This window comes from Pseudonaja textilis, chromosome Z, assembly GCF_049901715.1.
Source record: "Pseudonaja textilis isolate UNSWEBS1 chromosome Z, rPseTex1.2, whole genome shotgun sequence".
Lineage (NCBI taxonomy): Eukaryota > Metazoa > Chordata > Lepidosauria > Squamata > Elapidae > Pseudonaja > Pseudonaja textilis.
Genome location: NC_142008.1, coordinates 131845196 through 131989374, shown reverse-complemented (window position 1 = coordinate 131989374; position 144179 = coordinate 131845196). Strand labels below are relative to the sequence as shown.

The 144179-nt window shown below is 40.9% G+C and overlaps 4 protein-coding genes across 12 annotated transcripts in view; 2 read left to right on the top strand and 2 right to left on the bottom strand.

The window, feature by feature from the left end:
- TMEM143 (transmembrane protein 143) overlaps positions 1-19267 on the bottom strand; it is a 23482-nt gene extending 4215 nt beyond the window's left edge. Inside the window, exons 1-8 of one of the 4 annotated variants that reach the window (XM_026711720.2) lie at positions 19192-19267; positions 18490-18685; positions 15814-15921; positions 13235-13429; positions 9367-9503; positions 2888-3167; positions 727-937; positions 1-103 (exon numbers count right to left, since the gene is read on the bottom strand). The exon at positions 1-103 is cut by the window's left edge and continues 4215 nt beyond it. In XM_026711720.2, coding sequence (XP_026567505.1) covers positions 1-103; positions 727-937; positions 2888-3167; positions 9367-9503; positions 13235-13429; positions 15814-15921; positions 18490-18684 — 1229 coding nt within the window. In that variant the 5' untranslated portion in view covers position 18685; positions 19192-19267. Of the gene's footprint in view, positions 104-726; positions 938-2887; positions 3168-9366; positions 9504-13234; positions 13430-15813; positions 15922-18489 lie in introns of all 4 variants that reach the window. The other 3 variants (XM_087918473.1, XM_026711719.2, XM_026711721.2) reach the window with 3 other exon arrangements.
- Positions 19268-19769: 502 nt separating this feature from the next.
- On the top strand, positions 19770-31096 carry SYNGR4 (synaptogyrin 4). Its single transcript, XM_087918479.1, has 5 exons — positions 19770-19909; positions 21215-21372; positions 22531-22768; positions 24828-24964; positions 30095-31096. The coding sequence occupies exons 2-5, from the start codon at positions 21277-21279 to the stop codon at positions 30311-30313; spliced, it is 690 nt and encodes a 229-aa protein (XP_087774605.1). The 5' UTR covers positions 19770-19909; positions 21215-21276; the 3' UTR covers positions 30314-31096.
- A 1590-nt stretch (positions 31097-32686) lies between these two features.
- On the bottom strand, positions 32687-40073 carry KDELR1 (KDEL endoplasmic reticulum protein retention receptor 1). Of its 6 annotated transcripts, none has more exons than XM_087918476.1 (6): positions 40007-40073; positions 39580-39887; positions 38708-38808; positions 37584-37742; positions 35782-36034; positions 32687-33461 (listed from the first exon to the last, which is right to left on the bottom strand). In XM_087918476.1, exons 2-6 carry the CDS (start codon positions 39635-39637, stop codon positions 33427-33429), a joined length of 606 nt encoding a protein of 201 aa, XP_087774602.1. In that variant the 5' UTR covers positions 39638-39887; positions 40007-40073; the 3' UTR covers positions 32687-33426. The 6 variants fall into 6 exon arrangements, with proteins under 6 accessions (XP_087774602.1, XP_087774600.1, XP_087774604.1 ...); XM_087918474.1 differs by having other exon boundaries at positions 39740-39887; XM_087918478.1 differs by having other exon boundaries at positions 39580-39845.
- A 39224-nt stretch (positions 40074-79297) lies between these two features.
- On the top strand, positions 79298-135887 carry GRIN2D (glutamate ionotropic receptor NMDA type subunit 2D). The gene is made up of 13 exons (XM_087918350.1): positions 79298-79399; positions 103690-104111; positions 104689-105281; positions 106821-106935; positions 107635-107831; positions 108379-108532; positions 109302-109455; positions 110220-110345; positions 110480-110709; positions 116893-117053; positions 120895-121082; positions 126527-126759; positions 133363-135887. Exons 2-13 carry the CDS (start codon positions 103713-103715, stop codon positions 134803-134805), a joined length of 3993 nt encoding a protein of 1330 aa, XP_087774476.1. The 5' UTR covers positions 79298-79399; positions 103690-103712; the 3' UTR covers positions 134806-135887.
- Positions 135888-144179: the final 8292 nt, after the last annotated feature.

Genomic DNA, 144179 nt, shown 5'->3' with positions numbered 1-144179 from the left:
AGATGCTGGCAGGCACGTTCGGCACAGAAGTTAATTTCCAGCCCGGAGCGCAGGTGCAGCCAAGCCTCAACTTGCTTCCTCAGGTGTTCAACAGTGTTGGAGTCTACAAACGCAAAGAGATGAATCAGAGACCCTACTGGAACTAAAAGCGATTCTCAGAGAAGGGACCCCTTTGCCTCCTGGCACCCCTATTCCAGCCCAAGGAATCAAAGCCTAGACCGGTGATGGCGAACCTGTGGCAAGCGTGCCACAGGTGGCATGCAGAGCCATTTGTGCCAGCATGTGAGCTGCAGGCAAACTTACCTCACTGCGCATGTGCAGCTGATTTTACAGCTGATTTTCGGCCCGTTTGAGGCCTTTTTCCCAAAGGCTCAAGAAAGGCTTCTGCAGGCTTCTACAAGCTTTGTAGTCCGAAATCTAGCCCCATTTTGTCACTTCCTGTATTTTCAGAAAAACAGGAAGTGACCAAACGGGGCTAGATTTCAGCCTGCAAAGCTTGTAGAAGCCTGCAGAAGCCTTCCTCGAGCCTTTGGGAGGCCAAAAATCAGCTGTGAGGCACAGTGCAGGTAAGGGAGTGGCAGGGATGGGTGGGAGTGCGCCCGCATGTGTAGGGGACGTGGGGGGGGGGGACGCATTGCCTTCTGAGTGCTGGCACGAGTGCAAGCGCGCACTCAATTTTTGGCACATGAGCCCCAAAAGGTCAGCCATCACTGCTCTAGACTATACCTGTTCCCACCCTTGTCTCCTTTGGCAAGGGCTGCTGCTGTTGCTGGTAGTACTGTAAGAGGAAACTGTGTGCCAAGATGACTTCCTTGGCATGCTCCTCCTGGGCCCGCAGAGTGAGGGCATCCAAAAGCTCCGAGTTATTGGAGGTGCTGCGGTAGTACAGCATATGCACCAGCTCAAGAGAGTGGATGTTCCTTCGCTGGCCAAAGACCTATGAAAAGAATGCAGAATGTAGTAGTCCTTGATTTACAGCAATTCATTTAGTGATTGTTCAGTTACAACGGCACTGAAAAAAGTGAGCTATGGCCATTTTTCACCCTTATGACCATTACAGCATCTCCATGGCCACATGATCAAAATTCAGATGCTTGGCAACTGACTCATATGTATGACAGTTGCAGGATCTGGGGTCAGGTGTTGAGTCAACGAGAAGCTGGATTCACACTTAACAATTGTGTTACTAATTTAATAATGGCAGATTCACTTAAATGTGGCAGGAAAGGGGGGCAAATTCACATCACCAGACTTTCACTTAGCAACAAAAATCTGGGGCTCAGTTATGGCAGTAAGTTGAGGACTATATTAGTAAACCCTTAGTAAGGCCACCACCTGGTATACTGCATCCAGTTTTGGTTACCACGTTACAAAAAACATGCTGAGACTTTGGAAGAAGTACAGAGAAGAGCAACAAAGATGAATAAAGGCCTGGAGACTAAAACATATGAAGAACGGTTGCAGGATTTGGGTTTGCTAGTCTAGAGAAAACAGAGGACATGATTCCAGTATTTGAGAGGCTGCCACAAAGAAGAGGGGGGTCTATTTATTTTCCAAAGCATCAGAGGGCAGGACAAACAACAATGGATGGAAACTAATCAGGGACAGGAGCAACCCGGAATTACGGAGAAACTTCCTAACAGTGAGGACGATTAACCAGAAACCAGATTGCCTTCGGAAGCTTCATCACTGGAGGTTTTTAAGAAGGGGCTGGGCAGTCCCTTGTCTGAAATGGTATAGGGTCTCCTCCTTGAGCAGGGAGGGGTGGACTAGAAGACCTCCAAGGTCTCTTCCACCTGTGTTCTGATTCTGTATTTGAATCCTTGGGTCATCAAGTGTGGGGGAGGGGAGGGTCACATGCGTGAGAGACGTAGCAAAATGCAAACTGAGATCCTGGCCTCTTAGAGGAAGTATACCTGAGCACACAGGCCCCTTTATGTAACATAATGGCAACAAAACCAAATAGTTATGATATGCTAGTAAAATGTCTATGAATATTTCCAATATGGAAGTGGCATACAGTTGGGGCGTTCCCTTTGAGTGGCCTCTCTTTACTGCTGAAATTAAGGGATAAGAATGGAGAAAATAACTGGCATTGTTTTCTGCCGGCGAAGCGGGAACCACAGCAATTATTACAAATTCTAACAAATTTAAGACACAGAGAAATCTCAGCCTGCTGCTTCCTTCAACAAAGTCCTGTAAAAAAAAAAAAAAGCAGGAAAATCCTAGCCCTAACCAAGGCAGGACACTGTCTCCTTTGCATTTATCCGCCTTCACCGTGCAACACTTCTGCTACCCCCAAAATTAAATGCAGCTTAAGCTCTCAAAAGATTACCTACCCCTGCATCAAAAGGATTTTCCCGCTATCAGTTTCCCCCCCAAGCAAACCTTAACCGCAAGATCTGGACTCGCTTCCCAGATACTTATTCAAAGAAAACCAAAATGTCTGCAGGAAGACATAAATCTTCCTTCTACAGGAAGTTAAAGACCTCCTCTCTCAGAGCTGTCTCTTTGGCAGCAGCTTTCCACATACTGAAAAAGACCTTTTTTTTCCCCCAGCCGTGCCACATGAGATTCCTCTAAGCAGAAGACATGTGTGTGTTCTGCCATAAAGTTCTTGACAGCTGTATGGGATAGAGGCCAAGCTGGCTTCCTGCCCTAGAAGAACCTCAATTAAATTAAGCTTGCTCCTACGAGGATAATCATGCCTGTCCATCTCCCTAACCCAGAGCCCCCAAGAGCTCCTTAAAGAATTGCCCATGAATTATAATTGTTCATGTTACCGAAAGGGGAAAGTTATTAAAACATTATATTGCTGTGTTTAATTAATTTGGAGGTCTGAGCCTTTTTTTTGGCTCACCGCTGGAAACTTGGGAGACTGACTTACCTTCCAGGCCCGGAAGGCCATCAAGGCAGCAAAGAGGAAGAGCAGGGTGGTGGTGCCTATCTTGAGGTCGGACAGCACCACCATGCCCACATTCACAAAGAGGGCCAAGCCGCTCACAACCAGCATGGTGTTGAGCAGAGCTCTGTGGAAGATGGAGGTGCGGACTTTGACCAGGGGCAGCAGCTGCTCCAGTCCTTCCAAAGGGATGTCCTTAAAGCATTTCAGCACCAGATGGGAATTCTTGGTCCGAGCAGCCACTATAACTCGTTTGAAGTAATGCCTGGATGATTAGAAGAAAAAAAAGAGGAGGAACTGAAGAAAAGCGATGTTTAGGAAGTGAATACGGATCCTCCAGAGGTGGGCCAACGATTCATGGTCTGCCAGACTCCTAGACAGTACTGGCAGATTCCCCGCTCCCTCCTCAAAAAAGGCCGAGATCTTATGAGAAAAATGAAACACCCCAAATTCTGGTGTTTTTCCATATGAATCTATGAATGAAAGTTGTAATCTTCGGGTGGTCCTCAACTCACGCCCGCAATTGAACCCAACATTTATGTTGCTAAACAAAACATTTGTTACGAGAGTTTTGCCCCATTTTATGACTTTTCTGGCCACATCGCTGCAGTTGTTAAGTTAGTAACATGGTTGTTGAGTGAATCTAGCTTCCCCATGGACTTGGCTTGTCAGAGGGTTGCAAAAGGGGATCATGTGACCCTGGGACACTGCAACCTCCATAAACATGAGGCAGTTGCCAAGCCTCTGAATTTTGATCATATGACCATGGGGGGGATGCTGCAACAGTCATTAAAGTGTAAAAAATGGTGATAAGTCACTTTTTTCAGCGATGCTGTAACTCTGAATGGTCACTAAATTAACGGGTAGTCGAGGACTATGTGTAAAGTAATTTCATTGTCTTTGCATAAGATACTGGAGGTGAATGGGATAAAAAAAAGATGTCAATATTGGAAGGATTGTGTTTGGTTTTGTGGAGGAAAGGAATGCAATTAAGACACCTAAAAAGGATGCCAATCCCTGCCTTGATCAGCAACTTCACAGTTCCTCTCTCCCACCTCTCTACTTCCACGTCCAAAGCTCTAAATTCTACAAGATATTGTAAAAAGAATAAGTTGCTGGTCTCTTACTCTGGATTTTTTGAGAGGTGATCAATGCAATCACACATTAGGGTTAGGGTTAAGGTTAGGTTTGCTTCTAAGTTTGGAAAACTCTAGAGCAGGGGTGTCAAATTTGTGGCTTGCAGGCCGGATGTGTCATGCACTGGCCATGCCCGCGCCCGGTTTAACAAAGGGGGGGGGGAAATCATATGTCATGTGATAACACCATGATGACGTGAATTTGACACCCCTGCTCTAGAGTTAACCCAATTTTCGTGTTCTAGACAGTCATACTCTTCATCATTTTGCCACAATACCTTCAGGTCCACAGAAATGGAATGACTGCCTACACAGGATGGAAGGTGGATCACACGATGCACAGATCAAGGTCATGGGGACTCAGCAAGGCAGGATGGGGGAGGAAATGGGAGGTGGGATGCTGCAGCAGAGGTAATTTCGGGAGTGAATCGTACTACCTTAGGGAGGGGTGTTTTCACAATTTTGTTAAGTGACCAGTCAGAAGTCGAGGATTACCTGTATAAAAGCTGCCAATGCAGTCCAAGGAGCTTCACACATGTCGAAGCATGGGATATCTAGCAGAGCTGCAATATATGAGGGACCAGCTAGCATGGTAGCATGTTGACAGCGTGTTGATAGTGGAAGATTATATAGTAGACATGATAATTAAATCGCCTGCTACACATAGACATTCAGTGCAATAAAACGGATGAGGTCTTTGGGGCAGGCGAGTGCCAAAAAAATGTGGAATCTTCCAGGCCTTGTCAAGCTAAAATACCAACATAGGATAAATGCCCAGAATGCGCGAAAAGAATTCTTAAAGATTTTATGCTGGTTCAGACTACACATAAAGGTAGTCCTTGACTTACAACAGTTCATTTGGTGACCGTTCAAAGTTACAACGGAACTGAAAAAAGTGACATGACCACTTTTCACACTTACGACCATTGTAGCATTCCCATGGTCACATCATTTACACTCAGATGCTTGACAACTGGCTCATATTTATGACGTGCAGTGTCCCCGGGTGTGTGTGTGTGTGTGTGTGTGTGTGTGTCTCCCATGATTCCCTTTTATGACTTTCTGACAAGCAAAATCAATGGGGAAGCCAGATTCACTTAACAACCGGTTTACTAATTTAACAACCACAGTGATTCACTTAGCAAATGTGGTAAGAAAAGTCATAAAATGGGGCACTTAACAAATTTCTCACTTGGCAACATAAATTCTGTGGCCGTTAAGTCAAGGATTGCCTATAGTCCTCAACCTATAACCACAGTTAGAACCAGAATTTCTGTTGCTAAACAAGGCAGTTGTTAAATGAGTCACACCCAATTTTAGGACCTTTTTTTGGCCACGGGTTTTAAGCAAATCACTGCAGTTATTGAATGAATTATGTGGTTGTTAAGCCAATCTGGCTTCCCCCATTGATTTTGTTGGTTGGAAGTTGGCTGGGAAGGTTGCCCATGGTGATTACATGATCCCAGACACTGCAATTCTCTAAAATACACGCTGGTTGCCCATCACCTGAACTTTGATTATGTAATTCTAGAGGTGATGTTATGGTTTGTAAGGCCTGATTGTAGGTCACTTTTTTCAGTGCTATTGTAACAGTCAATAAATGATAGTTGTAATCCAGGATGATCTGTATTGTCAGTGGTGAAGAACCACTGACTCAAGACCCTAGAAAGATAGATAGATAGATAAATTTATTGTCATTGTACTCAGAAACCTGAGAACAATGAAATAAGGTGCTCTTCCACAACATACAACTGGACAACACCAAAAGACATATGCAAATAACAATGTAAAAAAAAATAAAACAAAGGGTTTGGGAGCTTTCCATACTGCCAGAAACTCCATTACACTGAGGGATCCCCAACTGTGATGGTAATGATGACCAGATCATTGCACTAAAACCTCCAACTTGGTAAAGATGCATCCATGTTGAGTAGTGCAAAAGAAGGCCTGAGAGAAAAATCATGGAATAAATCTAGCATTGGAGGTAAATTTAATCTGGACCTGGAATGGGTAATTTGCGCGAGGATAAAAAGGAGCTGGAAAGCACTGGTGCAACTGTTCTATTTACAGAAGGGCATATTCTATCAATACGGTTGCAGCCATGACAGCTGTTGGGTATTGTGCAAACTCTGATATGGTCCCGCGTGAAATTCATATATTGACTTCTATATTGTAACTACTTTATCTTGCAGAAACAATGTGCTTGACCAAGAAATATGTTCCAACTGGAAGAGCATTTGCTCTAAAATTGGGAGGAATTCAGAGGCAATGATTTCAAATTTACAGAAAGATAGGAAACAGAAAGACTTTTAACATATAAACAATATCCCAGTTTATCTGGTTTCTAGGTAATGCCACAATTGGAAAAACTACAGGTAGTCCTCAACATGCGACCACAATTGAGTCCAAAATTTCTGTTGCTAAATGAGACAGTTAAGTGAATTTTGCCCCGGTTTATGACTGTTCTTGCCACAGTTGTTAAGTGAATCATTGCAGTTGATAAGTTAGTAACATGGTTGTTAAGTGAATCTGGCCTCCCCATTGATTTTAGTTGTCAGAAGGTCGTAAAAGGAAGCCACATGACCCTGGGACACTGCAGTGGTCAAAAATATAAATCAGCTACCAAGCGTCTGAATTTTGATCATGTGACTAGATGAGGCTGCAATGGTCAAAGTATGACAAACAGTCATAAGTCACTTTTTCAGTGCCCTTGTAACTGAACGGTTACCAAATGAACTGTTGTAAGTGAGGACTATCTGTATAAAAATATGCAAGCTTTAGAGACTGCAAGGGCCACGTATATTATAAGTTTGTGGAACCATCAAAAGATAAAGATTTTGAATTCCAACAGCAAATCTCCAATAGGAAAACAAAGAAACCTCCAATGATCTGGTCAGATATTTATATTGAAGTTGGAATTCCAGAGAACTACTCAAGCAAATCAGTCTCTGTAAGAAAGCAGGGGAAGGGAAGAATAAGTACATCATCACTCTACGGCAGGGATGTCAAACTCACGGCCACTGGGCCGGATGAATCACGTGCTGGCCCCACTCCTGCACGGTTTAGCGAAGGGGGGAAAAAGTCCCAATATGTCACATGATGCTGCCGTGATGACGTGAGTTTGACACCTTGGCTCTATGGGATAGATAAGGCCAGATAAACTCACTATACTACGAGAGAAAAAATGAGGTCTATCATCTTTTTTAGGGTTGTAAAATATTTGGATTAGGAACTAGTGGGTCTTTTATAGGCATGGAAGTAACTCAATTACCCTTTTGACAAAAAGTTTCAGATTTTGGTCTTGAGGGGTGATGATACAAGAGCTCTGAAAAATAAACGGCATATTATTATAGGCCACAAAATGTCAGGTATTGCCAACACAGATTGATCTGGAGGATGCAAAAAATCAGGAATAAACTATTGAAAAAAATGTTTGTACAAAAGATGAAGTGATTGTAGCCAAATCACCCCATCCTGTTGAGAGGAAAAACAAATACATAAAATTAATAACAAATAATAATTAAAAACAACATTTTATAATTTTCTCCCCAATAATCTTTGCCCCTGACTGGCAAAGCTGACTGGAACCACGTGGAAAACCACGTCTCAGTGAGACTTCTATTCTTGTTAAGATGTAAACTATTCCAATTTGGTTGCTGAAAATTAACTTGCATCTCTATTGTTGAAACTTTCCATAGTCAAACAACTAAAACCTATCTGGCAAGGCTTGTTTTTCATTTTCCAATTTCATAATCTCTTCTGCTTCGGAACAGTCTTGCACTATCACATGCCAAAAATGTCATATGTTGCCTGACATCCTTAATCAATCTGGATAATTGGTCCAGCATGACCAAACCTGCCATCATTTAAAAATATATATACAGTATGGTAATTTGCTATGACAAGCTATGTTAATTTTGCTATGTTAATTCATGAAAAATAATCAATATGGTACTTGGTTATGCCTAGTAATACTAGCTCAGCATTAATGCAATCTATCAAAATGGCTGGCAAAAAGTAGGGGGTCCCAGTGGAATATAATTTCCTATCTATGCTGTCACATTCCTTGTCATCCAACTATAATAGGGTAGAATGGAACTTCTGGGACGAACAACTTTATAGCCCTTCTATTTTTTTTATTTGTGCCTTTACGACCATTTCTTGACGCCTGGCAACTGCCTGGAAATGTCCTTGAAGTTTTCTTTGGCAAGGTTTTTCAAAAATGAAAGTTTGCCTTTGATTTCTTCCTAGGGCTGAGAGTGAGTGACCAGTTTAATGTCACTCTAAGTCCACAGTACCTAAGTCAAAATTAGAATACACAGTTACGGCTTCAGTTGCAAGTTAAGAATTGACTTATAGACAATAAATTAAACACCATTCAACAGAGTTGTAGGAAATCAAGTGGCATACACATTTTTATGCTTCTCAACCTCAGCAACTTGTGGACTTCAACTCCCAGAATATTCTAGCCAGCATGCCAAAATCTACACGTCTTAGTTGCTGAACTTGAAAAACATTGATTAAAGGAACGGAGAAAGAGTAATCAAACCCTGTCAGAGCAGGTATGATGGAAGAGAGCACAATCTGGCTAACCCAAATGTAACTCAGATTTAGAATGCCCTAAAAAAAAAAAGCTTCTCCAGGCAAACCTTAGCATTTGATGAAATGAATCACGGATGAAAACGTTTAACTTCTAAGAAAAAACATTCTTTCCCTCCCCTAAGAATGTATTTTTCAGTTTTCTATCCACAGAAATTTCAAGAAAAAAAACCCAATAAGCGGCATACACTCTAGGGTGAACATTTCACCCTAGACATCATAAAGCATTTCCTTCCAAATTATAAATCATCCCATCTATAGTATCTCATTTACAACGGCACATAAAACTGGGTGGAAGAACCACAGCTGAGTAACAGAGTTTTACAAGCAAAGAGCTTCAGGTTTATGAGACAGGAAAAGAACCACATATATTCACCAAACTATGCAATTGATTTCTTAAATATGTGACTGGGACATCTTGAAAAGATAAGGAAAATGGCTGTTAGACTATGTCGAGGATCAGAAATGATATGCTTCTGAATTCAGTGGGAATATTTTGAGGGCAAAGCTGCTCTCAATATTTGGTGGAGGTATCCTCTTAAGGCCCTACTCAGACTATCAGAATGCCAGTCTATGGTCTGTTCCATCACTGCTCTTCTTAAGACAAAGTAGGTAACATCAACCTAGATGGACAGAAATCTGACCTGTTAGAAGGCCGAGTCTTGGGAATACTCCCCCAAAAGGATCTCCAGGTGGCAACAGATACTAAGGAGACCATTTTTTTCTTGCCTGTCTGCAGGAATCCGAGCAGTGCCAAAGAAGCCGGTCCTCTCGGCTCGAGTTGCAGCCATCACTCGCAGAGGTCCTATCCGTTGGCCAAGAGCCCAGAAGGTAATATATTCGTACTGATCCAAATTCACTGTTACCTGAAGAACAGAAGCCAGAACTGACATGAAAATACAAGTTATTAGGGACTCCCACATGCTGAACATCCCAAAGTGATGGGAAACAAACCATCTATCACTGTACTACTGGGGAAGGCAGCTGTAAATACCTGCCAACTGCTCAAGTCTGCTTATCTGTAGGCTTCCCCAAGTATGTTTGGAAAGAGGGCTACTGCCATATGAATCAAAGTGCTTGTCAAAATGCAGTATCTTCCCAACACTGCTGAGAAATGCTTGATAAAATGAGAGAGCCCAGTTTGGAAGGCAGCAGATTCTTCCACCTGCAACCTCTTGGAGCACCTGTCACCTCTGGGAAATGGTAAATTTATTTGTTTTTTCATCTTGTCTTTATCATTTTTAAAAGTAGCTCAAGAGGGCAAACATATAATACATAATGGTCTTTCCTCCTTCTATTTTCCCAACAACACCACTGTAAAATGAGTTGGGATAGAAGTGACTGAAAGACCAAAAGAAACCCATCTGGCTTTTACACCTAAGGTGGGACTAGAGCTCAGAATTTCCTGGTTTCTAGGCCAGTACCTTAACCACTAGACTGAACTGGATCTCTAAGGAAAAATACAATGGCTTTCATATTCATCATCTCCATGAATCAGCCATCTGACAACTTGTAGCTAATCTGTAAATTCCGAAAGGGGATGTTAGAACAGGCCAACCTGGTTTCAAAGAGGTGGATGTTCTCACTCACTGAAATAATACAGATAGTCCTCAACTTACAATGGCTCCTTAGTGACCATTTGAAGTTAAAACTGCACTGAAAAAAGTGACTTATGATCATTTTTCAAACTTATAATTATGACAGGGTCACGTGACCACCTTTTGCAACCTTCTGACAAATAACAACAATGGGGAGCCTGATTCACAACAACTACAGTGCTTCACTTAACAACTCTGGCAAGAAAAGGTTGTAAAATGATGCAAAACTCACTTAACAAATTTCTCACTTAGCAACATAAATGTGGGGCTCAATTGTGGTTGTAAGTTGGGACTACCTATATGCAATTATGACCTTGGTGAAGTGCCTCAGGGATCTGAGCGGAAGAGTCCGTGATAGTCCCAATCTGAAGTGATCAATAGATTCAGGTTGATCCCAGGTTTAGTGGGTCACCTGACTGCCTCCAAAGTAACAGGAAGCAAAGTGTAACAAATTTTATATATTTTACCATGGCTGTTTACTACTGCTGGCTTAAGTCTGAAAACATCACTTTAACACTGGAAAATCAAAGGTGTTTGTTGCTGTTTCAGGGATGGGTTGTGAAGAAGATAAAAGTAACTACACGGGTACCCCATCCCTTGAGAAAACCCAAGAAGCCAAGGCACAGGTGTTACATACTTGGTTGCTAGTGGGGCAGGACTCTACATCTGTGATGGGAATTCCATTCCTAATGTAAATATTTTTATGTGTGATTTCTCTGACTGCAATTTGAAAAGGGGAGGTTTTTGCTTACAGTCTCATTATCTCAAGCCAGGCCTATCCATTTCCAGCACTTCTGTCAGCTGAGACTCTTACAGCTAAAATGCATATCGTACCCCTTTCCTCTTCTTTTAAAATTTGGTGAACTGGGATTTTTTTAGGCTGGAGTTACACAGGAAGGCAAATTATATAAGATGGATTGGATAAGATAGGATAAGATAAACCTCTATAGTCATTTTTTCCTGTGAGCACACTTGCCCACATTAAAAATGAAATTCTGTGCCTGCTCTAAAAAGTATGTGTATGTGTTTGTGTATATAAAGATTAATCACTGTCCGTTTTGAATACAGAGCAGAAAGAGAAAACTTGAGAGTTCACAAGGTTGATGCTGTATGGGATAAAACTGTGACTGAATCTGGATGTTCTGCTTCAGAAACCATGAAACTCCTCCCAGAAGGTAACAAGAAAAACAAATTGTGACGAAGATGTGTAGCATCCCAGACAATCCTGCAGACCCTACTCAAGCATCGCTTTTATGCCATATCCTGGACAGAAGGGAGCAAACTGCCAATAAGCTTTTCTGCCATCTTCACCACTCTCTGCACCACCTTCCTTTCCGAAGCAGTAACATTCCTGTAGAACAATTTGTTTGGATATGGATACACACACACACACACACACACACACACACACACACACACACATTTAGCAAATACAAAATAGATGCTAAAACAAACGAACCAATCAGAATTTACCAAAAGATGGGCAAAGTGTGAACTGAATGCTATCCCCAACGTTCTGTTTTGTGGCTTTCTAGAGTCATACTATCAAACTTTGGAAGCAAACTATCAAGATATATAATTTGTTTTTTTTCCTGCCAAAAACATTTTTTTTAAAAAAGGGAACTGTATGTCTTCCTTTAGATTTAATACCATTCAGCATCTACCTGCCTGGTGGCGTTACTCCCTTAGCTGCCTTAAAAAATAAAGAAAATTATGGTCTCTAGCAGCTATGATACCCTGCCACTAACCAGAAAGACCTTTGTACTCTGTATATATTACTGTATGTATTAACTGCATTTCATTTCTTAATAGATAGTAGCAATGTTTTACCATATCTTGTAAGACACCCAAAGCTGTAAAGATAATAGGCAGAATATAATTTTCTATTAAAGGAGCTACATGTTAATTATGAATAAGCAATAGGCAGCACTTAGGCAGCACTTCAGATGGTGATATAATCTATAAGACAAATCAATGGAGAAAAAGGCTAAACTTTAAAATGCCCTTTCTCCAGCATCAGACAACATATGCCTCTTAATATGATAAACTGCAGCTATGTATTGAGGAACACAAACAAGCTGTCATTCGTATCCTGGTGAGAACTTTTTGATTGGCACTAGAACAGTTATAGGGGAAAGAAACTGTGTGTCTTAGTTGCCTTCAAAAAAATCAGAGTAAGGCAAAGCAAAAGGCTGAGTAATACTGGGAAGTTCTGAAATTTTTATATGTGGGCTTGGAGAGATCCAAGACCATCCAAATAAATTCTAGGATTTTGTTCTACTCATAATTTGCCTTTGTGTGTATCCCCAGCCTAAGAAAATCCCACTTCACCAAACTTTAAAAGAGTGGGGAAAGGATTGGATTTGCATTTTAGCTATAGGAGCCTCAGAAGAAAGAAGTGCTGGAAATAGATAGGCCTGGCTTGAGATGAGACTGTGAGCAAAAACTTCCATTTCTGCTTGCAGTCAGAGACATCACACATAAAAATGATGCTCACAAACAGAAAGTCATCAGGCAAAACACGAGGGTAGGAGGAGGTGTCTAGGATAACTTGCCACAATCAACTCCCCATGGCTAAACCACCTCAGGACAATTCAACCTTGTATCAATCGTTTCATTCAGTTACTTTTATTATTAGTGACCATGTTTTCATTGAAATTATTGTAACTTGTGTTTCTGGATTGGCTTTAATATTATTGAACATGGTTCTATTGAAATTAATTTATCTTTTGTATTTGTTGAATTGTCCCATGGCGAGTTAGCTGTGATGAGTTGGCCATGGTGAGCTAGCAGCGAGTTGACCCATTCCAAAGAAGAGAACCTAAGTAACTGAGATTACAAGAGGTATGTCAGGGAAAATCCACAGGGTATTATCTTTATCTAAAATGTTTGTCTGTTTTACCATTTCAGGACCTCTTCATCCTCTATCACATATAACACAGATGGGACACCCTGAAGGAAAAAGATGGAGTGGGGGTGATTTTTATTGCAAGCCACACCTGGACTTCATCATGAGGGTGATTGACAATCAGTGCATAAGCCAGTGCTTCTTCTGACAACTTGTTGAAGTTGGCCTGATCCAACAGTGGTTCCATCATGGCCAAAACTTTCTGTTCTTTCATTAACCGTTCAGCATCTGTCAAACAGAATTCCTGCAGTGTGTCCCGGTCAGGATCAATAGGTGTATAGTGTTTCTAGAAGGGGAAGGCATAAGTGGGAGGATTAATGCAATTAATACAGCATATTTGTTCTATGTCTGGTTACTATGAGCAATTTATTATTGAATTCATCATCACAACAACAATGGGAGAACAAGAAGGAATGAGTTACAAGTAGTCCTCGACTTACAACAGTTCATTTAGTGACTGTTCAAAGTTACAATGGCATTGACAAAGAATCTTATGGCCATTTTTCATACTCGCATCCCCATGGTCATGTGATCAAAATTCAGGTGCTGGGCAACTGATTCCTATTTATGACGGTTGCAGTGTCCTGGGGTGATATGATCACTTTTTGTGACCTTCGAACAAGCAAAGTCAATGGGGAAGCCAGATTCACTTAACAACCAGGCTACTAACTTTAACAATTGCAGTGATTCATTTAACTGTGACAAGAAAGATTGTGAAATGGGGAAAAATTCACTTAACAAACGTTTCATTAAACAACAGGAATTTTAGGCTCAATTGTGCTCATAAGTCAGGACAATCTATATTCCATCTTTGCTCTGCGAGTTATTTAGTTTCCAATGCTGAACAGGCAGAGAATGCAGATCACCCACCAAGGATAGGAATGTAACATTTCACTGACACACATCCAGAAAATATTGTAGGAAGGGAGTCATTTAAGTCGGTGATGATAAAAACCGGGAGTTTGGTAACATCTTCTCTGACTACAATAACACACTTTATTAAAGGGCATAAAATTTAATGTGTAGTCAGGAAAGATGCTAGCTACCACTCTCCTTTCCTATTTCTCGTGCAATAAAAGTGTAGTAGAGCAGGGGTCTCTGACTTTGGCAATTTTACAACTTGTGGTCTTCAATTTCCAGAATTCCTCAGCCAGCATAGTCTACACTGCAAAGTCCACAAATCGTAATGTTGCCAAGGCTGGGGAGACCACTATACTAGAGAACAGAAAATAATACTGGTTACTGTTCAACATTTCATTTGCTTTGGGATCAGTATTTTAGCAACTTTTGTTCAGGCAAGCAAGCAAATAAATGTCAATCTTGATTCCTGCTCAAGATTGGAAATGTAACATGCAGGATGTAGCTAATTCTCCCCAGCTTTTTTATTTTCCAAACAAAATCCCCACAGAAGGTGAAAGCTGATGGGAGATGTTGCTATCGGAGCAGCTGCAGACATTCCTGAACTCTACACCATTTTAGGGATGAGTAATAGTCTCCTAATGCATCCAGTAGTTATTGGTTTTGATTCAGAAAACTTGCTGGATCAATTTTAAAATATACTAACTTACTGCAAATCACAGTTCAGTTTGTGATTGAGAAATGGCTTTACTGGAAGTCTTGGACTTATGACCACAAATGGGGTTCCATTGCTAAGTAAGGCAATTAAATTACATTGCTAAGCCAGGTCTTTAATGTTGTTCTGAATGTTATGCCCTTTTTCACCATGGTGAAATGAATCACTGCAGTCATTAAGTGAATCACTGCAGTTGTAAGTGAATCCAGCTTCTCCCATTGACTTTGGTCATGGGAATCTGGCTGGGAAGGTCACAAATGATGATCACATGACAATGGGACAGTGCAAGCATCTTAAATATGTTGGTTGACAAGCACCCAATTTGATCACTGAGATGCTGCAATGACCGTAAGTGATAGGGCTGGTCATAAGTCAATTTTTTCATCGCCATTGTAACTTCGTAGGGTCACAAAAAATGGTTGTAAACCGAAGACTACCTAGATTACAATATGACCCATGCTCGAGATTGAGATAATTTGCCATGACCACATATTCATAATGGAAGGAGAGAGAGTAATAGCTCCATCCTTTCGATCTCCATATTAATTACAGTGGTATCTTGGTACTCATCTGCTTTGAAACTCATCAAATTTGATATTCAACGTGTTTTGATACAAAAAAATGTTGTCCCAGTATTTATCATTTATTGGGTACTCAATGTAAAAGCTAGAACTTGTCGCTGGTGGCTGCTTTGTGACTCACTACATTATTCCTTATAGGAAAAATTTGTTTGGTACTTGTTCTTGGTGCTCACTGCACCACCAGGAACCAATTAACGATGAGTACTGAGGTAACACTATATAAGGAATGAAGGTGCTACCTGTTATTAGCAAAGAAAGTCAAGCAACCTAACCAAAGAGGCACACAGTGACCCGCATTTCTCTGCTATCCCACTTGGTAAGGAGCTATTTTTATTTAGAAACATGACAAAATATGTTTTTTTTTTTAAAAAAAAAGAATACAGGTAAATATTTGGGTGGGTGAAGGAATGCTCAGTAATACAAACAATTGTTATAACGATCACCTCCCTCGCTATCATCTCCATAAGACTGGAACAATTTTTATAAATTGCCTGCAAAAAGTACATTTGCAACTACCTGTAGCTGCTCCAAAACAGAATAGTAATGTTGTACAAGGGATGAGTCCACCTGAGACACAAACTGCAAGAATGAGATGCGTTCTTTATGATTAGAAGAGTGAAACTCCTGAGAAAGGAAAAAAGGGACCCGATTAAAGCTCTAAATGGCCATAACCAGCAGTCCTTTTATTGAGACGTTCCTTGGGTAGTAGCAAAATAAATATAATTGTTTACTCAGTTCTGCTGCATTGTCATCTCTCTAGCAGTCAAGTTAGTGGCCTACCTATCCTCTTGCTGCAGCACTATGATCCTTTCAGTTTTCCATTTATTTCAAGCAACTTCTCTTTAATTTAGCTTAAAATTGATTTGATATAAATGTTTTTGAATATAATCTGCAATAATACTCAGAGTAGGAATTTTGCAGTCATAGCTACTGGGAAATTCCTCTTTTCCTAATTCAAAACAAGTCTATAACAGTAAGCAGCCTAAATTCTTCAATAGGTATGCCTGAATCTTCATTGAGATATGGGCATCTTCTTAAAATTCAGACTCCATAGATGAATTTTTGGATAACAGGTCTGCTAACGAACATTTTTAGTAATCAATGTAACTTGGAATATTTGTGTACAATGCCAGATTGTGAATTTCTATCTATTAGAGAAGGAACCACTGTTCAATAACAGAATGCATGCTTTGCATGTAGAAAGTCCCATTTTAAAAATCCAATTAAAAGGGATACAAAGTAGTAAATATTTTGATATTCTTGAAATTATAACAATTTAGGATAGATATATAATCAGATTTGACATAAAATATATGGCTTTAGAAAGTTGTCTTAACAGATAATAGCAACATGCATCTCAAACATCTTTATCACTGACTTACAATTCATTTAGTGACTGTCTGAACTTACAATGGCACTGAAAAAAAGATTTTCACACTTACAACCATTGCAGCATCCCCATGGTCATATAATCAAGATTCAGATGTTTGGCAACTGGCTAATATTTATGAAGATTGCAGAATCCCCAGGTCATGTGATTGCAACCTTCTGACAAGCAAAGTCAGTGAGGAAGTCACATTCACTTAACAACCATGTTACTAACCTAACAAGTAATACGGTAAGTGCGGTAATTCACTTAACAAGTATTGTAAAATGGGGCAAAATTCACTTAACAAATATCTCACATAAATTTTGGGCTCAATTGTGGTTTTAAGTCGAAGACTACCTATAGTAAAATTTATATTTTCAATGAGGTGCTTTGTGTCTCTACTAAAGAGAGAAAAAATGGAATATTTCACAACAGACTTCAGATTTCCAATCCATACTTTTTATGTTTCTTCACTTTTTTATCCATGACTATAGTAGAAGCGGCCACTTTGGCAGTAAAGAACTCCTGGACAAGAAAAAAATGTCCTGATTTCTAAAAGTTTCATACATCATTACTAAGGTGGGTAAATTTATATGGCTGGATCATTATCCTTAATTTGTCCTTATGGGAACATAAGAATTATAATTCAGCACTAATTCAGGTCTACAGTGCAAAGGGCTTATACATTGTATAACCTCTATCTGCCTAGTAGTAAAGTTCAAAAGAATTCACTTCCTATTCTCCAGATCACTGTTGTCCAAACTACTCCAGATCTTAAGAGATCAACTTTTTATAATCTGTGCTCAGTATCTGGACTGCTTCTGTCTGGTAAAGGCCATTATACCTTTCTAGAGTGAGTCTCTTTAATAAGAGCCTTCCAATTTAAATGAGAATGGTGTATTTTCAGTTTTAATCACAAAAGATACTATTTATCAAATGATCAAAGCAAACACTGGCTTCCAGGGTAACATTATGGTGTCGTCCTTCCTCAACCATTAAGGAATTTAGATAGCTACCAATTGTAACTAGAATTCCTCTTTCATTCCTTTTTATATCCTTTTCTCCTTCCTACAAAAGCTTATAATTTGTCACCCTTTCATTTTTTTATGCCATGCCACTCAGCATGTATAGGATAACTGCCTTCTCCTCCTCTCCACATGCTATGTTTTCCCCTTATTTCTTTACTTTTGTTTAGCAAAACGTAAACCACTGTTTCCTTTCCTCTACTCTTCAATTTCTACAAGAACAGCAATTTATTTCAAGAAGTGTTTTCATCTCTTCAGAGTGTTCTCTCTTCCGAAGGTTCATCCCATTTGACCCATTTCATCACTTCAGTAAGTTGCTCCATCAGGACAAGTTTTTAAAGATTGGCTTAATTCATATTCCACATTTTCATGAGACAGACCTTACTTAACAGGCAAAGGGATCTAGATGCCTCCAGAACTCTGGGATGAAGGAAAGTTAGGTTCTGAAATCAAGATTGCAGAAAATTTGCTAAAAGAAAACATCTGGTATACTAAAGCAAGCATTGACTGGACCAAGAGAAACTATATTTTGCAATCCGAATGCATCAAGCACATCAAGTAAACCAGTATAAACATATTACTGTATAACGCTTTACACTATTACTGTTTGAGTTGTCTACGAGAAGGGGTGACACATTTTGCTTGCTTCTATATTTCACCAAGCACTATCCTCATGTTCTGAAAATTGTTTATGCTGTTTTGAAGCACTGAAACATTGTGAAAGCCGAGAGGGGTGATTGTGAATTTGATGCAATGCATTTAAGGGATGTCATAATTGACACAGAAGCCTATTTTTACCTTTACCAGGGCTTCAACCAGTTGGCTCTTGGAAAACGGGATGTATTTCTCCTGATAATCCACTGCCCAGTTCTGTGGTTCTGTTGGCTTCCGCATCCTCCGATATTTCACCATCGTGGCAGCAAGGGAGGCCTTACCACGCAAAGACAAACCTATAATCTTGTTCCCCAGGGCTAACCGGGTTATGCTCAGCATTCTGGGAGAGTCCAAAGCTTAACAGTTAAAAAATGGCAGCAAAGGTATATCCATATTCCTTGGCTAAGTTTCCTCACACTGACATTATTTTGCAACTGCTTGAAAAGCTGTGGCAGGCACCTTTTTGAAGCAGCCAATGTAAGAAAGCTTTGAGAAATCAAGTAGAGCAAATCTATCTTTTTGATAAGCTGCAGGCAAAAAAGACTCGGTTAACATAGAAGTACCGTGCACAAATGAGAAGGTACTTTCCCCGCTACCTCCACCCACAAGTGCATGTGGAAGCAAGCTCACAACCAGGACAGAACCACAGGCGTTAAAAGTCACTGATCAAAATCATCAGGCTATCCAAACTGTTGAAATTAAAACCCGCTCACTCACCCCAATTTACAAACCAATGAGGTTATTTTTTTCTCCCTCTTCTCACACACACACCCCTCAAACCCTTTTAACTACAAGATCCAATTCGGACCAAAAAAGAAGTCCACTATTCGAGCAGCGAGCTCTGACCTTTAAAAAGAAGCCTGACATTGAATTAGGCGGCACATGCGCACAATGTTTCTTTCTCTCTTCCGCCCGCAATTCTAATATTTAAGCTATTCCCGGAGAACCTCACATTGCGTCGTGCGCTTGCGCAATGGCTTTTGTCGATTGTTGCGAATTAAGTTGGGCCCATAAAGTAGAGATAGAAAATTTAAAACAGCTACCCTCAATCGTAAAGCTTATTTGCCCATCATCTCTGTTCTGATTCAGTCTCTGCAAAATACCGCCAAGGCTCACTATGGAGCCATTCTGTATCATTCGTCTTTTACTCAGTGAGAACTAGTGAACACGTTTCGAGTTAAGAGAAGTTGGATTTGTTGCTCTGTACGATTTTCCCTTCCTGTCTCTATGGCCAAACCACGGGGCGTTTGCAACAATCAAAAGAATTCCACAGTATCGGAAAATTCCAATCTGTTCGGTTTTAGCATGATGCGCATGCGCCCAGCACATTATTCGCACTGGCGATATAAGACTGCAGTTCCTCCTCAGCCCACGCGGGGTTCTTTAGAATCCTCTCAGGCGTCCTTCTAACTCCCACCCCCAACAGTCATTTCCAACTGCCCTGGCAGCTCTCCCGACCATTCAGGCTTCGAGTTCTCTCAAGTGGTTTCCCCCTCCCCTCCATGGGCACGTGATGAGATCGAAAAGGCGGGAAAACCTTCATTTCCTTCACTTTCCCCAAGGGGTAAGTGAGGAGTGAGGATGTTTCCGAAATGTTCCTGGATGATCAGGAACATGTAAAGCGCTGAGTCCTTAATTTCTGAGTCGGCTTTAACGTGCAGTCCCTTACAAAGTTTCATTTGAGCTTCTTAGCTTTCTCCCATCTGCCATTTTCAGGATGTATTGGACGTCCATATTCATATGTAGATACGGTAGTAAAGTAGGGATTGAAGCCAACTTCTGGCTGAGGAAAGGAGACTGTTAAAAATAAGGGACACAGGTTGGGTTCTTTGTTACAATATTTTCTCCAAGACAGAATATATATAGCTGTAGTTAAATATTGAGGAACACAAAACAATGTAATCCACGAGGGACCAACTTATTTTAATATATTTAATTGCATTTTAAATGGATCTTTCTCAAGAAACCAGAGGCTATACGCCTTTCCTTTTCCCTCATTTTATTCTAACAGCAAGAAACTGCCTGGTTTAAAATTACCCAGTAAGTGGCTGAGCAGAGGTTTCAGTACAGATGCTCTGCTAACACTAGCCATTATTTTTCAGTAGTTCTCAAGTAGGAAAAGAAATCAAAGAAATGTGTTTAGAACTGAAATTACACATGGAATTTAATAGATCAATTTCTTATTTGCTATAGAGAAATAAATCTGTACAACAACCAAATAGGGAAGTTTATTCTTTTGAAGTGAATAATTCAACAAATTTGAATAGTAAAACTTTTTTGCATATTTTTTTTTCAGATAAAACTAATCAGATTTGCAATATTTACCATGAAATTAGATTCTGAGAACAAAATGAAAAGGCATACTGAATAGTTTTTGTGCTCCATCATGGGTGCTAAGTGATGCTAGTACTCATTTTTACTAAAATTTAAATATGAACTGGAAAATGATATTTAACTATACACTAAAATAATGCATGAATTCATCATAATTGAGGCTCCAGAGCATATCTTGGAGTGATGGTAATAAGTGTGTTACTGCCTAAATAGAATTATATTGTTAAATATCAGAAGTATGGCTATTACCGATTAAAAGCTGCTAGTTCTGTTTTGTGCAACTAGATAAATATTTCTTGAATAAAACTCATCTTAAAAGATAATGGAAAATTCTATACATTGCTTCTAAATATTTCATAATCACAGTTTTGAACTTTCATATGCCTGGAAGATAGATTAGACTTTTTGAGCTGTGCTAAGGCAAGAACAGAACTCTGAAAAAACTATATTCTTTTTTTTAAAACTTTCAGTGTTGGTAGATAGAATCTTAGCAATATTTGTATTATATTCTTAAAATCCAGATAATGTTTCTCAGCTTCAATTTACAGCAACCTTCCAGATTCAGTTTTGTTCTAATGACAAAAAGACAACTACAGGATGAGAAAAATGACTTCAATCTTGCGGGACCTTTCAGACCATGACATGGTGCACTTCTTCATACAACCTCAGATTGTTGCTAGAACACTAGCAGGGGTGAGAAAATAACAGTACTAACTAAATGGTGGCTTCTGCTATATTTGGGGTCACATATAATCTCTGGTGCAGTTTTAACTTCAGAATAGTGTTCTAACATAATTGGGGATTAAAAAGAGGCTATGACAACCTCTTATTATTAAGGATAGGTTGTATTGTATCAGCAATAGCCATAATATGTTGATTTTCAAATATAATCAGTCCTTTGCTTTATAAAAAAGTAGATAACCTGTGACCCATTGGGTCATTACAGAGCTATTTCCTGACTAAAACAAGAAACAGAATGGCCATGGGTGGGCAAAAAAGCAGTGAGAGTGGGAGAAATTTCTGACTTCCTGCCAGCTTTTTCATTGACTTCCCTTGTTGGAAGCTGACCTGCCTGCCTTCTAGTTTGGGTCCTCATTGACCAAATTCTATCTGAATAATAATCACATATGTCTAACTATACTATTTTCACTTAGTGTAATCATTTTGTATACAAATGTGACTACCTCACCTCACCCAGACTACAGTACTTGTAAAAATAAGATTTGTTATTTGGGTTTTTAACTAAGATCCAATTATTATGTTCAAAGCCACAAATGATTTGAATAAGATTAATGTCTGATGAAATCTTTTATAGGGAACATTTAAAGTGCAAAATGCCAACAAAATTCATATCAACTCTATGGAGATCTTCAAGACTTGGCCTTGGCATATATGCCAAAGGCATGTAAGGTACATACAGTCAGTCTATTCTCTGACATGAGTATGATTCAGCACTGGCTCAAGTCTCCAAATTTCCTAAGTTATCTACACAGCTTTTTCTTGAGCTGCTTGTCCTGATGAGATAATTATGTGCCCCCCTTTCCATACAAAATTCAGGTGAATAGCATCTTGGTGGACTACTTGGAAAATTATTTTCCACCATTGTTTTTCTTCCTTGTTTCAGCTGTGCTATAGACAGTATATATGGGCAGAGGTAAAACTCTAACCCTCATTTATGTTGGTTGTAGAAGAGGTGAATGATCAGGTTGATTTTTCTCTTTGCCTCAATGCAGATTCAAAAGAATGATACTTGGATCAGTTAGAAGTGTTGATTGCAAAATTGTATTTTATGGAACACAGATAGTATTCAAACATTTGTATTTAACATTTCCATTTTTTTCTCTTGCTCAGGTGTTCTCTCTGGTCATATTTGCCTCCTTGGTGACTGAAGGATATCAAAACTTGACAACCTCTTCCCAGCTACATTGTATTTTTAATGATAATGGGGCAGCCTGCTGCTATGGCATCACAGTCGGCGTACTTTCTTTTCTCCAGTGTTTCCTCTTTTTGGGCTGTGATGTCTATGATACTTGCATTACTAATCACAAGTTCAAGTATGCTATTCTTATATTGGATGTTACTTTCTCTAGTAAGTAATTTTTTGTTATTTGAAAATAATCATAGAGTTAAATTTCAATATTTAACAATAATTAGGAGATAGCTGATGCCTGAGAACCCCAATATTTTAAATATTTTACTTTATCAAAATTGTCCTCATATTTTCTCATTCCTATATTGTCCCCCTAGATAGCAAGACATAATCATGGTGCCTCCCAACCACCTCTCCCCATTGAAATCACAAGTTCTATCAAAATGAAAATGTCAGCCTTATATTTTACATACCAATTGCTGTTAGATTTGATCTACATTTGATTACACTGTTGCTGATCTTCCAAATGAATCTATCCAGTTAAAATTGTTTCAGAGGATCTTCTTTGGGTTCCTTTATTATTTGTATTGACAAAGAAAATGGGCACATTTCTAGGCTTTGTACTTTTGTACCTTGTTTCCAGGGAAGACAAGTTCTCTTCCATGGAGATCTTCTATTAAAATTTTTACTTCAGATCATCTGAGGCCCTCTTTAGTTATTTTATTGCTCTTTGTTGTCTTTATTGTTTTTAATATGTCTGATAATTTCCTATAAGTTTCTTTGAGAAGCTGAAGGCAAGATTCTGTTTTCTTAATGAGGAAACAATACAAATTCAACAATTGTGGATGGAAGAGATAGAAACTTTCTGTTCTATTCTGCCGGCTTTGCAGTTTTAGGTCACTTTATTTTTTTTATCTTGTTTGGTCTTTTAGCTGTTTCAAACTTCTTTTTTCCCCAAAAAATATATGACCTTAAGATACTTTATGTATTGATCTGACTAATGGTGTACACTTTCTTATTAATATTTACAAAAGATTAACTACATTATTTAGCTAATAAGACCTAGCTCTCTACAGAAGGCTCTAATGATGGGAAAAGTGGAAGGAAAGAGAAGAGGATGACCAGCAGCAAGCTACTTGGACTCAATCATTAGTGGGTGCACTGATAAAAGACTTGAAAGACCATGTTATGGACTGATCACTATGGATAATTTTTAAATTTGCTAAGAGTCAACAACAACTTGATCACTATACAGTTACTCATTGCTAAATGAATAGTTACTTAACACTTGAAGTTATGAAGGACTCAAAGCTACTTTTGATTCATCCTTGATTGCCAAACCCCCTCCTCGTGTCACACAATTACATTTCAGACACTTGGCAACCAGCTCAGATTTATGACTAGTTACAGCATTCCATAGTTACATTACTGCAATTTGCAATATTTTTGCAGTTTTCTAGCAGATATTAGATATGCTTGATTCACTTGATTGTGGGGTTTTTTTTAACCACCACTTGATTTGCTTAATAGCCATAGTGACTCGCTTAACAACCATCATAAAACCAGTTATAAAATTGAGTCAGATCCCATGGTAATCCGTAACTGCAAAAACTTATGACTAGATGGCTCAATTGTGGTCATAAGTTGAGGACTATCTGTAATCACTTTTTAACTATATTTGTCTACACTAAGGAGTTGTACTGGGGCTGGAAAGTGAAGAGAGCAGTGCACATTAAATCTATAACATGTAGTGACATTATTTTACTTTCGTTTATAGAAAACATTTGAAAAACACATTACAAATTCTGATTCTGATTCAGTTCCTTAATAGGATGAGTTTAGTCCATTTATATAATATCTTTATCAGTACAGCCAAACTTTCCATGAAATAAGTTCATATTTAAATAACCTAGTTCAGCTTCTATCAATCAAATCATTTAAATCTTATTTAAATAATCTTGGAATAATTTATTTCAAAATTATTTTAATATGTGCTGGCTTGAAACTGAAACAAAGTTATTGTTGGACAAGTCAAAAACAGAGTTAAAGAATCCTCAATTTTCTTACAGTGTCAACATAAAAAAAAATCTGATATTCAATCATTTTTAAGCACTGGTGGTCTAGAAGCATCCTTATATAGGGTATGGCAAAAGAATAAAAGAAATAATGAAAATACTATTTTTTCCAGATACAGCAGTGGGTTAAGGACTTAATTATATGTATACTAACATACAACGTATTTGTTTATATCATATTCTTAGTCATCTTCTTTCCTCAGTGACATGGACATGCCTGTGGTTTATTGGATTCTGTATCCTAGCCAATCAGTGGAACCGGTCAACTCACTCCTACCTGCTGGGAACTAGTGCTGCACGGGCTAGCATTGCCTTTGCCTTTCTTTCTGTTCCATGCTGGGTGAGTCAGTCAAGTACATCCATTATTATTTCAGAATGAGTCTGCCATGGAAGCAGAGTACATCCCTGCAGAGTGTCATTAGCTACAAAGGCAATTTCATCTTATTAAGGCCAAATGAACTGCCTTAAGGAAGCATATATCATTTACTTTACTCATTAAATCAGATGAGGATAATCCCATAATGTTTACTTTTCAATGAAATTAATTTTTTTTAATTGTAAAAGCAGTTTGGATCAGAATGTATAACATTTGTATTTGAATATTCTTAAATTTACTGCTACAATGAAGATATTTCAAAAGAATGTATCAGACTGAGCTAAATCAAACTAGCACTCCTATGTAACACTTAGATTTGAAGAGGTTGCCAAATAGACAATCATATTATAAACCTAATGATCTTATGATTCCTCAGATGCCACAGAACTTGAATTTTCTAGCAGCCTTCACTAGAATGGCTGATTACTAATAAAGATGGAAGATGGGAGTTGTAGTTAAGTAACATTTAGAACACCACAGATATTCCTGCACTACTCTCAGAATTTGTCAGAAGCTTATACAAAATAACTCATGTTTGTGTATTGAAAAAATGTACATCATTTTCTGTTTGCTTTCTGCTGTTTTTATGTCTTCCACTGCTTGTTGAATTTCTTTGTAATTTTGTGTACTATTGTACTCAGGGGTCCTTGGAGCTCTCTGAGCTTAGTTGTTTCATTGCCAAACTAGGGAACATTGTCAATTCTGATAATGAAAAAACCCAAGCTCAGAAAGCACCAAGGACCCCACAGTTCAACCCTGAGCTACAATATTATCTTTTTATTGGAATCATACCCAGGTCACCCATTTCCTGCAAAGATTGGTTCCATGGCATAAATAATTTTGTATTACCATGAAATGGACCTCTGATTCCTTTAGATTAGTAATTAAAGTTGATGGTTCATATTGAAAACATCAAACCAACCTACATTAAAAGCTAATTTTCGGGAATGTTAGTATTTTAAGTATAAAAATACAACAAAGAGGAAAATATGCCTACTCTGTTTCAAAACTTTGAAGTTAAAATCTAGATTATCTAATTTCTGGGAATGAGAAAACTAGCCCAGGAATGAATTCTGAAGCAGGTTTATTCCTTCATTTGTTATGGAACTGGGTGACTCACATTTCCCATCAAAAATATAGAATAAATCAGGAGGAGCCTTCATGTATAGGCAATAGCAGTACTCATTTATTTAAAACTTAACACAGAAGAAAGTCAAAGCAATTCAGAACTCAGGCTAGCCCATAAATGATGTTCTTTAACTCAGGAAGGCCGAACAGTTAACATACATTTTACATCCAGCAGAGGCCATATTGGTAACAACTTACTTGACCTCCTGCCAAGCTCAGAACATTTTAATTCCCACTGCTTACTCTGCCAGTTTACTAAGTACATTTTGCAAAAAGTGCACCTTTGACCAAAGTCTTAATTTAAAGACTGCAGAAAAATTGCAGATTTCTTATTAGTTTCCCCCACTTATGAAGAGAAATGACCACAATTAACAGGAAATTAATGAATTGAAACTGAACTTTGTAGAAGGGATATGGATCTTTCTTCTGCAAATTGTATTTTTCTGAGTGCTTTGTAATTTTATTACCAATTTAACCAGATGGACTGTTACGCTTTCATAGTTTCCTGGATTCCTTAGAGCCCTTTTAAAAGCTTGATGGCAATAAACTGTTTTTCAAGAGTTCAGTGTAGTGGTAGTTAGCAGGGTCAAGATTGTAAAAAAATATACTTCTGTCTAAAAAAAATACCCAAAAGAAGAAGACCCTGTATTGTAAGGTACTTCATGGAAGAGTACACAGAAATAAATAAGTACAGGAAAAATCCTACCATATATCACACTCAAAAAAGGGGAAGAATCAATACAAAACAGAATTAATACAAATTTAATTAATGGCTACTGATTTTTTCTTCTTCTGTTTAATTGTGTCTCATTTTGAGGGACTACTTGGACATGCCGCTGCAGGGTTTTTCTGTTGCATTTCCTTTTTCTAAAGCGGCTTGCCACTGCTCCCTTTTTAGGGCTGAGAGAAAGTGACTGGCCCAAGGACATGTAGTTGGCTTTGTGCCCAAGGCAGATTAGAAAGACTTCCAGTTTCTAGTTTGATGCCTTAACCCAGGAGTGTCAAACTCACATCGTTGTCATGTGACACATCAGGTCTCTCTCCCCCCACCCCCCTTTCATTAAACTGGGCATGGGCGTAGCCAGCGTGTGACTCATCTGGCCTGCCGGCTGGGAGTTCAACAGCCCTGCCTTAACCACTACACCAAACTGGCTCTTGATTTAATATTAATTGCCTGTAATATAAGATGCCCAATTTATTTTTTTTTAAATCTGTCATCTGCAATCTCTCAAACATACTGGATCACATTCTACTCCATCTTAGGAGAAGTAAAAAAAGAAGCAAAAACAAAAAAACTACCCCACCTCACTCTAGAATGAAGATGAGGAAAGGCTACTGAATAGATGTCTAGGGAGTGCAAGGAAAAAAAGGGGGGAAATAAAGCTGGAGATAAAGTGAGAGAAATGGGAAACTGGAGAAGAAAGGGAAGAGAAAGTTCAAGATTTAGGCATTACTAAAAGCAGGCAAACAGCCTCCCCTATTAATTTTTAGGAATATTAATTAATTAGGAATATTTCAAATAATCTATCACCCGTGCCTTTCGGTAGCAATAGTATGAGTTGTTGCAGCCCCTGCTCATTTGTTGAATAGCAATATGGAAAAACCCCTTCCTTTCTAATTTACTGATAATTATTTGGAGGAAAGTATAGTTTTATTGGATAAATGCAATTAATTTTTCTCAATACCTCTGCCTCAACTAAAAATTCCCTAAGCCTGTTAGTTGAATTTATGCATGAATAAGACCACTTTTCTTAGCAAGCCAACTTGGAGGCCCTAGAATTTAGCATTTTTCTGGGTAATCTAAATTTTCCTCCAAGACCTTACAATGTCATCCTCCCACCTTCTCCTGAATTCTTAAGCATTATCTTCCAGCCTTTTAAGACAAAGAATGATACAGTAATCTCCGCTCTATGTATCCTACACATGGATTATTAAAAACCTCTTTCCTTGATAACACATTGACAGGTCTACCATTCAGCACAATTAATATTTTTTTAAAAATAATGCATTGCCTACAGAATGTATGGATTTCTGACATATGGGATGGAAATTATTTTTTTCAAGATGCAGTTCTTGGGACAACACTAAACATGTAAATAGTTACTGCCACTTTAACATGGGAGATTTAACATGGGAAATCAAGTATTCGTAGATCCATATTTGGGTCTGGTGCTGCTTTTCTGTACATACTCCTTGTATGTCAGGCTGTTTAGATTGTGTGCCATTAGCCAGAAAGTAATCAAACCATTGCCCAAGGAAGTTAGATCATCACTCAGCTGATGCATATCTATAGCTTCCTTAAAGGGTAAACCTTTTCAGGAGCTTTTTTCATCAGATCCGAGTCAGTGAGATTCTTTTCTCCAAAGTTTGTTAATTTCAGGACAAGAATATCAATATAAATTTGTTGGAACTGAAAGTAGTGTACTAATACTACTGAACATTTAGTTCAGGGCAAACCCTCTTTTGACCCACACATCTGATCAAGTCCACTTAAATAGTAAGAGGAAACATATTCCCAGTTCCTAATGCACCGTCACTTTTGGTTGGATTGAGGAAAGGCCTATTTTGAATATCAGCAGAACATGTGCAAGATTTAAGAACCAGTCCTTAATGGTGCATGTTCTACCTATATGATCAAAGGGAAAGGAATATCCACCAATAGTGTTCATTTGGGAATTCAGTGATTACTCAAAGTAGTTGTTAATGTTTCTCTAGCAAATAACAAGGCTAATAGGTCTTATTTCTGTATCCGAAGCAAGGAAAATGAAATGTTTTATCACTCTTATGGCCTCAGGAATACATATTTTTCCTTAAGGACTCCAATTAGTTTTACTGCTCTGCAAGATACAGTTATAAAGAGCACTTGTAATTTTAGTGGTTTCAAATAATTAGTAGCCAAGGAAAATATGATCGCATATCTATGCATAACAGGACTTTGCTTCCTATTTATTACAAAGGGCCTTCTTGGGCTTTAGTTTTTCACTCAAAACCAGCATGACTATGACCATATACATGGCTCTTGAGAATATTAGCATATGGTCAGTGATACTATTTTGATATGTAGGAGACTTTATAAAGAGAGTATATGAATTAGAGACTTTATGATATAATGTAGGGGAAAAAGTTTGGGCTCAATCTGGACTAAAAGATGTTATTGCTTTTCTCAAAAGATTAGGCCCTCCAATCTAAAGAGATTGGTCGATGCTATTGCATATTTCCCCCTTCCCCCTCAGTAATCCTCTACTAGCCTAGCTGCCTAATCTTAAAGCTAATATTTTTGGAGAGATAAGTACCCCGCTACAAAATCCCAGTTGTTGATGGGAATTTGTCCTGGAATTTACACAGGATATTTGGTCAATATTTTGATACTATTTTAAATTCTATGGCTTTACTTTACTCACAATTTCTCTGAATATATACTGAAATGTACACTTTAGTTCAGGAAGCACACATATTTAAGAGGAGGAAATGATTGCCCATATTTGATAGTTATGGTATCTTAAAACCATATTTGGATATTTGTGGTTTGTAGATATTTATATTTGTAACATTATACAAATATTCTTCATTGCAACAAGTGGGAAGAATAGTTAATTTATAGATATTCTGTTCCTTGCAGAAAACATACATAGTACATTAGGACCAATACTTGGTTTCTCTATTTTCTCCTAAAAATTCTATTCCTGAAAAGTTTTCTCTTTTTCAATTAATCATTTGAAAATGATTAAACTTACTATATTTCACTTATATCTGTGAGAAACAATGTGGTTGTTGTAAAACAGCCGAGAGAATGTATTAGTTATGCTAAATACTTTATTACTCCATAACTTTTCTTTATGAAGTCTAGTATGTTATCGATTATTATACCATATTTTGTAATATCCTAAATTACCCAGGACTAGATCAAATTTCTAATCATAAGATAAGATTACAGGTACCTGACTTGCCACCGCTTCTCCTCCATAGGGATATCTAGCCTATCTGGCTGTGAAAAACCTGTGGGCTGAGCCACCTGTGCCTTATAAGCGGACGCTGGATGAAGGATCTGTTGCTCTGACCACCCTTTCTACATCCACCACCACTTCTCTTCCCAATAATATGGGGTTCCCTGAAAACATGGGTGCCGCTTCCTACCCATCCACGCCTGTACCCCATCGACTAACTTTAATGAATACTGATGACTAAGCAGTTATTTGTTCCTGTAGTAAATAAACATTTTACTAAAAAAACAAAACCCAAAATGTCTGAAGTTGGTTTTACTGAAGCGAAGCAAAAATAAAGATGGATGGACAAGGAATTTGTAAGCATGATATAACAAATGGTCATTGTATGTAATAATAATAATACACAAAAGCTTCATAAAGCCTGAATGTTCATCCATCCCTGTCTTTCTTGGAACGGCATACATACTGATTGTTTATCCCTTAAAGCCAAATTAAGGTTCTTGTATCGGGACTTGTGCCTTAAAATGCTAAAAGCCATCACGCAGGAGGGAAAAATAATTAATATGGAGATGCCAAGGTACTGTTATATTTTCAGGAATGGATATAGCACTGTGCAGGTATTATATGTTTCAAGACATAAAATCGAGCATGTGGGAAAAGACTAACATTTTCTATTCGCCATTCATTCTCTATAGACAATTAGTAAACAAGTAGAGGCTAATTGTGAGGCTGGTATGAAGAATTCTCTATATTATGCCTTTGTCCTACCAGACTGATTCAGATGCTTTATGGTGCTTATTTGGGTTATATGAATCCTACAGTATAAAATTGTGTACAAAAAAATTCAGTATAAACACAATTGTGGCTGTCTATGTGGATTCATCCCAGATGGTTAGATGTAACTGCCATAACCATTATGCAATTTTATAGTTCATATGATCACAAAAGAGTCTATTAGCTATTTTCAGGCAGTATCTGTGGGTAGCACAAAATACAAATTTTTGCAAGGAGTTCCATGAAAAATGTAAATAATAAAGTAAGCTACTCCATCTTAATTCATCTAATGGTACAGTATTGAGTTGTATTTTTAAGTATAATCAGTTTTCCACAAGAAGCAACTGTGGAATCATGGGTTACAAGTGTTCCCTTAGCAAACGATCAAAGTTATGCGCTAAGCTTCCCCAGCATTTGCGAACAACTCTTGAAAGTACAAATCTTGCAACAACATGTCAATTCACCCTTCCGAACAACCAGAGGGTCTGCAACATTCATTCTGAATATTGCCAGCCAAAATGGAGCTTCCAAGGGTCGGATTAGTCTCTCTGATGCTCCATTTGGGCCTCTAGAGGTCTTGCCCAGCATGTTGCAGGCCGAAATGGAGTGTCTGTGAGGCAGACGCTCCATTCAGGTCTCCCCATGCCTATTGCAGGCTGAAATGGAGCTTCGAAGGGCCTCTCTGAAGCTCCATTTTGGCTTGCAACAGGCTGGTGGAGACCTGTGGAGGCCCAAGCGGAGCGTCAGAGGGGTGATCCGCCCTTCAGTAGCTTCATTTCAGTTGGCAACATGCCAGATGAGGCCTCTGGAGGCCTGTATGGAACTGCAGAGGGGCACAGGCGGCTGAGAGGCTGGAGAGGAGACTGCTTGTTAGATCTTCAAAAGATAAGTGACATGGCGTGACAGGTTGGGTGTGGGGAAAGCAATTGTGGGGAGCATGAGGTATTTTAGTGGGGAGACGGGTGGTCAGACAAGTGGCCTATTCCATCACTAGGCCCCCTATGGTCTTTCCCATCGTGGAATACCTCACGTATACTTAATGAGCCTTGCATTCGATTAGCAAATGCATGGGCAAAAGGAGGGATCGATCCCATTCAAGATATGAGATTCACTTCCACGAATCCTCTGGTATCGAATAGAATGGGCAGCTCCATTACCTTTGTAATTCAAGGACTACCTGTAATTCACCATGACCAAAACCAGGTTGCTGCTGAATCATAATTATGTAAATAAGCTCTGATAATAAGCCCAGGCATTCATTTTCCAATAGCTAATCATAATTCAAAACAAATTGCAAATTTTGCTTTATAAATTTAAGAAAACCAGCTACAGAACCATAGTAGAGAATAACTTCAACAGATAGTAATTTAATATGGCTATTTAGAAATGGTTCCTTCCTATAAACACTGAATTTAATGAGATTTCTAAGTAATTGTATAAAATCACACGTGTGCAATCTCTCCTTCATAATTTTGAAAGCAAGAATTCTAGATTTTGCTTTTAAGTAAGCATACACATACTTTAAATCAAGGTGTAATGCAAACTGGAAGTCTAGATTGGCTGAAACATGAATTCAATTTTAGTTTCACTGATTGTTTAGATTCATAGCAGTAGTACAACAGAGATTGAAAGCATACAAATTTGTTATCAATTCAGAGATGTAGTATCAAGAAGCAGCAGTGATGTGGCATTTATAGAAAGCATGTTCTAATACAAGTATTTATAGGCCTAGGAGAATAAGTCACTGCTTTAAGAGAGATCAGAAAAAGCCCTATAAAGTCAATATGGGATAACGAAGACATGAATAGCACATATACTCTGAAGCACGAAGATTACAAACAGGCAAAAAGCATAATTTATTTTTATTTATATTCCCATCCTTCCCACAAAGGCACTAATTAATAAGGGAAAGAGTTTTTTCATTTTATTTATAGCGGATGAAAATTTAATTATCAAATAATACAAAAATGAAGAAAGAGTAAGTGACAAATATTTAAAAGAGAAAGGTATTTTCTTGCCACTAATGTTTCATAAACAGATCCAAAAAAACCCAAACTTAAAAGAATGAAACAATTTGCAAGCATTCCTGTCTATCTGGATAGCTTTGTAGCACCAGGCCTTCATGAACAGAAAAGTTTGCACTTCATATTAGCATTTATCAACATAAAACCCCAAATAATGAGTGCAAACTAAGAGGATAGAACAGATTTTTTTTAAATGTATTTCCTAGTTGTGCTGATTCATCCCAAATAATACTCAAGCATTATAGACACCGAGAATGATCAAAATGGGTTAAAAAAACCCCAAAATCTACAATCTACATATTAACCAGGAATAGTCATTGTTAGCTTGGGATCCAAGCTGTGCTTCACCTCACCCCCAATTATAGCAGTCTGTTTTGCAGAAGGATCATCAGTTGTTTTGTCTCAAACCACACTTAGATCAAAGTTCAGAGTGGAAATTGAGATCAATAGGACACTAATATTTTAAAAGAAATATCAATCTGTATGTCTAATTTTCTGTGAAGCATTCCCTTCATTCTCCTTGGCCAAAGTATTTCGTTCCAGTCTTGATCTTAACTTATGCTGGCAAACTCAACTTCTTGCCTTTTAGAACTGCAATAGGAAATAGAAATAAGAGGTAAGAACTTCATGAAACTTTAGGCAACATACCAAGAAATATGGTGCCATTGCTTCTATAGAGAGAAAATGTATTTTTAAAATAATATTTTAATTAAAAAAACCATTAACCAAGAGGAGTCATTATACATAGGACACCATAACATTTGTACTCTTATTTCATACGCTGATAGCAATGCTTTGTTTTTATATATACATCCATCTATTAAATTTAGATACTGACTGGGGTTGTACAGATAAAAGCATAATAACCATATATCAATAAAAGGGAGCCAGATAAAATGATAAGTTAAAAGGTGGAGGGCTTGGGGGTGGTGGTTGGGTGGGATACTAGTCATCCTATCAAAATAGCACTATGAGAACATGATATAAGTGTATAAGCAATATTGCCAAAAACAGCCTTTTGAGGACTGAGCAATTTTATTGTGCATGAAATGATAACATACTGTTATAGGAATCAAAAGATGAAAAGATGTAGGGGAAGAAGTTATGGAAAAATAGAAATATTGCATATTATTACTTCCCCTGTATGTATTTCAATAATCCAATTGTCTGCGTATGAAGCCAAAGCAATGCAGGTACTTTTCAACATACATACAGCGATTGGGATCAAGACTGCTGTCACAAAGCAATGATATCATAAAGTACAACCACTGTGCTTAGTGCCAGAAATCCAGGTAGTTCAATTACTGTTGTTAAATGAATGCCCTGATCATTACGTGAAGCAATTTATTCGTGGCTTCCCATAATCTATCAGTAGGGAAGCTGGTAAGAAGTTAAAAGCCCCAGGCATTGTTGGTTGGAAGCAGGGAGTAAGGGAGGATTGGGACAAGGTGTGAGGTACCTGAATTTTCAACTTCAAAGGCTTCTGAAGTCTCTCTACTGAGGGCCTGAAAATCCTCTCACTCTTGTCTCTGGGGACTGATTGAAAAAGTTCTGTGCCAAAACCCAAACAGGACTCTGCAGAAAACACTTTGTGCCAAAGGAGAGGCCTCTCAGCTCGGGGTGGTGGGTTTGAAAATAGCCTGTGCCAACATCCTACTTGGATTTCAGCATGGAGCTTTTTCAGATAGACTCCAGAGATGACAGGGAATTCTCTTAGCAGGCGATGGTAGCTTGCAACCTTCCCTGCTGGCTTTTCTGGGGAAGCCAGCAGGGAAGATTGCAAATGGTGATCTTGTGCTTGTAGGACACTTGGCAGCTGTTTGTAATTGCAAACAGGATACCAAGCACCCAGACCATAATCTTATGACCACAGGGTTACTGCAACAGCTTCAAGAACCTGTTGTAAGTCCCTTCATTCAGCATCATTGTAACTTTGAACAGTCACTGAACATTCAATCGTAAAATGCAGACTACCTGTACTAACAAGTAGAAAATACAAGTTGCAGAAACTCAAAACGTTTTTTTTTTTAAAAATCAAGCATACGTAACAAATGCACAATGCCAATATTTGTTAAAGAGGGACTGAAAAAGGGTGGGGAGCTGAACTGAAAGGGTATTTCTGAAAGAAGACATCTCTAGCTATATTGCAAACTAAAATGTTTCCTTTTGGTTGCTTTTAAGTCTATATATCTTTCTAATTATACTTTAGTGGTGAATATATGTTTATGTGCATGCACAGAGGTCTCCAAACTTGGCAATTTAAGATTTGTGGACTTCAATTCCTCAAGCAACCATTGATATCTCTATGCATGAATATAGATTGAATATAATCTTAGACTTAAAAAATAAAACACATTTCATTAAGGTGTTCATTAACAGACAGCTCAAATAATTTTGATGCTACAAGTAAAAACAGTAAAAAAGCAGTACATATTTGTCAGGCAGGTGCCCTTTAATAGAGTAACTAATTTAATTCCTGGTAGGCTAGTCCAACAGATTTTATTTTATTCAATCCTACAGAAAAAGCTTTTTAGTGCTCACTGTTTTGAATATGTGAGCACTATTTTTCTGCAACTTCTTTTTGATCCTGGGAGAAAAGGTGATGAAACTGCTAATTAATTTGTCAACTTACAATTAGTAAAGACCTATTGGTTAATATACTTCCCAGCATCAAAATGGATTGAGTTTAGTTGAAGAGTGCCCTCTAGTGAAGTTCCAGTTTAGCAGTAACATTTAGTCAACCCACACTGAGAAATGTGGTTGAGATATACTGTTAGTTTATTCAACATATTTATATGGCTGCTCAATTCAAACATGGTGACTCCAGGTGGCCGAGCACTTCTTCTCTATCTCTCAATAACGGGATTTCAGTCAGCCGATCTAGTTTCCATTTGTTCTTGTTGCAAAATACCTTTTGTAATGTAGAGGTAGAAGAAATCGCAGTACAGTATCGTTTGCACCAAGCCAGCCACAATGGCAATGAGGTCGAAGAACTTATCAAACTGATAGCGCCAAATCCAGTTGAACAGGTAGAGGGCACGGTAGACTCCCAAAGCGAAGAGGTAATGACTTGTGATGGTCTCTGCCTCACCTGTTTTACTGACCATGAAGAGTTGTGGCAAAATAGCCACCGACTCCAGGTAGATGGAGAAGGTCCAGAGAATCTGGAGGAATTCAGGAGAAAAATAGCTTTATATTTTCTGATTACATCTCATTATATTCCCAAATTTGTGTTGTTGTCACAGCAATTAGTCAGAACTGAGTATTCGTGTGGTCCTCCATTGCACTATAAGATTCAGGACAGATTTGTGTCATAGACTTAGGGCATGTCTGCTCCAGCCCACATTTTGATACTTTTGTCTGTGAAAGACTGCAAATTTTAGTGCAACAAGTATCTCTTTGTAAACTCTCCTCAATATACCTTCAACTGGGTGTTCTGTCAATTCCAAATACCTCATCCTTTAATAGGTTATTGGTAATCTTCAATTTACATTCATTATGGAGCTTGCTCATTACAGTCATGGTCATACAGCAGACCATCACATGACTGATTCAATTTTACTGTCTTTTTTTGGGAGGGTAGTGATTATTAAGCGAATCACTGTGGTTAAATAAATCCATGATTGTTAAGCGAATCGGTTGCTATTGGGCATTTTCCTAAAATTTGGAAGTAAATGCTGGTTTTGGACAAAAACATCATATAGTCACATGAACATGGTACAATGCAAATGGCCATAAATGTGGGTTGGTTGCTGAGAGCCCAAAATGCAGTCACATGACTGTGGGGATATATGTTGTCAGAACTTCAAATACTGGGTACATGGGTAGTAAATACTTTTGGGGAAGCCAGTCATAATTTCATTAAGTCCTAAGTCATGGACTGCCTGAATTGTCTTGAGAGAGTTGCCTACGTAAATGCCAATGTTGAGTCAAATATTGTCTAATCAATAATAATAGTAATATGATCATAATCTTAGATGGGAAACTCTTAGAAATTGCTACAGGCAGGTTCAAGAAGTTAAAATCAACATGATCTCTACACTCTGGACTAAGGCAGTGAGTGGATCATACTTCTGCATTCTTGCCCAGAAAATCAGAGGAGGAAGATTGCCAGAAATCAACCTTGCTTTTGAAGTTTGAACCTTTAACTTATCCGCTTATAGTATAAGGCTGAACCCAGACTGAGTCAGTTCATGCTTGAGCTGCACAGAATTCAACAACTGAAGTTGGTCAAGATTTGGCAAGTTACAACTAAATTATGTCTAGATTCAAGTACTCTTGACATCTCTGTTGCTCCAATCAATTGTTGGATAGTTTTCCTTTCAAAATAAAAGGGGAGGTTGTAAACTTATGGATCACATAAAACTTAATAATGTCTTCTGCTGGTTTGTTGTTCCTTCTTGAAAGCACAATTTCCAATTAAAATGACTGCAGGTATATCACAGTTCTATTTCAGTACCATTTAGTCAACACATGAGCAAATAGGAATAGGTGAATAAATGTAGTGCTGCTTTGGAAAGCAAAATTAGTTCAAGCTTTTAATCATAAAAGGAACTAGCGATAAAGTAGCAGAACAAGCAGGGACTAGGATATTAAAAATGGCCACCTGTCAATTAAATGAATAATTTTAGCCACAGGACTTGAACACATCATATAGCTGCAAGTTAAGTTTCTGAAGTTTAGGCTTGTTTACACTAGCATACATTTAATTACCTCTAGGGGTGTGAAATCATGATTTACTAAGAAAGCTAACACTGCTGTCGGAATAACCAGGAATTCCACTCTGAAGGTATCATGGTTGCCATCATAGGTGGCTTTGAATTTGCTATAGATCATCCATACAGTAGCATAGGAACAGGCAACATACACCACCTGCAGGAGATAACGTAGATCAAGAAGGGTCATTGAGATTAAGTATTATTTTATCTCTCAGATATTTAGTGTAATCAATGCCAAAATTCTGAACCCTTCAATGCCTTTCCCCTTTCTGAAAGATTAGGGTTCTTTCTTGCAAACTAGATTCCTTCTTGGTATCTCCTCATTTATATGAAGTATGAGGAACATGAAGCCTTCTAGATATTGCTGAACTATAGTTCCTGAGAAACCTGCCAATAATAATAGGCGCCGAATTTTCAAGTTCAGCATTATCTGGAGGGCATCAATTCCCACAATTCTTCTAATGACAACTATAACCAATCCCTCCCCCAATATCATTAAGCTATTTCCATCTCTAATTGAGATAGAATTGGGATACCAATTTCAGAAATCAGCTTAATATATTCTGCAACTGTTTTTCAAGATCAGAAATGTCAACCAACATACTGGTTTTATCCTTTAACTGATATAATAATATATACACTTAGCTTATCCAGGACTACTTGCAGGGTAAAGAGTTTCTTTAAGACTAAAAACTAACATTGCTGACAATAGTATGAACACTTATTCTCTGCCATTGCAGCACCTGATGTCCACATCAAAATCTTCATCAAAACTTACTTCCTTGTACTGTACAAATGCTGGTAACATGACAAGTTCTGTGATAGACAAATAAAGACTTCATACTTAGCTACTATAGCAGGAGGTTTCATTAAAATAGGAGAAAGTACTTTTGGATTCTTCTGCATAAACAAACCACCATTACAAAAGGCTCTTTGCTTTATCTCATCCCCTTTGATAGCTGATAGTGAAGTGATGCCACATTATTGAAGCAAAGTATGTTCAGAAAGAAGTAGAAGACAATAGAAACGTATAACTATTTTATTTTCCGTGGCACCAAGCCTATTAGCCTTCGAACTAGTCACAATAACACACTCTATAATCCAACATCACTCCTGTACCTTCATGGAGGTGTTATACAACGAGATGTAGTTCGTAAATAAGTCTAGATACCGAGTAGTGAAGATAATGGCAAAGAGAGCTTGGCTCTTCCCAGAGATCCCTGCAAGAAAAGCACAAGCCAACATAACTCATGATCGGATGAGAAAATAACCATTTTTAATATTAAAAATGTCTTGACCATTAGGAAAAACAGATCCTTCAAAACTCCTCAGGATTCATCATCTAATGTCACACCTCCTTAACACAAAGAAAGTTTGTAGCATTACATTTTTTTTTAGAAAAACTCGAGGTTCCCCACCATCCAAGCCCACCTCAAGTAGTTTCCATCTCATTATTCATTGCCTTTAACAAATTATGGTTTAGAAAAAAACAAGAACATCAACTTTTCTACATGAATGCTTCCTTTCTCCCTGCTTTTTTTCCAAACCAGGTTGGCCATTCATTTTTTCAAAGCAATTCTTTCTCTAAAAGCAATAAAGAAGAGGCTAACATGAGTTTCAAATATTAACCTTTAGAAACTGGAACTTTCTAAAACTATGTCACACCAAATACATATAATGAGGGTCACAACAACCCAGTTGAGTTCCAAAAATATAAATCTATACAATTAAGAAAAATGAGATAGAAGATAGTCAAATAGACCCAGATTGTTGGGGGCAATATACTGACTCTGTAAACCACTTAGAGAGGGCTGTATAAAGCGGTATATAAATCTATATACTATTGTTATAGTCAGATAGATAAGATAGACAGACGAAGTCCAACTTGTGGGTTTAGGTTTATTTCGAAGTAACCTATAGCATGGAAGTTAACCCTCATAGTATACACAGAGAGGAAGGATTTAAAGAAGGAAGAGAGGATTAGAGCAAACCTGGTAAATTGCACGTGTAAATCAATTCCCAAGTTGGTGGAGGCTCATATCCATACATGCACTAGTTCCATACAATCACTTTCAAGCCAGAAATAAAGCCACCTAGAGACATAAGGAAGGAATCGGTTGGTCTCCCCTTTCCTCCCCCCGTTTATCCTACCAGCACAGGATCTAGTCTTCCAGATTTTCAACAGCAAGATGATTATAGCCAACAGATGCGAGATGTCTCCCAGGAAGCGGAATAGATTCATGGCGTTCCGGATGGGCTGCCGTAGAAAAGCTTGGGTTCACTTTCTCAGTGGAAAAATCTGCCGAAAGAGAGGAAGGGGAGCCGGTTGGGGGAAGGGGTTGGGTGGAGAAACAGGAGATTCTCAACCAAACCGAGGGGGGGAGGCGATGAAGGAGAAATGGCTTTATTGTCTCCCACCTTTCAATCTAAACCGACTGGCCGGATTATCAGAGTTAGCATAAGGATGGCTGGGAACGAAGGCCACGAAAGGGGAGGGGATAAAGCCTAGCCACTCCCACAGGTGGGCTGAATCAATCCAATGGGTGGGCGGGGCAACGGATGGGAAGAGGCGGGCGGGCCCGCTTGCTGTAGTTAGGCGGCGGAGCCCTAGACCCTCCCCCTCCCTCGTGTGGAAAGCTAAAAGAGGGGTGGGGTCTTCCCGGGGAGCCCCTTTTGCAAGGAATCTGTTTAAAAGGACGATTTATATTTCTGCAGAACAGACTTCCGTCTGGCTGTGGGAAAAAAGGGCCAGGGGTAATCCCTGCCCGACTCTTTCCCCTTCACACTCACCAGAAAAAGGCGCCAATGAGGGGAGCAAAAGGTTGAAAGGAGGGATGCATTTTGTGCTACGTTGCACTGTAGCAATTAAAACACGACCAATAATTTTTAAAGTCTTCTTGTGGGAGGGGGGGGGAGCAAGAGCGTGTCTGACTTAGCAGGCATCTTGCCCGAAGCAGGAAAGAGGAATGGCAGAAGCGCCTCCCCACAAACCGTTCTGCTCAGCTGGGGCCACGTTTGCACTAGAGCAGGAAACGGATTGAGCATAATGTGTGTCATAAATTCAGACACATGAACACACCCCTGCTTATGCACAAATCTACGGCACATTGGCTCATGTCTCTTTCTATCCCAGTGGCTTACAGGTAGTCCTTGACTTACAACAGTTCATTTAGTGACTGTTCAAAAAGAAAAAAGTTATATTGTGATACAGCTAACAGAATAACAGAGTTGGAAGGGACCTTGGAGGTCTTCTAGTCCAACCCACTGCTCAAGCAGACTACCATTTCAGACACTTTTTTCACATGACCGTTGCAACATCCCAATGGTCACATGATCAAAATTCAGCCATTTGGCCACTGAGTCATATTTATGACAGTTGCAGTAACTGAGGGTCGTGTGATCCCCTTTTGCAACCTTCTGACAAAGTAAATAGGGAAGCCAGATTTACTTAACAACCATGTTACTAACTTAACTGGAATGATTTACCCCACAGTGGCAAAAAAGGTCATAAAATGGGGCATAACTCAATGTCTCACTTGGCCACAGAAATTTTGGGCTAAATTGTGATCATCAATTGAGGATATACCTGTATATAGTTTAACATTCTTATATACAGGTGCTTTGACAGCCTTTGGTCAGAAAGTAGCATTTAGTTTATTTAATTTATATGCTACTATTTTGCTATTGAAGCAATTCTACACTGCTATATAAATTAATAGTACTCAATAAAAGCATTATAATTTTTATCTGTAGAGAGGACCTTGTAAGTCTAGTGTATGGGGGGGGGGTTGTTATTCCTGAGTTAATGAGTAAAGCATTAACCATGCCTATGGGGTCCATTTGACTTTTCAAGGAGTAGGTTGTAGGATTTACTACAACATCAAAAAGAACCAACTAAAGTGATTTCCAATATTGCAACAAATTTAGGCAGTCCAACAGCAGAAGATCAGGGGCATGTTTGATGGATCAATAATCCAAAAACTATGCCTTTTCTGCCAACTTAATAGCCCTTACAATTACAAATCTAAGGACTAGTGGTTTTTGTATGTTACCACAACTTAGTAGTACTGGTGATAGTGATACAACTATCTGTGTCTACTTATCATCAACAGGTGCTTTGTTGGTAACTTAGAAATAACAATTGAGTATATCCAGCTAGATTGGTTATAATCTTTTCTTTTTGTATTTCTGTTTTTTCCCCAGCTGCTCAGTAAATTGCATTTTGGTGTGAGATGACCGCTTAGATTCTCTGATTAGGTTTCAGAAGGTTTGCCCTTAAATGTACTGCCATATGATTTGTTGTTACATATAACTTGTTGGTAAAATCACACCACAAAATGCAGTAACATGACCATGGGATACTTGCAAACAACCACAAACAAGGCCATGTTGCTGAGCATCTGAAGTGTGGTCAAATTATTGGGGTGGGGGGGCAACTGTCATGTTCTAAATTATCCTTTTGAGGTAATTCCCCTTTTGTAGGTAAGTTGAAACTTCAATCAGTTGTCAGTGATGGGTGGTAAGTTGAGGGTCACCTGCAGTTTTTTAGATTGCTTACTCTACAGAACAAAATAAGACACAATGTCAATATATGTTCACAAAGCAGCAACTCATATTGTAGTTTTGAAGAGAAAAGGAAAATATTATTTTTGCTAGCGTCTACATAATCGAGGCTTAATGCTTTTATTGCTAAATGAATATTCCTGATGTGGAAGCTCTGCTTTTCTGCTGATAGCTCTGTAGGCCAGTATTTCTCAATCTTTGAATTTTAAGACGTATGGACCAACTCCCAGAATTCAATATTTGCATCGCCATGCATTCCTTTAGTTCTGTTTAGTGTCTGAGCCTTTCAAAATATGAAGCCAATTTTTTTAATGGGCGCTATGAGCAGAATCTCTTCTTATGGACTGATGATTGCCAACAGTGGTTGATGATCAATCAATCAGAACAGAGTTCTGAAAGGACCTTGGAGGACTTCTAGTCCAACCCTTCCATGATCATGCAGGAGACCCCATACATTTCAGATAGGTGGCTGTCCAGTCCCTTCCACCACCACCCCCATTGATGAAGCCCCTACAACTTCTGAAGGCAAGCTGCTCCAGTGGTTAATTGTCTTCACTGTTAGGAAGTTTCTCTTTAATTCCAGTTTCTTCTCTCCTTGATTAGTTTCCATCCATTGTGTCTTGCCTTGCCTTCTGGTACTTTGGAAAATAAGTTGACCCCTTCTTTGTGGCAGCCCTCAAATACTGGAATACTGCTATTATGTCATCCCTAGTTCTTTTTTTCCTCTAGACTGGCCATACCCAGTTCCTACAACCATTTTTCATATGTTTTAGTTTCAGGCCTTTAATCCTCTTAGCTGCTCTTTGTACTTTTACCAAAGTCTCAACATCTTTTTTGTAGTGTAGTGACCAAAATTGGATGAAGTATTACAGGTGTGGCCTTACTAAAGCTTTATAAAGCAGTGATAATACTTCATGTGATTTTGATCAGGGATAAGGGTACTTCCATACAAATCCTGCTTGAAATTTTTAATTGTCCAAACCAGTATTTTCCTGCTTATTTTTGCCCAATTTTGCCCTGCAGATATGAAATGCTACTACAGGTAGTCCTTAAATTACAATCACAATTGAGCCAAAAATTCCTGTTGCTAAGCAAGACAGTTGTTAAGTGAATTTCACCCCATTTTATGAACTTTCTTGCTGTGGTTGTTAAGTGAATCATTGCAGTTGTTAAGTTTGTAACGATAATTAAGTGAATCTGGTTTCCCCATTGACTTTGCTTGTCAAAAGGTCACAAAAGATGATCCTTTGATCCCGGGACACTGCAATTGTCATAAATACATGCCAATTGCCAAGCATCCGAATTTTGATCACATCACCATGGAGATGCTGCAAGCATTGTAAGTGAGAAAAACAATCATCAGTCACTTTTTCAGTGCCATTGTAACTTCAAATGGGCAATAAATGAATGGTTGTAAGTTGAGAACTGCCGGTGTTATTCATTGCCAGATATTCTGAGTGCTGAAATTACACTGAAGATATATTGCGAGGTATCTCAGACCAATTTCAGTGGTAAACGCACAATATGACACGTGCAAGACATCTAATATGGTGGTGTTGATTTGCTCCTGTGGGAGGTTGTGTGTGCTGTTTTGTCCAGGGCGATTCCTTCCCCATTTAAAATACTGTAAAATGTTCAAGGGTTAGTGTAGTGCTAAATTTGGCAGGGATCTGTTGTAATAACTGACGAATCCTTGAAAAGAGTCATAGCTGATTGTAGCCTCCGAGCTTTCACAACTGTTTGAATATTCGCTATACACTTGCAGCAGCTAGATTGCAGTTCGTAATATTTGGTATAAAGAAGTAGATTTGTTGCATTGTGCTCAAAGGCTATAGGCCACCAAGCTCTGGCACAGTGCTTGAGATCCTTTTCTCTAATGACAATGATATTATCTACACAGCACAGGGTGCCTAGACTGTCTTGTAACGCATGGCTCACAGCTTTCTGCCAAAGCATTGTTGCAGATGCTATTCAGAAGCAATTCTATTACATTTGTGCAAATTTATGATTTGCACTACCGGAATCTATCATAAACACCTTAGGTCAGTCTGCTAGGTCTGTTTTCTTGAAAGCCTTCATTCTAATGAATAGCTGTTGTTCAAATTGTAACATAGGTAGTCCTCAATTAACAACCATTTGTTTAGAGAACATTTGAAGTTACAATAGCACTGAAAAAAAGTAACTTACTCCTGTCACAGCATCCCCCATGGTCAAAATTTGGGAGCTTGGCAACTGGCATTTGTGACCTTCCAACCAGCTTTCAAAAAGCAAAGTCAATAGGGGAAGATGAATTTGCTTAATGAACATGTTATTAACAACAGTAGCAATTAACTTAATAACATTGGCAAAAAAGGTAGTAGGAATTCACTTCAACATTACCTTACTTAGCATTGGAAATTCTCCCAATTATGGTCTTAAGTCAAGGGTTAGGGTTAGACTTGGAAAAAAAATTCAGAACTCTGATGTTATATATGTTGATGGCAGCAAGACTACGCACAGAAATGGAAAGTCACCTTGACCCCCACAATGGATGAATGGCTGCAAAAACTGATGGAGTTAGGAGAGATGGCTAAATTGACTGCTCTAATTAAAGAAAAAAGAAACACAAATATCTTTGCTTTGACTTGGAAACCACTTCTGGACTTTGTGCTTGAGGTGAAAAAAGATGAAACTTTGATCATGGGTTTTACCAATTAGATAGATTTGTTGTTATAAAATTGGCTAGTTTTTATTATTATAAAAAATAAAAAGTTGAGCGTAGATCTTAATGCCTTATTCAACTGCACCAAAGGAGTCGGAAGTCAATGCCTTTTTTTTCTTTTTCCCCTTCTTTCCCCCACTATTCACTTTCCTTTTTCCTTTCCTCATTTCCCTAATTTTTTGTGTTCTCTTTCTATGTTATATTTGAAACTAATAAAACTATATATGAAACTTAAGTAAAAAAAACCCACCTCTAGTGGAGCACGGTAACTCAAAAATCACCATAGATGTCTTGTCCCAAAAGAGGAGGCCAATCCATTACAAATCAAGAACTATAGACCTATTACCTTACTAAACGCAGATTATAAAATTATAAAACAGGAGACGACTTCAATACTTAATCAAGTGGAAGGGCTACCCCTTATCAGAGGCATCTTGGGTAAAGAATAGGAACATCCAAGCAGATTGCCTTGTGACGAGGTCCCATGCAGAAAACCCAACCAAACCTGGGGTGGGGGTTCACAGCCCTAAGTTCTAGACCTGCAATAAATTTGTTTTCTTTTTGTGTTGTACAGGTAACCTTCAAGAAATGAGGGGAGCTCAAGATGCAAATAAACCAGGTAGATGGTTAGCATATAAATTGAGAAAGGAGAAAGAATCAAGGAAAATATTGCAATTAATAGACGACCAAGGCCAAGTTTTCTATGGTAGAAAAGAGAAGAAGGAAATCATACGAGACTATTATGGGAAACTATACACACAAGAGAATATTGATGAGGAAAGACTTAAACAGTATTTACAGAATGCTAATCTACCCCAGATACCTAAAGTATCTGGGGAGAGATTGAAACAGTGAGATTGAAACAATGTTAGAAAGAAATATAATGATGATGGAGTTAACTGAAGCACTCAAGAAGCAAAATAATGGAAAGGCACCAGGCCCAGATGGACTTCCAGCAGAATTTTACAAAACATTACAAGAATCGTTGAACTTTCCATTGCTAGAAGTTATGAATGAAGCTATGTTAAAGAAGAGGATACCTAAATCATGGTCAGAACCTTATATTACATTTATTCCAAAAGAGGAGGCCGATCCATCAAGAACTATAGACCTATTTCCTTACTAAACGCAGATTATAAAATTTTTGCTTCAATATTGGCAGAAAGACTTAAAAAATACTTAAACAATTTATCCACCCTGATCAAAATGGATTTCTGCCAAAGAGACAAATTAAAGAAAATATGAGAGTAATCTTTGGAATACTACGAGGCACACCCTGAAAAGCAAATGGCTTTGATATTTTTAGATGCACAGAAGGCATTTGATTATGTGAATTGGCGATTCGTGTTATTACAGCTGGAACAGATGGGCTTTGGTAAAAAATTTATTCAAGCAATAGAAGCTATATATCATAACCAAACGGCAAAGATAATGATAGAGGGAAAACTGACAGACTCTATTGCTATACGAAGAGGAACAAGACAAGGGTGCCCACTATCACCTTTGTTGTTTGTGTTAACCTTGGAAGTGTTAAACAGAAATATTAGAGAAGAAAAGGATATAAAAGGGATGAAAATTAAAAAGGAAGAATTCAAGTTGCAAGCATTCGCAGATGATCTGGTTTTCATTTTAGAAGACCCACTAGAAACAGCATCAAAATTGATAGAAAAGATAGAGGTATATGGAAAGGTGGCTGGTTTGAAAATAAATAAAGATAAAACAAAGATCTTGACAAAGAATATGCTATCAAGACAAAAGGAAGAACTGGCGGATGTACTGAAAATTCAGGTCACGAATAAGATCAAGTACTTGGGGATACATTTGACAGCAAGATGTAGTACACTAAAAGAGAATAATTATACCAAACTTAAGCAGCAGATAGCGCTAGATTTGGCGAAATGGGAAAATTTACAACTGTCATTAATAGGGAAAATATCAACAATCAAGATGAATATATTACCCAGAATTTTATATTTGTTTCAAACAATTCCAATTAGGCTTGGAAAAGATTACTTTGAAGATTTAAATAAAATTGTGTTGAAATATATATGGCAAGGTAAGAAAGGGAGAATAAAGTTAAAACTTTTGCAAGATGCTAGAATTAGAGGAGGATTTGGTTTGCCTAATTGGGAGTTGTATTACCAAGCTACAAATTTGATGTGGTTAAGGAATGGATAACATTAAGAAATACTAGATTGTTGACATTAGAAGGTCATGATCTGTTGGGGTGGCATGCTTTTCTATGGTATAAAGGAACTAAAACAGATATTTTAGAAGACATTATATACGGGAGTCTCTGTGGTTAAATTGGGAGAAGATTAAAAGGCAACACTATTTGAAAATTCCAGTCTGGCTATCGACTATTGAAGCATTTTCTTATCCTATAATATATAAAAAGGAACAAACAGATATGGTGAAATATTGAATGAAAAGGGTGAACTTAAATCTATGCAAAAATTAGAGGAACAAGGTATAAAGATGAATTGGTTTTCATATGCGCAAATACATTCAAGGTATGATAAAGATTCTAAAACAGAAGGTTTCTATGATAACTGACTGACTTAGATAAGATTTTGACAGGTACTGATGAAAAGGTGATTAAAAAATTATATGGATATTTATTAGAAATTAAACTAGAAGAAGAACAAGTTAAAGAAACTATGATTGCTTGGGGGAAGAATTTTGGATAAGGGATTGATCTAGAGAAATGGCAAAAACTGTGGTCTCAAAATTATAAGATGACAATGTCAATAGCATATAAAGAAAATTTGTATAAGATGTTTTACAGGTGGCATTTTCCCCTGACAAGAATAGCAAGAATGTTCAAGAATAAATCCGAAAAATGTTGGCAATGTCATCAGACACCTGGCTCATATTACCATATGTGGTGGACTTGTGCGGATGCCAAAAAGTATTGGACTAAAATCCACACGTGGTTGGAAAAAATGACAAAAAAGCATATATACTTGAAACCAGAGATATTTTTATTGGGAGTTTTGCCTGAAATATATAGTAAAGAATTGAAATACCTGATTGTAAATGTAGTAACAGTGACTAGGGTTGTATTTGCCGAAAAATGAGAAAATACCACTACAGGAGGAAATCGTTAAGAAAATATTGGAATGTGCTGAAATGAGTAGATTGACATTTGAAATCAGAGAACAAGATGATAAACAATTTTATAAAATTTGGGATCTATTCTATCAATGGTTAGACAATAACATATAGTAATGAAATATGTAGACTCTTAGAAAATAATAAATATATAAAGATGTATTCTTTTCTTATATCTACAAAATCATTGCAGGATAGATTTGATAAAATGAACTGTCATAAAACAAATTAAGTAAAATATGAATTATTTCGTAAAACATGAATGAATAAAAGTATAGTCAAATGATTGATTAACAATATTAATGTACTTAATATTTGATTGAAAATATGAGAATATATACAATGTAGTTGTAATTGAAGACTACGAAATGGAAGCACAAAACAATTTGTAAACCAACCGACACACTGTATGTATATATATGGAAGATGGCTTGATGTTTTTATGTTTTGTCTGTCTATGTTTGTCTTAAAAACCAATAAAAATTTATATTAAAAAAATCACCATAGATGATTTCATCTGACAATTCTACAGTATTCTTTTTAATAGTGGGATCAAGAACTCCAATCAGTATTCCCTCTGATCTATGTCACTTTCTGTTTTTTGTGATGGCTTATGGGATTGGATATGCTTGTGGAATTTTTCATAACGCTATTTAATGCATTTGCGTATGCCAATGCCATCTTGTTGACAAGACCTGCAGCATCGCTCAGTATCTTTTTCAGCTTACTTTTAGTGGCCTCCATGTTAGGAAGCACATAGGGCAGGTGTTGACAGGTCCAATGGGAATTATATTTTTTCCAGTATAAAAATTAAATTACATTTCTAGCTTTAGTTTAGGACCTGCAAAATGCTTTTCCAATTTATGTTGTGATAGAACTGATGAAGCAAAACCACCGTCCAAGGGCATTGATATGTTTTTGCCGTTCGCTTCTAATGTGAACCATAAATACACATAAAGGATTAAATCATTATAACAGACTTGGTTTTAAAGTAGCATCAACGCCAATCTTTTGGCAGAGAGCCATAGATTGAATGCTACTAGGCTGTTGAGACTTTTTAAGTGACATCATCGCCACTAGAGAAAATGAACCCTGTTCTTAAGATATATCTTATGTTCAAGGTTGGATCATCTCAAATCTAATTTGAGAAGAAGTGTTCAGGATAAATAGCTGAAACAGGATGAACAATCTTCTCTCACTGAAGAGAGCCAATCTGGTATAGTGTTTAAGTTACTGGCTAGGGCATGAAAACCTACTGAGTGACATTAGGCCAGTCACTCTCTTTGAACTCAGCCCACCTCACAGAGTGGTTCTAATGGGGAATATAGAGGGAAGAAGCAGTATTAAGTATATTTGACCCTTTGAGTTATTTATAAAAACAATAAAGTCGAGACAAAAATCTAATTAATAAGTAAATATTAATAAATAAACAAGACATATGGACCATCTCCTGAAAAAACAACAGAGCAACACAAAGAAGTTGCAGTTGGTGTGGTTGGACATTCAAACAGTAATCCTCAGTTACCCACTCCAGAAAACTGGGTGGTATAATATCCAAATGTACAATTAAAAGAGCCACTGTGGTAAAATAGTTAAGATTCTAGCCTAGAAATCAGGAGAATATGAGTTTTAGTCCCATCTTAAGTATCAAAGCCAACTAGATGATCTTGGGCCAGTCATTCTTTCAACCCAACCCACCTCATAGGATCGCTGTTGTGGGGAAAATAGGAGGAGGAAGGAATATTGGGTATGTTCACCACTTTTAAGTTACAAAAATAAAGGCAGGACAGGATAAAAATATCCAAAGACAGGATAAACATCTAATAAATAAAAACCAGTTTAAAAAACATGAAAACAAGAAATGGCAATCTGAGCTAAAAACAATAAAAGAAAAACAGGAGCTCTAAGACACACTAACACTAAGCCTGGGAACAAACTCAGGTATTAAGGGTTTTCTGGAACCCCAGGAGATGGGGAAGGAGGTTTGCATAATCTTTTGAGAAGATGCTGTTCTGGAGAAGACACACCTCCTCAGACCTATAAGGTGATATAGTTTAATTGAGGGGATCCTCTGCCCAAATATACTGTTATCTCATTGTAGTTCTTCTATAAGCTTTTAGTAAAGCCAGCAGCAGAAAAACCTACCATTAACTCTAGGGTCTTTTGTTGATCAGTAGAAAAAGACACAACAGTTATAAATCTGGAAGTTCTTTAGATGTATTAGTCCTTCACCTACTTCCTTGTCCTCAAGGAAGTCCAGGAATCTTGAATCTCATTACATATTCACAAAGCTGAAATTCACACCAGTTTTTAGGAGGAAAGGAAAAGGTTGTTTTTGCTAGTGTCTACCAATTTCAAATCTGGATTTTTTTTTTTTTACCAGTGTTCTCATCACTACATAAATATTCCTGATCTGGAAGTTTCACCCTCTACATTTCTCCTGGTAGCTTTGTAGCCCAGTATTTCTCAGCCTTGAGAACGTTAAGATGTATAGTCTTAAACTTCCAGAATTTCCCAGCCAACCAAATACTCAAGGTTGAGAAACTGCTATATGGACCATTTAGACATTCTCCAGGATACAAACTTTTCAGGACACCATTTTAACAATTACTTATGAATGAAGATGTTTGTTTCTTGTTTCCAGTTAAATATTTGAATGAGATATTGTCTTCTTATTTAGGAAAAAGAATGAATGCAAGGACTATCGATCCAATCAGATCCCTCTTGTGACAATACAAACATTATTAATATTATTATTATCAATAATAATCATGTTTATACTTATATCTGTTATCTAATACACGCCTGACAGATAAATAAATAAATAAATACATTGAATGAAGCAATCACAGTGCCAAACTTGTTGATTGCTTGGGCTTAAATTTGAACATGGGCCAGTCACTTCTCTTAGTGAAAAATTGGAATATAGCCTCTCAGCTGTGAGAGCTGCTCAAGAATAATTGAAAGGGTCTGGTGGGAAAAAAAGGAAGTGGGTAGAATAAAGGAGTGTTCCGTTTAAGAAACTATTCTAAAAATGCGTGTGCTTAAATCAGCTAGAAGTATTTACAATGGGAATGAGGAGGATCAAGTATGAGTGCCTTTAAAGGCCATTTCTCTGTGAAGAACATCATAAGAAAAGTATTTCTGTATGGAAATCATCCTGATTTCATTCACTCCTTTTTGCATCCTATCATATATATGGACTGTTTGTTTGAGTTTCGAGCTTGGCAATTTGGTTGCAAACTTTTCGTCACCATTCGAGGAGACATCGTCAGTGCATTTTGAATTGCGAAACAGATTTCAACTATCATATATGATTATTCTTTGTTGTGTTTTAACCATTTCTGACTCTTTATGGCCTTTATGGAACATGATATTGGTCAGGATTCTCTCAGTGATAGGTCTTCTGATTCTATAAGATCTTGCTTGAGTCATCAACAGTGGAGTCTAGTGACCACCTTGTCTTTTGACCTCTTATTTATTGCTTTTAATTTTTCCAAGCATCGGGATTTTTTCCAGTCACTCCTACCTTTGCATTATTTGTGAAAAATAATAAAGCTTTAACTTCCTTGTTGATGTTTCCAATGATGTGGTCTGGCTGTTCCTTCATCTAATATTGAATAATACATTTTCCTCGTGGTCCAAGGTATTCTCAGCAGTTTTCTCCAGCATCACAATTCAAAAACATCTATTTTGCTTGGTTCTGTTCTCAAGAGGGCCCAACTTTTGCAGCCATATGTTACAAGCACAGGTTTGACAGCATAAACTTTGTTCTCAGTGTGATGGTTCTGAACTATAATATTTTGTCCAGATGTTACAATTTTTCTTCTGAGTAACAGACATCTGTGCTGTGGTTTGCTCACTGCCTGTGCAGACGGCAGTGGACTCGGACAGTGGGGAAGAACGGGGGCCAGTCTGAGAGTCTGGGGAGGACTCAGATAAGGATCCTGCATCCAATACAGAAATGGGGCCAGGACCATCTGGGAGTTGTGTGCTGACTCTGGAGCCTCCAGAATCTGGCAGCAGCAAGGCAGAGGAACAAGGGGAGCCTGTTCGCAGTGCACATGTGCACAGAGCTGCTAGAAGGCAAGAGCGGCTAAGACAAAAGGGGGGACTTGGGAGTAAGGCTTGGAGGTGATTGCCCCTCTCCTAAGGTATAAAGGAAGTGCAAAGGTAGAGAAACCTTTGTAGGAAGCAAAGTCATTCACTCTATTCCGATTAAACCTTGAAGGTCTGTGTGGACTTTGTACTTCGGTTGGTTTTGTACAGTTAATTTGGTACTTTAGTTGTTGGCAGCAATTCCAAGGAGATAAAGGTGGATGCTTATCTCGAGGGACTGTTTGGGACTCATTACGGGCTGTGAATGCACATAATTCCCAGCGCTGGAAAAAAAACAACAGTTATTTGGACTAAGCGTGTGCTTAATTATGGTCTCAGGAAGCCTTGGTGTAGAGTTGTAATTGCAGGAATGTTCCAATCTCAGATGGCAAACCTCAGATAAAGAATGAGAATAAAGACAAACAACCTACTCTCCAATCAACAATTTGGTTTCAGAAAAAAACTATCCTGTAATCTGCAACTCTTACACTGCAAAAACATATGGACTACACAACTTAATCAGGGCAAAACAATAGATGCAATCTACATAGACTTCTGTAAAGCCTTTGATTCAGTGGTACATGACAAACTACTCCTAAAAATAAAATCCTATGGTATCTCTGGACAACTGCATAACTGGATAGAAGCATTCCTGTCAAACAGACAACAAATGGTCAAAATTGGGAGCGTCCTATCAAATTCTGTACCTGTCAATAGTGGTGTCCCCCAAGGCAGTGTTCTAGGACCAACTCTCTTCATACTCTACATAAATGACCTCTGTGATCATATTAAGAGCAACTGCGTTCTCTTCGCTGATGATGTAAAGCTGTTCAATACCACAGACAATACTGCTACCCTTCAAAAGATCTTGACTATGTATCAGAATGGTCAAACAAATGGCAACTTCAAATCTCAACAAATAAATGCTCTGTCTTACATATTGGCAAAAAAAATCAGAAGATAAAATACAAGCTGAATAGTCAAGATCTTGTTGATGATCCAAGCTCTGTAAAGAACCTTGGAATACTCACCTCTAATGATCTAAGTGCTAGAGCCCACTGTAACTACATAGCCAAAAAGGCATTAAGAGTTGTTAACCTAATCCTACGTAACTTTTTCTCTGGTAATATCACACTACTAACTAGAGCATACAAAACATTTGCTAGACCAATACTCGAATACAGCTCATCAGTCTGGAACCCACATTACGTATCTGATATTAGCACAATTGAGAAAGTCCAGAAATATTTCACAAGAAGAGTTCTCCTCCTCTACTCATTGTAGAATACCTTATGCCACCAGACTTGAAATTCTAGAACTAGAAAACCTTGAATTACGCCGTCTTCGGTCTGATTTAAGCATGGTATATAAAATCATACATTGCAATGTCCTACCTGTCAATGAATACTTCAGCTTCAACCATAACAACACAAGAGCACACAACAGATACAAACGCAAGGTTAACCGCACCAAGCTTGATTGCAGGAAATACGACTTCAGCAACAGAGTGGTCAATGTCTGGAATACTCTACCCGACTCTGTAGTTTCTTCCCAAACCCCAAAAACTTTAACCTTAGACTGTCTACTATTGACCTCACCCCTTTCCTAAGAGGTCTGTAGGGGCGTGCATAAAGCGCACCAACGTGCCTACCGTCCCTGTCCTATTGTTTCTTTTATTTTTCTTTTATTTTTCTTATATGTACTCATTTCATGTATTCATAATTATGTGTACACTTTTACTTATTATCTCGTAAACAATTGACAAATAAATAAAATAAAAAATAAATAAAAATGTTTCCAAGCAAATACAACTCAGGTAAACAAAGTCACTAATCTAAAGGAGGATTAGAAAGAGGAAGTAAAGATATGTTAGACTTTAACTAGAGATAATTAATTGTATGGATTACTGTCCTAAACAGTAATGAAAGTTAAGCAGTAACCAAAGTTAACCAGTGATGGAGGATAACTAAAAATGTGTATCAATGCAAGACTAGACTCCAATAAAGATCATCATGATGCAGTTATTCATGATCAAACAACTTGACTGCCTCGCCATTACAAGTGGCGCATGAACAGGGACCCTCTTACTTCGTCCGGCAAGGATTTGGTGCACCTTCAACCCTTTGTGGCTTCTTCAACTTTTTGGTTTCTGTAAGTATGGGGTCTTCGCTTTCTGAGTAACAAATGAAGCATGTAGATGAATTAGGCTATTTGTTGAAGAAAAATAATACTGAGGTACCACAGAGAAATCTCTTAAGGCTGGTCCAGGAAATTGCAGCTCAGTGCCTATGGTACTCAGAAAAGGGGTCTTTAAAATTAACTGATTGGGAACGTATAGGGAAAACATTGCATACTGAACCTCGAGCAAAAATAGAAGTTTTGCATGTGTGGCATTTATGTAGGCATGCAATTGAAAGATTTGGTCACAATGAACTTTCTCTTTTAACACCTCCACCTTCATGTTATACTAATGCTGTCATTTGTCCCCCTTCTTCACCTGAATATATGTCTTCAACTCCCTCAGCTCCTGCAGATACAAGGCAAAAGCCTCCTGACTCTATTGTTCAGTCTTCTTTTCAGAAAATGGTAGAGACTTGTAAAAGGGATGCCTCTGTCTCAGGAACAGAACTTGCAGAATTACTGTCTGTCTGTCCAGTACAATATCATCCTGGTCAGGGGCCACAGCTTGGACTGCAAGTAGCAGAATGGGAGGGTCTGCCTTATCAGATCTTAGGAGAGTTTTAAAAGGCAGTTACAGACTATGGGATTAGTGGTAATTTTACAAGAGGACTTGTAGAAGGAATAAAAAATGGTTATACAATGATCCCTGAAGATTGGAAGCAAATATTTCGCATGATTTTAACATCCATGCAATATGTGGTTTGGGAGAGTGAATATATGAGACATGCTCAAGCTGCTGCTCTAGGAGGGGGAGGAACATATACAATTGAGCAGCTATTTGGTTCTGAACCATTTGGTACAATTCCTACTCAAGTTGTTCTTCCTCCAGCTCCGTTAACTATTGTTTCTGAATGTGCCTTTCGTGCTTTTCTTAAGGTACCCCAAGCTGGAGAACCTAGAGCAAATTTTTCAAACATTCGACAGAATGCCAATGAGCCTTATGCTAACTTTGTTGAGCGTCTGTCCAAAGCAATTAGACAGCAGTTTGATCATCAGGAAGCTGCTGGTGAACTTCTTCGCCAGTTAGCTATTGAAAATGCTAATGCAGATTGTAAAAGAGCTTTACAGCTGTTAAAGGCTACTGCTCATTACACTCTGGCAGATATGCTGTGTGTCAGCCTCAAGATCTCTTCGGGTACCCCAACTATTATCCTTTATTTCTCCCTTAGTATCTCTACTACTAGGCTTACTTCTTTCGGCTGTCATTAGCAACGGGGGAGGGGTAATTGTGGGGGGAAGAGAGCTGGAGGTGTTTTGCATTCTTTACTGTGGGCAGAAGAAGGGGGGATTTCTTCTTTCCAATTTTCCATTTCTTTCCTAGCCTCTATCCTTTTGCGCAGCTGCGAGGTCTTATCAAAATATGTCAAGGTCAACGGACAGAGGCCTCATCACTACCTGAAGATGCTCACATGATCATATTCAGAACTTTTAATTGGCAGAGACTTCTGGACTTTGGGGGTGGGAACAATTCCATTTCTTTGTATGTGTGATCTGCGCGCCAAATTCTCACTTTCTGAATTCCATTTGTAGCTTCCTTTTCATCTTCCAGTAAAAGAAGAACTTTGCTCTGAACCATGGAGTCTGAGTATTTCTTTCTTGGATTTTGAAAGGAGCACATACCGACATTATTCCGAAAGTCCCCATCAGCCCACCCGGAGAAAACACCAATTTTTCTTCCGAGGGGGTTTTCACATCATGTCATCTCCAGCCAGCGAGGAGGATGAGCAGGGAGCTGTGGGGGCAGCAAATGCTGTTACCAGAGATGCCAGCCACCGATTTGTTAGCTGACCTTACACTGGAAGAAACTCCAACCGAGATGCCCAGATGGTCGTTAGGAGTTGGATGGAAAAATCCGGAAGACCCCCTCCTGGAATCACTGTAAGTCGAAGAGGTGCGAGGAACGGCTGTGGCAGGGGGAGGAGATGGAATGCAGGCTGGATCAAGCCGGGAAAAGCTTTAAGGATGCTTCTGAGAAACCCGGCAGGGCTCCAACATATGAGGGGGAAGAGAGAGCGAGTTCAGCCTGGGGAAGTCGGGCTGCCACCACCCCCCTGGCCCATCCCACGCCGGCGCAACCACCAGCTCCCGTCTGGGGAGCCCCAGCAGCGGGGGTAATGCCTAGAAGACGCCACCCGCCCTCCTTAGATGTGAAGTTTGGAGGAAATCCCAAGGACTTGGGGTTTTTCCTGGTGCAGGTTGGAAGCTATATGGCAGAATATGAAAGGGAGTTCACCTCTGAAGCAGCCAAAGTAAGATGTGTTACCAGAACCCTGGAGGGGATGGCAGCTGACTGGGTGGTGACTCTGTATAATGATAACTCCCCCCAACTGCGAAGCCTTGATGTTTTTATGACTGCCTTGAGGAGGAGGTTTGAAGACCCTCTGGCAGAGAGAAGGGCCAGGATCAGGATGAAAACCATAACTCAAGGGGGAAGATCAGTTGCTGACTACACCCAAGAGTTCAGACAGCTGGCATATCGCATTCGAGGCTGGTCCCAGGAAGCTCTAATAGAAGCCTACAAAGATGGCCTAAATGAAGAGGTATACCACATGTGCATCTCCAGAAGGGATCCCCATGACTTGCAGTTGTGGTACCTGTTAGCGGAAGAGGTGGAAATAGATCTAGCCCGAAGTAGACGCAGAGGAGGCTCCGCATGGAGCACCATGCTCCCTCCTCGGCTCCGAGAGATCCCTAAGCCCCGGAAGGGAGGGGTGATGACAAGGGCCAAATCCACTGCCTGTTTCCGTTGTGGGAAGGAAGGCCACCGAATTGCGGATTGTCGAGTCAAACCAGATCCAAAAAGGACGGGGCCCTGGAAGGAAGCCCGAATCCTCCCCAACCAGGCCTCATGAAACCGGGCTAACAATAGGGAGGTTGTAGAAGTCACTCCCCAGCGGAAAAAGAGCTGGGACCCCCGACTCCTCCCGACGAGAGTGAGACCGACTCGGAAGATGACGTCTCGGTAAGTCCCAACCGGGGCCCCTTACCATTCCAATTAAATTAAGGGTGCCCACCTCGGGTACTGAGGGGGAAATGCTGGCCTTATTGGACTCGGGTGCACGAGGTGCCTAATTAGCATGAAAGTAGTTAAAGGCATGGGCATTGGACTGAGAAATTTGAAAACGCCCATATCCTTTTACCAATTAGATGGGTCTGAAGCGGGGGTTGCCCTGCACGGTTTATAACGGAGCCCTTAGAGATGACCATGGGAACCCACAGCGAGACCTTGTGCTTTATTGTGGCTCCCGGGATGGAACACTCCCTAATCTTGGGATTGCCCTGGCTTCGGAAATGGAATCCCCAAGTAAACTGGAGAAAGGGGTGGATACGGATTCGTACTGACCAACCTCCAGGGAGGGAGGAGCAAACCCCCTTAAACCGGGGAGAATCCCCATCCCAAGCCCCAAACCCTGCTGAGACAGCTTCCACAGGGGCCGAACGCATAGAAGGGGAGGAGAAAATCCCGAAAGAGTACTGGGACCTAAGAGAAGTTTTTAGCGAAGAGGCCTCCGATGAGCTCCTCCCCATCGGTCAACCGATTGCAGCATTGAATTTCTACCGGGGTGACACTAACAAAACCAAAGATGTATTCGATGACCCCAAAGGAGTTAGAGGAATTGAGGTCGCTTTATCGACAAGAATTTGAAACGAGGGTTCATCCAACCTGCCAGACCTCGAGTGGCGGCCCCTGTGATGTTCCGCGAGAAGAAAGATGGCTCCAAGCGCTTGGTGGTGGACTACCGAAATTTGAACGCGGTATCCGTGGAAAATGTGTACCCCCTCCCTCTAATGAAGGACATGTTGGCTCACCTGGCCAAGGGGAAGATCTTCACGAAACTGGACTTGAGGGAGGCCTATTACGAATCCGAATTAAAGAGGGAGACGAGTGGAAAACTGCATTCAATTGCCCAATAGGTTGCTTCCAATTCAATGTTCTCCCGTTTGGCCTACAGGGGGCACCAGCTGTCTTCATGCAATTGATCAACCAAGTGCTCCACGAACATTTATACAAGGGGGTTTTGGTCTACCTTGACGATATCCTTATCTACTCGGAGACCAGAGACCAACATGTGAAACTGGTACGGTCCGTGCTGCACAAATTGCGCGCTGCCAAATTGTACGCCAAATTGTCCAAATGTGAGTTCCATCAAGAAAAGATTGACTACCTGGGATATCGTATCTCACCCGAGGGTCTTGAGATGGACCCGGAGAAGGTACGAGCCAGATTAGAGTGGGCCCCACCAAGAACCCGAAAACAACTTCAAAGTTTCCTTGGATTTGCTAACTTTACCGGCAATTCATCCCATGTTTTGCTAAAATAGCCATGCCTATCACCAACCTCCTAAAAACAAAGGGAGAAGCGAAGCCAAAGCCTAGCCAGCCGTTGAATTGGTCTATGGAGTGCCAAGCCGCTTTTGAGAAGCTAAAAGACTATTTGCTGCCGAGCCAGTGCTAAAGCATCCGGACATGGATGTCCCCTTCGTGATCCAAGCTGATGCAAGTGATGTAGCGGTAGGAGCGGTCTTACTTCAATTAAACGAGAAGGGGACACTACAACCGTGTGCTTACACATCCCGTAAATTAACTGACACTGAACGTAGATGGGCTGTCTGGGAGAAAGAAGCTTTTGCAGTCTGCTGGGCTCTAATGACCTGGAGGCATTTTCTGGAAGGCGCGAGGTACCCATTTGAAGTTTGGACTGATCATAAAAACCTGGAGGCCTTAAAAACGCCTCGGAAACTATCTCCTAAGCAAGTTAGGTGGGCCCAGTACTTCAAACGATTCAATTTCTTTCTGAAGTACATCCCAGGAGGAAAGAATTTTATGGCGGATGCTTTATCTAGGATGCCACAATACAACAGTGTTCGAAAAGAAGTGATAAGTCCGATTGTGCCCACCACACAGCTGGCAGCACCGGTGGTCACCAGGGCGCAAAAGAAGAAACAAGAGGCAGATCTGTCCAATGATTTGATCGAACAATTTAAAGAAGCTTTGAAAACAGATGAATGGTTCCAGGCAAATGCAAATAACTGCACTGTTAGAGATGGGTTAGCCTGGATGGGAGCGAAGCTGTATGTACCTAAAACACTGAGGAGCCAAGTATTACAACAAACTCATGATTCCAAGGCAGCGGGTCACTTTGGTTTCGTGAAGACCTTACACCTAGTGAAACGGCAGTTCTGGTGGCCCTCTTTGAAAAAAGACATTGAAACTTATGTAGCAAGCTGCCCAGTTTGCGCCTCAGCTAAGAGACCTCCCGGTAAGCCGCCAGGTCTGTTGCAAAATGTGGCCAGGCCAACTGCCCCTTGGAAGGAAATCTCTATGGACTTTATAGTAGATTTACCTGAGAGTGCTGGGCACACGGTGATCTGGGTGGTGACCGACTTGTTTTCCAAACAGGCACATTTCATACCTTGCACCAAGATTCCTCGGCGAAGTCGTTAGCCAAACTGTTCATTATACACGTCTACAGACTGCATGGTGTTCCTGAACGTATAATATCAGATCGAGGAGTTCAATTTACCTCGAACTTCTGGAGGGAATTTTTGAAGTTGATAGGCTCCACCCAAGGGTTAAGCTCCGCCCACCACCCCCAAACTAATGGGGCCTGCGTAGAGGACTAACGGGTGCTAGAGCAATATCTCCGATGTTACATAAATTATCAGCAAGACAACTGGGTGGACCTGCTACCTTTGCCAAGTAGCGTATAACAACTCCGTTCACAGCAGCACTGGTTTTACCCCGTTCAAAGTGGCCACGGGACAAGATTTTGTACCCATACCTGAACTTCTCACGAGAAACCCAATATCCAGTCATTGGATGACTGGATATCTCAACTACAACTCAATTGGCCAGTCGCCGCAAAGCTCTGGACGAAGCGCATCAATCCCATAAGAAATTTGCAGACAAGAAAAGAGCCCCACAACAGTCGTATCAAGTAGGCGACAAAGTATTCCTCTCAACCAAGTATCTGCAAACCACTCAGAGATCAAAGAAGTTAGGCCCTAAGTATGTGGGGCCCTTCCCTATTGAGCGAATTGTGAATCCCGTGACAGTTCAATTGACGCTACCAAAGACTCTTCGTCGCATTCATCCTGTTTTCCATGTCAGCCTGCTAAAACCCGAACACACCTGTACATTGAGACCGACCCAGACTGATCCCCCCGTCCCATTGTTGATTGAGGGTGAACAACATTTTGAAGTTAAAGAGATTTTAGACTCTCGAAAAGGAGGGGTCGCCTACAATATCTTGTAGCCTGAAACATTTCCCCCTCTCATGCTGAGTGGGTGAACGAAAAAGACGTTAGGGCTCCTGACCTGCTAAAGAAATTTTATACAAAGTATCCTGATAAACCATAAGAATGTATGCAATGCTTAACATATCTTTTATTCTCTCTTACAGGGACTAATGTCCTTTTTCTAGGGGGGTCCGAATGTCAGCCTCAAGATCTCTTCGGGTACCCCAACTATTATCCTTTATTTCTCCCTTAGTATCTCTACTACTAGGCTTACTTCTTTCGGCTGTCATTAGCAACGGGGGAGGGGTAATTGTGGGGGAAGAGAGCTGGAGGTGTTTTGCATTCTTTTACTGTGGGCAGAAGAAGGGGGGATTTCTTCTTTCCAATTTTCCATTTCTTTCCTAGCCTCTATCCTTTTTGCGCAGCTGCGAGGTCTTATCAAAATATGTCAAGGTCAACGGACAGAGGCCTCATCACTACCTGAAGATGCTCACATGATCATATTCAGAACTTTTAATTGGCAGAGACTTCTGGACTTTGGGGGGTGGGAACAATTCCATTTCTTTGTATGTGTGATCTGCGCGCCAAATTCTCACTTTCGGAATTCCATTTGTAGCTTCCTTTTCATCTTCCAGTAAAAGAAGAACTTTGCTCTGAACCATGGAGTCTGAGTATTTCTTTCTTGGATTTTGAAAGTCTGCCAGGATATTGGATCACAAACCTATAAAATGCATATGTTAGCAGCTGCTATTCAGAAAGGACAGCGACCAATTGGTAACTGTTTTAAGTGTAAGAAGCCTGGCCACTTTCAGAAGGACTGTCGTTCTACACCTGCTATGCCTCAGAATCGTCCTTCTAAGAAGTGCCCTATTTGTAAAAAGGGATTTCGTTGGGCCAATGTCGGTTTCAGTCGGGAAACTTACCAGTGGGTGTGGCACCCACCCAGAATCCAAAGCATGCCTTTCCCATCACTCTGACTCCTCCAGTAGTCTCTCTCACTCCTCCCCAGCCACAGCCTGTAGCGCTGGGATCGATTTAATCACTCAAGAGGAAATTGAGTTTAAATTTCCCATGGAAGTTAAAATAGCTCCATCTCAATTTAAAGGTCCTCTTCCTTTGGGATTAGTTGGCTTAATTTTGCCTCGTTCTTCTGCACACAAAAAGGGCTGTTTTGTTGTGCCTGGGGTAATAGATTCAGATTACACTGGTATCTTCATGATTCAGATTTGGGGGAATCTTCCTCAAGTTCTTCCTTGTAATTCTTTTGTTGCTCAATTGCTTCTTCTTCCATATGAAAATCCATCTCCTGGTATAGGTAATCATGGGGATGCAAGATTTGGATCAACTTCTTTATCTGTAGGCTTACTTCATCAGCTGAACCCCTCTCATCCTTTGTTAATGCTCTTCCTTAATAAACAACCATTTCAAGGGTTATTGGATACTGGAGCCAATGTTACTGTCATCTCCTCTTTACAGTGGCCAGTACAGTGGCCAAAAATGACAGTTTCTTCATTGTGGGGAATAGGAGGTTCTACAGCTGCTTGGCAGAGTGTTCAAGAAATTAATGTTACAACATCTGCTGGTAAGTACTTTTTCCTACAACCATACATTCTAGATATTCATACTAATATTTGGGGCCGTGATATCCTTTCTCTTCTTAATGCCCATTTGATTCTTGATGATGGCTCTTCCTCTTAAATGGCTCTGTTCTACGATGGTTTGGGTGGAACAATGGCCATTATCAAGGGAAAAACTCGCTGCTTTACACCAATTGGTTCAAGAACAATTGCGTGCTGGTCATATAGAACCTTCTACTAATCCTGGGAATACTCCTGTTTTTGTTATAAAAAAGAAAAATGGGAAATGGCATCTCCTTCAGGATTTAAGAGAAATTAAAAAATGTATCCAACCCATGGGTCCTTTACAATGTGGTCTACCAAATCCTAACTTAATTCCTAATTTGTATAAATTATTGGTAGTTGATCTTAAAGACTGCTTTTTTACTATACCTTTGCAGCCTCAAGACAAAGAAAAATTTGCATTTACTGTCCCAGTTTTTAATAATAGCATGCCCACAAAACGATATCATTGGCGAGTGTTGCCTCAGGGAATGCTTAATTCCCCTACACTTTGTCAATATTTTGTGGATAATGCCCTTCAATCCTTTCAGAATAAATTTCCTTCCTATTTAGTCTATCATTAATATGGATGATATATTGATAGCAGCCTTGGATTTTGATGAATCTAAGTTGTTAAAAGAGTTAACGGATATTGTGGCACAACAGGGATTGTATATAGCCTCAGACAAAATTCAAAAGGTAGAACCTTATACCTACTTAGAACATAGAATGTTGCATAATTCCTCCATTCCAATTCTTCCTGAATTACAAGTACAGAAATCATATACATTAGTACAATGGCAAAAATTGCTTGGCATTATTAATTGGGCATGCCCATTCTTCTACATTACAATTGGTGATATGTTGCCCTTATTTCAGTTTTTGAAGGGAGCACAATCACCAGGAGATCTAGTTGTATTAACTGGTCCTTAAAGAACATGCCTTCAAGAAATATTGAATAAGTTTAAGCATCGATAAGTGGACAGGATAACATCCTTAACAATAGGACTTTGCTTAGCTATTCTTCCCACTACACCCTTACCCACGGATGTCTTTATTCTAATGCGTCCCCGCAAGCGGTCAACATTCATGAATGGATTAATTTGTCAGCTACTCCACCTAGAAACATTTATCCTTATCAATCAGGATTAGAGGATTTGATTATTAAAGGTCATAAACGAGCCTTACATCTTAAAGGACAGGTTCTCATTAGCATAGCTTTCACTCGTACAAAAGTTGAACATAAGCATTTGATGATGATTTCAGAATCATATCAGATAGCCTTTTCTCAATATGTGGGAAACTTGTTGTATTCTTTACCCAAGGATCCTAGAATAGTGGTTACTACTACTTTAAATCCGGCCTTCCATTTTTGTGCGAAATCCTATTTCTAAAGCTCTTACAGTCTTTACTGATGGATCACCTACATGGGGTGTGGTTGTCTGGCAGATTCAACAACAATGGTATTCTAAATTTACTGCCACGCAGACTTCAGCTCAATGTGCTGAGCTGGCTGCTGTGATTTTGGCTTTACGATTGTTCAATGACCAACCTATTAACTTGATCGTTGATACTCAGTATGTGTATTTAGCTATGCAATCTCTTCCCTTTTCTTATTGTGCTCTCTCTTTGGATAAGAATTTGTTATCCTTGTTTTTATCTTTAAAGAATAGTTTGGAAGCTCGCTTGTATTCTTTGTATGTAGAACACATTCGAAGTCATACTCTCTTTACTAATGCCTTGACTGAAGGAAATCAGAAGGCAGATGAATCCTTAAAGGATGTTGTGTCTTTGTTTGCTGATCCTGTTGCTAGTCATTCTTATTTTCATCAAAATGCCAAATCGCTTGCAAAGCAATTTAAAATTTCATTATCTCAAGCCCGGGATATTGTCCGTACTTGTCCAGCTTGTCAACAACTGGCAGTTCCCTTTCCAGTGGGTGTCAACCCATGAGGAACCCAAGCTAATCAAATTTGGCAAATGGATGTAACTCAATTTTCAACCTTTAAGCCATACTGTTATCTTCATACGTCTATTGACACTCGTTCACGCTTCCTTTGGGTTACTGCTTCAAAACATGAACGTACTTCAGATGTTATTTCTCATTGACTATCCTCTTTTGCTGTAATGGGTCGGCCTTCTCAATTTAAAACTGACAATGACCCCGCTTATATTAGTAAGGAATTTCAAACCTTTTGTCAGAAATGGAATATTACTTTAGTGCACGGAATTCCTTACAACTTTCAGGGTCAAGCTATAGTTGAGCAAGCTCATCGTACTTTTAAGGCATTGCTTCAGAAACAATTACAAACTGAGTCTGGCCCCTACCATCTGCAAAAGATTCAAAATCTCATTGCTGTAGCATTATATACTTGGAATTATTTAACCTTTTTAGATTCTCTTGCAGACTCACCTGTTAATTTGCATTTTCGAACTACTGAATCTTTAGCAAGGCCTTTGGTAAAGTATCGCCAAGCTCCAGATCTATCCTGGAAAGGCCCTACACCACTGATCACCTGGGGTCGTGGTTACACAACCATGAAGATCCTTCTACTTGACAAGCAGTGTGGGTTCCAGCGCACTGTGTTTGTCCGTATCATGGCATGGCATCAGGGCCTTCACAACCCGATTCCGGATTTCAATCTTCATCTGAACATGGAAGTCCATCTTCCAAGGTCGACGCGCCCGCAACCCATCACTTGGGGCCAGGTTAAATCTATTACATATCAAGCTCAACAAAAACTGCAACAGGCCTCATTACCTCAGACTCCTGAAAATCTTGTTCCTGCTGTTTTTGCTATTATTACTGCTAACTCTGTTACCATTTTACTTTGTATTTTCTTGTTTATGGTTAATGGTGTTTCTGCTCAAAATGACACTTCTGTGGTTTGTCTTAATCTTAATTTGTGGGTTCGTCATGCTCAATACATGTTTATGACCCATGTCACAAATATTACTTTATACTATGAGCCCCCAATGGCATTTGGTCAAATTTCTTTTACCCCTAACTTGATCATGTCTTCTACATTTATTGTCTCACAACTACAATCTATTTCACACTCCTGGCTCTTTTCTACACCCCCTATGCAATTGAATTCTGTCCGTTGGCGTTACTTGAAAGTTAGTCAATTTACAAGGGGTCTGTGTTTCTGTTGTCACGCTAAACACACTTGACTTCATAACTGGTCTGATTATGATGCTGCTCAGCACATATTTAAAAAGCTAGGGAATTATAGTTATTGTTCTGACTACTATTGGTTGTCAGGTACCTTTAATTCTTCTTTGCATGGAATTAATATAGCTCCTGATACGTATCCTGACAATTTTCCTATTTTTAATGCCTCTGATCAATCTAATACAGGATCGATATGCACTGGTTGACAGCTTAAGGATCCTAATAAGTGGTTCTTTTTTGATAAATATGTTACTAATGTTCATCCTCAGAATTATCAATGTGCAACTATAGGTTATTTTACTCTACCTGTTCAAATAGGTATGCTTCCATCAACTCGACAGCGGCATTCCTCTCTGGGGCCTACATGTAATGATGAAGTCATTATTGACACACAATTGTCTTCTACTTCTACCTTTGGCCGTGCATTGGCAGGGGCCGTTACAGGAGTCCTTACTCTAGACTCTTATCCTGGCATAATTGCTCAAGAAAACAGACAATCTATTCTTGGTCTCACCTGCAGACTTGAAAAATCCATCAATGCTACCGCTGCTATTATTCATGATTTGCAGCATGAAATAGAAGACTTAAATCAGGATGTCTTACAGCAGCGTTTTGCCATTGACTATCTTTTAGCCCATCAGGGAGGGTTCTGTACATTAGTTGGACACCGTGGATGTGCTGTGCATTTTCATTCTTTGAATAAAACTATTGAGGATGAGCTTGCCAATTTACAATCATACATTCAAAATAATATCCATGCTCATTGCTCACCTTTTGAGGGGGTAACCAATTGGCTCCCTGATTGGTCTTGGCTCAGACAGTTTTTCTTTTATGCTATAATTATTATTATTGTACTAATTGCAACCTGTTGTTTTATTCAATGTATTCCAAATTTATTCGCATTGTTTCGTCCTGCTTCCCCTTCTCTTAATCCTCTACAATTGCGATACATTCATAAATCTTTGAATCCTCCATTTAAAATAAAAAACGAGGATATGTGGAGTTGTAATTGCAGGAATGTTCCAATCTCAGATGGCAAACCTCAGATAAAGAATGTTTCCAAGCAAATACAACTCAAGTAAACAAAGTCACTAATCTAAAGGAGGATTAGAAAGAGGAAGTAAACATATGTTAGACTTTAACTAGAGATAATTAATTGTATGGATTACTGTGCTAAACAGTAATGAAAGTTAAGCAGTAACCAAAGTTAACCAGTGGTGGAGGATAACTAAAAATGTGTATAAATGCAAGACTAGACTCCAATAAAGATCACCATGATGCAGTTGTTCATGATCAAACAACTCGACCTCCTTGTCATTACAACACCTTGGTCAGAACAATCTGTTTTAATTAATGGCTACACAGCCCCCATCCTTGTGAAATTTTGAGCCTAGGAAAGTAAACATCTGTTATTACTTCAGCTTCTTTCCTGTTTATTCTATTAATGTTGCTTTTTCATACAATCTCAGGTTTCAGCAGTCGACCAATCTTTTTCATTTTCTTCTTCACTTTCAAAAGAGATTCCTTATGTTCTTGGCTTCCAGCCATCTAGCTAGTATAGTCAGGATATCTCATGCTGTGAATGTTTCTCCCAACAATTTTAGTTCCAATTTTTAATTCTTTTATTCTAACATCTCTGTATATATTATGCATGTAACTTAAGTAAATAACAGTGATCATATAAAGTGTGCTTCTTTTCCATTTACAGGTAGTCCTTGACTTACAACCATTTATTTAGTGACCATTTGAAATTACAACAGCCCTGAAAAAAATGACTTGCAACTGGTCCTTGCACTTATGACCATTATAGCATCCTCACTGTCATATGATCAAAATTTGGATGCTTGGCAACTGAGCAACAAAGGTGATTAGGGACTGGAGGTTAAAACATATGAAGAATGGTTGCAGGAATTGGGTATGTCTAGTTTAATGAAAAGAAGGACTAGGGTTGATATGATAGCAGTGCTCCAGTATCTAAGGGGCTGCCACAAAGAAGCTATTTTCCAAAGTTGAAGGCAGAACAAGAAACAACGGATAGAAACTAATTAAGGAGAGAGCCAACCTAGAACTAAGGAGAAATTTTCTGAGAGTGAGAACAATTAACTAAAGGAATGGCTTGCCTTCAGAAGTTGCAGAGGCTCTATCACTGGAGATTTTAAAGAAGAGATTGGACAACTATTTGAAATGGTCTGAAATGGTATAGGATTTCCTGCCTGAGCAGAGGGTTAGACTAGAAGACCTCCAAGGTCCCTTCCGTTATTCTGTATGATTTTACAATGGTTGCAGTGTCCTAGGCTTATGTGATTGCTATTTGTGATCTTTCCAACTAGTTTCTGACAAGCAAAGTCAGTAGGAGAAGCTAGATCTCCTTAACAACCATGTGATTCACTTAACAATTGTGGTGATTCATTTAATATCCATAGCAAATAATGTTGTAAAATTGGGCACAACTCACTTAACACCTGCATTGCTTAGTAATGGAAATTCTGGTCCCAACTGTGGTCATAAGACGAGGATTATCTGTAATTGTTCCGTTCTTACTGTTGTTTCCTGATCATTGTACAAATTCTTTAATGGGTAGATGAGATACCTTATGTATTTCATAGCTATCCACCACTTATTGTGATCTATACAGTCAACAGACATTGCACAATCAAGGGAGCAGAAACGGAACAGAAACCTCTTGTATTATCTATCAGGTATGTGAATTGAGGAACTCCTAACTCTCTTGAACCCAACTTAACAGACTTCTAATTCCTTGTAGTATAGAAGTCTAGACTGTAAAATCTTCAGCATGGTCATATGTAAAACTGTTCAATTGTTCAATAGTTTGAGTAGTGTTCAATACTACCTTTTTGGTACTGGAAAATAAATTGATCTTTTCCAGTCCTTTGGCCTTTGTTTGTTTTCCATTTACTTGTTTACAAACTACAGGTAACATCCACATCATCTTGTAAGATTGTGCTCGTTATTATCTTGGTAGTTAGCCGTATTTTCTGGGGCTATTTAACTTCCTATCCCAGAATCTCTCTGCATAAGTGATGACCCATGCAACACACTGTTGCAAACATCCAAACTCCCCCATGTATGAACATGTGTATTTCTGTCAACTGCATGTATTTATATGTACTTATATGTAAAGTGCATATATTTATGATAATCATATGACAATTAAATATACACTTCAAATAAATTTATTACCTAGCATTGAATGTGAAGCAATTCTTGCTTAGGAGAGAATCTTGATGCACTTCATCAGGTATCTACATTTGCTCTTCTCCCTCCAATAATTAAAAGTGATTCCCCCCCCCCTTGCATTTGCAGTCTCTGCTGTGGGCAACAGAGGGCAGTTCAACCTCAAAATTGGTCTCTAGTTTCTTCCAGTATTTCTATTGCAAATGCGTGTGTGAATGTACTTAAGCACTTCAAATGCAGGCAGGGGGACATAACTCACATATCAGTTAACAAGTGGATGGGAAAATGCTTAAAGGTTTTCTAGGTAAGAGGTTGCCAACGAAATAAAAAAAGCAAGACAATTTCTGCACATTTCTGTTATTATGAGCTACCTGGTAACTGAAGAGAGAGCATTCTCTAAATTCCATCCATGTTTTGTTTATTTCTTATTTCGATGTCAAGTTTGAAGCTTGCCTGAACTTGACCTGAGTCTGTTTTTTCTTGACATTCTTCACTAAAATGTGTCACAGCTGACTCCTATGTGTTCTATATTTTGGGAAGTAATCAAATCATACCATTACTTCATTTACATATTACAGGTAAGTCCTCAACTTACAACTGGTCACTTAGCAACTATTTGAAGGTATGACAACTCGAAAAAGTTATGACCAGGTTCTCTCTCTCTTCGTCTCTCCCTTCTTCCCTCCCTCCCTCCCTCCCCCTCCACACACAATGGTCATGTGACTGTACTTTGATCTTTTGGCAATACAACCAAATTTACATCTGTTTGCAACAACAGCATGGTCATGTGACCACATTTTACATTACTTCTGGCTTTCAGAAAAATTACACCAAAGCAAATAATTGTTTAATGACCCCAACCCATCTCCCACATTTGTTTTATGACTGCCGCATTCACGTAACAATGCTGCAAAAAAGTTTGTAAAATCAGGATGGTCAAATTTACAATTCCTGATGTAATGGGCAGTCTCCATTACAGCTATATGTCAAGGGCTACCTGTACAACACTAATAGAGACTCTTCTTTATTTATTTAATTTGATTTGTCAATTGCTTACAAGATAATAGGTATAAGTAAAAACATAGTTATGAATACGTGGATACATATAAGAAGAATAAAAGAAACAATTGGACAAGGACGGTAGGCATGTTGGTGCGCTTATGCACGCCCCCTACAGACCTCTTAGGAAAGGGGTGAGGTCAATAGTAGACAGTCTAAGGTTAAAGTTTTTGGGGTTTGGGGAAGAAACCACAGAGCCAGGTAGAGTATTCCAGCCATTGACCACTCTGTTGCTGAAGTCGTATTTCCTTCAATCAAGTTTGGTGTAATTAACCTTGAGTTTGTATCTGTTGTGTGCTCTTGTGCTGTTATGGTTGAAGCTGAAGTATTCATTGACAGGTAGGACATTGCAATATATAATTTTATATACTATATTTAGATCGGACCGAAGGTGGCGTAGTTCTAGGTTATCTAGGTCTAGAATTTCAAGTCTGGTGGCATAAGGTATTCTGCAACTAGTAGAGGAGTGGAGAACTCTTCTTGTGAAATATTTCTGGACTTTCTCAACTGTGTTAATATCAGATACATAATGTGGGTTCCAGACTGATGAACTGTATTCAAGTATTGGCCTAGCAAATGTTTTGTATGCTCTAGTTAGTAGTGTGATATTACCAGAGAAAAAGCTGTACAGGATTAGATTAACAACTCTTAATGCTTTTTTGGCTATGTAGTTACAGTGGGCTCTAGCACTTAGATCATTTGAGATGAATACTCCAAGATCCTTGACATAGTTTGGATCATTAACAAGGTCTTGACTTTTCAGCTTGTATTTTATTTTCTGATTTTTTTGCCAATATATAAGACAGAGCATTTATTTGTTGAGATTTGAAGTTGCCATTTGTTGACTCTGTAGAATAGCCAGTCTAGTCTTTTCCATGCTTTGGACTACAGATCTCATAATCATGCAGACTGGTGTTTATAGGTGGTGTAATCCTAGGTACCAGATTCCCCCTCCACCCTTTTTTTTTTTGAAAGAGAGAGAGAGAGAGAGAGAGAGAGAGAGAGACCTTGAAGCCTTCTGCGTGTTAAAACTTTCTTTCTTTCTTTCTTTCTTTCTTTCTTTCTTTCTTTCTTTTTTTCTTTCTTTCTTTCTTTCTTTCTTTCTTTCTTTCTTTCTTTCTTTCTTTCTTTCTTTCTTTCTTTCTTCTTCCTTCCTTCCTTCCTTCCTTCCTTCCTTCCTTCCTTCCTTCTTCCTTCCTTCCTTCCTTCCTTTGGAAGGTTCCTTTATTAATGGTTAATTGGTGGTGTTGCCCATATCTGACATTTTAAAGCCAGGTGCCCCAACTTTAAAACCTGAGCCAGGGCACCAGGCCTATCAATATCCCATGCAGGACAGGGAGGAAGCTTGAGAGAATCTGGACAGTCTCGTTTTCTTTCATAATAGGGCTGTTAGCAAGCATTCAGGTAGAACGAATGTTCGAAAAAGGTGATAACACCCTCCTTTGTGAACCAGTCAGTAAAATACTTTATTCCTCTCCCCTCCACTGAAGAAGCCCATCTGTTTCCTGCCCCAGAAGACCCAGGGTCTAACCACTCTTGTTTTCAATTAGACTGCCGGATCTGCCTTAGCCACGTGGGTTGTTCTCCCTGTGAAAGCCACTGGGTTGTTCTCATTACTCTTGCAGAAAACCCAAAGATCTCCGAGCACAATAGTTGTTTTGGTCTCATTCATGCGGAGCAGAGCACATTCAGGAAAGCAATTAACAAAGGGTTTAAAAAGCAGGGAAACATTCATTTTACCCAGGCAGCCACGGCCAATGGCAATGGCAACATCATTAAGGGTGGCTGAGAGGAATAAATGAATCATTTTCTTCCGTCTTCAGTACCACAGAGACCTTCAAGGCCAAATGGCACCACATGCTGCTTGTGGAAGAGCAATAAAAAAGGGTGTCAATTGCCACATACAATATCTCCTAGGAAATATTAGTGAACATTGGTAGTGTGAGAAATAAAAATAAAAGGAAGTAAAAGAGCATTCTGAATGAGAGCCAGATCAAGACTCTGGTGACACTTGTGCACTTAAAGTAAAAGAGGCTGGGGACCACTATGGTGAGGGGTTGATGGAGCCAAACCACACTGAGATGCCAGGCCTTCTTTCAAGTCTGCTTCAAATCATTCCTCCTTCCAGCTAGGAAGATTGACTAACAGAGAAAAGTGCTTCTAAATACCTGTGTTTTTTCCCTTGAGCACCAATGAAGATACACAATTTTCAAAGTAATTGTTGAATCATTGAAACTTCCAGGGTTTCATGGAATATTCCAGAGAATTGGCCTGTAGCCTGGTTAGTTTGCAAGAGTTTTGGTTCTTCTAAGAACAGAATTGCCAACATGATCATCAACGTCTGATGACGGATATGGCACAAGAAGAAGAGAAGAAAACAGAAACGAAACTGATCCTGGTAAGTTGGTGTACCATTCAGATAATTTCTCTTGTTAACGGGAAATACACCATTTGTTTAGATTATTAGCCATTGTGCCTTTGCCTGTTGGTTTTCTCTGGATGTGGACGGTTTAATTGTGTTAGAGTGATACTGGAGGGAGGAACCAAATTAGAATACTGTACATCTTCTGCAACAAAATGTTCCCTCAGCAACAAAGGACATACTGTCCCTACAAATTCACTTATTGGGGCTAGAGAGAGATGGAAAAAGGGGAAATGGTGGACGGGAGGTTGTAAAATGGTACACACTGAAGTCCTTCGATTAAATCCTTGTATTTTGATAGTGTCTAGTATTTATGTTTGAAAGTATGTGCAAATCCGAATCCTTACTTTTTGACATGTGTATGTTTAATTTTACTTATACTGCAAACCGTTCCTGCTTGCCTTGATGAACCTAGGAACCTGGAAATGAGCTTGTATGTTTTTTTAAATGTTTGTATGACAAACTGATGAGTGGACCTGGTGAATACTGTTTCTATAAGACAAGGCTACATCTCTGTGGAATATTTGTGCATGACAAAAAAATAGTTTTTAGCTGCAGATCTTTGATCTAGAAGCAAGCTGATTACTTGAATTTAAGTGTGATTTAATGACAACAGCAACAACAAAAAGCATTACTTAATAAATAGGGCATAGGGAGACATAATAGTTATTTATAAACTGAATCTAGAGAAGAGTAGGAAACTATTCTCAGTTTTTCTTAAAAACTAGAACTCGAGATCACCCTAAACTGATTGGCAGTTAATCTGAAAAAGGAATGACCTTCACAAACTCTTATGTTACTTCTAAATCATTGAGTAGCACGTGATATATTTTTTTAAAAAATTAAAATTAACAGCATTAGTAATTAAAATCAAAATAATAGCATTTACTTTAGTGGCAATGGGTCATAACAGCTAGATGAATCATTCACACAGAGAATCAGTATAGGTTATACTTGAGTTATGACTGTTATTGAACCCTGCAATTCTTGACAGTCATAAAATGAATCTCAGTGTGATCGATGTGTGATTTTATGAACTTTTTTGGAGTAGTTATTAAGCCAATCCATTGTTTCCTCTGAAGCAGTTTTTTCCAGAAATTGGAAGTAAATGCTGATTTCCGACAAAACCATCATAAATTGTGGTCATGTGACGAGACATTGCAAACTGCCATAAATGTGGGCCGGTTGCCAAGCACCAAGAATGTGATCATATGTCTCTTGGGGTATGTGTATAGGGTACTGTATCTTTGAAACTGGATTGTAAGTAGCATTTGGGTCAGCCTTAATTTTAACCGGTCACTAAGCAATCAGTCATAAATTGAGGGCTACCTGCATGGTTCAGAAAAAAGATGCTGGTGCCAGACCACCAAAAAGGGAGAGGCTTACTTTATGCCTGCTGAGGGTGTAGCCATTGGCACTTGGCTTGGGTTAATTATCCTTGGAAATAGGAAGGCTGGATTTAAGCATTGGTCTGGTCAGGCTGGTGCTTTCCTGCCATGATGGCGTATGCATGTTCAGTGATGAATACATGCATCTGTAAATGTCTAAAGGCCGCATCAATATTGACTTCTCAAAGGGTTGCTTGCCTGAGTGAATTTATTTTATGTGTCAGTAGACATTTATCACCAAAAGCACATGTTTCGTTGCATAGAAGTGAGGCAGGGGCCTCACTTTGCAAGGTCACAACCAGGCTTATGGGTCCTTCTAAGGGGTAGCACGCCTGCGCGCGCACACACACGCACACACACACACACACACACTTGCAATCACACCACCTCACCTACTGGAGCCTTTCCAATCTCCCTGTAGCTCCCATACATATAAATCAGGAAATGCAAAGGAAGAAGGCACAAGATATACACTGAAACAAATTTCACTGTGGATTAGCCTTTGTTTTCCATGGTGCCGGCACAATCCCTTCCTTTTCTGAATGGGTGTGCGTACAAATGATTACACTTGGAGAACAATAACCTTGGAAGGAGGCAGAGAGAATCTCCAGGAAAGATATTTGAGCAAATGGGAGCAGGATGTAGTCCCCAATTGATGAATTTTGTCTGCAAAATCTGCCCGACTGTAGAAATCCAACATAAAACCCAGAGTGGCTATGCTGCCTCCCTTTCCCCCAATCCTTTCTGCAACGTTTATGCAGGGTGTTGTTTTCCTTCTAGGGCAACATTTTTGCGTGCCGCCTTTCCTCCCTTCAGATATACAAGTATTCAGAAGTTACGATTTCTGATACCTGTTTGGATCTTCTGTAAGTGCTTTTCTTCCATTCAGGGGATGAAGTGGGAGTTTTATCCTGCCTCAGTTTATTAAGTCTGGTTTCCTTTTTCCTAAAACGTGGGATGGAGCTCCCTCATTAAAGGCAGCTGGAATCCTGGCAATTTTCATTCTCTTGTTTCTATTTTTTCTCCTTTTCTTCCCCATTCCCTTGTTCCCTGCCAGCAAAAGTCGATTCGTCATGAATAGAGAAGGGAGTTCTTTGTTTCTCTGAGCCGTTCTGCTTTCCTGCTGCTGTTAGGACTGAGCTAAAATGTTCCTCCCATTCTCGCCTCCCTCTTTAAACTTTCCAATTCTAATTTTGTGTTTGTTTATTCACCAGAATAGAGCTGGAAGGGACCGTGGAGGTCTTCTAGTCCAACAGGAGACCCTATGCCATTTCAGACAAGTGTTGCAGATGCTATGTGGGAAGAGAAGGGGAAAAGGGGAGAGGAGAGGAAGAAAAGGAAAGGAAAAAGGAAAGGAAAGGAGAAGAAAGGAAGGAAAGGAAAGGAAAAGGAAAGAAAGGCAGGAGAGGAAAGGAAAGGAAAGGAAAAAGGAAAGGAAAGGAGAAGAAAGGAAGGAAAGGAAAGGAAAAGGAAAGAAAGGCAAGGGAGGAGAGGAGAGGAAAGGAAAGGAAAGAAAGGAAATTTCCATCTCAAAGTTGGAACATCTTCAAAGGAGACGAAGGGTCCTGTAAAAATAGTTTTTCCATCCTGCCAAAGTCTGCATAATAATAAAGGTAGTCCTTGCTTTATGACCATTCATTTAATAATTGTTCAAAGTTAGGACAGTGATTTGTAACTCATCCTCATACTTACGATGGATGCAGCACCCCGAGGTCATGTGATCGCCTTTCAAGCGGGCTTCCGATAAGCAAAATCAGGGGGCGGGAACTGGATTTGCTTAACCACCAGTGATTCACTTAACATCCACAGCAAAAAAGGTTATAAGATTGGGTGTGATTCACTTAACCACCACCTGATTAAGCATCCAATTCTGGTCATAAATTGAGGGCTATCTGTATAGAGAGCTATTTCACTGTTTCTTTGGAAAACGAACGTGTTTAGTTTCAGTATGTGGAGGCACACGGGAGCTGAGGAAAGCACAATGTTTTGAAACAGCCATTCACAATCTGTGGAGTCTTCGGTGCACCTTTGGATTACAAAGCCTATCATTCCCAGGCAGCATTTCAGAATTAACAGAGTAATACAATAACAGAGTTGGAATTGACCTTAGAGATCTTCTAGTCCTCAAGCAAGAAACCTATGAACAGATTGTAATGGAGCAGCATGAGATTGCATACTTTGCGTTAAATGTAAACTGCTCCCAGTAACGGATCTGAGCTACAAAGGATCCCAACCGCTACTAGATGTCAGCAAAGAAGTACCAAAAACTTTTCTGGCAACCATAGTAGGATTGTGTTGCATTGCTGACGATGTTCCAGAGTGTTATTTTTTTGTTTACTTGGGGGAGATCAATAGTTAATAAAAACAATTGTTGGGGACAATTGAAGCAAAACTGTTTTATCTTCCTAATATCACCCTCCTAACAGATGCAAAAGCTGTCTCTGCACTCAACAACTGCATGAGCTGGACCTGTGCTGCAGGACGCCCAGCCATGCCAACTCTTCTAACATCCTGCTAATTAGCCCTATGCCCCTAAACTGGCACCAGTCTCTGGGCACAGTCAATATTAACCCCCCAAATCTGAGCATCCATGAATGGCAAGAAGACTGCAAGCGCTTTCAACAGGGAAGTGTGTTTGTGTGTGTGTGTGTGCAATGTTAAGACATTTGCAGACCGAGCACTGAGACAAAGTCATCCATCATAAATCCTGTCCCTCTCCTTTTTGGTGTGTTAAGATAGATGCCGGTCCTCAGAATCTCGCCGATCAAAGGTGAAAGGACTTTGGGGAACAAGATGTCTTGCTGAATGGATTAAACTGAAAATCTGTTTGATCTGGCATTAGCGGTGTGAAAATGGGTAAGGGCCCCGCGAGAGTGCTCAGTTATGTAACCAATCCACAAACTATCTAGAGTGACATGGTATTTCCCATTCCTCTGTCAGGGTTGGAATCTGTTTATTTGGATTTTATACCCCGTCTTTATTATCTTTATGAATAAATCAAGGCCTAATATTTCTTCCTCCTCCAATTTTCCCCTCAACAAAAACAACCCTGCAAGGCGAGTCATTTATAAGCCTTGCCAGGGTTGGAGTGGTGTGTGAGGCAAGGAGATAGCGGTGTTGCCACTTGGTGTACAAAGGTGTCTGGGTCCCAAAGGAAACTTCTCAAATGCCCCCTCAAACTTGGTGAAAAACACACAGACACATACTTAAACCCTTTGGTGAGAAAATTTAGACCCCCCACGCCCCCTCCTTCCCCAAAGTCTCACACGGGCACTTCTGCCCCCACCCCAAAAACCCCCTCTCTCTCTCACACACACACACACACACACACACACACACACACACGTTTTTCCTCATTCTTCACTAGCAGCATGAAAGGGGAAAACAGCGAGGACAGGAAGATGCTCAAGGTGACAGCTCTTCCCTCTTTTCCTCGTTTCTTTTCGTTTTTCCTCTAGTTGGGGTGCTCTGGCCCACATGTGTGTGGCCACTAGGTGGCTGCAGAGAGACCCGGCCCGCTTGGAAGCTTTGCTGCCATCTCCTGGTCAGAAGGAGAATTAAAGCTCGGGTCGGTGAACCAAAATCATAAACCGCAGGGCAAGGGCAGCAGGCGGCTTCCTAGCACCGTTCCTGGCTTTAGTGGGTCTTGGTCATTCCTGCTTTTCCAAGCCTTCGATCCCTTGAACGGGTCGAGGAACAGAAACCGAAAGGCAGGCAGAGTTAGGGAGGTGCTGTAACTCGGCATGTGTTTCTTCGCTCAGCCACAGACCTCGCGGGGGCTGAAGCCCGAAGAAATCCGGGAAAGACCTTTGCAGGGGCGAACGGCAGCCCGGCAGCGTTAACTCAAAGACGCGCTCCGGATTAGGCTGATGGCATGATTCTTAATAAAACTGCTTTTCGGGTGACCGGTTGGGTGCTCTTGTCCTTTTGTAACCCAGTCTTGAGGGTGTACGTACACACATCCAAGCACTGCTTCCCCGCTTCTCCTAACTCGGATCCTTCGATGGCGCTCTGACCCACAAAAATGGGTTAAACGGTCCCGGTTTTTGTGTTATTTGAAACTCTTCCCAAACGCCACCCGCTGGGGTCAATCGACAACTCCATATGGAAGCGGCGCAGCGCCCTCTGTAGTTTTCTCTGAATAACTACCGCCGCTTAAAAAACAAAAACAAAAAAACCTCCGCTTGGTCTCCCATCCATCCCCCTGACAACGAGCTTCGTCCTTTTGGCTACAAGGCGGAAATGAGAAAGGTAAAAGAGCAACTGCCGTGTGACCTTCGGGACAGGGTATTTTATGCACGCTCATACCTATTTTTTTAAAGTCCTTTCCCGTGCGTTACAAAAACACCCGAGGGATCTTCCCGGCGTAAGCGATGGCGGTCAAAGAGAGCTGGCAGGATCCACCCCACCTCACCTTACCCCATCTTCTCTACCACCCGGTTGCTGCTCTGCTTATTTCTAAGCCCTACTAAACACGGGACGGCTTCATCTACACAAATCTCCATGATTCCCGTATGCAACGGAAAGTGTTGGGGTGTGTTCCTTCACTCCATTCCTTTCCCTCGTGGGTGAGTTTGGAAAGAGGCGGTTGACTTTTGAAGCCAGAAGGAGCCGGGGAGGGTGGGGCAATTTTCACCTTCTCCCTCCCTCCCTCCTCTCCCTCCCTCCCTCCCCTCCCTCCCTCTGCGGTGAATTTGCTTTTGGTCCTCTCCTCCCTGATGGTGGAGAGAGATCCTCTCTCTTCGGGGGAGCGCAATCTCACCCTCCGAGAGCGGGTGGGCTGCCGCTTTGCCTTGAGCTCGGCGGCGGCCTCGGAAACCTGCCCAGAGACCCAGGACGCCGGACCTCGCGTCTGCCGGTGCCAGGTGGCGGGTGCGCGCGCGCGCGTCGAGCTTCCCTTCTCAGGCTCGGGAGCCGGTTCGCAGGAAAGGCAGGGATCGGGGTCGGATCCCTGCTTCTCTCCCACCCTCTTTCCCTCCCTCCCTCCCCGCCTTCCAGCGCCCAGGACTGCGGCGCTGGGCTCCTTCGGCTTCGCAACCCGCTTCTGCCGCGCTAGTGGTGAGGCTCAGGGATGGGTGTTGAATGCTAATGACCCTCCCCGGTGCTTGCGCGCGGGCGCGCGCCTGCCCGCCTTGCCTGCCTTTTGCCTTGCAAGATCCGGGGGGAAAGGACAGGCGACGTGGTCTGGTCTGCATTAAAGGAATAAAAATATATCAAACCCCCTCTCCCCAACGCGCCCGACCCCTCCTCTCCTCCACCTTTTCCCCGCGCGCTTCTCTTCCTCCGTCTCCTCGCACCTCTCTTTTTATTTTTATTTATTTATTTTATTTTTGCACCGCCGCGTGTCTTTATAGAAAGGTGACCCGGTGAAAGGGGTGGGGTAGGGGTGGTGGGGTGGGGTGGGGAGATGGAGAAGAAGAAGAAGATGAAGAAGATGAATAAAAGGGAGGGGTGATCTAAGAGACAAATAAATAAATAAAGAACGAAAGGAAACTCAAAGCTGTAAGCGATGCAGAGATTTCTACGCTGGAGGCCCCGGGAAAGGCGGCTTGGAAGCGGGGGTGGGGAGATGGCAGAGGGGCTTTCCCCCTTTATTTATTTATTTTAGCCCCTCCTCGCCGGGCCCGCTTAGGCGCCAGGTTCTGCTTTAACTTTGGGATGCAACATGTGTAGCGCGGAAAGCCTGCAACAACCTTGAACGGAGACAGATGGGGGGCGGCGGGGGGCGGGGGAGAGAGGAGCAAGGTGTGGGGTGCGCCTGAGCGGTGAATAAAGATCTGAAAGAAATTTTTGGAAGGGAAGGAAAGGGGAAGATGTTGCTGTTTGTTCCGCGGCTGGTTGGATTTAGCGCTTGTTTGATTTCCCGCAGGAGGAAAAGAAATGGGGGCGGCGGCAGAGGCTAGGAAAAAATAATATTACCTATTAAAAAAATAAAATAAAACCAAGAAAGAAAAATACAGACCATCTCTTTCTCTGTGTGTCTCCAGAGGCGGAGAACATTTCGCTCCTCTCTTCAGTTTCCTGGTTTATCCTTTTCTCAGGAGTTGTCATGAAAAGGTAAGCCGGATTTAATTATTTAATTCATTGCTTCCCCCCCCGCCCCCCCTTCTTATTCTTCTTCTTCTTTTGTGTATGGAATATGTACCTTCCCGCAGCAAATGTCCCAGTGCTGCACAGAGGTTTATTACTTGGTGGTTTGGGGAGGGTGGTCTCCATTGCCGCCTTTTGGGGGCGTTTTTTCCTTATTGTGGGGGCGCCAGGGAAAGAGGGGAACCCGAACCCTTAATGCAAGATGAAGGAGACCCTCCCTTCCTTGGGGGGGCGGGGGGTGGGTGGGAAAGCATTTCTCCTTCCACCCTGATGTCACAATTTTGTCCTCTGCCTTTTCTGTGGGACGTGCCCGCCAGCCTGAGGTTTGAGTTCAGACTTTGGAAAGCAAATTATTGCCTCTTCTTACCTGCCCTCCCCCAGGGTCTTGGTTTGCAGTGTGTGTGTGGGGGAAAGCATGTGTGATGGCCCCTCTCTTATGTCCCCCTCCCCTTTCTGATATTCGTGTGTGTGTGTGTGTGTGTGTGTGTGAGAGAGAGAGAGAGAGAGAGTACCCTCACCCGTGGTTTGTTTGTGGCATTGATCATCCAGACTGCAAGAGTATGAAATGCCCCAAAAGGATTTAAAAAAAAAAAAAAAAAAAACCTCATTACTGTATTCTGAATTAATCCAGACCGGTCTGGAACTGCAAAAGAATCAGGAACACCAGAGATGCACACTATAGAGACTTCACTGCAGCCTTCAGCCTCTCCGAAGGAGAAGAAGGAATCTGTATTGGCGAAAGGTGGCGGGGCGGGGGGCGGGGGGGAGAGAGAAATGCAGCTTAACTGAAGGGCACCTGCTCTCTTTTCCCCTTTAGGAGAGAGAGAGAGAGAGAGAGGAAGGGGAGGTGAGGTTGTGGAGACTGGGGAAAGGCCTGTCTGATTTCACCCCAAAGAGTTCCTTTCCTCCCACGGGGTGTGGAGTGGCCTCCAGGCAGGGGGTGGTCGGCAGGAAGTGGGCAGGTTTAAAATTGGTAATGATCCCCTGGGCTCCCCGGGGAGTGGGAACCAGTGGGAGGCTTGAGTTGGGTTCTAGAGAAGGAGAGGGGTGCCTAACGGCAGTGGGGTATTTGGGCTGAGCCCAGAAAAGAAAGCTGAGGAAGAGATGTCTAGTGAAAGTAGTGGAGGATAGTGGTTAAAGGGGCATCCGATCCAGGCATTTTTAGCCATCCGTTGGGGGCTTTGTGATTAAAGTAACGGGAACATCCTCTCCGCTGCAAGATCTGTTCATAAAAGGGAGGGAGACTGAGGAATCGGGAGAGTTATAGCTCAAGGGGTGGGTATTGCTGGGTTTTGTCCAGCTTCCAAGACACGCACAGTCACAAACACGCATGCACACACACACACACACACACACACACATACACCATGCGCATGGCAGGGCCTTACATAGCTGAGAATGCCATTTGATGCTGGGACTGAAGGCGCCAAAGAAGACGGGGGGGGGCCCTTTTAGGTCTGCTGGAGGAATTTGGGGTGTGCCCCCCCACACACACACAAACAAAAGGATGCCTGGATGAGAAGCTGGCTAAGGTGAGCTGGTGTAGCTGGGCTGGGGCGACTCTTTCCATCCATCCCCAAACCACACCTCCCATCCACAGGAGGAATGGCAGCGGGGCGGGGGCTGCTCTGATGGCGTGTCTTGGGGTCTGGAATGGAGAGAGGGGGTCCCAAGCCTGCCCAAAGGAAAGCCAGGTGTCTGGAAGAGGTGTGGAGGACTTAGGAGCTTTCCTTTTGAGGCAGCAGACGGGCTCCTGAGGATGCAAACTCTTCTCCACATGAGGTGTGGGGGGGATGCACGATTAGGTTGATTGGAGGTTTGTCTAAATCGGCCTCTTAATAAGGGGTTTGACAGGTAGGATGGGAATTAAGGGAGGGGGGGGTTTCGTGAACAGAATGGAAAGACTCAGAGGCTGAGCTGCAGAGTGATTTATCTCCGGGTCATTAGAAGAAGAAGAAGAAGAAAATCTCATTGCTGGCACTTCAAAGCAAAAGGGGCCGAGGGACAATGGAAATCCGCTGGGTTTCATTTCTCTCCCCGCACCCCATAAAGATAAAGGTGTAGAAAGTTGAGGTAGGGTGAGGAAGAAACCAGGGCACGCCGTTGGTTCAAGCCACCTGTTCCCCAAACAATTGCACTGGCTGGTGCCCCGTTTCTCAGCTCATGTCCCAGTTGGGTTCCCCAACTTCTTGGTTCAAAATCCATAACTGACTTCCCCACCAATCCAGCTCCGTTTACTCTTATTTGTCTAGAAAGACAGGCAGTGGCCAGTCTCCTGGCCGTCTCTTTCCTTAGCCTGGGCAGCTAGTTTAAGCTCACTGGTCTCCCGAGGACAGAAGGGTGATTGGAGATGGCAGCTTTGCTCTTTGGCCTGCCTGGCCAGTGGAATTGCTTCTCTTGGGGGTGGGGGGGTGGGGGGTGGGCAGGAGAAGAGGCTCAGTCATTGTGAGTTGGTGCCAGGATGCAGTGAAATTCTTGTAGATGTTTCCAGGGTTTTCCCAGGTTTGGGCTCAGGTTCCTTTCGCGATGCCCTCCTAGCTCTTGGCTTTAGAAGACACCTGGGAAAAGCGTGAGGGTGAAATTGGAGATGAAAAGTGAGACTGTGTGTTTTATAAAAGGCTCTCACCATCATACAAATATTAGCACCCCCCCCCCCTTTTTTTTTTTTGCATAAGTTGGGTGGCTGCAACTCTTAGAACTCTTGCCACTCCGTCAAGGGCGGGGAAAGAAAGGCAAAGCGTGGAGAATTAAAAGATGGAGGAAAGGAACAAAGATGGAGTTTGGGCAGGAAACAGCGGAGATGGTGATGGTGTTGGAGATCCCAGGTCAGGTGCTATTTTTTCAAGAACAATCAAGCAGGAGGAGACTGAACCAATGGGGGGAAAGGTGACATTGCAAGGTGGTGTTGGTGTTTGACAAATAACAACAAACTGTTTATCTTGGCTGGCATGTTTACATTTGTCCTATTGAGGATGTTGTTTCATCTATTTGATTGATTGCCACCAGACGTTTTTCCTACACACAGCCAATGATCAACCTGTGGAACCTGTTGTCACAGGATCCTGTCAGTGGGATGTTAAGCTGGTCTTTTAAAAAATGAGAGAGAGAGAGAGAGAGAGAGAGACTGTGTTCAAGGGGTTGATGGAGGGTGGGATCAGCCAAGAAGCTTAGGTAGCAGAGGCAAGCCATCTGTTAAATTGCGAGTGTGAGGGAGAAGATAAAATCATGCCATAATTACCACTGTGATTTCCTCTGGAAACTGTTTTCAGGATGTGTGTGTGGGAATCCCTAAGGAGATGCTGGCTTATGTTGAAGGATGTGTGAATTCTTTCTATTCTCACCACTATTTCATCCTCGTTTCTTTTGAAGGGGGGTCTCTGGATAAGGCCCAGTGGCATCACACCAATGTTGGGTGCATGGTACATTTTTTGTGTAACCTCACCAGCAGTCAGTGGCTGTGAGTCACCCATGTGTTTCTGCCCCCTTTTCTCTTAGGACTGGAAAAGGAGTCCCTTTCCCCCCATTGGCCTCCATTGCAATGGGGGGGCTGGAAGCCATGTTTCTCTTGTTGAATTCTGGAGACTAGGCTCAGAGGGATCGGTGGTCTGGGCCAGGCTAATGGTGACTATGACTTTTGAGTAATTCCGTGTCTGTTAATATTTGCATTTGGGATTCCGCATTGCTAGGTGTAAAGTCCCTGAGGACACGTATTTGTGAGCTTTTATACATGGAGGCTGGCAGTCCACCTGTGATGTTGCTCACGTCTTTGTGAAACAGGTGTGTCCTTGAGGCAGTTCCACGTATGTCTCTGTTAATGTGTTGGTGAGTTTCTTGGCTTCTAAAACAGGAACACTGTGGACTATGTCTCCTTACTGTTGGCTATACCAAAGTGTGCTTCTGGCTATGCGTTTAAATTGGGCCTGAATTACTCCTCGGGTGTAGGCCTGTGTCTTGCACATGGTTTGTTCCCTTCCTCTGACTGTGTATATCTGTGGGCTACTGATTATTTTGCTCTCTGGTTATCTACTTCAGTGACTGAACCCTTTCTTCACTGTATGTGATCTTTCTACTTCTAAGTGTTCCCAGCATTTTTCTACTTATAAGTGTTCCCAGCATGTTCCCGGCTGTCTCAATTCAAGCTGGGTATCTTGCTTATGTGCAGTTGTTTCTCCTACTACAATGTGTATCAAGGTAGGTAGGTATCTTTCCTGATCCCCTGTATAATCATGCAAAGGTTGGCTGCAGATTTAGCTTAAGCCCTCTTCCCTCATACATTATACCCTTCTTAGTCAGACTATGGGTCTCCAGATGTCAGATTTCAAAATCTAGCTGTCCAGCCCATCTGGAAGCGCTGAGGAACACTTAGCAGTCTTCAGCAGTTTCCCTTGTATAACACAGTGTGAGTAATCTAGTCAGAGGGCACCTTCCTTGATATAGTATTCACCTGAAATACTAAAGGATGATTATGTTGGATGTGAGTGACCAGAACTGCAACCGAACAGAACTGGAGAACTTCATGTGGAAGGACCTGAAGGAAGGAAGATGGCAGCTTCTGTTGGTATTGCTGATTTTTACACTGAATAATTTTCTTTCTCATCAGAGAAAGAGGCCACAGTGAGATTGCCCCATGCTCCCAATGTACGACTGCCAGCTCTTTCCCTGTGATTTGTGGTGTTTTTCCCACTGGTTGTTACTTTCATGCCTTAAGAGAAGATGTTGACTAGGGTGGAAAAGTCCTAGTAACATACCTAATTTGGTGTGGTCAGTAAGGGATTCCAACATATCCAAGCTTACTAGGTTACATTAATACACACAAACTTTGATGTTTTTATGGCCATGCTAAAACCGTACAAGAGTTTCTACGCAGGTATGGAATAGAGAAACTGAACAAAAACAACTATAGTTACTGCCAACTCTGTGATGATAACCCCAGTCTTCTATCATGGTTCTCCAAAATATACCCTCCAAGTGCACACATTTGTATAGGTAATCTCTCTTTCCTTAAAGCCTCCCATTAGTATATATTTACTAATGTCCTTATTTCTCCATTGAGTACTATATTTTTATGTTAGTTTTCATTAACTATATTTCTGAAGAATGTAGTAACATGTATAAATTTATGATTCATGTGTGTTGAGTGGGAAATATGCATAAATATTATTTGCCACTCTGCCCAGTCAATCGGCATTGTGAAGAATATGCATAAATGAACAACCTGAATTAAAGGATTTGTACATTGTCTAGTCAATGTGCAAAGTCTTCAGATTGCCTGGGAATTAACAGGACTTTTCATTGATTGGCAGATAGGTATATTTTCCCCACTTAGAAAACAGGCACTGCTATCGGTTAAGTGTGGCTAGTCCATATTTTCTAACCTCCCTTTATGCATATTGACGGGCTGGCATACTCCGGTCTGTTTGTACAATTAAGTTGTTATTTACAGTGTTTAGGGAATGTGTACAGTGGCTAGAATTTATTACATACATTTCCCCCCCTTTTAACCACATATTTGGAAGATAGATGCTTTGTCAGTAGAGTTCTGATTTATATCTACATATTTTTCCCCACGGTCACTAGAGAATTTTAGAGGCATGATTTCTGACTGTTCCTGCTCGGAAAAGCTATACTTTCCTTAGCCTGATCTATACCGTATTCTTCTATCTGTCCTGCAGAACACATATGGAATTTATATTGGGACTTTGGGATGCTATGCCGGGCTCTCAAGTGTTCTATTTGTAACCTTGTAAGAAGATGTGGTTATCCACGCTATGTGCACTGACATAACAATGCCTGTGTTGTGTCTGTGTACCCTTTCAGCCTATAGCTAGTCATATTTTGGTCTTTATAGAAAGATGCACACACCTGCACAGGCTAGTTTAAATATTTGTACTCTCCCTCATAGTACGAACAGTTCATAAATGCCATCACAATGCCTTCTTTCTTGCTCACTGCACTTACACAAAAACCTAGTCGCATTTAAGTCCGACTCTTCCCCTGCATCTTCTGTGCAAATGAACATTGCAAACTGCCGTCGGAAAGACTCGGGATGCAGGAATGAGAGCGAGACACATTGAAGCTCAGCACATCTGCAGGGCATGAGGCGGCCAAAGGCTGCTCAGCGAAAATTGTGTTGGCATGTGCATGTTACAACTGTTCTGAAACCCAGACTCTGCTATAAATCTTGGTTGATGAGACAGTGCCCTCTTTCTTTCTACCTGCTCGGCATAGGATCCACGGTGATGCTGAATCTTCCTTCAGCTGGACCTATAGATCTCTGGTGGCCCTCCCTCCATTGCTTCTTCTCACCCCAGATTCATTTTTCTGGTGTGCACGTGGTCTCTGTGTCTGTCCCCCCACCTACCTTCTCTCGTTTATCTCTCACTGCCATCAACCCCCCACCTGTTCCTCCAAGCAGAAACCTGGATCAACTGCCGATCCTCCCCCTTCCTTCAGATGCTCCCATTACCAAAACAAGCCACCAATGGACACTTATGGAAAGGTCTCTCCCCCCTCCCCACCCCCCCCCCCCCACACAAGGGGAGAGCAGAGAAGGCAGCGGCAGGGGGATGCGGTCAAAATTGCCAGCCACAGCTGTCCAAGTGAAAGTGGCCACCTGGGGTCTGGGTTCCAGGAAACAGGCAGAGATCAAAACAGCTGGAAAAAGGGCCTTGCTGAGAGGAGAGAGGAGAGCGGCGATTTGGGTAGGGGTCTTGTTTTACCTCTGCATGGAAGCCAGTGCTAGAAGATCGGAGCAACAGAGAGCAGTAAAGTTGGCAGATGAGGCGACTGCTCATTTCAGCTTGATCTGGTCTCACTCAGTACTCAGCCCTTGCACACTTCTCTGGAGCATGTGCATAGCTTCCTACCCTCGGTTATGAGAAACTGCAGCACGCACCCCATCTAGAATTAGGGGACGAGGAATTGTAGGCTGGGAGAATCCTTTCCCAAGCAAATTCAAGAAGGCTTTATTTTATTTTTGGTTTTAACGAGAGGGAGCTGGGCTGAAATCTTATTCTACTGCTATCGTTCTTGCCCCCAACTTCTAGCAGTTTCATCTCACAGGTTAGTGAAGTCTACAGAAATGCACCTTACTGATGCCAATCACCATCTCCATCTTCAAGACTAAATAATGTGCCTGAAAGGTAGGAAAACAAGCGACTTCCGTACTTGCAAACAAAATTTTTAAAAGCAGGGAGGAGGGGGAGATGGAAAAAGCAGGACCCAGAGATGTGGATGTAGCAAACCAAAATAATGAGGCATCAGCAGAGATTCTGTACTCAAAGTCTGGAGAGCGTGTATATGCTTGTAAATTAATTACCAGCAGTGGAGAGTCTGGGAGAGTGTCACTTGATGGGATTAAGGGTTTGTGGAAGGTGTGGAATTGAGGCACAAAACTCTGGACCCCCCATCTCTCCTCCGGCCTTGGGAACCGGACAATTGGCTCTCCTTGGGTAGTTATCCGCTTCCCTTCTAATTCTTTCCTTTTGCAGGCTGTCTGAGTCCTCCCCTCTTTCCCCTTCCCTTCCCAAACCTGCAACGATCTGGGGGATTTTATTTCTTCAAGCTTTGGCAGGTGGAAATGAAAACTGCCGGCTTTGATTAAACCTCTCCGAAGCTTGTGTGCCTCATCCAGGCAGTGTCGCTGAAAGAGAAGCCGAGTTTGATGATCCTAGGCTGACCTCTCCCCAGATCCTTTAACCCTGAAATGGGGGCATCTTTCAACTCTAAATGCAGATGCCCAGGATCGAGGCTAGATGGGTGGTGATTTAGGAAAACGGGAATAATTTGAGATGGCTAAATTGAGACCTCTAAATTCAGAGAAAAGACAATTATCCACATTTATTGGACGGGAAACCCCTTACAGATTTTTTTGTGTGAAAAATGAATTTCTGATGCACGGTTTTGATGATCAGACAGAAGAGATTTTAAAAAGGAGAGAGTTATGTTGTAACCATAGAGTAAGAGGTAAATTTATAATTGTACTTATAATGGCCTTAAAGAAGCTCAGAAGCTACTTCTTTGTAGCTGCTTTCTTTTCTATTTCTCTTTCCTTTTTTCCTCCTTTTCTTTTCCTTTACTTTTTTCTTTCCTTTCTTGCACTTTTAGTTTTCTGTTTGACAGCTGTCTCTTCTTTTTTCCTTTTCTCACTTTCTACTTCTTCATTTTTTAAAAAAATATTTAATAAATTAATATGTAAAAAGTGAATAAGATAACATTATCAATAATGATGAAAAAAGCAGAATATTTGTCAAAACAGCCGGCCAGAGATGCAGAGAAGCAACAGAAAGCATCTTCTGTATTCAACATAGAATGAACAGGTGGCATTCTCTGCCCTCATATGTGAGAAAGAGATTTTTAAAACCTTCCATAAGAGATATGTCTGTCAGTAATTATAAAGCCAGATGGGTGAAATGGAGATCCCATGTTCAGAAATGGTGTACCTCTGAATATAATGTGTTGTGTAGGAAAAACAGAAGAAGTTGATAGAAAAACATCTGGTTGAATATCTTGGCTGCTAAACTTGATGGGCCTTTGATTTGAGCCAGTAAATACTATAGTCCTCTCTGGCTAAGACATTTACAGAGTTTTGGAGTGGGATCAAAAGAACTTCTAATCATCCCAATGGAGTACAAGATTTATAATCTGGTTACTGAATTTGCCCACATTCTGGATTCACCGATACTGGATCATAATAACTAATCCAGAGAGATGTCGTTGTGCATGAGGTTCTCAGCGATCAGTAAATTGGATGCACACAGACATGCATCCGCCTAACTAAGGTTAAAATTAATTAGTTTGTTTGCTTGATTGATTATATGCCATCCAGCGGGTGTCGACTCCTAGCAATCACATAGATAGATTTTCTTCATGACAGTCTGTCCCAAGCGTGATCCTTCAGATCCTCCAATGGTTCACCTATCGCTTTTCTAACGAGTTCGTCCATTCTGCTGGTGGTCATTGTCTTCTTCCTTCCTTCTACCTTTCTCAGCAATAAAGCTTTCTCCAGAGAGTTACATAATGTGTCCAAAACAGGATAATTTGAATTTGGTCATTTTGCCTTGAGTGACAACTTTGGGTTGATTTGTTCAATGATCTGGTTTTTATTTTATTTTATTTTGTGTGTTTTGCATTCTCAGAAAACTTCTCTAATACCAACGTTCAAAAGTGTCAGCACACTTTCTAAACTAAACTGAGTTTAGCACACCGTATTTCAATTGATCTTGTGTGAATGGATCAACCTGGATTCCCCACAACTCTGTTTTGGGGTTCAGTGGGGCTAGATCTGCTCATAAGGGGATCATGTTCAGCTTGAATTCCTATACGCCATTAGAGCAACAAGGTTGATTTTCAGGCCTGACCCCACAGATTCCTATGCTTTTCTAGTCTTACTTCCCAAATTCATTTGGGGTTTTTTTCCCCAACCCAACATGAGGAATAGGTAGTCCTTGAGTTACGACCAAAACTGAGCCCAAAATTTATGTTGCTAAGTGAAACATTTGTTAAGTGAGTTTCTCCCACTTTACGATTTTTCTTGCCACATTGGTTAAGGGAATCACCGCAGTTGTTAAATTAGTAACACTGTTGTTAAGCGAATCTGGTTTCCCCATCGACTTTGCTTGTCACAAAAGGGGATCACAAGACCCCGGGACATTGCAACCATCATAAATATGAATCAGTTGTCAAGCATCCAAATGTAAATCATGTGACAATGGGGGATGCTGCAATGGTCATAAGTATGAAAAGTAGTCATAAGTCACTTTTTTCAGTGCTATTGTAACTTTGAATGTTCACTAAGTGAATTGTTGTAAGTCGAGGGCTACCTGCACTAAGAACAATATTTTGGTCTCTCTGCTTTGGTCGCCAAGGCCTGTGGATTAAGTCCTATTGCAGATGCCTTCTGGTTTTCTTAACTTATCTCCGGTAGCTTCAGCCCTCCTGAATCTACCAGTGAAATATACAGACTTGTCCTTCCAGTGTATTTCAGTAGTATAATGTAACCCTTGGCTTGGAAGGAACATAAGACCATCTGGTGCTCACTCCAGGAATTCAGATTAATGCAATGAAAGCATCCAGACAGGTGGCTGTCTAGCCCAGTGTTTTTCTCAAACTTGGCAATTTTAAGATATGTGGATTTCAACTGTTATGCTGGCTGGGGAATTCTGGGAGTTGTAGTTCACATATCTTTAAGTTCCTAAGTTTGAAAAAAATGCGGGGATATCCATATTTTTGAATGAAAAGGAGTCCATCTTCCTCTTTGGGTCATGACCCAACTACAGTTAGTCCTCAACTTATGACTACAGCTGAGCCCAACATTTCTGTTGCTAAACAAAAGAGTTAAATGAATTTTGCCCCATTTTATGACCTTTCTTGGCCACAGTTTTTAAATGAATAACTGTAGTTCAGTAACATGGTTGTTAAATGAATCTAGCTTCCCAATTGACTTTGCTTGTCAGGAAGTCACAAAAAGTGATCACATGATCCTGGGACACTGCAATTGTCATAAATATGAGTCAGTTGTCAAGCATCTGAATTTTAATCATTTCACCATCAGGATGCTGTCATAAGTCACTTTTTTCAGTGCCATTGTAACTTCGAACTGCCAGTAAATGAACGGTTGTAAGTCTGAGGACTATCTGTACTCTTACTATTGGCAAGTCCCGTCCCTTGCAACATCCATTTGGAATTGATCTTCCTGTGTCTTCAGTCCTTTATTCTGTATTCATCATTGCAGGGCGAGGGAGAATTGAGATGGATGAGCGGTGAATAGCTCAGAAAATGGAGTGGAATTTCTGTACTGTACACGTTGCAATTCAATTCCTGGTCTGAACCAGAAATCAGAAAGAGTCCGTAGTACTTTTCAGGCTCACAAATTTTATTAAAACGCATAAACTCAGTGGAGGCTCACGAAAGCTTATGCCCTTTAATAATATCTGTTAGCCTGAATACGTGCAGCAGACTCCTGATTTTTGACTATCACAAACTCACACAACCTACACGGTCTAAACCAGGATTTTTTTTTGTTTTGTTTAAAAAATGGTAATTCAGAATGCTCAGGCCAGGTATTTTAGATGAATGACACTGACCTTTTGAATTCCATTCTCCTTTGCCTTCAAGTGATGAAGTGCCTCCTTTATAACCCTTAGTATTTTGGCAGCGTTTATTATTCTTGCTGCAGTGTTAACTATCAGCATATTAGTTTTGCCAACACAACAAACCCACAGTTGTGTTCTGCACCCTATTGAGAAGGATCTGCAGAACCCCCCCCCTAAAGAATTCCTAGGTTGGCAGATCCTCCGCTTGGGAGACACAGGCCCTCTGAGGCACCCCTTCCCCACGCCAGTAATGGCTGTTCTCCATACAGGAATCAGTTGCAGGTTGGGTCAAGTCAAGTTGCCGCACCCTAAGTGGGCTGCCTCTTTTAACCCCAGACGAGTGCCATCAGCCTGGCCTGGGTGCCAGGCAGAGAGGCCAAGCACCCAGGTGGGTGGCATTCACTTAGCTATGTCGTACACCTTGAGACCATGTTCGTTTTTGTGTTCTTCCAACTGAGGCAAAGCAAGAAAAGGGACAAAAACACAGCACGACTTGGGGCCTGAATGGAGGAAGAGAAAAGGCAGGGGGGGTGGAAAAATCAATATTTTCAGTAAGAAGTAAAGAGAGAGGAGGGAGGGGAGAGAGAAGGAAAGAGAGAAGAGGGGGGAAGCTCTTGAGAAGAGGGGGAAAGAGGCGGGGATGAGGGAAGTGGGAAGCAGAGATTGAGAATAATGGAGCAAGAATTAGGAAGATCTCTTGAAGAATTGAGAAATCCATGCAAATGGATGAGTTTTCAAGGCAGACATTAGCAATTCCAGCTTCCTCTTCATTTTTGCTGGAATTCCTCAAAGCAGGTGGCAGGCTAAATCCAGTTTGAAAGTGATTTTTTTTTCCCCAGAAATTTTAACCGGCTCTTCCTCAGAGGTTGCCAGTTGAAGGCACATGTTTTTCCCCTTGATCTCACAAAGATTTGGAGGGATAGGATTAATGGAGAGGCAGACCAGTCAAAGTCTCCCCAAGGAACTCTGGTCTTCTTCAGCCACCTTCTCCAAGCTATCTGACACTATCACAGTTCTTCATCTCACACATTTAAGAAGTTCAAGGAGACTTGGAATATTTTGTAGCATGATGAAGAATTATCCCTTCCCATTTGTCTGTGTAATCTCTCTCTCTTTCTCTCTCACTCTCTCTCCACCCCTCCCTCCATCTCCCTCCCTCTCTCCCCCTCTCTATCTCTCTCAGATTATAATTCCCATTTTACAAAGAGGGCATGATGGAATTGTTAAAAAGCAACTTTCTTAAGGCTCTAGACAACTATACCAGAGTTTTATTCTATTTCATTCTTCCATTTTTTGAGGGCTGCCCGTCTGCTCAAGGAGCTCTGGGAGGCAGACAAAATAAACATCAGGGTTTCCATGCAACCTTGGCAACTTTGAGAGGGGCGGACTTCCCTAAATTCCCCAGCCATCTCCCTGAATTCTGTGTGTTGGTCCACCCCTCGCAAAGTTGACAAGGTCGAGAAACACTGCATTAAACCAAGAGGAATCAAACAGCTGAGGCACAGTAAAGCTACACCTCACATAAACCTATATCAGAGGTCCCACCTTGACTTCAATCCCTGGTGAAGAATTAGGTCTTCGCGGCTTTGCAAAAGGCCAACCGTCAGAGCTGTTTGGATTGTGAACGGGTGGGAAGATGTTCCATAGGGCAGGTGCCATAATGGAGAAGAAATGGACTCCCCATCTACTGGGCACTGTACCCCCCCCGCTCGCTCCGTTCCTTCTGGATGGAAGTTTCCCCCCTTCGCCAGCCTTGCTGCAAGAAACTCTTCTGACCATGCAGGTCTTGGTTGCACGCCATTTGAGGGTGGCAAGTGGCAACACCAGCCTATCATTTGGCTAGCCTTAACCCATTGAAATGCATACGAAAGAACTCCCAGACCCCTCTCTCCCCCTAGGATATCCTGACTTTCTATTATTATCCTTCTTTCCTATGACTCTTTTTCCTTCCACCACCACCGCCACCACTACCGCTATTCGGGATGGCCTCCGGACACAAAAATGAGGATTCTTCCCCCCACCCTGTGACGGAGTGACAGAAGCAGGAAAAAAAAGAAAGGCAGCATGGATGACTTTTTGGGGATGTTGGTCTCTGCTCGCACATGGCCCTGATGAGCTGGGCAGAGTGCTGGTTTTTTTTTTTTTTTTGATTGCGCTCCCAGGAATAGAAACACTTCTATGATTGCAGAAATTGCTTCCTCCTTAGCGAAGAGGCACAAGAGATGGATGCTTAACCACTTCTCTGTTTGGGATTGCACTTGTAGACCCGTCTCTGCAGATAGCTCTCGTTCTCTTGCATCCATGAAGGAGATCAAGAAACCTCAGATTACTTTGTGTTCCATCTGAGGTTCACAATTTAGGGGTCTGCTTAATTTATGCAGTGTTGTCAAAACAGCAGGGACTGTTCCCTCCCCACCCGCCCAATGTTGGTGTTGTTCACGGTGCATTCTTACACCGTGCATTTGAAGAAAGAGCTCAGCTTACTTCTAAAAATCTAAACATAAGCAGAACATATGAGGGGAGAGATGGCTTACACTAGCGCACACGTTTCACCTGTGGGGAGAGAAGACAACCTTTCCTGAAGTCACTTGTAGTGATGGGCTTCACAAAGATGTATAGAGTCTTGACACAACCTTCTGTGTATTTCCCAGCAGATTGCATTAGCAAGGTACTGTCTATATATGTGGGTATGGGCATGGACATTGTCATGGATGTGTCTTCGTTGTGTATATGTGTGACATACATGTCTGCCTGTGGTGTGCCTTTACTGACTACTCATGTGATGTTGATAATAGAATGCTGAATTGCAGTCTCGGCACATGGAAATGTATGGAATTCACCTGAGTGCACCCTATACTGTCACCTATCCAGATGAGAGCTGGTAGCATGTTGAGATTTGCAAATTTGTTTCCTGGGGCTATCGGTATTTTTCTCTTGAATTGTCATTTTTGTTTACATTATTTAGAAAGCATTAATATATTTATTTGTTTTCCTGTTTTATTCCAGAATGTGATATATTATCTTTCTATTTTTTAAGAATTTAGTTTCTGGTGGTTTTCTCCCTCCCTCCCTCCGTCTGTGTGTGTGTGTGGGGGTGTGTGTGTTTGTGGGTATGGGTATACTAACACATAATTAAAGTACTGTTCTAAATGACAGGCAAGACACATCTGTGAAGAAGACCACTTTCTTAAGAACTCCTTTAGCTTGAAATAAATGTTTCGTGTTTACAGAGCCATCTTATTTTACATTATTCTTTGTAGAACACAAGTGATGAATAGCTTTTTATTGTTTCTAAAAGTCTATTTCAGGGGTCCCCAACCCCCAGTCTGTGGACTGGCACCGGGCTGTGGCATGCAAGAAACTGGGCTGCACAAAAAAGCGAAACCCCATCGCTGTGATATAGTCAGCACATGAAACCATGTCCCCTCTGGTCTACAGAAAAACCTCTTTCCACAGAATTGGTCGCTGAGGGCCAAAAGGTTTGGGGCTGCTGGTCTATTTGATTTGCACCGTTGTCATTTTCCAATTCTGTAAAGAGAGAAGCCTTTAATTGAGGAATGTATAAACCCCCTCCAGAAGCTATAATCCTAATAGTGAGGAATCTAATGGAAAAAAGGACCAATTTAATTAAAAGAAATACATTATTTTACCCATACATTTAATAATTTTATCTTATCTAGCACATTGATGGCATTTGGGGAGAGGGAGATTCAAGGATTTGAGAGAAGCAAAACCTAATTTTTGAATTCTCAGAGCTGGCAACCCTCCTTTAAGGATTGTTGCTTTGAGTTTGATTTGTGGGGGCAAATATAACAACTATTTGCAATTTCTTAAAGCAATAGAGTGCATGGAGGGAAATGTTGCTGGTTTAAAGTGTTGCAGACAAATACTAGGCAAACTCCACTCCTTACTAGCACTGATGATGTTACCTAGTTTGGCTAATGAAAGGTCTGCAAGAAAACAACCAAGCTCAGAAATGATCCTTCATTTCAGCCCTGAGCTACAAATATTCTCTGACAAATACTGTGTTTGCATTCTGAAACACTCCAAAACATCATTTTGGAACCGAATCCAAAGACCAGCATGGCTTTAGTAATTGCAGGATAATATACATAGCTTTGATCTCAAAGCTGTGATTTTACCTGGCTGTAGCAGGCGAACAACTGATATTTTGGGATCAACTGCTACGCTAGCTTGGGTCCTGATCTCTATGAATCATTTCCATTTAAGCTGTTGCTGTAAGTACTAAGAGCTCCCTTTATTTTAAATTTCTGCCATTCATTTATATAGAATTTCCTTACAGTACTTGTAATTTTTCTGTAGCACTTTAGGGGTATGGCTGTTAAAACTAATAACATATTCAGTGTTGCTTTTGATTTCAGTTCTATTGATAGAGAAACGTTGCCTTGTCAGCATTAACACGATGTAGCAAAGGAGTCTCCAACCTTGGCAACTTTAAGCTTGGCGGACTTCTGGGAGTTGAAGTCCACCAGGATTTAAGTTGCCAAGGTTGGAGACCCCTGCTGTAGCATAAAAATGTAGCCCACCTTAAAATGGCAACCATTTTTGAGTACCCATTTGCAATTGCTCATGCAGATTAACCAGAAAATTTCCCATATCATCGTCATCATCATCATCATCATCATCATCATCATCATCATCATTTTAGTATTGTCTATCTAGTTCAGGATGAAGGCCTCTTCCACATGTTTCCAACCAATACGGTCCTGAGCTTTTTTTTTTTTTTTTTTGCCAGTTGGGCCCACAATACTTGCTGGTGTCGTCACTCCATCTTGTTTTAGATCTCTATCATGGACGCTTTTTAAACAGGTGGGATTCTATGACTGCCTTGGTCCACCTGCCATCAGTTCTTCTTGCTATGTGTCCACTCCCATTTCAATTCTTTTACTCTCTTGATGATATTGTACACGAACAAAAGTATACAAATATCGTCAAAAGGGTAAAAGAATGGAAATGGGCTGGTCACATAGCAAAAACTGATGGCAGGTGAACCAAGGCAACCATAAAAATTAAATATAAAAAACATAAAATATAAAATTCCACATATATTTGGAACAATAAAGCACAAATTTCCTATTTAGGGTGGACTCCATTATGAGGCCTTTATCACAGAAATTCTTTTTTTATCTATATTTTTATAGGCCGAGCATCATCTTCCTTCCTTCCTTCCATCCATCCACCCACCCACCCATCCAATTAGTTATTTATTAATTGCATACCTTGCCTTTCTACTTCAGTTCATATTTAAGCCATTAACCAAACGCATCGATCCAAAAAGTTAAGCACATATTAATTTGTATGAAAATTAATACAATCATCACAAAGAAGTCAGTTAAGAAATACAGGTCTGGCAGAAGAGATGCATTCAGAGGCCAAAAGCAATTTCCAAGGTTGTTGATAGCAGGAGCGTCTTCAAAAGAGCCTCTCCAGATTGCAACAACTACATAGGTAGATCATTAAGGGAAGAGACGTGTTTTGATATTCAGACTGTAAATGGTGCCGGTTTTTAAAGGTTAGAACCAATGCCTCAGATTGTGACTGGTGAGCAGTTGGAAACCAGTGCCAGACTTTTAGTACAGGCACCAAATACTTCAGAATTTTGTAGCGGTCAACAGCAGCCATCAAATCCGCCCAGTTCAATTTCTCTTCCGTCCTTTTTCTATTTCATTTCTCCCTGTCCTCCAAATCTTTTCTGGACAATAGAGTTTCATGTTGTCTTGGTAATGCTATTTCACTGGGGGGGAAAACCCCTCTCAATTTAGCTACGGTTTAAACCACCACAATTGGAAGTACACAAAAGGGCAGAATAAGATGAGGAAATAAACTTCCGTATAAGGAATCTTCTCTGCTCCCTTTGGCCAAGCTTTTATATTCATTCAGCTTCAATTGATGAGCTGCATTCCGGTTTCTTTTAAAGCTCTCATTTCTATTTTGGTTCAGAAAGTAATTATTTACTCTTTCAGGGAGAGTTTTATAACTTTGTAAAATTTGATCTTTTTGCGTATGTGTCGCCTGGAACTTTTAATTTGGAGACAAGGTATATTTACTCGTATCTATTTCTTGTATTTATAACCATGTTTATACCTATACCTTTTATCTAATAATCCCTTGACAAAATAAATAAATAAATAAAAGTAAATAAATAAAAATATTTCCCAAGGAGCAATATTAATACAGGAGAGGAAATGTCTGGTTAGCTGCTGCAGGACTCCCTATCTTCTCTCCAAGAAAACCAAGCTACCTTTTGCCCACGCGTTTACAATGGCAACAGGCCAGCGTGTATGTGTGGGCACGGGATAGCTTTCATTTCTTGGAGAGGAAGCTTTTTCCTTTTCTATAATACTCAGAATGGCTCGGTGGCATTGAAAAGGATCGCAGACAAAACACAACGATAAAGAGGAAAACCAAGTAGGAAATTCCTGCTTGAGGATCAGAGTGACGGAGTGGCTGGAAGAGGCAAATCTGTACCCAACTGCAGTGCAGGTCGTCCTCGACTTACAACCATAATTGAATCCCAGATTTCTATTACTAACTGAGATGTTTGTTAATTGAATTTTGCCCCATTTTACAACCTTGCTACAGTTGTTAATTGAATCATTACAGTTGTTAAGTTAGTAACACGGTAAGTGAACCTGGCTTCCCTGTTGACTTTGCTTGTCAGAAGGTCGCAAAAGGTGCTCACATGACCTGGGACAATGCAACTGTTGTAAATATGAGCCAGTTGCCAAGCATCTGATTTTTGATCATGTGACCACGGGGATGCTGTAGTGCTTGTAAATTGGTCATAAGTCACTTTTTTTCAGCGTCATTATAACTTCCAATGAAGTTACTAAATGAACTGTTGTAAGTTGAGGATTACCTGTATTCAGGAGGATGACAAGGAGTGTGCACATTTGCAGATTTGCGTACCTGAGATGCAGTGGCATGGTATGCTAGGCATGTCCCCATATGCCTGATCTTTTCTGGCAAGGGAGGAAAGTTATAGACTAGGCATCTGTGGTTTGGACTTCTCTCTGGCTGCCACTTCCCTGTCCCTTTGTCCTGGCATGGTTACCTCCTCCCTGGATTTCCTCCATCACTGAGCAAGCTGTCCTGGTGCCAATCCAGTCCCCAGCTGCTGGTATCACCATTTCCCAGGTACATCCGAACCTGAAGGAGTGGAGAATGATGAACCCACTCTGTGCCAGGGAGGTGTGTAATACTTACTTGGCAGCAAACACCTGTTAGGAATCAGCTCAACATTTCTGGTGGATTCAGCAGCAGCTAAAAACCCTTGGGAGACACTTCGCCTTGGGGAATGAATGGATCTGCGCCAGTGTTTTTCAACCTTGGCATCATGAAGATGGCTGGCTGGGGAGTTCTGGGAATTGAAGTTCACGTATCTTCAAGTTGCCAAAGTTGAGAAATTCTGATGAAGTCTCAGAATTGCAGTGAAGGGGAAGGGACATTCCAGAACAGAGTTCTTCATTAATAAGGAAGAAGTCAAACTCCATGCTGATCTCAGTTCACAGTCTGCATATCAACAGGCTCCATCGTTAGGTTGTTGCTTCACCCTTCTTAATGGCAAGTCCTATCTGAATTCAGAGAATGCAGTCTTTGGAACGAGAAAGTCCAGGTGACTTCACCACGGGCCAAGAAGCATTGCAACATTTGGTGAAAGAAAATGCTCCATCACAAGGAAGGAGGCTGAGAATTAAGATCCCAGACAGATGAAGACTGTACCTTCATCCAATTATATTTATCTTCCAACGCAGATGTTTTCTGATCCGAATCCTTAGAGCTGTCACTTCTTCATGCTGGAAAGGAGTTGCCATACCAAACACCATTTGTTATTGTCGTCATTACATTCCCACAAATGATCTAAGCTGCTCCCTTCAGTGCCTGTCATTTAGCATGCAAGTTCAAACGTTCTCTTAAAAACAGATTAACGTGTGTTATGGTTACATCCCTAACTAAGGATCATCCAGTTCCACATGACTGGTGATCTGAGTATTGATTTGAGAAGAGGATTAACAGGTACAACCAGAAACCAATTAAGGAAGGCTTGACAGATGCAGACTGGAGCTGAAAAATCATAAAGGTAGTCAAACGATAGAGAAAGAAGCCAAAGCAAGAACCACACAGAGTTGCACAGAGCCAGGGTGGTGAGAAAGAAAAAGACCTTGTTACACACTGCTATGAAGCTGTGGGTTTAGGTCCCGAAGCAGGACTCTCATGTCTGTAGCAGTGTTTCTCAACCTTAGCAACTTGAAGATGTGCAGATTGCTGGCTAGAGAATTCTGGGAGTTGAAGTCCATGAGTCTTCAAGTTGCTAAGGTTGAGAACACTGGCTTGTAGCATTGCAGGAGACAACTGGCAGGTCAAGTGTGTTGGGCATCTCTGGGTGTGAATTGAGATCTTCTGCTGTGGATGAGATCTTCACGGTTAACCTTTTCCATCTATTGCCAAATCAAGCGATTTGGCAATCATCTGATGCAATCTTGCCCATTTTACTGCAGGGAAATATCAGTTGGCATGCTTGCCATCAGTGAGGCTTTATCTTGTTGGGTTTTTTTTTTTTTTCCCTATCGCGACCAACTGAATGTGCCAAGTGGCACTGGACCAGGAGCAAGAAATTGGCGCTCACACTGCGGACTGCATCACAATAATACAGTGAGCCAGAGGGCCAGAGCTCATCTGCATATTAGAACAGTCCTGAATTAACATACTTGGCATAGGATTTTCTTGAATGTGGCAGGTGGTGGCCATATTATTATACATTATAATCCCCGTAGCACTTGGTATGTGTAAAGGATTTTTACAATATCTGTCAGTTCTTCAATTCTCATGGCAACTTTATGGGTAAGGGAGCCAAAATAATTTTTGTTCATGAGATGAGATACCTTCTTCTATCAGATATTTCGTGTGGAAATGTTAGGCTATCTTGATCATTCACCTCCTTAGGGAAAAAAAAAAAAGAAAGAATAAAGCATCATATCAGTAAATCATATACTCTGTGTGTGTGTGTGTGTATGTGTGTGTGTGTGTGTGAGAGAGAGATACATACACACTTACATTTACATACACACACACAAAAGTAGTATATAAGTCTGAGTAATTGTCTGTCTGTCTATCTATCTATCTATCTATCTATCTATCTATCTATCTATCTATCTATCTATCTTCAGTATCTATCTATCTACCATTCTATCTGTCTATCCATCTATCCATCTATCTATCTATCTATCTATCTATCCCTGGCTATCTATCTATCTATCTATCTATCTATCTATCTATCTATCCCTGGCTATCTATCTATCTGTCTGTCTGTCTGTCTGTCTGTCTGTCATCTATCTATCTGCCTATCTATCTATCTATCTATCTATCTATCTATCTACTCCAATTATCAAAATAGAGTTAAACATAGTTTCTGTGAATGCACATTCATCCATGTATTCTTTCTAAATAAGTTGGTAAAAAAGTTGATTAAACAATATATTGTTATGCATTTTTTAAATTTATGATATAAAAAGCAAAGTCCCATGTTTTTAGCTTCATGATCATTTGAAAAACTTTCTGTAACATATTTTATATTATATTGTGGTTAGAAGTTTCCTGATATCTGAACAATCCACAAATACAGGTAGCCCTTGACTTACAAACACAATTGATCCCAAAATTTCTGTTGCTGAATGAGATATTTCTTAAGTGAATTTTATCCCATTTTATGATATTTCTTCCCACAGTTGTTAAGTGAATCACTGCAGTTGTTAAGTTAGTGACATGGTTGTTAAGTGAATCTGACTTTCCCATGGACTTTGCTTGTCAGAAGGTTGCAAATGGGGATCACATGACCTCCTTGGGACACTGCAATGGTCACAAATGTGAATCAATTGCCAAGCATCGGAATTTTGATCATATAACCATGGGGATACTGCAAGAGTCCTGAGTGTGAAAAATAGTCATAATGGTCAGTAAATGAGCTGTTGTAAGTCAAGGATAACTACGTTAAATAACTGCTCTTATTTCATCATTAAAGGAGTATAGAGCATTGCAAGAAAGAAATCACAGTTCTAATAAGCCCTTTTAACTCTCATGTAACAGGATGCGTGTTTCCCCCAATGGTGATTTTTTTCTTCATTTGTGGGGAAAGAAATGAACTGTATTGTTTTGTTTTGAGACTTATTTTGGGAGATTTTTGTATTCTTAGGAGCATCCTAAAAATACTTCATGTAATTTATGAAGCAAACTTGGAAATTGCTTCTCCAATGTCTATAAAGTGGTTCTGCTAATGATCAATTGGCTTTGGCAGATTGCTTTGAGGCAAATTAAAGATTCAGAGTAACTACAAGTTAAACCATTCTGTTAAAATTCACACACACACACACACAGAAACACACACACACACACACACACACACACACACACACAGAGAGAGAGAGAGAGAGAGAGAGAGAGAATTGATTCAGTTCTATAGGATGCATGTTTTTTGAGAGGGAGGTTGCCTGTGGTGTGTGAGCGTGTTCGTGTGTGTGTGTATCCCCTGTGTCCAATCTAATTCATTTTTGGTGAATGTGGGTGAAATGTCACGAGCAAAGGAAATAAGCAACTGCTTAAGGTTACTGGTATCTCAGAATGACTCTTTCTGGTGAGCTGTCTGGTTAAATGGCCACATAGATAGTCTGTTTCTGGGTGAAAGTGATAATAAAAATTAGTAAAGGAAGCATAGGATTCTCTGTAATATTTTACTTTGTGATAAGAATTTCTCTTGTGAAGATGAGGCTTTTGATGTGCACACAGAGATAGAGACAGGTTGTTAATTATAGCTTTAAAATGGCCCAGCCGCCAGGACTCTTAACATACCAAGGGACTTTCTTGGCTGTGTAGCACCTGGATGTTAAGGACTGAGCATCTATAGGGTAGAACTGGGGTTCAAGGGTGTGTGTGTGTTTAACCTCTGCCTCTAATTTGCAGGATTCTGGTGACCTTTTTTTCCTTAGCTGGGAGGAAAACAATCTCAGTTAGGCATTTGCAATTTGTAAGGTAAACTTGCAACAAAAGGGTAAATCCTCACTCTTGCCTTAGGACATCAGGGAGTTTAAGGATTAGTTGACACATGTTTGTGTGTTTGTGTGTGCGTGTGCACGTGCGTGCGTGCATGTTGTACCCACACACATGCACACAAAACCTTCCTGCCACACACAACCTTCCTGCCTTGTTTCTTAGTAAATCAATAGCTCCCACTAGTAATTCAAGAATTTGGATGGTAAAGCATCATAAAAAAAAATCGATTAGAAGTGATTTCTGCATAGTTTATATATTAGAGATAAACTTTATGAACAGCAGGATTATGCACTGCAAATTTTCCTGGATTGCATTGCCAAATAAATGGAAACTTCATCTTTGGATGCTTCTTGTCTCATATATTCAAAAATCTTTTCTCTGGAGGACAAAATGTAGAGTTCCCTCTCATTTTTCCCCCTTGTAACCACCTTGTGAAATAGGTCAGGTTAAGACCGAGTGACCCAACATCAGCCAGATGAAACCCATGACCAAATCTGGTAGAGTGTTGGGTAGGAACACAAATGCATGTTTGAAATTCAGAGATGTGGCTTTTGTTCGTGGGGTTTTGGGCTAGCTGTTTCTGAAGAAGCAATTCGTAATGTCTGAGCATCCATTTTTAGGCAGCGAAAGAGATTATATTATGTACAGGCAGTCCTCGACTTACAATCATTTGCTTAGCGAATGTTCAAGGTTACAATGGGGCTGAAAGACAAAAAGAACCTGATGGTCTCGCCCTTACAACCATCACAGTATCCCTATGGGTCATGTGATCAAAATTTGGATGTTTGGTAACAGGCATGTATTTACAGTGGTTGCAGCATTCCAGGGACACGTGATAGTTGTTTGCAACCTTCCCAGGCAAAGACGATGAGAGAAGACAGATTCACTTGGAAAACACGGATTCATCCAATAACCATGGTAAAAAATAAAATTGGGCGTGACTCACTTAACTTCCATCTTGCATAGCAATGGAAATTGTGGTCCTAATTCTGGTCAAAAGTCAAGCACTACCTGTACTTAGCCAGAGTTAAGTGGTTATCCGTCCTATCTCATTTTAATCAATTCCATTGATCTACGCTCAGTCCACGTTACGGTTAGCTTGATTTTCTTTAATTGGCTTAATCTTATTCACTGCTTCTTTGGAATAGTACAAATGTGGCAAAGGACTAACAACTGACATTCAGGCTCTGCACTAGGTTCAATAGTTTTGGTTGAACTGCTTATTTTTAGCAGGAAATCATGGGATTTCAATCGTACATGGGTGGTCCTCAACTTACAACCATTCATTTAGTGACTGTTCAAAGTTACCAGGGCACTTATAGCTATTTTACACATGACCGTATTCCCAAAATTCAGATGCTTGGCGACTGGCATGTATTTATGATGGTTGCACTGTCCCAGGGTCATATGATCTTTTGTGACCTTCTGACAAGCAAAGTCAATGAGGAAGCCAGATTCACTTAACAACCATGCTACTAACTTAACAACTGCAGTGATTTACTTAGCAACTGTGGCAAGAAAGGTTGTAAAGTGGAGAAAAGTTCACTTAACAATTGCCTTGTTTAGAAACAGAAATGTTGAGTTCAGTTGTGGTTGTAAATTGAGGACTACCTGTACATCGATCTACAAGACAGGAAGGATTGACCTTCAGGGAAGAGAAATTGGGAAATATGAAGTTTGGGAGGAAGAGTTACTTCATTCCATATGTTCAATGGATTATCTTTTTGCCTTCCCAATCCTGAGCTGGTCTGTTTAGCAGAGGGACGAGAATGATATAAAACGGGGGTGGAGAACGATGGGCCTTTTGTGCCTTTTGAATTTCAACTCCCAGAATTCCTGAATCAGGCATGTTGGCTCAGGAATTCTGGGAGTTGAAGTCCACAAGTCATAAAGGGGCCATGGTTCCCCATCTCTGATCTAAAGAAACTGGACACCATCAAGGGCTGCCTTGGGAGAGGAAGGCTAGACTAGCCCAAACACCATTCTGGTTGACAAGCCAAATTGTTTCCATTTGAGTTCTGAGGTCACAGTTGGCCTCCTGTCCTGTTTGATCTTTTGCTTCTCATTCTCTAGTCTCTTTCTTCTTCCAACCTACTACAGGGGGAACATAGAGATCCTGCGAGATGAGCCTGCCCCCGGGCACCCCCGCTGCTAGGATGCTCTTTGTTATGGCTCTGGCCTGCGCCAGCCCTTTCCTGGACCTACGGCGACGAACCATCAACATTCCCATTATTTTCAGTGGCTCAACCTACACACCAGAAAGTGCCCGGTTCTCACCTGAGGATTTTCGCAATTTCTCCATGGAGATCAACCCCATCCCTGTCGTTCTGAACGACACTAATCCTCGTAGCCTAATCGTACGGCTCTGTGATGTCCTCTCCTCCTTGCATATCCATGGAGTCGTTTTTGAGGATGATACACGAACAGAGGACGTTGCCCAGATTCTGGACTTCATCTCAGCACAGACCTCAGTTCCAATCATTGGTATCAATGGAGGATCAGCCATTGTTCTTACTCCCAAGGTAACATAACTTCCTGTGCTTATTCTTCTACCTGAAGATACATGGAAGCTCGGTCACGTAGCAGAAATCTGCTTACTCAACAGACAAACAATTCAGAAAAGGGGCACTTAAGTGTTAAGTGTACAGAAATGTGTGTAGAAGGAGGAGGGGATATGATAGAGATTAAGAAATAATAACATAACTGAAAATATCAATATTACCAAGTTATAATAGAATTATACTACATTTTTATTTTCAGTTACAGTTAGGAGTTAGTAAATCTAACAAGATGGTCTAATTCTGTTTATAAAAACTTTGAGAATTATTTTTGTGAAAGACAAGTTGCTGGGGTGGGCTGGGTTGAAAGCAGAACTTAAAACTGAAACTTTCACCTCCTCAATTGAAAACATTTGGAAAGTTGTATGATTTATTTGAATCTGGATGGAAAATGAGTGGAAAACTCATTTTAAGATTGCAAGCTGACCAGAGTTATCCTGTGATAAAGTGGGCGGCCAATAAATTTTACAAACAAATAAATAAATATATAAAACCATTTCTGCTTTTCAGCCTGATCACTTTTGTCCCTTCTAAAATCCAGGAGAAAGGATCAACATTCCTGCAGCTTGGTTCCTCAACCAAACAACAGTTGCAGGTGATGTTTGAGGTCCTGGAACAATATGACTGGACAGCATTTGCCGTCATTACTACTCTGTTTCCTGGCTATGAAGATTTTGTAGATTACATTGAGGTCCTGACTGATAGCAGCTTCATTGGTTGGGAGCGCCGCAGCACTGTGACCCTTAACCTCACCGATGACCCAGATGGAGCCCGCCTGAAACGCCAGCTCCGAGAAATAAATGCCCGTATTTGCCTTCTCTACTGTTCCCGTGAAGAAGCAGAAAGCATCTTTCGTGCTGCTCGCGAAGTCAAACTTACTGGTCCTGGGTATATTTGGTTCATGGCAGGTGCCAACTTTGGTAGAACTGCTTATCTGCCTGAGGAACTGCCCGAGGGTCTCTTCATGGTGCTTTCAGCAGGATGGAAAGATGATCTTTACCATAGAGTACAAAACGGTGTGGCCATAATTGCCAAAGGCGCTGAGGCCCTCTTCCAAGTCTACGGCTCGATTCCAAAATTCAACAGTGACTGCCGGGCACCCAATCTCACCCAATTCAACGAGAATCTACATCGGTTAGCAGGGAAAGAGGCTCGGGAGGGCATTTTAGGTGGGAGGGTGGTGCAATCAAGAGAGATCTACTGTTCCTGTCCATGAACAATTCTGACCTGTTCCCACCCTGTGCCCTTTTCTCCACTTGCATCCTTTTTTTGATTTGCACATCATCCCACCCATTTAATTCTACAATCTGATGCCTCCCAGGTGTGTTGGATCCAGCTTTTGCCTTTCCCAACTGGCATAAGATTGTGTTGTATCCAAGACAATTGGAGGAGGACCATCATTTAAGCAATAAAAAGTCTTGCATCATGCATAGATTAAGAGCCACAGTGGCACAGTGGTTAGAATCCGGTACTGCAGGCTACTTCTGCTGATCACCAGCTCCAGCAGTTTGGCAGTTTGGGTCTTACCCACTCAAGGTTGACTCTGCCTTCCATCCTTCCAAAGTTAGTAAAAATGAGGAGCCAGGTTGGGGGTAATATGCTTATTGTGTAAACTGCTTAGGGCTCTAAAGCTCTGTGAAGTGCTAGGTGATATTGCTATACATTTACATATGGCATAAACCTGAATGGACTACCGCTGTATCTAATCATCTGGAGTCTAATTCTGTTAGTCTGTTATGTCTTTGAGCATAGTCATACTATATTTCCTCCTTGGCACTACAATACTGCTTGCATTATGGTATTCCAAACTGTATTTTTACTTTCAGAACCAGCATTCTAATATTCCTCCTTGTAAATCTTCAGAATAAGGGATGTTGAAGTGGCTTTGGTTGTTTGATTACAAGCATTGCTTGATTACTGCCATTCTAATTTAAGCTAGGGTACAGAAAAAGGTTAGGACCACTCTCCTTCTTCTCTGATCTGATTTGCTCCTCTGGACCTTCTTCATTTCACATTATTTTTACTTGAAGATATTCAAATGAAGAAGAAATGCACCACTGGAGAAAAGACAGGGAGAATCTTGAAGCCAGACCCCATGACAGTTTATGTTTTTCCCATTGGCCAATAATAAGGGAAAAGAAAGAGGATAATAGATGCAGAACCTGGACAGGAAGACAACACATATGGTCTATAATGAGTGGCACATTCACAAATCAAGACAAAACCATTTGACCACTAGGTGGAACAGATGGAAGAAAGGCGTGAGAGGGACAGCAAATTGAATGCTGATGTTATTTTGCATTGCTTCTAAAGTGGATAGAGAATATCCTAGTTTATTAGTGGGAAAAGTTGCTAAGATTTAGTTGGGAGAGGGCAAAAATCAGCTAGCTTTTCTACAGAGGTCAGAGTGTTTCTTTTCACTCTTCAATTTTACCTGTTCCACCTTGTATTCGCAAATCGAATTCCTCCCACATGTCATCCATCTCTACTCAAAATCGCCTTTTTCTTTTCTTGGTTTCTTGTAGAAGCCTAGTCCACATCTTCCCAAGTGTTTTGTCTCAGACATTGGATAAAAAAGTCTTTGGGGTCAGGCCTGGGGACAGGAGAGAAGGTAAGGGTTAAAAACACAGATTGAGGTCATCCAAAGAGCTTCTCTTCTGTCTTTTCACACAGATATTTCATGAATGTCACATGGGGTGACAAGGACTTTTCTTTTAATGAGGACGGCTACCTGATCAATCCATCTTTGGCTGTAATCTCACTTAGCAAACATCGGACTTGGGAAGAGGTGAGTTTGAGGGGGCAAAGAGGGGAATGAGCTGTAGGTTGGCAAGAAAAATAGCTGGAGGGCAGGAAGGTTTAGAGAAGTAATATGGAGTGAAGGTGACCTTGTGGAAAATATGGTACATGTGAATTTGGAGTTGGAGTAAGTTTCTGGAATCATCTGAGGACTAGAAGTGGAGAGTGTGCCTTCTGGTCTCCATTCTGTCCCTGTCACATCTGAGTTCCATACAGATAAGAGACCAGAGAACTTTTAATTACATAAACAAGCTAAACCAAACCAGATTTTATAACCATTAAATGGCTTCTGGCCAATAGAAAAATGTAATGGGCTAATGTATACAGTCCTGACTCCAGCTTTGGAAATTGCTGAGGCTGGACACTCGGCCAAGCTAAACCCCTGAACGATGCCAGAAGACATGTTTCTTGTCTACCCAATATTTTTACCTCTGTCTTAGTCAGATGTTCCTAAAGGATACTAGCTGAAGGACGAGTGAGATTTTAAGGGAAAGGGGTTGTTGGGAAAATTCAAAACGTAATATAAGAAGCTGAATTTGGGAGCACTTTTTCAAAAGAAATGTCTGTCCGTTTTGATGGATTGAAACAATTCTCGTATGTTGAATGAATTTGGTATCGCGTTAGGGGCCTGGCAGGACTATAGAGATTGGGGACGTATCTAATCTCTTCTCTTCACCTTGGGAGGCAGGTGGGAAGGTGGGAGCGACGAATCCTGAGTATGTCACGCTATAGGAAGTTCCTGCAACCTGTGGATGACAACAAGCACTTGATGGTGGCAACTTTGGAGGAAAGGCCCTTTGTAATTGTGGATGACATTGATCCTGCCACCAAGACTTGTATCCGTGACTCAGTGCCCTGCCATCACCCTCTCAACCACACTGACAGGTATTTGCTATATCCTTGAGAAGGGTTCTCACAAGCATGGGAAATTATTGTTAGATTTTAATCCTGTTCTTCCTGAAAAATATGAGAGCACTCATGGAGCTTATGTACATGATTCCAGTTAGATTCCACCTTTTTCTTGGACTGGTCGATGTTACTATCTTTCCTAGCTCCGTTTTAAAAATCATTTTTATTTATTTGTATCCCACTTCATATTTTTATAAATAATTCTAGGCAGTGAAAGTACTAATCCCTCTCCCTCTTCCTATATTCCTCACAACAACAACCCTGTGAGGTGGATTGGGCTGATAGAGAGTGACTGGCCCAAAGTCACTCTGCCAGCTTTCATGCTAAGGTGGGACTAGACCTCACAGTGTCCTGGTGATTGGCCCAAAGTTACTCAGATGGCTTCCCCAAAGTCCCAGCCAATGAACTGGTGAGAAGTCGAGTTCCACACTAACCACAATGCCACGCTGGTTCTTATTTACTTTCTGTGGTGTTCCTAAATTATCTGCTGGGTTCCTTTTTCCTTTCCTTGCACTGTTCACAGCAATCAGTTAAAGAAGAGATGTTGTAAGGGGTTTTGCATCGACATCTTGAAGCGTTTGGCGAAAACTCTGGGATTCACCTATGACCTCTACCTTGTCACCAATGGCAAACATGGGAAAAAAGTCAATGGCATGTGGAACGGCATGATTGGAGAGGTAATTGAAGAACCAGGGGCTTCGATTTCCACACAAAATCTTAGAAATGCCCGTTATTCCTGTTCTGACCTCTTCCTAAACACTAGCCATTCTTGCTCTTCTTGGCTCTTAAGTCCTTCTATATGGTAACCCTTCATTCGTTTAGCATCCATGCAAAGTTAAAATGGCACTGGAAAAGGTGAGTAATATTCCTCTTTACACTTACAACAATCACAATATCCCCAGGGTGACATGATTAAAATCGGGGCGGTTGGCAAACCGGCATATATTTACTATGGTTGCAACTTCCTGGGGTCAAATGGTGACCATTTGTGACTTCCTCAGCCAGTTTCCAACGAACAAATTCAGTGGTGGAAGCCGGATTTGCACCACAACTGTCTAATTAACGATTGCAGCGGTTTGCTTTACAAGCACGGTAAAAAAGATTGTAAAATTGGGCGTGACTCATTTAACCACCTTGCATAGCAACAGAAATTCGGATCGCAATCCAGGGTCATAAGTCAAGGACTACCTATAGAGCTTTCTGGGTACTGTATGGAAGAAAGGGGCTATCTTAACAGTTCATTGACAGTGATTGCTCATCTAAACTTCATCACAGCTTATGGGAAAGCTGCCCCTGCCCCTTAAAACTATATATTCCTGCTCCTTAACATATTATGCCTTAGGCAGCATTAATCTTCTCATCTGGCTCACAAATCTCCGGATGTTTATTTGTCTCCTGCCACAGAAAAATAAACCCACTCTCTCATCCTGTCTGTTTCTCCATCAGGTGTTTTACAAGCGAGCTGACATGGCAATTGGATCCCTGACCATCAATGCAGAAAGAGCTGAAGTCATAGATTTCTCTGTGCCCTTCGTCGAGACAGGCATCAGTGTCATGGTGTCCCGTAGCAATGGAACGGTTTCACCTTCTGCCTTCCTAGGTGAATGATCAGGACGAGATTTGAGCAAAGGGAAAAGCTTTGGGGGTGGGGGGGCAAGGGGGTGACTGATGGACAAAGAGCTTTCCGGGTCAGTCTTATTCTGAAAACTGCACTAGAATTAGATGCAAGGTCCTTAAACTCGCCAGGGTAACATTCGCTGATTTCAGAACAAGGGCTTAGCCAGTCTCAGGGAAAGCACCGAAGGCAAGAAAAAGAAACCTTGGATGGAAATTAATTCAGGAGAGATGCAACCTGGAATTAAGGAGAAACTTCCTAAAAGTGTGGACAATTAACCAGTGGGACAGAAGTTGCCTTCAGAGGTGGTAGGGGCTTCAACACTCACCTATCTGAAATGGTATGGGGCCTCCTGCGTGAGGAGGGAGGGGTTGGACTAGAAGTCCTCCAAGGCCCCTTCCAGCTCTATTCTGAATGATTAATTGATTGGCTGGTTGATTCAATAACAGAAGAACAAAGCTGGGGCCTTGGAGGTCTTCTAGTCCAACCCCTTGCTCAAGCAAGAAATGGTTGTCTAATCTCTTCTTAAAAACATCCAGTGTTGGAGGCCATGTCATTCCACTGATTAATTGTTCTAACTAATGAGCTCATATCTTGAATTTTTTGTTACCATCTTTAATTTGGTATCAGTAAGCTGACTTGGAGGCTGGAAAATGAAGAGTTGAGGTGAGCATCTTAATTCATGAAGGAGAGAGGGGATTTTTTTTTAACGTCAGTTGGGCACCCACCCCCCATTTCTTTTCCCACAGAGCCTTACAGCCCTGCTGTTTGGGTGATGATGTTTGTCATGTGCCTGACGGTCGTTGCAGTGACTGTCTTCATCTTCGAATATTTCAGCCCGGTGGGCTACAACCGCAGCCTCAGCAACAGCAAACGTGAGTTTTCAGGGAGAGAGAGAGTGGAAATTTGAGGAAGTCAAGCAGCACGTCTTACTGGTTTTCAAGCTTTCCTAGGTCGGGTTAGTTTTTGAAAGTTGTTTTCTCCTCCCATCCCCCCCTCTGATTTCCAGGCACTGGAGGCTCCAAGTTCACCATTGGAAAATCAATCTGGTTGCTTTGGGCATTGGTGTTTAATAATTCTGTGCCTGTGGAGAACCCCAGAGGCACCACCAGCAAGATCATGGTGCTGATCTGGGCATTCTTTGCCGTAATCTTCCTTGCCAGCTACACAGCCAACCTGGCTGCCTTTATGATCCAGGAGGAGTATGTTGACACGGTGTCTGGGCTGAGTGACCAGAAGGTGAGAAGAAGAGGATGGGCAATGGGGTTCGTGAGGAAAAAAAATGTAGACCTACTCATCTGCTTGGTCTTCAATCACCAGAGTCCAGACAGATTTATATTCACAGTTGCATTGATTCCATGTCACCTTCCTCATTTCTTGGACTTTTCCCCTCTCCTTCATCCTTAAAACTGTTTGGCTTTCGTTAAAATAAAACTAGATACCAGGGAACAAAACTTGACCTTCCATCAGTTAAAAGGATTGACAACTCTTGTTATTTTTAAAAGTGAGATGGAAATGATGGTTCTAGCGATTGAAATTTCCTTGTCTAGTCCATTGCTCTGATATTTGACTAACTTAAACATCAGGGAGAGGTATGCTACTGATATAGTTTAACATTAAGAGAAGGGTTGCACCTTTGTTTTTCTTCACTGTCCATTTCCATGTAACATTTTCTGAAGAAGCCCAGGATTTTTTTTTTTACATAGTCTGCTTACATTGTCTTAGAACTGAGCTCTGTGAATTGTCTTGCAAAGCAGCTTGTCTTCCAAAATAGCCTTCCTTTGATTGAGCCATTCAGACTTTGCAAGGGTTATTTTAAATAGTGTTTAAGAAGATGTACCTGGCTGTGATCAGGCCAGCTCAGGAAAGGGAAAACTTGCTCTCTATTCTAAAGAGTGGCTCAGGAAATGTCAGTCAAAAAGAAGATGGAATTATCCTGAATAAGACAGGGAGTGGGGATCTATAAAGATTTTTGTTTCCCATTACAAAATACCAGAAAGTTATGAAGTTTATGATTGTTGGAGAACTATTTGCAAAGACCTTGATGATATTGAATTTCAGACCTCCTGTATAGAAAGCATATGTGTTCATCATATTATAGTTTGTACTACCCAGCATGTGCTATCTTGAATTCAGTAATCTTTCCTTTGGAGAGTCAGAAGAAGCTCTGACATCATGGCTATCTGAAAAAGGAAGAGCTCCAACTCTACATCTGCTACAAATCCAACATGGTTTTGTATTTTAAAAATATTATACCCTCCTATCTGTCTCATGAGAAGGCATCTCAGTAGCCAATACAGGTAGTCCTCAGCTAACAACAGCGATTGTGACCAGCTAAACAATGTGGTCATTTTATGGCCATCTTGCTTCGCAATGGCAGCATTCAGCACCTCCTGGTGTAATTAAGCAATTCCATGCAAATTCCAAGTTATTATTTGTGATCTCCTGCCAGCCTCCCCATTGACTTTGCTTGTAGGAAATTAACAAAGGAGTCTCAAATGGCAACTAGGTGACCAATGCAGGGATGCTCTAAGAGCTAAAACATCTAGGACTGATCATAAGTACTACTCATTCAAGTGCAAGTTAGAATGGCCATTGAACAAGTGGTTGTTAAGTGCTTCTAATTTCAGACATAGAGATTATATTTTGCAATCTGAGACACACACACACACACACACACACACAAAGAGAGAGTGGTTTCATGGATATAATAATTAAAATGTATTAAATTTGTATGTAGCTTGATTGCAGTGACACTAGTTGGCTCAGAATAAACAAAGAAATTACAATAAAAGATTAAAAATGACAAACCTGACAGACTGGATGGAAGGAAGCAAAGGATCTGGCTCCCCATTGTTTATTAAAGTGTAAATAGCAGGTGTATTTTCCAAGCTGATGCCTTCAAATGCTTTAGACTTCAACTCCTATCCTTCCTTCCAGCATGGGGACTGAATTCCAGTACCTTTGGAGCATTCCAAGTTATGGGAGATGGACAAGCTGTTGGACTCATTTGTCACATTTAGTAGCTCCACAGGGCCCTCCACCGGAAGCCTTGTTGGTACCCAGCATGGATTGGATGTATTTATAAACCAGGACGTGGCTGATTATCGCCTGGTAATTAGCCCCTGACGAACAACCACAGCTGTGGGAAGGAGGGGGCCACACAAATTGGACCAGCTGTGGCATGGCAGCCCAGCTCCCATTGAATCCCTTTCGTTAAGAGCTAACAAGCTGGGGTGTAATTAATAGACATAATTAATGTCCAACAAGAAACGCAATCTCAGATAAATATTAAACAGCTCATTTTAACAAAATCACACTGGGTGAGGAGGGGGGGAAAGTTGGTAATTGGAAGCAGAGAAAGGAAAGTTTTGCAAAATATGCTTGAAATGGGCATTGCTGGATAGATTTCATACTCTGAATTAAGCCACACGGAGCCGGGTAGCTTTTTGCCTTGGCAGGCATATCTGGGACTGCAGATTTAGTGGTGTAAAATTCCACAGCAGAGGCCTGTTAATGTCTTACAACACCACAGCGAAGAATCTTTTAGTAGCAGCTAGAAACAAACAGATAAAATTGGAGATGCTAGAGTAGCATGACTCTTCTGCAGCTTGCCGTGGTGAAAGGCACCGGATTTTGTTCTTACATGGCCATGGGCAAACTGAGGTCTCAATCCTCTGGCCTCATTTCAAAGCCCCCAGCAAGCCTTCAGCTCAGAGTATGATCAAGAGAAATGTGCTCCTCTCCAGAAGTGAAAGGCAGAGGTGGCTGGGGCAATAAAAGAAGGAAAAAGGGGAAAATTCTTCTTTTCCCCTCCCTTTGGCTCCAACCCCAGTATTTACTGGTCTGTGACCCTACCACATGTGGCTCTTGAAGGATAAAACTTCTCCAGCATTACTGCCTATTAAAACAGAAACCTTGCCTTTGTTTCTCTGACAAAGCTGTGCAGTCCATAAAACCTAACAAGCCAGTACATCTCGAAGGTATCACAAATCTCTTCATGTTCTTAGTCACAAACCTTTCTCCATCTCTGCATCCTGCCACCTTCTCTGGTCATATATTCTTACCTCCATTGGTTCTTTCTCTATTCCTTTCCACCCCTTCTTCCTTGATTATATCCACAGCTCTGTCAAACTCCAGATAATCCCTGCTCACCTCCTATATTCCTTTCCAGCATTCTCTGGAGACATTTCTTTCTCTAATCCAAGGCTGGGGAACTATGGCCCTTTTATGACATGTGGACCTAGAATTCCTGAGCCAGCATGGCTGATTCAAGAATTCTGAGTGTTGAAGTCCATAAGTATGGTACACCGGTTTAATAGCTGCAGACAGGAAGGCACTTCAGAGCGTGATTAATTCAGCACAAGAAATCATCGGTTGCCCTCTAACACCACTGGATGGCATCGCCAGGAAGATACTTAGGAATGATTCACACCTTGGCCAGTGTCTCTTTTCACTTTTACCATCAGGCAGAAGACACAGAAGTAGAGCCAGCCAGACCAACAGGTTTAAAAACAGCTTCTACCCATGGGCTGTCAGACTCCTAAACACAATATAGCACCACAAACAGATTAATATGATGAATTTCACTGGTGCCAGTGTGGTGTGTAATATGTATATACCATGATATAGGATCACATACCAGAATAATATACATGTTGCACAGAATATGTTGTACATATGGAAACATATGACTAGTTTTCCCCCCTAACCGCTTGTATAAGAATGATTCTTTATATCAGAGGTCCCCAAACTTGGCAACTTTAAGACTTGTGGACTTCAACTCCCAGCATAGCTGGCTGAAGAATTCTGGGAGTTGAAATCCACAAGTCTTAAAGTTGCCAAGTTTGGGGGCCTCTGCTTTATATTAGTCATGTTGTCTTGTATTCTTGTATGGACTGCACCAGTAGAGGCTAAAACACTTTCGTTGTATCCATGATGCACAATGACAATAAAGGCTTTGAACTGAATTGAAGCCATAAAAGGGCCATGGTTCTCCACCCCTGCTGTAATGGCTCCTCAGCCATTTTGCCCACAAGTTGCCTTTTACTATGATCCTCATTTAGAGGAATCAATCCTTTCAGAGCGCTGAAGCTCTGACTTTTGTTCCTGACTAGGGATGGGTTTTAAATTGGCCGCTTCCTCCTTACCTGCGCCATGCTGAAGAAGGGTCTGAGGGCTCCCAGGAACAGCAGTTTGTTACAAGCAACCAATCTGATGAGGCTTGAAATGTGACAAGGATGTTTTTCTCTAGTTTTCTGAAGCCCTCACTTAGAAGAGAACAAATAGGCTGTCCCTACCCTTGATCCTTCTAAATGTGTCCCAGTCTATTTCCGTATTGCTGATCTCTGTGCACCTCTCTGTCAACAATCATTTTCTGACAACTGCTGAATCCTTTTGTATCCAGAATTATCTTTCCATGGTGTCGATCTATTTCCGAGGCCATTGGAGGCCTTGCTTCCACCCATAGGCCCATCTCCTGTTTGCAGTCGGCTTTCTAAATTATTTGCTCTCCTTCCTTTGCATAAAAGACAAAGTTAACTCTTCACCCCAGAATTTAAATACGGGTATATAAGTGCCTTGAGTTTAAATGCATGTATGTATGCATCTTGAGTTTATATTTATGCATGTATGTTGAGTTTAAATGTACGTATATATAATATATAGCATGCTTCTTGTTTAAATGTATGCATGTTGAATTTAGATCTATGCATCAACAGTATGTATGTATCTTATGTAAATATATGTATGTATCTACACTATTTAAATGTATGTACAGTATGCAAATGAAACAAAATGTTAAAAAGTTATGATATTTATGTACTTACCTACCAAGCACACCTAAATTAAAGTAACCAAAATATCTTTACAATCCCCAAGGCATGTCACAACTTTTGAGCACCCCTAGTGTTTGGAAATTGAAAGTTGAAAAACTTGACACGCCCTAGACTATGCATGTATGCATGTATGTTGAGTTTAAATGTGTATATGTAACTTGAGTTTAAATGTATGTATGTATCAAGTTTAAATATATGCATGCATGTAGGCTGAGTTTAAATGTATGCGTGTGTGGTATGTATCTATGTCATTTGAGTTTAAATGCATATATCTAAGTATCTGGAGAGAGAGGGAGGGAGGGAGAGAGAAAATCAGAGAGAGAGAAAATCAGAGAGAGAGAAAATCAGCCTCGAAAAGCTTTGCATAAATTTTGTGCAGTCTCAAACTACCTGCAGAATTCAGGACCAGTCTAGGCTTTTCCTGGGTACCACTTTCATAAGTGTTCTTAACTTTTAAACACCCAACTTGTAAACCTGGTAATTGATTACAACCTGTAGGGTTAATAATCAGTTGAGTTACATGAAACTGACATGGAGAGTCATTATGAAATACAAGGTAGATTCAAAAAATAATATTTAGAGCAGTGAAATGCAATCAACAGTGTTTATCTTTCTTTCTTCCTGACTGTTACTATGTGACTTAGAATTGCACATCTATGGTGGTTTTTTTCTGCTAAGGGGGTACAAAAGCTTATTTGGCCTCATGTTCTTGATTCTGAAAGCCTCTTTCCCAAAGCTGTTTTTAATTACAAAATGATATTGGAGCTCAGTTATACCTGCTTATATATGACAAGTGAGGAGCCCCTGAGACTTATTCTCAGATATGCTTTCAAGAAATACTAACATCATTCACCTGGATTGCCAGAAAAATTAAAAAGAGAAATTCTATGACTATATCCTTGGAACAATACTTCCTGATAGCCAATATTTCTCAACATTCTTTCTAACTTTCAAAGTCCTTTTGTTAGAGTAGAATATAAAGATTAGAGAGATTAGATCACTATATAAATAATATTGTATATTATATATTTCAAAAAGGTAAAGAAGTGCCTGTGGATTCTTACTTCCACTAGTTGTGTCCAATTTAAAGGGGCGATGCTTACCTCCATTTCAAAACCATTGAGCCAGCATTGTCCAAAAACAATTCTGTAGACATATGGACATCATGATGTCACAGAACTGGTACCTTCCCACTGGAGTGGTACCTATTTACTGTATCTACTTCTATTTGCATGGTTTCGAACTGCTAGGATGGCAGAAGCTGAAGCAAGGTGTCAGGAGCTCAACCTGTCAGGTGGTGCTCAGGTCTTGAACCTGGGATGCCAACTTTCCAGCCAACAAGCCAGCCAGCCAGCTGTAGGCTTACCTGACCCCCTGACATAGCAGGAATCTCCTGATATCTAGAAATCTTAATTTTGGATATGTTTTCTATTGTAATCAGAGCTAGCCAAACATCATGTATTTCACTCAGCCAAAACACAGAAGCTTCCAAACCTTTCTGATAGGATTAGTCTCTTTTTTCCTGAGTGTGTTTCCATTTCTAAGGATGGGCTGGCAATGCCAGTTTCATTTGTCTACTCTCCAGTTTCAGAGACCCCAGCACCATTATCCTCCATTGAGATTTGGCACAGTTCCTAATGGTAGCACCGAAAAAAATATTCGGAACAACTATGGAGAAATGCATGAATATATGGGGAAGTACAACCAGCGCAGTGTGGAAGATGCACTTCAAAATCTGCAGACAGGGTAAGTAAAGGGGGGATGGCAGGAAAGACCAGCATAACATTGGGAGAATGGGGAAGGAAGACAAGATTGTTATTCCCCTCCCCCCCATGTCTTCATTTAGCTACTCCAATTTTAATACTGTCTCCTGTGATCTAGAGTAGATGGTCTGTGGTTACTCACATTCCAGCTAGTGTTGTCAGGTACAAAGAATCAGGACCACACATTAAGTTGATTTATTGATCCTGCCTATTCATAAGAATCTAGTCAACTAAACTGCTGCTAAATTGCTGCTAGATAAAAGCTAATGGAAATCAAGAGACTTTGAAGGATCTTAAGGACTCTAGGCTAATTACCCACTTGACTCCACCTCCAGGGCCTGCCTGCTCTTTTCCTACAGGTGTAACATCTGAAGGTCTTACCAGCAAACACTTTCTAGCAAGTTTTAGATGATTCTCTCTACTAGCTGGCTGCATTTGAGTGCAGTTATACACCCTGAAAAAGGGACCGTGTTTTCCCCCTGCCTATGCAACTCACAGCTGCAAAGGAATATTAATTGCTGTGGCGATTACAGTGTGACATTTGATTAAGCAAGTGTCATGGGTGACTGTTGGATGTGCCTGGTGACATGGCTGACTCTCACACCCATATTATTTTGTGACCTTGTAACACAAGTTTATTAATTAGTTTTTATTAAATAAATCTTAGTCAAGTTAATAACATGAGTTTTGGTCAATTAATCAGTGATTCGGTTGAAAGACTCTTAAGAAAAAGAAGCTCTAAAGGCAAAAAAATATATATTTTATTTTCAGAGCATGCACAATTGGGATAGAGAAAACAACTTCTTAAATGGGTTCGTCCCATATAAGAGGACTGTCTTCAAGGATTTGTATTATTTAAAAACTAAAAATATTAAAACCTGGTTTATTTATTAATTAGATTTTTACCTTGGCTTTATTGCTTTATAAGTAACTCAAGGTGGTGAACATATATATTACCCCTCTCTTCTCCAATTTTCTCCACAACAATCACTATGTGAGGTGAGTTGGGCTGAAAAAGAGTGACTTTCCTCAAAATTACCCAGCTGGCTTGTATGCCTAAGGCGGGACTAGAACTCACAGTCTCCTATTGATTGGCCTGAAATCACCCAGCCAACTTTCATGCTTAAAGCGGGACTAGAATTTATAATCTCCTAGTTTCTAGCCCCCTATCTTCACTATACTTGACTGGCTCTTACTATTTTTATCAATGCTAAATGGTTGCTTTGGGACAATCAAAATATTCTGAATTTTTTTAATTCAACCAAGTGTCTCCACAAATCTCCTGAATATAGAACATACCTAGGAGTAAGTCTGTATTTATGTTTAAAGAAATAAATAAATCTGGGTTTAACTTTCTTGAGTCTTGCAATGAATACATGTTAGTCCAACTGTGCCTACTACTAAACAGGCTTCCTACTGTTCGTCACAACGGCATTTTCTCTGAATGTCTATAAATTCTGGCTGATTTCTTTTTGAAAGAAAATAAATAAAACAAGCCCTACCCGATTGCTAAAGGAATTGTGCAGCATTATGCTTTTAGTAAAACTGCTATGAGGGGTTTATATCGGAGTTTTTCATATATGAATGTTTTGCAACTTAAATATTAATTTTCACAATAAAAGAGGGATTATAGCTCAGTCAGCCTCCTTTGAGCAGACATATGGGTAGGGTCTTCATAGCTATTGGAACAGCTGTCAAGCCTGCTATCAATTTAAAAAGCCAACTGGCTGGGTTATTATAAATATATGATTTACTATTTAATCCTATATACCAAGATCACATTCATATATGCTGCTAATTAAGACAGATTAACACTACCCCATGATTCTACAGAAAATTATGAACACTCACACACATACATTAGTCTCACTAGTTTAGTTAAATGTGAATTTTATCATGAAGGAAATTTGTTATATTTTATTATTTGTATTGCTTTTTAAATTTGTGCAGACTTCTTTTGATTTTGTTTGCAGCCCAGTAGCATTTCTATCACCACCACCACCACCATCCCAACTTCAAATTCAGAGTTGGTTCCAGGCATCACAATATTGTTGTGATGTGCAAAAATATTGTTGAATAGTGTTTCTAATCTTAGCGATTTTAAAATGTGTGGACTTCAGCTCCCAGAATACCCCACTCTTCTCATTTCTGGTTGGGATATTCTCAAAGTTGAAGTCCACACATCTTAAAATTGCTAAGGTTAGTCTCTTTAGAAGGAAGCAGAACTGTAGACATCTCCCCAGCCTGGCCCTATAGAAAGTTCACTGTAATAAGAACACCAGGCTATCTATCTCTATCTATCTACATCTGTCTGTCTATCTATCTATCTATCTATCTATCTATCTATCTATCTATCTATCTATCTATCTATCTATCTATCTATCTATCTATCTATCTACACCAGTGAATCGATCAAATTGAGGGAATAATGAAGAACAAGGTGAAGAACAGTATTTATTCTAACAATAAATAACTTTTTCTTATTGGCTTATGAATTGTATTCCTAGTGCTTTAAATCTCTGCCTATTTTTTTTACTGTTTTAGGTATATTAATTAGTCATAAAGGGCCAGTTTAGTAGTTAAGGGCACCAGGCTAGAAAGTGGGAGGCCTTGATTTCCAATTCCGCCTTAAACATGAAAGCAGCTAGGTGACTTTGGGCCAGTCATTCACTCTCAGCTGAAATCACCTCATAGCATTGTTGTGAGGAAAATAGGAAGAAGAAAGTATGTTGGATGTGTTTGCCACCTTGAGTTATTTATAAAAATAATAAAGATGGAATACAAATAAATAAAAAGTAAAGGTGGGATACAAATGAATAAATAATATTTCTGCATGCTGTTTATTGATATAGATTGAGGATTAAGGTGGAGTAAAGTAGATGGCTAGATTATTTCCTAGCTTCTTCCTTCCAGCCATCTATAGATATGTTTCCTTTCAGTTAGCTAATCCAAACTAGCCACATTTTGCCTCTTAGCAGAACAACTCTGCATCTTTCTATGCATCTATCAAACCAACTTACTTTTAAGCTGTTGGGTTACTCCAAGAAAATTGTATTATTTCAAGATTCAAATACGTGTATGGGGTTCTTGGTGCTCTCTGAGCCTGGTTGTTTTCTTGCAGACCTTTCATTACCCAGCTAGGTAACATTATCAGTGCTAGTTGCATCATCAGAGCGAACAGTGATGATGTTACCTAGATGGGTAATGAAACATCTGCAAGCAAATAACCAAGCTCTGAGGGCATCAAGAGTAGCACAGTTCAACCCTGAACAACATGCCAACTCTGAAGCGAACCTGAGTGAAGCCATTTTGTGCTGCCTCATAGTTGACATGAAGCCTGAGGGGCGGGGGGAGTACATAGCCTGGCTAATAGTCAAAACAAAAAGTTTTCCTCTGGGAACCAAGGTCATCATAACAGATGGCTGTTGATGGAGGAGAGGAGCCTGCCAGCTATATTCATTGGACAATGTGACAATACCTGGGAGCGGGGATTTTTACTCGTTTAATTAGGTGAAAACTGCGGGAACTTTTAGAGTTGGTTTTCACTGGCTGTGCCAATAATATGTATCCAATAAACATGTTCTTTGAGGAATCTACCTGTCTCGGAGTTCTGCTTTCAATGGGCGTGTTACTCAGAACACTGATGGTACAAATATTATCTTCTATTAAAAACAGGTGTCCGGTTTATTTGGAACAAATACTTACATTGGTTTCAAAAGAGAGAAATTGAATGTGCAGTTCCTTAAAGCCCATCTTCCCTGACATGCACCTTCTCTGTATTCTCCTCAACTCATCTCAGCCTGCTTTCCCCCCACTCTCTGTAGGAAGCTGGATGCTTTCATTTATGATGCAGCTGTCCTCAACTACATGGCCCGCAAGGAAGAAGGTTGCAAGCTTGTCACCATTGGAAGTGGGAAGGTCTTTGCCACGACAGGCTATGGCATTGCCCTGCAAAAAGGATCCAAATGGAAACGTCCCATTGATCTGGCCCTGCTTCAGTTTCTCAGCGATGGTAAGACTTCGTGGATCAGGCCCAGGTTCTAAGGAGGGACACTGGAGGGACACTCCTTGGTTAGAAGCAAATGATGAATTGGGAGGCAGAAAGAAATGTTTCAATGGACTTTTTAAAGTATACCGAGTACCTAAAAGCAAAAGTATTATGCATTATTCTAAGTACATACTCTTAAGTTAGTGAGGCTTGAGTTTTTTTTAACTATATAGCCCACTGGACTGTGAAGAGAACTAGAAAGAAAAAAAATCAAATGTGATTCAGAGTATCTGTAAATGCGCGTGTAGCATGCCAGGAGCTCCTGAAAGCAAGGTACGCTCCTTCTTAAGATTGACACATTTAGGAAAAGACACAATAACTTTAAGGTGTTCCTGAGAGATGCTATAAATGGGCCCCTGCATGCTCTAAAAACCATATGTTGCCCTTTAGAGCCAGATCTCCATGCAGCCATTTCCCAAACTGTAGAGCCTAAATTGGAAATACCTTTCACTGCGGGGCATCTGGAATCTATTTCTAAGACATATATTTAAAATAATTCTTAAAAATTTAAGTTCAAGGCTTATGCATGGGTCATGTTCTCTTCTCAAGTTGACAAACAGCAATCTACTTCATCAGTTGCCATCAAATTGGATTAAGCAGCATCATTGTAATAAGAAAATATTTCTTGTCCCTCACTAGAAATGGGCTGTAATGCTATTTTTCAGTACACAAATTCTTTTTTAAATACTTTTTTATTAATAGGTCTTACATATATAGTAAGAAGTACATTCAAGAAAAAAAGATATAGCAAATGTGAAAGAGGAAAAGAAAGGAGAGGAGAAAAAGAGACAAAGAAAAAAGGAGATAGAAAATAAAACATGAAAAGAGATATTAAAAATGGCTTCCAATTTTCCTCTCAGCAGTAATACATACAATTCTAATCAAACCTCTCTCCAAGATTTCATCATAATCATTATTCTTTTTAATCATCAAAACCATAAGTCACAAAATCATTTTCTTTTTTATGCAAAAAAAAAAATCCATAATTGGTTTCCAGCGGTTGATGAATGTCAATAATGACCTTTCTCTAATCAAAGAAGCCAATTTCACCATCTCAGCAAATTCTGTCAATTTCATCTGATGTTCCTCCATGGTGGGTAATGCTGAAACTTTCCACTTTGTACATATAATAATTGCCATAGTAATCATTTATGGAAATAATCTTCCATGGCTTTTTAAAAATCCTTTATCCTTTATCAGTCTCATAAGAAAAGGTTCTGGCTTCAGTTGAATGTCTAAAATCTGTATATACTGAAATCCAATTTTTTAAAAGTTGTTTTTTTACATATCTCAAACATGATAAAATGTGCCTTCAAATTGTTCACATTTCCATATATTTAAAATGCCTTTATACCTTCTAGATAATTTCTCTAATATATGTACCCCTAATACATCATTTTTATAAAATTTATCTTTAAGATCATAACAATGTAAATTTCAACCTTTTTGACCATATATTGATAGATGAATCTATCTGTATATTACTAGCTCACTTTAACATACCTTCTTTAACCTGCTTTTCTTCCATTTCAGATTTCAAGAAAAGTTTACATGTTTTAGCAATTACATGTTCATCATTGGTACACAATTGCACTTCAAATTCTGTCTTCCTTTTTTTTTAATACCAGGTCTTTCTATCTTTTAAAAATCTTTCTGATAATTGTAAACAGGAAAAACACTGACAACTACATCCTACTCCATTAGTTGCTGTCTTGATTAAATGTTAAATTTCCCTTGCTGACTCTCCAGTAATTTTTAGTATATTAACTATTTATCTTTGCTTGTTATTTCTCTTACGTAAAATGTTTTTTGTGCTGATATCCACAGAGATGTTTTGGGGCATAGTCTTGGTTTATATATATTCCATATTCCATATTCTTAATATGGTGTTTCAAATGAAATGATTTTTAAAATCCACACTAGCTGTATTGTAGCATAAATATACATGCCACCCATACTTAGGTCATGTGCTTCTAACTCTGGAAGTCTTTTCTTTCTCAGCAACACCCATTCTTTCATCCAAACAAAGCAAAAAGAGCTCCAAAACACAATTTCAAAACTGGGAAACCTAATCCTCTTCCTTTCTAGAAAATAATTTTTATTGAATTTTACACAGTTAAAAACAACACAAATACAAAGCAACACAACAACAAAATAACCCAAACACAATCTTTGCAGTGTTGTCACATCAACTTTTCCAGTTTCTATTAACTACACACACACACACACACACACTTATTTGTTTATATATATTTTTTATTCCTATTGTCCTATTATCCAACCAGTTATACCATTTTTTCCAGGCTGTATAATAGTCCTTCTCTCTCTTGCAATTCTAACGTGAGTTTTACCATTTCTGTGCAGTTTTCCTTTCTTTGCATCCTGTTAGCACTCTGTATATAAATTGTGTTTTTCCCCTTGCATACAAATTTAGATATATATATATATATATATATATTTATTGCCTGAATGATATATCAGTTGTCAAAACAGATAGTGTCTGAAGCAAAAACATTCTAGGCAAAGCATTGATTTTGCTTGTGAAATTCTTCCCAAAAGTGACAATTTTAATTTCTCCCATCTTAAGATGTCCTTAATTTCATTCCACGTCTGAACATAATTAATTTTGAAATAATATACAATCACAGTAATACTCCAAGTATTTTACTTTTTCTCAATATTAAACTTTCTCCATCAGTTGATCTTCTGTTTTCATATTTTTTGTTAATGTCTTCTGTTTTCCATGCATTGATTCTAAACTTTAGTTAGCACTGATTTGTTTCCTTTTAACACACACACACTAATTATTCATTTACATTTGCAACCAAGATTGCCAAATATAAGATTGCATTTTTCTTCTGTACTGAAAAGTCCATGTTGAGTTTCTTTCAGATGAAATACAACTGATAATATCAATTTGATTTACAAGTAGAGCGGAATAGAAGAAAATGGATATTCCTGGAGCAAGCAGCAAATCCAGCGATCTTGTACTGAAAATTAAGAGAGAAAGAACAAGGCACTGACTTCTTCACCTTCAGCTAGCAAAAATTAGCTTTATTCCAGTTTAAAAAAGGCAAACTAGGTTTTTATCATCACTTCATTGTGATGAAGTGGGGCTCCTTAGTGGCCACCTTTCTCCCTCTACTGTCAGCATTTGCCTTATTCCCAGATATGCCATCCAATTAGTCCTCGACTTACGATCACTCATTTAACGATTGTTTAAAGTTACAATGGCATTGAAGAAAGTAACTTATGACAATTTTTCACATTAGTGACCGTTGCAGCATCCCCATGATCGCATGATCAGAATTTGGATGCTTGGCAACTGGCATGTGTTAACCACAGGCAGCATCCTGGGATCATGCGATCACCTGTTGTGATCTTCTGACAAACAGAGTCAATGGAGAAACCAGATTCACTTAACAATCGTGTTACTAACTTAACAACTGCACTAATTCATTTAACAATTGTGGCAAGAAAGACTGCAAAAAGAGCAAAAATCACAATTGTTTTGCTTAGCAATGGAAATTTTGGGCTTAATTTTCGTTGCATGTTGAGGACTACCTGTAACCTCTGTGGCCACATACCAATTTCTTTGTTAAACAGCAGAGATTAACAACTTCTGGCTCTGCCGCCTCAATTTTGCACCGTGTCTGAGCTTTAAGTTTCTGATGGGTGGGAATTCTTATTTCATTCCAACTCCCCAACACCCCTGGCAAAATTCCAGCGCTGAAGTATCATGGTAGTCCTTTGCTTGTCTCTGCCATGGTTACGCTGGTCACCTAAATATTCTTAAATAAATAGGCAGAACTTTAAAGTTTGATGGGAAGTGTGGCACTGATTGGATGCCAATTTCTCTGTTCAACCCTTGGGGTTCACTCATAGGATGCTGTTTGCTGCTGAGGTTGAGAGCAGAGAAAAGAATTACTGGGCAGTGTTAAGAATGGATGAAAATTTGAGGAGTGGAAACGAGGAACTGTGGAAAGGCCTTCCAATATTGCTGTGGTCCCAAATCAGCTTTCCCAGTTGTGTTTGTGAATATCACTGGCAGATTTCTCTAGCTATCCTATATACAGGTAGTCCTCAATTTACAACAGTTCATGTAGTGACTGTTCAAAGTTACAACAGTATTAGAAAAAAAAAAGAACATTTTTCACAGTTACAACCTTTACAGCATCCTCATGATCATGTAATCAAAATTCAGAGGTTTGGCAGCTGGTTCATACTTATGACCATTGCTGTCCCAAGATCATGTGATCCCCTTTTGCAAATTTCTCATAAGCAGAGTCGATGGGGGAACCATATTCACTTGGGCTACCAACTTATCAACTGCAATTATTCCCTTAACAACTATGGAAAGAAAGGTCATAAAATGCGGGGCGGCGGGGGGGGGGCTCAATTAACAAACGTCTCACTTAAGAACAAAAATTTTGGGCTCAGTTGTGGTCGTAAGTCGAGGACTACCTATACTGCTAATGCAACTGAAGGGCACCAGCTAGACAGTCACTGCTACTTGGTCATTTCAGACCTTGGCAATCAATTTCTGTCCAGAACAAGAGGATTTGCATTTTACAGAAAGAAGGAAGGAAAGGACAGGGAAGAAGGACATCTGCGCCATCCTATTATAATGGTATGTGACAGTGACTTTGGGAGACAAGAGGAAGACCTGCAGACTAGCCTGGTAAACAAAAGTCTGAATCTGAAGGAGGAGAAAGTATCTTAGAAGGGGCCTTCCCTAGTTTTCAGCAGAGTAAATGTACAGGATTGGAGAGATACTTTCAGACTTGAAAGAGCCTTTTGCTGTAACTTTACAATAAAGGAAATATTAGTACCAGGGGTGGGATTCTACAAGTTCGCACCTATTCGCTAGAACCGGTTGTTAACATTCTAAGTAGTTCGGAGAACCGGTTGTTAGAAGAAATTACTGGCCTAATCCTGTAAGGAAGGCAGGAAGGAAACATTCTGGTGTTGCTTACAGAAACTGCCTCTCCGTTAACCCTTATTACATTCTTGGCAGGACCAGACTTCCTATCTCAGGAACTTCTCTGGATGTTTTTTTCCCTCCTTTGCTGGTATTTTGCTTGTGTGGAGTGACCATTCAAAGTTACAATGGCACTGAAAAAAGTGACGTATGACCATTTTTCACACTTATGACTGTTGCAGCATCCCCACAATCATGAGAGGCCAGGCCAGGAGATGCGTGCCTCGACGTGAGTGATATTGAGTTGGTCACGCCCAGCCAGTAACATGACCACCAAGCCATGCCCGCTAATTTAGCCACACCCACAGAACCGGTTGTTAAAAAAAATTAACTCCCACCCCTTATTAGTACTCACAGTTGGTGCTTCTGGGCCACCTCAAAGGCCTGACACCCCAATCTTTTCTACCACTGCCCTTCTTTGTTTCAGATGAGATCGAGCTCCTGGAGCGCTTGTGGCTGTCAGGGATTTGCCACAATGACAAAATAGAGGTGATGAGCAGTAAACTGGACATAGACAACATGGCAGGGGTCTTCTACATGCTTTTGGTAGCGATGGGGCTGAGCCTGCTGGTCTTTGCCTGGGAACATCTTATCTACTGGAAACTGCGCCACTGCATGAGACATACGGGTCGGCTGGACTTTCTACTCGCCTTCAGCAGGGTGAGTTTTTAAAAGAGGGTGCAGTTCTCCTATATACCCCACAGCTGTTTGCTTCTCTACTTCTCTCCTTTTATCTAGAGCTGCAGGAATTCTATGATTGCATTGCTCAAATGTTCTAAGGAGAAATGGATACAAAAATCAGCATTTTTAGAATTTTATGGGTTAAAAAAACAACAACAACCCATAGATTTCTAGAAGCTTTTAAGTGTGTGTGTATGTGTATATATAGACAATGGGATATGGAATCTCATAAACAAGGGCAAGGAGGTCATCAAGACTGCAAGTGCAACTGTTGGATCCGACATTACCTAAAACTAAATTATGCAAAGGGAATCAACTTATGCAGGTTTGCTTGTTGAAAATCATGGAAGCTAGCCTACTTGAGATGAGAATCAACTATTTTTAGGTCATGCATTCCTGCTTCTATCTTCCTTGTTCCCATCTCTTTATCTAGGCATGTCTACCGATGCACATACACTGAGTAATAGTCCCACTTTTGAAGCCTACACAGCATATTTTGGTTACAAAAAGACATCTCTTTTCTATGGAAAACTGGCTGTAGTAGTCCGTAGCAAAAATTAGCTTGCAAACATAAATCAGTTGTTAGTGTCTCTAATGTAAAAACAAGCCCCTACTTCTCAAAATTTGCATTTCTTTTTAAATTAAGGCAGACAATTAGCATGCTGTCGAATAAATCTGTTTTCATTCAACTTGAGGGGGAAAAAAGTGGCTAGCTTGCCTGAAGAACTGGAGGTGGCGACGTGCTGATTTGTACGTCTATCAAATGTAGTGACACACTGGGAGAAGGCAGATTTGCTCCCAGAAGTAGGGAGCAGAAGAAGAAATGCATCAATCAAACGTTAATGTGATGTTAGCCTGCATCCTACAACTCCATGCCTCCATTAAAAAAAGAAAGAAATCTAGATTATTGGTGGCTAATTTCTAAAAACTTGGGGACAAGGAGAAGGAACAGGAGCTATCTATTTGATTTTAAAGCCTAGTTTTGAGCTTTTACAAAGACCACTAAAGGAAGCCTAGGCGGCATACAAACTTTGATGTGGTTTTAAAGGAGCAACAGGTAGTCCTTGACTTAAAACAGTTCATTTAGTGACTGGTCTAATTTACGGTGGTATTGAAAAAAGTCACTCATGATTATTTTTCACACTTATGACCGTTGGCAGGATGCTTGACATGTATTTATGCCAGAGTCCTGGAATTATGTGATCACTATTTGCAACCTTCCCAGGGGTTTTCAAAAAGCAAAGACAATGGGGGAGGCTGGAGTCGCTTAACGACTGCAATCTAAAAGGTTGTAAAATCAGGCATGATTTTACAGACTTCCAGCTGTAGCTGTGAATCGAGGGCTGTCTGTAGTTTTTATTTGCACATGTCTATTGCTTTATTTGCACATGTCTATCGCTTTTCAGTACTAGACAACAGTTAACATTACTGTTGTCTAGTACTGGAGTTAAGTTTAAAAACGGTGGGAGAGAGCCCATTTATCCACGTGGCAGAAATCTGATCTCCCATTTGATTTATTTGCTTGCTTTCCTGATCTCTTGTAATCAATCCTAACTGTCCTTACTCTACCATCCCTTCTGCTGCTATTCCTCTCTGCTTCTCTGCACTCATTAGCCTGGTGATCCTCCTCTGCAGCCGTTTGTCTATACTGAAGGGCAAATTCAACCACACGAGGGAATGGTCTCTATCAGTAGCAGAAGCGGGCGATGATCTTTCTTAGCTTCAAGGTGGAAGGATTCACATGGTGTTCCCATAACTGAGTAAGAGAGAGATAGGATGGGAAGTTGTAGAGATCACCAGCAGAACTGGCTGGGGAATTCTGGGAGTTGAAATCCACTCATCTTAAACTTGCCACGGTTAAGAAACACTGACATACAGGATGCCCTTGACAGATAGAGGGAAGATCCAAGTTAACAATCAAATTGGCTGGAGCCCATAGGGGGGGAGTCCTTCACTTACAATTGTAAGTCATGATGATGGTGAAGCAGGCCACCAACCTGATTTAATGACCTTGTTTTACAGTGGTCATTAAGCAAACACCATGGTTGTTAAGTGAACCACTTTTTAGCTATGGGCTGGTTTTGTCAAAAACCTGTATTTGCTTCCAGTTTTCAGCAAGAATGTTGTAAAACACTTTCGTGTGACTGGGATGCAGCAAATGGCAATACATGAGAGTCAGTTGCCAAGCATCCAAACTATGATCATGTGGGGGCTCTTGTAGCTCTGGAACTGAGCTGGGGAGATTCGTTGGCATTTTGCTAAGTGACTGGTTATAAGTCAAGGACACAATAAGATAACAGTCCTTGACTTATGACCACAAATGAGCCCAAAATTTCTGTTGCTAAGTGAGACGTTTGTTAAGTGAGTTTTGCCCCATTTTATGATATTTTTTGCTACAGTTGTTCAGTGAATACCTGTAGTTGTTAAGTAAGTAACAAGGTTCTTAAATGAATCTGGCTTCCCCATTGACTTTACTCATCCGAAGGTCACATGCCCCCCCCAGGACACTGCAACCGTCATAAATATGAACCAGTTGCCAAGCGGCTGAATTTTGATCCCATGACTATGAGGATGCAGCAACGGTCATAACTGGGAAAAACTGTCATAAGGCACATTTTTCAGTGCCATTGTAACATTGAACAATCACTAAATGAACTATTGTAAATCGAGGACTACCTGTACTTAAAAAATGGCTCAGAGCCTCTCTCCCCAAATTCACCTGAAAATAAAAGAAGGAGGAAAGAAAGTAGTGTCAGACTTACAAAGAGCAGGTTACTAGAGCTATTCTAATAAAAGTAGATTTAGGCCTACAGAATGTCTGTTTCTTAGTCTGGTCTACTTTATAGGGCTGACCAGATAAAGAATTCCTATTTTTCTAGAATTCATAGTGCTGCCTTGCTACATCTTGAATAAAGTATGTTATGCAAGGCTTCATTAGGATGACGCTTGTCAAAGTGGGGATTTGATATAAAGACTCGAAAAAGATAAATTGGCCGAGGAATTTGATGCTGAGTTACAATGCTCAGAAGAATAAGGCTGTTGGGAGGGCACAGATGACATAGGAAGTGCACAGATGTGATATGGTCGATGAACAGAGTCATTTGTCTCTCATTGAAATTCTTAAGTTGCATTTAGAAGAAGATAATTGTATAAAACTGGGGAGCAGTGATTTATATTGTCATTATTATTGTTATATGTCAGGAGCTGTTGCAGGTAGATAAAATGGTGTCTTAACTTGAGTTAGATCCCCGGCTCAGCTAGCTTGGATACCATCTCCCTTATCTTGGCAATCGCTGTGAAGGCGGGTGTTTTTTCCAACCTATTCAAAGATTATTCTGAGAACTCAACTTAGAACTTTCTTGGTACAGAACTAATACAGATAGTTCTTGACTTAAGAAGATATTGGAAAACTATTTGTCTGAAATGATATAGGCTTTCCTACTTTGAGCAGAGAGTTGGACTAGAAGACCTCCAAGGTCCCTTCTAACTCTGTTATTCGGTGACTTATGGATGGTTATTTAATTGTTCAAAATTAAGACAGACCTTCACCCACCCACTCCCATGGCCAATGGTGGGATTCTATTTTCTTTTTTTTTTACTACCGGTTCTGTGGGTGTGGCTTGGTGGGTGTAGCTGGGTGATCATGTAACTGGGTGGACGTGACTGGGTGGTCATGTGACTGGGTGGGTGTGGCCAGCTTGATGTCACTCACATCGAGGGGCGCCTCGCCTGGCCTCTCCTCGTTCTTCTCCCTCCCCCTCCCAGCCAGTCTTTGCCTCGTCTTGCATGTTATGGTGAGAGAGGAAGCTTTTTCAAAGCCATCTTCCCCTTGATACTAGCCAATAAGATGAGATTTTGCTATCAGAAGACCTGATGGACATTTCCAAATATTGTTTATCACCATTCTCTTGGAAAGACTGAATGGAGAGATTTATGAAGAATAACAGAGTTGGAAGAGACCTTGGTGGTTTTCTAGCCCAACCGCTGCTGAAGCACGAGACCCTATACTATTATGGACAAATTTCTCCTTAGAAACCTCCAGTGATGGTATATCCACCCCATTTCTTTGATTAATTGTTCTCACTGTTAGGAAATTTCTTCTTATTCCTAGGTTGGATCTGTTTGATAAGTTTCCATCTCACAGATCCATCTCACATTTCCTTCCAGTTGAGCCAGGCACCACGTATTCTGTACTTTTTTCTTGCCTGTGTAAAATCTTACTTTACTCTCCATTAAATTGCATTTTTGGTGAGAAATTATGTTCTACAAAGGTATTCAGTTTACTACAATGATTTTTGCTAAATGCATTAAAGCCTGAAGAATACATCTCTGCTTATACTGATAAAGATTATTCTTTTTGAACATTAAAGCATACAGTCAAGCAAATATTTCCAATCCTACGATTGAAAACATATTTGAAAGGCATTTTCAAAGCAGTCACTTAGTGGATGTCTTACCATTCTTTCTCTTCTCCTTTAATTAAATCTTTCTGCTTTGTTTGTTTTTTCTTGGGCCTTATTGCAATATTCCAAAATTTTCACAGATCCTTCACAAAGAACCACTTCTAATTTAACTGGAATACATTGTTTTCTTTCTCAGTTTTTCTGGTTACAGAACTCACCATTTCTCCCTTTAATGATGCTTGTATGCATTTGCAAGAAAAGGAAGCATTTAACTTTGGAGCCTGGCTGCATCCCCTGAGTGGTGATCCTAGCACCAGTGGCCACCACTGCCTCACGAGACAGCCAAGCCTGAGCCCACCAGGCACTCCTAGACAGTCTCCTGGGAATAGCGCGCGAATGGACGATCGCGCTGGTCCCGCGTTGCCTGGAAATGCCAGTGGGACAGTGGCGGAAATTTTAACCCGTGCGCATGGGGCACTAGGGGAATCGGTGCCTGGAGTGAGAGGGGAGTGAGGGCTGACAGAGTGGGGAAGGCCGGTACTTCCAGTGCCCATGAGGAACCAAGACTTGGAGCAGTTTTGGAGCTTGTTAAGGAGGACCACTCCTCTGCCTCAGCCGTGCTTTTTCAAGCAGCCGTATGAAAATGCATGGCTGGGGCAGAGGAGAGGTCGATTAAGCTCCCAAACTGCTCCGTGCCTAGGTTCCTCTTGAGCACTAGGAGTACCAGCCTTCCCCATCCTGTCAGCCCATGCTCCCCCTCACTCCAGGCACATTAACCCGCCCACGAGGAACCTGGGCTTGGAGCAGTTTTGGAGCTTGTTAAGGAGGACCACTCCTCCGCCCCAGCCATGTGTTTTCAAGCAGCCACTTGAAAACGCATGGTGGAGATTCTTCCTCGTGCTGGTGAGTACGACTCGTCGGGCTTTTTTCCTTCCCCCCCTCCCCGTCATGATCCAACACAATGCAGATAGCTGAATGGAGGTGGAAAATGGGGCATTTCCATCTGCCATTTTTCAGGCAGTTTTTCGGCCATTTTTGGGCCATATTCGAGCCCAGAAAATGGCCAAAGCTGTTGCCTCTTTTCCAGTGTGAGCAGCCTACAGCCACCGCTCTTTCCTGGCTGGAACTGAGCCGTCAGCAGTGGCTGGAGGCTGCACGTGCAGAAAAAGAAAGAGGCGGTTGTGGAAGAGGAAGCAGGGAGATTGAATAAGGGCTGGGGCTTCTGAAGGAGCGGAAATGGGGCAATGCGCAGTGAAGGGCGAGCAGGCAGCATGCAGGAGGAGGCCCCAGGAAGGCCAGAGCCAGGGACTGGTGCGTCCCCTGAATCAAGTCAAAGTGAGAGTGGGTGGCATGTGAGAGGAGGCCCCGGGAAAACCAGAGCCGGGGACTGGCTCATTCCCCAACCTGAGGCGAACAGCAAGTGGGTGTCATGCGGACGGAGGCTCCAGGGCATGGCCAGAGCCGGGGAGTAGCACATTCCCCAACCTGGCCAAGGCAAATGGCAAGTGGGCGGAGACTCCAGGGCAAGGCTGGGGAATGGCACATCCCCAGGCCCCGACCTGAGGCGAAGGGTTAGTGGGTGGCATGCTTACCTTTAGTGAGCAGAGTGGGTGAGGCATGGACATTAGCTGGGCCGAATGGCGAAGGCAAGATATATAGGGTGGGGTGGGTGGGCCAGCCAGAATTTTTACCACCGGTTCATGTGAACTGGCCCGAACCGGCTGAATCCCACCACTGCCCATGGCTATGTGATTATATTTTGGGAGCTTAGCAACTAGTCCATATTTAGGATCATTTGTAACATCTCACAGTCATGTGACTGCAATTTACATTTTTTCGCCAAAACTGATGTTTATTTCCGAAAAAATGCCAATTGGGTGCAATGGGTTTGCTTAATGACTGCTGCAAAAATAGTTATAACATCAGGAACCATCAGGTAGTGATCTGCTTTAACAATCACTACGACTTATTCTGAGCTTAATTACAGTCATAAACTGAGGACCCCTGTATTTAATTGTCCTACCTGTTCAGGTGTCATTTAAGGGAGCACTCTCTTGTTCTCAATTTTTCCAGTGCATTTTCTACACTATAGAAAGTGTAAGCTTACTACAGGTAAAAAACACAGCTATGGTTGAAGAACCTATTATTATCTATTATCTATTTTTCCCATTTCTTCCAGGGCATGTATAGTTGTTGTAGCAGTGAAGACCCCAAAATACCAGACCAGCAGCAGTTGCCCATCCTGAATCACACCTATGGACCATCACGTGGTGCAGCCCCAGCTCTGCCCAGTCCTCCTGGGCCTCCACTCCCCTGTTCCAGTTTCCTGCCTCGTGAACGGCGCATTGTGGAACGGTGGCGTCATGCCCGTAGCCCCAACTGTTACAAGGATTTGTACCCCCCTACACCTGCAGAACTCCCTACCACTAAACCGCCACGCCACAGCCTCAAGAGTCCTTTCTCGGATGGCTTCCACCGGTTCTATGGCCCCATTGAACCCGAAGGGCTTTCAGATCATGTCAGTAGCAAAAAAATGGCACCCTGTCAGATCTCTCCCCCACAGCCTTCCCGTGGGCTGGAAAACCCTCCGTCCTACTTTGCTATAGTGAGGGAAAAAGATTCTCCAGATATGCCACCGGTGGCATCAGGTTGGCAACGCAAATCTCTCCGGGGTTTGTATGAAAGTTTCCAAGCAGGGAAAGGGGCTGGCCGAGCTTCCGAGGTGAAAAAATATGATGGTCCTTCAAGCAGTTATCCCACTAAAAGCCCTTGTGAGTTGGAGAGGAGCACTTCCCGATCTTTCGGGAAAGAGCGAAGCCGCTATGGCTACACCCGGCTGTCCTACGAAGATGAGCGTTCCCCACCAGTCCCCCGTTACCGACATGCAGAGGAGGCATCTCTGCCACGAGCTGAGCCAGAAGCAAAATGCCCAACCACGTCAAGCCGTGAGAGGAGCTCCCGGGCTCACATCTGCCGCAGCCATTCCCACCCACTTGCCGTCGGTGCCAGTTTGCGCAGCCAAAGTCATTATGTGGACTTTTCGGACTCTGATTCTGACATCTGTGAGAGGGATAGTGATGGCCACAGCTGCTGGTACCAGTCGCCAGATTATTTCTGCACCTACCCCTCCCGAGAGAGGCAGCTCTTTGCCACGCACAAGCCTCTGCATTACTGGTCAGCCGACAAGTTGGCCAAGTGCCACGGGTGTCATGGTCCTTGCCAGCACTGCCTGAGCCTAGAAATGCTCCCGCCACCCACTCCACCGTGCCGCAAGGAAGCCTTGCATTATTTGAGCTGCTCGGAAGAGCATTTGGAACGCCGGCTGGACTGGGAGCATCGGCACTGTAGCCACTACAGTTGCCTGGTTCCTCGGCATCGCCATGGCTTCCACCGACGCTGCCATCATCATTCCTGTGAGATGGGGCCAGGTGGTGGAGTCCTTCACCCAACCTCCCGTAGTCTGGAGGACCTCAGCTCCTGCCACATGATGCGCTGTGGGGCTTCCCATCGACACCAGGGTGGCTTCTCCCCGGAGTGGCTGCCACGCCGGGTGAGTCGAAGCGGGGAGCTTTTTGCCAGGCGTGGTTCGGCCCATTTCTCCAGCCTGGAGTCCGAGGTATGACCAGCGCCAGATGGGGCGGGCCTGGGGGAGGGGTAGAGAAAGACATTTAAGATGACATAACAGAGAAAAGACTGAATTGTGACTGAGACTCAGAAGGTGGAGATGGCACTGTGGCCCAACTCAAGGAACAAAGGCAATACCATGAAGATGGCCATGGAGAGGGGGATGCAGATCAGGGCCACCAATGAACCCACCAAGGGCATGCTGCCAGGATGCCACCAAGAAGAGATGGCACAGTGTCATATCTCCCTGCCACAGAGAAGGGGAATTGTTCAACCAAAAGAGTATCACAGATAAAACCACAGTGGGGACTGGAACCACTGATATTCTCATGAAAAGAAAACAAAAATTCAGAAGGGAGAACAGAGACAACATCTCAGAGAGGGGCAACACTCTGCTACTGCTACCCCAAGTGCCACCAGAATAGCCCCCCTGACAAAACACCCAATCCCTTGCACCAGCCAATTTGCAGCGGGGGGTGGGGGTACAGGGGAGCTGTTCCCACCTGCGTTTCCATAACAGACCTTTTATATCCAGAAAAAGGGCTTTCCTGCCACTCTGTGGCACTTTGGTGGGGTGGGGCCCTCTGGTCGGTGGCAACGGGCTACTGCAAACAAGCAGGGCTGCTCCTCTCTGGACAAGCACCGAGTGAGGGTCCCAGCAGGTGGGGGCGATTCCCTGTCCTCCCACAGATTGGCAGCTGGAGCAGCCAGTGCCATCAGGCTCCAGGGCAGGGAGTGGGTGGTGGAGGGCCCCCCTCCACTACTGTTTGGACCTTGCGGTGGGAAAGGATGTTAGGAGACAAAACTGTGACTTTGTGCAAACAGAAAACTGTGATATTTTTTTTCCTGCACATTTTCCTCTTCTCCCGTCTCACTTTCTTTGCTCTTCTTGTGCTTACCTTTATTTCTTCTCTTTCTTCAACGCATATATAAACATCACAGTCATGGGCCCCCTTCACTAGGGAGATAGCAACCCACAAACAAACACCACCTCATAGGCAGAAACATGCAGACTCATCCGTTTTTGTGTGCTGTGATGAACGTAAATAAGTAAATGAAACAATCGCAGCCCTGCACTTCAGCGCAGCCCTGCACTTCAGCGCATGACTCATATCCAAAAGAGTCCCTTTTCACAAGCCTGAACCACGTATCCACCAGTGCACTGATGCTCTCCATGCTAAGGAAACGATTATAGAAAATGATAGAAAACTGGACTAGGATGCTCTTCAGTTGACTGAGAGAGCACAGCGCTTCAACTGAGCAAAACAAAAGACAATAGAAAAAAATATATGATGCAATAGATGAAATGTTGGATACAATCATTTCCATTTACTGTCTTAAGCCAACAGCGCAGAGCTTCTCTGTGCACACTGGGGAGGGGGGGGCAGAAATGGAAGGTGTGCACATGATTGTGTCACTTCCCCATTGTCCCTCGCTTGCAAGTGGGTAGTTGTGCATTTTTGTGTGAGAAACTGAGTGGACTGCTGCTCTTGTAGACATTTCTTGTGCTTCTTCCCATACAAAAGAGGCACAAAATCACTGTACAGGCAGTCCTCGACTTATAATCACCGTTGGGACTACCGTAGAATTTCCATTGTTAAGTAAGCTGCACCCAGTTTTATGACCTTTTTGCCATAGTTGTTAAGCGAATCACTGCACTTAAGCGAATCACACAGTCATTAAGTGAAACCAGCTTCCCCCATTGACTTTGCTTGTCAGAAGCCAGCTGGGAAGGTCAGGAATGGCGATTACATGAGTCCAGCATGCTGCATCGGTTGTAAATACATGGAGCCAAGTTTTAATCAAATGGTTGTGGAGATGATGCAACAGTCATAAGTGAGAGGACCGGTCATAAGTCATTTTTTTCAGTGCTGTTGTAACTTTGAACAGTCACTAAATAAATGGCTGTAAATCAAGGACTGTCTATATGTAAGAGTGCTCAGAGGAATGGAAATTTGTCTTCAAATCCCAATATCTTGATAGAACTGGAAATAACCTAGCATGAAATCTGACTTGGGGTGCCAAACGTACCAGACAAAACTAAGAAAGATCCAGATTTTTAGAGAAATGTGAGCTGTCATTGATTGGTGGAACCCACTACAGCAGGATTTGATTAGCTGCCATTGTTGCATTTTCTCAAGGAGTGAAAGTTTAAATTAAATGTCTGGAAAACTGCAGTATGAATGATAAGTAGTATCACAGCAGGAAGTGTGGAATGACAATAATTCAGGAATCAATGAGGATGGAATGTGCTACAAAAAGCGATGTTATTCTTTGCTTCCAGTATTATTCAGAACTTTCCTCTAGCCTGATGTAGCATGAATCCTAATCAAGTTCGTGGAGAAATAAGATTGGAGGGTGGTAGAGCCATCAGGTTACTGCCAGATTTCTGTAAAATAAGTCAGAGTTCCTCAACTTTTCCGGCCATTTTGGGCTGCCCTAAGGACAAAGGATTAGTCATTCAGAAGTGTCTGCCAAGGTGGTATGACCCATCTCTCTCCCTCCATCAAGACCTCAAATAGAATGGACCCTCTTGAGAAGACAAGGACATCAAGCAGGGACTATAAAGAGTAGGAGGGATAGCTGAGGAGATCTTTTGGGCGGGGAAGGCTCCTTTTTAGCCCAGGCATCATTGTCAGCCAAGTAATTAATTAGTGGTCCATTTCCTCCTGGTAACCTGATAAAAATCTGTTAGGAAGAGAGGTTTTTGTTTTGGGGATCAGATGGGCAGGAAATCCACAGACATAAGCCGAAGAAATATTCAACCTCTTTCATTCATTTTGTGCTAGTACTACCTTTCTTAACAGCCCTATTTTTGGTCATTTGGTATGGCCCTTCTTTTAATACCTAGAACATGAAATGAGCGCATCCATTTTGAAGTTTATTCCAAGCTCCTAGTTTCCATTTCCAGAGATCAGAGATTCTGCCAAGGAAAAATTTGTGTGGAGGGCGGGGGTGGGTGGGTTAATTTTATCTTTATTTCAGAAGTTGTTGTCCCCCATCCTCCCTAGCCACAGGCATTGGGTCTGCCCAACTCACTGTGTTCGAGCATACCTGTGCACAATGCTAGTCAGACTCAGCACTGTATTCGGTGTCAGGCCCAAAATTAGATATCCTGAACTTCCTTAATATTTCTGGTCCATGTAATTGGAAGAAGGCAGTTCAAAAGAGTAAGCTATGTCTGTAAGATAGGAGTTTCTCCAGATTTGAAGGTGGGAATTCACTAAATTGAACCTCCTTAAGTTGGTGGACTTCAGATTCTGGGGCTTAATGAGTAGCAGTTCCAATTAATCTACTGTTTTATATTTTCTAAATTTCTCTTAATGGAGCATTAAGGAGAGGGTGGTGGCTTTAAAATTCTCATTTCCCAGAGTAATTATTTGACTGTAAATACAGCCATTCAGAGTAGGGGGCAGGCCTCATTTGATGCGTAATGTTAGTTTGAGGTCTGCTTGCCAAAGTCTGCCAAACTTAGTACTATTCTGGAGAAGAGTTGCTGGAGTTCTTGCTCTTTCTGAATAGAAGACTAGAAACAGAATGAGACCATCAAGCAAATACTGGATTCTTCCATCTGTGAACCTTCAACAGACTGCCAATTTAAACTTGTCTCAGTGCAGAAGGGGAACCAAATTTCCACACAGTTTCTGCCTCTCAGACAGGACTCCCTGGGCTAGATAGGTCATCAGTCAGACTTCGTAATCAGTTTATCTCTTTGTGCAGTTCCAGAGCCAAGTGATGCCTCTTCGCGGGGCTTTGTTTGAAGCGCACTTCATTTGAGCCCCTTAGTCAGAGCAGGAGCTTGACAAATTGAGAAAGATGCAGAAAGCAGCATCAAGGATGATCAAAGGTCTGGAAGAAGCAAGTCATATACATAAAGATGCTGAAGGAACGGAGGAGGCTTAGCCCCAAGAAAAATAAAATATGGTTGCTGGGGAAAGAAAAACCTGATGGCAGTTCTCACCACCTCTTTTCCACCTGTTGGAGAAGAACCCATGAAGGAGACACCAAAAGAAGATGCTTTTAATGAACTGGAAGGCCAAGACATGAGATCCGGATATGTTCCTCTCATGAACATCACTGGGATTCATAGCAAGCACTGATCTTATTTCACCAGGAATGAAAAACACTGTGATGTTAGTTGTTCTCTGTCCTCCCACCATTTTTCCTTGAGGTGCTTGTGTTCTTGAAAATTAATAGAGCCCTAAAGGGAACATAAGGGGAGTAAGACTGTTTCTGGGAAAACCAGCTGGTCCTGGCACACCCCAAACTACTCAGCCATAGAACATGCTAAGCTGGTGGGGCACTGGCTTTAGGAACAGGACGTCCTGTCTCAGGGCTGGGGTTGGATCTGAGGGTCTGCAAAGTCCCACCCAACCCTCCAAGTTCTCCAATACAGTAGCAGCGAGAGTGGCCCAGTGCCAGGTGCCACAATAATACACGGTCACTCCCAAACTGGTGCACACACTGCCAAACAGTGAATTGCAAGAATATTCTCTCTGTGTGTGTATATATATATATATATATATATATATATATATATATATAGTGTGTGTGTGTGTGTGTATGTGTGTATATATGTTTTCTTAAGTTTTCATGGGTACTTACATGTATGGAATTCAGCTTTGTTTGGGTATTTTCCACGTCATTGTAGTTGTGCTTTAAAAGCACGACTACAATGACGGGGAAAATACCCAAACAAAGCTGAATGCCATATATATATATATATATATACACATACATACACACACACACACACACACACACACACATATATATATATATATATATATATATATACACACATATACATACACACATACACACACACACACCCTTTCCAGTTACACAGCCACAGTCAAGCACAAGGGCATACAAGCACATACTGATCATGCCAGCAGACAGAGTAGTCCAGCTCTGCAACCGAAACCATGTTGCGCCAAGCGGACTTAGCGTGCAGCTGAAAGGAGCCTGCACGGCAAAAAAAAAAAAAAGAGGAACTGCAGTCAATGTCACAAGCACAGCGCCTCCATCCAGGAAGGCAGGGTCACTGTCACCACCCATGCATATGCTCTATGCTGACGGTACATTCTCGGAGAGCGATCGTAGTAGGACTGTGGCTCTCTCGATGTTTTCCCTCTCATGAGGTAAGTATGTCCCCGCTGTCATTTGTGAAAGGTAGCAAAAGATTTCCTTCCGCTGTGCGTCCCTGGGTCTGGACTTCGTGTCTTGTGTGAAGTAGCCCCTTAGTCTATAGCAGCCAAGGATGGGTGCTCATAGCAGCCAAGGATGGGTGCTCATAGCACCCTAGAAAGGACCAGCTTGGATGCCAGCAATTCATTTCATGTCTCATGAACGCAGAGGCTCCAGTGATACTGCAGTAGGAACTGAAAGAAACCGTAGCCTATTTGAAAACAAGCAGCAGAATATGCACTTCCATGATGTACATCTCAATCCTTAATTAAAACAGGTACAACCATATGTGGAAATCCAGAACCACACACACAAACAATGCCTCTCACATATAGACACCTATCGAAAAGTCCATACTTTCTGCCTCACTCTCCCAATTGTGCTTTTATTCTCTTCTCTCTCTCTCTTTCCTTCTCTTTCTCTTTCCTCGTGTCTCTCTTGGTCCCTTTTCCTAGGGGGGGGGGCAATTTAGTAATAACTTTAGAAATGCTGTTTTAGGGAGCGGGTTAAGGGGGTGGGGTGGTATTTCTTTGAGCGGGAGGGGTTTCGCTGGGGAGGGGTCATGGGGCAGTGCCCCACACTAGAAGGGGCAGGGCTTGGGTGGGGCAGGGACCCAAGAATCCAGATTGGGGGGGTGGGCCTGGGGTTTTCGATACTATTTTAGGGTATTCATAAGAAATAAAGGCTTTTTTAATCCCGCTCAGACCTTGACTGGTGTGGTGTTTTTGGAGTGTGCGTATCAAAGAATCATTTCTTTATTTGACAAAATAGTTCAATGTTTCTTTTTCTCCTGCAGTCTTCGTTCCCTTTTCCCTTCCCACTCAGTCCCTTCCAGTGTCAACAATAAGCAAAACAAAAGAGCAAACAGTAAAACTGTGTAAGTTTTGTTAAATTCTGTAAAATAAGCAACACATGACTCCAGTACATGTTTTAATTATGTAGTATCTAGCTTTCCTCAGTAGAGAGTTTAAGCTATGCTGATTTGGGTTTTTATGAAATTGGCACAGCATATTTATGGTTAAACATGCCTCATTCATCTCTGAGAAACACAAGGTAGCATACTAAGACTTGGCTTCCCTTAGAAGAGAGAACTCATAATTTCAGTACATTAAATTTGTAATACAGATAGTCCTCAACTTACGACCATAATTGAGTCCAGAATTATGGTCATAAGTCATGCCAGTTGTTAAGTGAGTTATAATGTAACCATGCCAAATTATATGACCTTTTTGTGGTGTATATTAAGCAAGCCATCCTAAAGTGAACATCGTGGTTGTTAAGTGAATGCCATAGTTGTAAAACAAACACTGGTCACTAACAAGGCCATTGTCTTCAAAGGGTGTTTTTTTGCCAGAAACTGGACGTAAACCCCAGTTTTCAGCAAAAACAGTTGTAAATCACAGTTATGTGAGCACAGGATGCTGAAAATGGCCCTAAATGTGGACTGATTGCCAAGCGCCCAAAATGTGGTCATGTGACCAGGGGGACAGCCATCAGAACTTTAAATCCAGGTCATAAGTTCCTTTTGGGGGGAATGTCCGTTATAACTTTGAACAGTCACTAAGCAACCAGTCAAAAGTTGAGGACTATCTACGTCCATTTTTTTTAATATACAGGGTGTATCAAAAGACTCCATAGGCAATTCATTTTATAAATTATATTGCATGTTCAAATTGGTTGCCATTTTCCTCTTAACAACTTTTCTTGTTTGACTCATTATCCTTGAACATTCTTAAGAACAGTAACGTTTTCTCTGATGCTTGCAAATTTTGATGTGATATTCTCCTTCAGATCCTCTGTTGCAACGTTTTTTCAACCTCAGCACGTTTAAGATGTGCAGCTGGGGAATTCTGGGAGTTTAAGTCCACACATCTTAAAATTGCTGAGGTTGAGAAACACTGGTCTATCGGCCTATGGGGCTTGACTTTTGAAGCACCCTGAATATAATAAACTAATCTTACTGGAAGGAAGCAGATTATATAGCAAGCACGACATCGGTCAGTTCTATATAAAATTCTTCACAAAAACCTCTCTAGCTCTAGCCATTCTTCATTATAATAGAAAAGTCTCTTGAAGTGCTTTCTAATTATCTGCATCTCTGTTCAATTCAGTAATGTCACAATTTCCTTTGCCATTTCATTTCCTGCCGAATACTGAGAGCCAGTCCGGTCTAGTGTTTAAGATGCTGGCCTAGAAACCAGTGAGTTCTAGTGCTGCCTTAGGCATGAAAGACCAACTGGGTGACTTTGGGCCAGTCACTCTCTCTCAGGCCAATCTACCTCACAGGAGTTGTGGGGAAAATAGAAAGAGGAAGGAGCATTAGGTATGTTCACCACCTTGTGTTGTATATGAAATAAAAGAGATAATTTTTTTAAAAAAAGAAATCGGTTACTTAAAGCATGGTAAATTATTTCATCTTTAAAAGAACATTGTTGTTCGCAGCCATTAAGACATAATTAAGATGGCTCAATCAATAACAGTGTGGTCTTGTCTATTCAGTCTCTAGGGCATATCCCACAATGTATGACCTGCATGTTATTTAACCCATAACTACAAACTTTCTTGGCAATTAAGTCATCTCTTCTCTTAGAAGACCAGAGTTAAAGCTCAATGGGTGTAATCTAGAGCATTTTAATTCCCAGGCTACAGACTAGAGCAGAATGCTAAATATTATTTTCTTCTGGTTCAAAACAAAGAAAAATGTTTTTCTAATAGCTGAAACTTTGTTTGCATGATGAGTGTTATGTATTGAATATATATAGTTGTGTTAAGCCGTGCTAAAGTGAAACTAACTTTTAGATGACCCTAACTGTTAATTCCCAACTGTTTTGGGGGGAAACTTAGAACATTCATATTTGGGCGGGCTTTTTCAAGTATTATGATTGGTTAAGGCCCTGTGGGCCCAGAGTATAAATTACAGGCATTTGCCTGCTGTTCCTCAGTTCCAGTTTTGAGTGAATAAATGTTGTTGTAGCTATGCTGGTCTGCTCCTTGCCTACTGAAGTCTACTACACAATAGTGGCGACAAAAGTGGGATGCTGCAGAGGAGAGAGCTGCTGCTAACCAAGAGACTGAAATCGGTGATAGGCGGGGTAATGAGCCCCAGCAGGACTAGTCCTCACCCCTGCCTACCAGTAAGCCACACTGGAGGCATGCTGAAATCACTGGGTGTCAGACTGGGTAAATATGCCTGATAGGACCACACTCCCTGCCCTGCCTGCCAGTAAGACCCACTGGAGGCACAGACGTACCTGAGGGATCTATCCCTGGAACTCCGAAGTGCAGCCCGGCTCCAACCGCAGCAATACTGGCATTAACCAGCACCTCAGGGGCCTTCTCAAAATGGCTAAATTGAGAAAGCTCAACGAGTTCATTATTATTCACCTGGAACAGTGGAGCTCATACGTCTCCTGAGTAGACAGCTATCTCAGGGCTAACCAAGTCACGGACTATGGACAGAAAGTGGCACCTCTACTATGTGTCTGCAGACAAGCCACATTTGATATTGCTGAAAACTTGATGGCACCGGCAAGCATAGAGACTGTGGCCTACACAGACCTCAAGAAAAAATTAAGGGAACATTTTAAGCTAAATTTCGGTAATTGCCTGGCACCATGCATTCGAACAACATGAACAGAGATCTGGGGAATCTGCAGCAAAGTTTATAGTCACCCTTCACCAAGCTTCGCGCCAATGCGAGTTCCCTGATCTGGAAGACCGTCTCAGAGACAGGCTAGTTTGCAGCCTGTGTAATAGTGAATTACAGCAGCGCCTATTTTCCATGGAGAAACTGATTTTCCAAGATGCATTGAAGGAATGAGGCTGCCGGATGGGCCATGAAGACTCTCTGGCTACAAAAACACACACCAGCCCCCCAGCGATCCACCAAGAGACCACAGAAGGCTTGGGGCAGGTCAGTGAGAGCGAAGAAATCGATCGCTTGCGGAGAGAGCTACCCAGACAGCTATGCTCCACAGAGCAAGCAACTCCCCCACAGAGCTGCGCAAGCTGCAGGGACATCATGAAAGAGCAGAGTGCAGATTCCGCACAGCAGTACGCCATATCTGTGGAAAGCAAGAGCACATTGCCAGAGTTTGCAGAAGTCATCAGAGGAAGCAAAAGCTACAACACAGCAGCACAAGGGGGAATGGCCCCCAGGACAGATCAGAGTTGAATACTGCT

Excerpts from the sequence above, each read along its gene's own strand:
- SYNGR4 (XM_087918479.1), top strand. The coding sequence starts at position 21,277 with ATGAGAAAAATGACTTCAATCTTGCGGGACCTTTCAGACCATGACATG. Across the intron at positions 21,373-22,530 it reads TTGCTAGAACACTAGCAGGG|GTGTTCTCTCTGGTCATATT; the intron begins GTGAGAAAATAA and ends TCTCTTGCTCAG. Across the intron at positions 24,965-30,094 it reads TTCTTTCTGTTCCATGCTGG|GGATATCTAGCCTATCTGGC; the intron begins GTGAGTCAGTCA and ends TCTCCTCCATAG.
- KDELR1 (XM_026711907.2), bottom strand. The coding sequence starts at position 39,830 with ATGAATCTATTCCGCTTCCTGGGAGACATCTCGCATCTGTTGGCTATA. Across the intron at positions 36,035-37,583 it reads ATGATTTCACACCCCTAGAG|ATTCTCTGGACCTTCTCCAT; the intron begins GTAATTAAATGT and ends GAATTCCTCCAG. Across the intron at positions 33,462-35,781 it reads CTACCTCTACATTACAAAAG|TTCTAAAAGGCAAGAAGTTG; the intron begins GTATTTTGCAAC and ends TTCCTATTGCAG.
- GRIN2D (XM_087918350.1), top strand. The coding sequence starts at position 103,713 with ATGAGCCTGCCCCCGGGCACCCCCGCTGCTAGGATGCTCTTTGTTATG. Across the intron at positions 104,112-104,688 it reads CCATTGTTCTTACTCCCAAG|GAGAAAGGATCAACATTCCT; the intron begins GTAACATAACTT and ends TCTAAAATCCAG. Across the intron at positions 126,760-133,362 it reads TTCTACTCGCCTTCAGCAGG|GGCATGTATAGTTGTTGTAG; the intron begins GTGAGTTTTTAA and ends CATTTCTTCCAG.